The 144,179-nt window shown below is 41.3% G+C and overlaps 3 protein-coding genes across 3 annotated transcripts in view; 2 read left to right on the top strand and 1 right to left on the bottom strand.

The window, feature by feature from the left end:
* LOC308096099 (uncharacterized protein) overlaps window positions 1–5,264 on the top strand; it is a 108,559-nt gene extending 103,295 nt beyond the window's left edge. Inside the window, exons 9-13 of the mRNA XM_080443389.1 lie at window positions 2,851–3,017; window positions 3,106–3,323; window positions 3,722–3,905; window positions 4,218–4,369; window positions 5,067–5,264. Coding sequence (XP_080299515.1) covers window positions 2,851–3,017; window positions 3,106–3,323; window positions 3,722–3,905; window positions 4,218–4,369; window positions 5,067–5,217 — 872 coding nt within the window. The 3' untranslated portion in view covers window positions 5,218–5,264. The remainder of the gene's footprint in view (window positions 1–2,850; window positions 3,018–3,105; window positions 3,324–3,721; window positions 3,906–4,217; window positions 4,370–5,066) is intronic.
* A 23,526-nt stretch (window positions 5,265–28,790) lies between these two features.
* On the top strand, window positions 28,791–30,297 carry LOC308094877 (transcriptional regulator Myc-B-like; the record flags this gene model as incomplete). The annotated part of the gene is made up of 2 exons (XM_080441700.1): window positions 28,791–29,261; window positions 29,657–30,297. The coding sequence occupies exons 1-2, from the start codon at window positions 28,835–28,837 to the stop codon at window positions 30,295–30,297; spliced, it is 1,068 nt and encodes a 355-aa protein (XP_080297826.1). The 5' UTR covers window positions 28,791–28,834.
* A 49,922-nt stretch (window positions 30,298–80,219) lies between these two features.
* On the bottom strand, window positions 80,220–143,526 carry eepd1 (endonuclease/exonuclease/phosphatase family domain containing 1). The gene is made up of 8 exons (XM_080441923.1): window positions 142,373–143,526; window positions 141,003–141,472; window positions 99,682–99,733; window positions 88,002–88,112; window positions 84,795–84,929; window positions 84,212–84,380; window positions 82,589–82,783; window positions 80,220–81,059 (listed from the first exon to the last, which is right to left on the bottom strand). The coding sequence occupies exons 1-8, from the start codon at window positions 142,877–142,879 to the stop codon at window positions 80,857–80,859; spliced, it is 1,842 nt and encodes a 613-aa protein (XP_080298049.1). The 5' UTR covers window positions 142,880–143,526; the 3' UTR covers window positions 80,220–80,856.
* Window positions 143,527–144,179: the final 653 nt, after the last annotated feature.

Here is a 144,179-nt window from a genome sequence, read left to right as displayed (position 1 = left end):
TCTACAAGCTCACAATGCAATGCATTGTGAGCTTGTAGATCTGCTATTTTCAAAAATATTTGACAAATTGTGAAAAACACCATAAATATTATATGGTGGTCCCTGGCACTAACCTCGTGGTTGGACTGGACATGGATACAGTCAGTGGAGAAAAAAAAGTACTCACATTTTTACTTTAAGTATCAATACTGCAATGTAGAAATACTCTGTTACAAAGTAACAGTTAAGTATAAAGTCCGGAATAAAAAATGTACTTGAGTAGCCTACAAAAAATAAAATAGGCCTACCAAAAGTAGAAAGTAGGCTACTCATTATGCAGAATGTCCCATTTCACAAGTTTTCTGTATGACATATACAAATCTTTTGAAAATAGCAGATCTACAGATCTGTGAGCTTGTAGATCTGCTATTTTCAAATTGTCGAAATGTATGATGATACAGACTTGGGCTGGATATAGACCAATCGACAGTGTAAAGTAACTAAGTACATTTACTCAAGAACCGCCTGCCGCTCCAAGCCGCTCCGGCCGGGGCCGCGAACCATACGTTGCACAGACTGACACAAAGAGAACCATAAGTGCGTAGCTCTCCGATCAAAACTTCATAAAAATGTCTCGTAGGCTAATCCACACGAGTTTACTAGACTTTTGACCAATCAAAATGTATCTATGTATTAATTGTATTAAACACGCGTCGCTAGGCCATCCCATCCAACTCCTGTTGAAGATGCGCGCATCGGTGCTCACAGTGGGGTCCGGGGACCCCCCTGGGGGGTGATGCGTGGTCAGGTTTTTTTTTTCTTCATTTAGAGACAGACAGACAGAGACAGACAGACAGACAGACAGACAGACAGACAGACAGACAGACAGAGACCCGCCCGTCCCGCGCTGCCGCGCATCACTACCAGGGGGGTCCTTGGAAGTGTTCTGGGGGTCCCCAGCAGTTTAACCACTTCAACCCATATAGCCTATACATCAGCTATTTGGGGTCAGTGCGGACCCGTTCGGTGCCCCCCGGGACGGTTTTGTCAACGGGGGGTTTTGTGTTGCCCTCAGAATCTTTTTGGTGCCACTATAGCATTAATCTTTTATTTTTATTTATTGTATATCTGCTATTTTTGAATAGCCAACATATACAATATGGATAAAGGGTTGAAAATGTATTAAAACCTTTTGCTGGGGACCCCCTCAAGGACCACTGGTTGAGAACCACTGATTTAAAGGAAATGGCTGTAATGACAATGCAGGGGCAGTTCTATAACTTATCCATTAATTTAGATGAAATAGAGTAGAGCAGGGGGCTTCAACAGGGGGTCCTCAGAGTTACTACAGGGGGTCCGCCAAATCATTGTGTGATATGATTTTTTTTTTTTTACATTAACCACTTGAACCCTAGCAGCCGAAAATAGCATATCTACAAGCGTCACGTTTCAACTGCGCGGACGGTGTTACACGCAAACGTGTTACCTAAAGAATTCGGTCTGAGCATGCGCAAAATGGCGGCTCCCGTGGATTATTATTGATATTTGTATCGTCTTTCTAAGACCATTTCTAAGTGGATTTTATTGTTTATAAAGTAGGATAAAGTAGGACGTGGTCATGCAAAATGGTGGTGTCCCGTGGATTTGTAAAATATTCGCGGTAAAAAAATATTTTACCGCGAATTATTTATATATTTTTCTCTGTTGTCTGGAAGTTTCTTCCTGGTGTGCGCGCGCACCTGCCTGTGCCTTCCGGTGTTACTGAAACCACTTCCGTATGCTACTGAGATTTCTTGTATGCATACATGTGAAACTATATACATTATAGTTAAATGATCTATATGCTATTGTAATGATTTATATATACTATCAAAATTACTTATATACATCACTGATATTACTTGTATGAATACATGTGAAATGATCTGTACATGCTTTAAAAATGGTGTATATATACACTATTGAAATCATTTATACATACTACTTAGATCACTTGTATGAATACATGTGAAACTCTTTTATACATTATACTGAACTCACTTATACATATCACTGAAATTATGTGTATATATATTATTGAATTTATTTATACATACTCGTATGAATACATGTGAAAGGCTTGCACATGCATCTAAAGTTTTCATTTTAGTTTGTAATAATATACAAGAAATTCAGTTGTAAATGTACAAGTGTTCAGCGATATACATGCAGCCTTTTCATATGTGTATGTGTGAGTGTTTCAGATATAAATGTATAAATGTTTAACTTGTATGCGTGCAAGCATTTCGTATGCATGTGTATATGGCACAGAAGTATATATGTATGTGTATGTGTTTCTCATATGTATGCGTAAGTGTTCAGATGAGTATGTATAAAGTTTCATATATGAACGTGCATCTATTTACAAAGTATGTATGTATGTGAGAGTGTTTCAGTAGTGAGTGTGCAAGTGTTTCAATACTGAACGTATAGCATTTCAGTAGTATATGTAAGAGTGTCTCATCAGTGTGTGTGAAAGTGTCTCAAAATTGAATGTAAAAGCATTTCAGTAGTAAGTATAAGACTGTCTCGTTAGCGTGTGTGAAAGTGTTTCATTATTTTTGGCCTAAACGGCCCCTCATAGAATACACACTGGAAGAATACATCACTAAACTTCCAGAACAGGGGAGGAAACAGCTTGCAAAACAGGTTCTCAATAGCTTAAGAATTCTTCATTCTCAGGATAGTAAAATTCTCCACCGGGACATCAATCCTCAAAATGTCTTGATTGGTAAGAAAACGAGCAAATAATATCAGAATTATAAGAAACTGTGTTACATTTATTTTAATCTAAAACATGTTATTATATTTATCTACCAACTTTCCCCGCAGATATTCAAGGCAAGGCAAGATTGGCAGATTTTGGAATAAGCCGGCGAATAGACAAAGGAAAAACAACCTGTCACACAAGCGCTGCAGGAACAAAATGCTGGAAGGCAAAGGAGACTTTGGTTTTTGTTGGTGAACGTGTCAGATATAAAAGAAGCACTGATATCCAGGTGATTTTCTTTTATCTGTGTGAGAACAATCTAATGAATGAGAACAAGATACAAATGTTCTTACTCATTTTTCATGTTCATTCTTAAGGTGGCTGGGATGTTGATATATTACATCCTTTCTGGAGGACACCATCCTTTTGGCGACGGCATTAGATGTGAAGTCAACATTTCGGAAGACAAGTCCAAACTGGATCATGTTGATATGGTTGCTAAGGATCTGGTTGAGTGGATGATCCATGGAGAACCAGAGAGAAGACCTAAAGTGGAGCAATGCTTGGCTCATCCCTTCTTTTGGACAAACACATGGTACAAGTTTTTGTTCCACACATTCATTCATTCATTGATCTATAAACAGTATTTCAGCATATTATGGTAATCTGTTTGATCAGACAGTAAGGTACTCATATATAACCAATATGTTTGAAGAGAATCAGAATCTACTTTATTGTCACATTACTGGTTTATAGTTGAAAAGATGTAGCTTACGCAACATTAGTTTTTGTGTAAGCTACATCTTTTTTTCATTGGTACTTAGGTCCACATAGTGGCAGATATGTGCATGATTAGACATAATAATAACAATAAGAAGAAGAAACTACACAGTAAAATAAATCCACATCCAGGTCCACAGGGAAAGAAAAGTCTGCACAGAGGAACATATCCACTTGAAGAGTAGACTCATGTTTTCTCTATTTTCTTCCCAGGAGAGAGGAGTACTTGAGAAAGATTGGAAATGAAAAGGAAGTTGAGAAGTATCGAAAAGCTGGAGAGGACGAGAACAAGGCCAAGGATGAGGAGGAGAAGAAACTCATCAGGTCATTGAAGGTCCTCATCCCTGCATTAGACCAGTATGCTAAGAAGGGACAGTTCAACGCATGGAAACACAAGGTTAGTTTATTACTAATAATATGAGAAAACTGTATGACCACACTTTTACCTTTACCTTTTTGTATTCCTTCTGTTCTTTATTTCTCTTTAAATTGATTTTAATGCCTTTGTTTATGACATATACAAATAAGCCTTTTTAAAGTAATTAAAGCATAATTTCATGCTGACATGATCCATCTTTATGTTCTCAAGCCCATACTATGTGTGTTGCATTGTGTGTTTTTAAGTTGTACTGTGTGTTTTTAAGTTGTACTGTGTGTGTTTTTAAGTTGTACTGTGTGTTTTTAAGTTGTACTGTGTGTGTTTTTCCAGTTCCGAGAAGCCGAGGAGGAGACCAGGAAGTTGTTTGAGGTGATGGATGAACATAACATGAAGAAAGGCCCTGATGGGAAGAAGAAGAAGAAGTTCTACTCTGACAACTCATTTGGATTGCTGCGCTTCATACGCAACCTCCATGCACACTAGTAAGTTGAATTACATCAAAAGAAAGATAGGATAAGTCCCTTCCATTCATTTATGAATAAAGACATTTGGATTTTATTCTAAATGTGTGGAGCATTTCTCTGGGTGATGAAAACATATATAATTATAATAATCACTCACACACAAGCACAGAATTCACAGTACAGGCCATGACAGTCATCATGAGTGATGACTGTCAAATTGTGTCCAGGTGCTCAGAACATTAACATATAAAAATAATATACATTCTCTATTGCAGTGGTTCTTAAAGTGGGGTCTGGGAACCCCCAGGTTCCTAAATGTGTTAATATAGCATCAACATCTGTTTAACCATTAGTAGATCTGCTAATGGTTATAGCTATATCAAAGATTTTGATATTATTGAAACATTTTAACAACACAAATCTTGTATGGGGGTCCTTGGCACTAAATATTTTCACATGGGGGTCTGGGGCCAAATGGGGGTCCTTGACATGAAAATGTTTGAGAACCACTGCTCTATTGAATATAGTATATTAGGAGCCATGGAGTTGAAATAAATTATAATATTTAACTATTTATAAAAGCAGACATTTGACCATATGGCAGACATAGTGATTTGATTGTAATTTAATTTAATTGACTGTGATCTCAGTATAGTTGTGAATGTGGTCACAATCAGAAGTAGTGATTTGAATGAGCACTGCTTTGTGTTCACAGTGCAGAGAAAGCAGCTGGTATCAACCTGATGGAGATGTTTCCTGGTCTGTTTGGATACGTTTACAAGTTTGCCAAAGAACAAGACTGGAACTCCAGGCCCGCTCTGATGGAAATGTTTGAATTCTGTCCCAGATGTGCGTTCACTTCCTGAACGCAGTAGAAGATACAGTATCAGCACCAGTGCTGCATCCACAAGACATTGAGTCATGTTCCATTGTACCAGTGTAAGAATCAGGACTCAATGACTTAATGTGCCTTTTTTTAATCTCTCTCTCTCTCGCTCGCTCTCTCTCTATATATATAAGGGATGTCCCGATACATTTTTTTTCAGTACGAGTACTCAATTTTCAGTACTCGCCGTCGTCGCCGATACCGAGTACCGATATGAGTACTTTATGTTTTTTTTTTAGTAACCACTTATTTTACCCCCTTTTTCTCCAATTTCATTTCATTGTTATGCCTTGTACTTGTTATTTTAATAATAATTATTGTTAAAATTGCGTTAATAACTTTCTGTTTACTTGGTTAATAGTAGCTCTGGTCCACCTCACGTCTAAAATACACTTTTTGGCCAGAAAAGAAAGTATTTCACCGGAAGGAAAAATCTGGTCAATAGAACAATTAAAATACCAGATATGTAGAGCAGTGGTTCTCAAACTGTTACATGTCAAGGACCCCCAAATTGACACTTATTAACCCGCGGACCCCCATTTGAAAATATATGCCAGGGACCCCATAAGAGAAGAATATTACGGCTCTAGCAGCCAATTCCCAACCATTTTGATTTCAAGGACCCCCAGTTTGACATGCATTAGGGCTACGGACCCCCATTTAATGGCATTTTTATCTCATGGGACCCCAATTTATATTGTAAACTCCATGGTAATTTAACTCTGAGAGTGTACAACGGGTCCATTTGGTTCCATTTTTACACACTCAGAGTTACAGACCCATAAGGGTCCATTTGGTTCATAACTATCCATCATTTAGCTGGGGACCCCCTGGTACTCCCTCAAGCACCCCTGGGGGTCCCCGGACACCACTTTGAGGACCAATGCTGTACAGGGCACCAAATACATTTTTTCCTTCTGGTGAAATATTTTTTTTTTCTGGCCAAAAAGTGTATTTTAGACGTGAGGTGGGGGGCTCAGAGTGTCCCCACTAAGGAAAGAAGGCTTTCAACTCCACAAAACCGTCTTTGTTTTGGTCAGTAGCGAAAGTGTATTATTATAATTTTTTTACAAAAGACGAGCAGCCTGCGCTACCGCGGCTGTGAGGAGAAGGGAACGACAGTACCATATAAGGAGAACTCCTTCTAACGCTAATCAGCTGTCCTGTCCTCTTTCCCTGTATTAGCGCCGACTCATACTCCGAAAAAAGCAAATCTACAAGCTCACAACGGGTCGCGTCTGCGATGCGTTGTGAGCTTGTAGATCTGCTGTTTTCAGCGCGCGACACTGTCGTGCATAACGAGCATAAATGAGGCTTTTGTCAGACACGCTATGGAGCAGAGCTAGGTTAAGAGCATATTTCTGTAGAAGCAGAATCAAAAATATTTAAATAAGGCAAAATTATTCGGAGGAGAAGAGAGACAGTGTGTTTGTGGCTACTAGCTGCTGTACCATTCCATTCTGACCAGTGTTGCCAAATCCGTTTATTATAAGCGACTTTGGTATTGTTTTTCTGTAAAGTAGATTGTACATATTGAGGGGTCCTTCCTCTTGGCATGAAAATGTTTGAGAAAACATAAAACAATATTAGACATTAAAGTTTGACTGACCTGCCCTAGTTGCTTATTTTGGCCTTATTTTTATAGACCTGGCTGTTTGTTTCTCTCCAGCAGAATCTGGCAACACTGGCTACGGCTAATAATAACGCTAGCTCCGTCTGTGAATAACAGAGCCTGCTCCGGTCTCTGAGCGTGAACCATGCACTCTGACTGGAACAGAACTTTCGGTTACAGTACAAATCCATCTAAAAGTACCACCACACAACTGAAAAGTATCGCGACTATGACCACAAGTTAGAAACTCAAAGTGGTTATAACTTTGAGGCACAGCTGTTAACAATGCGATGTTAATACCAGCGGCCGTCATTGTTTTGGTATCGGGTAAAAGTATCGGGAGCTTTACCGAGTACCGATTCGAGTACACAAGTAGCGTATCGGGCCCGAGTACCGATACTGGTATCGGTATCGGGACAACCCTAATATATATATATATATACTTTTATTGCAATTCATTCATGGTTTTACAATATTTACATATCCTTGATTTTCATCTTTTCTTTTTTTACACCCATTGATACGTTTAGAACATAATTATACAATGTAAAATCTAAATTCAACATTATGTGCATATTATGTATACCTGTATTCATCAATACATCTCATTTGACTTCCAAAGAAATAAAATAAACAAAATAATAAAGTAATAATTAGTAATAATAACAGTAATAACAGTAATTCACTCAAAGTGACCTGATGACCATACGTCCTCTTTTACCCGGACATGTCCTCTTTTGAGGTGCTGTCCGGCCTGTCCGGGGGGAGTTTATAAAATCCTTCCGTAACCCTGGTTCCGCAACACGGCTGCTGACAGGCTGCTGGAGGCACACGTGACTCACGTGTGCCTCCAGCAGCCTGTCAGCAGACGTGACCAAACACACACACTCACACGCACACTCACTCACTCTCTCACTCACACAGACACACACGGAACAGTGTCGCGCTCAGCGCTGCCTATCATTGCTCCCCGAAAAAGTTACACAGACAGACAGAGGCGGAGAAAATGCCGAAACGCAAATGTAACTTAACGGATGAAATGCGCAAAAAGTACCCGTGTTTTCATCTGGGTCGTGACAAATGCGAAGCAGAGTGTACTGTTTGCAAAGCAGGAACATATGTCTCCGTGGCAAATAAGGGTTCTTCTGACCTGCAAGCCGAAACATTAAATAACAGGCTACTCCTCTATTTTCTTTTGTTTAATCAACAGGTTTTGAGGCATTTTTTACATTTTTACATTATAGACATGAGAGAGGTTATTTTGAAGAATGGGGTACCGAAACATTAAATAACAGGCTACTTCTCTATTTTCTTTTGTTTAATTAACAGGTTTTGAGGCATTTTTTACATTTTTACATTATAGACATGAGAGGTTATTTTGAAGAATGGCTCCCCCAAAATAATTAAATAACATAACCCTAACCTAACCCTAACCCTAACCTTAAAACCGAAATAAAGTAAAAAAAAAACTGTTACAAAATCCACCCAAAATCCACCAATTTTTGCCCAAAAAAAAGGCCAAAACCGCCCAGAACCGCCCCAAAAAACGGCCAAAACCGCCCAGAACTGCCCCAAAAAATCGCGCGTGCGCCCTCTTTTTGGGAATTCTGAATATGGTCACCCTAGACCTGAAGGACTCTCTTAAATTGACATTCTAATATGTAATTAAGCCTAGCAGATATGTTCCTCACTTTTTGTGCCTTGATAGAATATCAAAGCCTAATGTGCCTTGATATTCCACCTCTATCTCTATTCTAGTGGTTCTCAAACGTTTTAGGCCACGACCCCCCCAAATAATCCAATTTGCCCCCCCCCCCCACCCTGACAAGCATTTATTTTCATTTTAGAGGTATTAAAAAGGTCTTAAAAGTCCTAAAATTGTCACTTTGTGTGCAAAGATAGATCCTGTATACACTTATAGTGTAAAAAAAAATTTTGGTTTCTGGTCTTATAAATATGTACTCTTTTGATAAGATTATATTCCAGACCCTGCTGTTTATTTCTAACTTTTCTTTACTTTTTAAATGAGTGTTTTGATACTTTTTGTATAATCCAGCTGTTCCCAAACTTTTAAAGCTTTGTATCCCCTTCTATGTGAGTGGTTCAGGAGGTACAGCGGGCCGTCTTGGAATCCGAAGGTTCCAGGTTCGATCCCCGACTCCTCCTGGCTATATACTGATGTGCCGTGACAGACCTGTCACTCTTGGTTCAATAAACCCTAAAGTCCAGTTTATAGACGACATACACAGAAATTACCTTTTACATGCGCAAGGCATCTTTATTGACAAACAAGGGAGATTCCCTCTATACTATGTGAATAAAAGAACAGCAAATTAATGATATTAAAACAATACGACCTGATATATCACGAAGGCAATTCGCTCCACATCTAAGTCTGCATGCAAACAAGCGTTCGGTTGAGCGCCTGGAGAATTCTGAAGTTCTTATCTATTACATTCAGCATATCAACGCTGTGGCTATCAAGGCCTGTCTTCTGACTGCACTCTATAAAGTAAAGGTTGACGGCCCAAGGTTCCACAATGGACCATCAAGCCCTCCTTGGGTACGAATTTAGTACCCACAACAACACAAGATTAAAATCTAGACAGTACTTTATAGAAATTATCCATTAGCATAACATATTTCATGGTTAAAAAATCAGGTCCCATTTTTCTCTTTTTGAGTCATGTGAGCCGAGGAAAACCCTTTTCTTTGAAGGGGAAACTCTGAACTAGGCTGGGGCAGTCCCAAACCTACCATCTGGACATGAGCTCTTATTGGGGACAATTACATCATTTGATTCCATATTGCATTGCTAAACTTAGGGTCCCTCAGTGGGGCATTCCCACTGAGTTTTCCTTTACAAGCAACTATTCTAACATGTGTAATATATATATATTTAAAAAAAAAAAAAAAAAAAAAAAATCATTTCACTTGTTCTCTGTGTGCATTTTTGGTTTCTTCTCCAATTCCTCTGGTTGAGGTGGTCACTTTTCCGAGCCCGGAGGAGGAGGTTCCGACAGAGCCCAAGACTAGGCCCCCCCCCCCCAACCCATCCAGTGCCATTAACGAATGTACTTGGCACTGAATGAGCTAAGAGGCGGAGGTCCCACTCCCGAGCCCCCCGGGTCCGTACCCTCCTGGGGCCTGAGACCGGAGCCCCCCGTATTATACACAGGGGCCCCAACCTCCAAGCGCCAGTCAGATCCGTACCCTCCTTGAGGTCGAAAGTCGGGGCGTAGATATCGTGCAGGGGTGTTCTTCGTCAAGTTCAGCATGGGGGCCCAGGTGGCAATATAATGTTTCTGTGGTGTGTATTGGGATCACTCTGTCACTGCTCTCTTATCACTTGCCATTTGCGAAGGGCAAGACAGCCTATATTTAATGTGCCTAAAGCTGCCAGGGAGATCGCTACGATCAGATTATGTCCCCCAACATTACTATCAAAATCAAAATCAAAATTAATATGTATTCTGGGGTCGTTCAGTGGCCTTGGGCAGCATAGATGTACCCCATGAAACAATGGTATGTTCCTGTCTGGCTGAGAGTGATATTGGTACTACTCAAATTAAATGTGTAGTGTCCCTCCTTTATCTAAAAAAAAATTGGGTGGGGGTTTGATGGTGAGTCTTTGATCTCTATCATATTATTTCCCTCCTTGACCTGACACCCGACAGGGCACACAGCATAGGAATGTGCAGAGGCCAGGGTGCCACCCTCCTTTACCTTTTTTGACATACACAACAACACATACCATACACAAAATGTAATTGGAAACACAACAAAACAACTTTCCTGTGCTTTATGCACAGGTCAATTGACATTATTCTCGGGCTGTACAAAATTGTACAATTCTCTTCTGCAACCCATGACCTGTTTCAGAGAAACCAACGCACACAAACACCTCACTTCGCTGTATGTGAATCAAATCAAGCCAGAGCACAAAAAGAGCCAACACGCACACAGCATGTTTCCGTTCAGTTAACTAATTTGACATTGGCCTGTATAATTTAGTTTAATTTGAATATATATATAGTTTGATTGTGGCATTCTATTTAACACTACACATTACAACAGTTTCACTTCAATTTGGTTGTTTTCTCTGATTAAGCTATTATAGTTATTTTAGTCTATGATGTCACTATACATCAGATGTAATATTATATTACTACTGGTGAAATATTATTATGTGATCTTTTGAAACTTTAATCTATGCGAGTCAAAATCAGGTTTACTCTATAATATATTAGTGCAACTAATTGTTTGTTTGTTAAAGCAGAAATACATTTGTTTTAAATTCCACTTAATCTCTAATAAGTATCATGTTTGTCTCCTCTCTAGTGTATGTTATTTGTAAAAAATAATATATATATTTTTTTTTATTGTGTCCCACCCAGAGCGATAGAAAATGTATTTGTTTACACATGTCGAGGCCCCAACAACAACGATTAGCAGTAAGTCAACCTTGCTTCAGATATTCCCACTTCTTGCTTAGAAAGTGTGTCCTTCTCCATGGCATAGTAGTTCCAGTGTCTGTAACAGATAAAAGTTTGTCAAAAGTCACGCAAGCTTTCCCAAGGCTTGCTCTCTGGATGCCATAGGTGTCATCGGAAGTGAGTCTCGTGAACACTGCAGTTTGCAATGTTGGTGCCCCTCTGCCTCAGCATGTCGATCAGACAGAATTATAGGGCCTTCCACTGCATGTTTCCAGTTCATAGAAAGAAATGACCGTCCGCCAACCAGTGTTGCAGTCCTCGAATGTGAAACCAACCCATTTCTAAAGTCTGAGATAGTTGTAATAACAAAAAAATATAGATATACTAATGTAACAATACATAGAAGCGTTTGGGCTTTCTGTCCACTGTTACATTCTTAAAATTATTATAATAATAATAATTATTATTATTACTTATTTTAAATATAACCTATTTATTTTACACTTACACTCTACTTACTTAACCACACGGTCAAATTGGCTTTTCTCTTTATTATTATTATATATATATTTTTTTTACTGATATTCAGTTCAGAGTCAACAATCATTTAGTCACCTTAGTGCACTTGCATGTTGTTTCTGGTCTGGTCACTTCTAAGAAAGTAAACTGTTGGTTTTTGGGATTATACAAATCATAGGTATACAACATATTGCAGACTGTGCATAAAATTTAACGAAAATAGCAGATCTACAAATTGATACAATTATTACGGATAACGCTTAGTTTGGTCACAGTACATTATTTCTGCATATAAGATCTGATCAGTTCACAGGGTCCCCCCTTTTTTCTATAGTGCTGCGCCAGGCTCTCTCTCTCTCTCTCTCTCTGAGGGGAGTGACTCACTTACTGTATGGAAGCTATTTTTTTTCTTTTTTTTTTTTTGCAGAATTCTCAGAAGAAACTAATTTATTTGAACATCATATTTCTCTCCTCGCTTTTTTCCTCTTTTTCCATTTTCCAAAATAACTGACTCCAATCTTTTAATCTAAGGGCTACCACTCCCTAGTTATCTGTGTCCTTAATTTCTGGGATTACGAATCATAGTTATAGCGTATTTCAGACTGTTCATAACTCTAACAACAATAGCAGATTCTACTAGCACAATGAGTCACTATTGAGCTAGCCTAAACAGCCACGGTTTCCAGTAATCATACTGGAGTAAATGTACAATGTCGGCTTCTGAAATGTACACTTAAGTAGAAGTAAAAGTATTGAAAACTGGAACCACTCTAGTGAGATACAAAATGGGACCCTCAAAATGTACTCAAGTAGAACACTTGAGTAAATGTACTTCGTGACCTTGGCTTCCACCACTGAACCCCGTGCAGGCGGTTATCTTCCTTGTTTAAATTCCTAAGCAGGACAAAATCTCTAAACAAAATGCTTACGGAGCAGATTACACTATCCACTGACATGTACTTGGGTCAAAGTACCAAAAACAAAAAATGGTATCGGAGTGGAGTGAGACACCAACGTGAGAAGTGTTTACAGTAATAGGCAGCCTGTCCCCATTCACAATTTCTCAGATTTAACATGCACAAGTTTCCCTTTGAAAATAGCAGATCCACAAGCACGAAGTGCTTGAGATGAAATAGCTTGTGAGCTTGTAGATCGGCAATTTCCAAATGGCTGAGCTGTATGCAGGGCTGAAGTGGTTCTGCAGCAATTATCTACCACTTCAAAGTAAACAGTTACCAACGTTCTCAAGGTGTTTTGCAGGGGCAGAAGCACACTGTCTGCCTCTGAGATGTATGCAGTGGAAGTAAAAATACAGATAGCTGTAAGGGCTTTTTAAAGTAACAATACCTCAAGACTGTACTTAAGCACAAACCTGGACCTCAGGAAGAATAGTCTCCACTAAGGTGTAGACTAGTGGATGCTCCTTAAAAAAACAACAACAAACAAACAGACAGGACTTACAGAGGCCTTCATTCATTCGGATGACGTACATATAACATACATATAAAGACAACATATATGACACACTGTAGTACTATTTAGGGGGCAACCCTAGGCTGCAGAGCCAGCCGTTCACGTCACCTCGCTCGGATGCTGGAGCTAAACATAACGTGCATGTAACCTGTAGTATTTTTGGGGTCGCCCCTTAGCAGCAGTCTCAGCTTAAACATAATATAACCTGTAGTATTTTCTTAGCCGCAGTCTCATCTTTCACATAATATAACCTGTAGTATTTTCTTAGCCGCAGTCTCAGCTTTCACATAATATAACCTGTAGTATTTTCTTAGCCGCAGTCTCAGCTTTCACATAATATAACCTGTAGTATTTTCTTAGCCGCAGTCTCAGCTTTCACATAATATAACCTGTAGTATTTTCTTAGCCGCAGTCTCAGCTTTCACATAATATAACCTGTAGTATTTTCTTAGCCGCAGTCTCAGCTTTCACATAATATAACCTGTAGTATTTTCTTAGCCGCAGTCTCAGCTTTCACATAATATAACCTGTAGTATTTTCTTAGCCGCAGTCTCAGCTTTCACATAATATAACCTGTAGTATTTTCTTAGCCGCAGTCTCAGCTTTCACATAATATAACCTATCGACACATAACGTACACAACTTAGGCTACACGCTATCTTCTCCCATGTACCCGTTGTGATTTGTGGTTTAGAGAGCCGTGTAAAGCCCACTTAGTGTAGTGTCTCAGTACACTATAAGATCACAGAGGAACATAGGATACAGAGAGACAGTGTAGTGTCTCAGTAAACTATTGGACCACAGAATACAGAGAAACAGTGTAGTGTCTCAGTAAACTATTGGACCACAGAATACAGAGAAACAATGTAGTGTCTCAGTAAACTATTGGACCACAGAATACAGAGAAACAGTGTAGTGTCTCAGTAAACTATTGGACCACAGAATACAGAGAAACAGTGTAGTGTCTCAGTAAACTATTAGTACATTATGACAATTGTAAGGATATATTCATGCAGGCACACAGACAAACCCCCTACATCTAGTGTAAAACTAATATTAGATAATTTCACCCGCACCGAAAACCAAAGCGTGAAAAAGTGGTATTTCGAGGTACAACAAAAATAAATCCATATATTTATATATATAGCCATGCATTGCTCGAACACCCAAGTTGAATCGTGGGTTATTCTGGAGGCCTTGACATGAATATATATATAAATAAAGACAAATAACTGATAGTAACAGCTGATAGTTAAACATCCGTGTAAAAAAACGTCGGGGTGTCTCCGGTGGTCTCATAAACATATACAGAGACAGTTGCTGGGAGGATCAACTCGGTCCACCCAGCCACGCTAACAGGACATCATGGGGTATAGGAAGTACAGAGCCTAAGTATTAAACACAAAGGTCATTCAATCTGCTGTTCAGTGGTGACTTCACATGTATGCAATCATATTTACACATTGTCTTTAATAATTGACCTAAATTTGGTATAATACAATTCACATATAGCACCGCGTGTACCCTTCCTGGGGCCCCAAGGAATTGTAGCACATAGTGTATGGGCGAATTGTTATTTGGATCTTATGGATCCAGCGGTCGTCTGGACTGGACAGGATCACGTTCCACAATGGACCATCAATACGCATTGACGTGTCCTTGAGCAAGACACTGATCCCCTATAATTTCTCCTGATGAGTAGGTTGGTGCCTTGCATGGTTTCCTCTACCATTGGTGTGTGAATGTGAAATACATTGTAAAGCGCTTTGGAGAAAAACGCTTTACAAATGGAGTCCATTTTATCATTTTATGGTCCCCCGATCCCCCACACCTTTAACCCATTCAATCCGGGAACGCATACTGTGTAATTTTAGATTGTTTTGCTATAACCATTATTTTAGACTTTGGGCTATTCAATATTTTTTTTTTTTATCTTGAAAATGTGTGCAAATCTTTGAATATATATATTTTTAAAGCGAACATTTTAAACTCAAATCTTTTCTTCTGGGGATTCTACAAATCAGTGGTTCTCAAACTTTTTTTCATGTCAAGGACCACCAAAAATTATATGTTTCTCAAAATATTTTGTTCCAGGGACCCCCAGAAGCAAAGATTTGAGTAAAAATGTTATATATAAAGAAAAACATCACAAGGATGCACCTGGGACGTACAGTATCATCATCAGTGTTGTAGCCTGCAGGGTCATCGGGAGTTTCGGGTCTCGCAACAACACACACCCTCGCCCAGGTGACCCAGCCAGGGTTGATCAATCCCCGACTTATGTCCCAGTAGCTACCCACGGTCAGTCCTCTTAGAGAAAGACAGGGCCCCTCAGTCCGCTTCTCCGGAACTACTCTGCCGGGACCGGGGGAGGCTCTGGCACGTGGAGGGACTAGGCTCTGTGGATAGCCTCCTGGCCGGGCTCCTCCTTCGTCTCACCAGGTCCAGGACCTGAGCGCTGCACCAGACTCCCCCCAATCCAAACATTGCGTGATGATTTTCTTGGGCCGTGGTGGTATTGCAGGCTCCACTTACGGCTTGCTTGAATCCACGTGAGGCCTCCTAAAGGCCTCACGTGGATTTGTTGGACTTCTTTTTCCCCTCAAAAATAGCAGATCTACAAGCTCTCGCTATGAGCTTGTATATATGCATTTGTTTTAATGGCCAAAGAAATCTAAAAATGACACAGATTATTTCCCGGCCTTAATGGTGTTAAAAAAGAAACAACCCAAAAAAAGCATCATTGCCTATTTATTGCCACTTTAAAGTTTAATCATTAAAGAAAAAAAGCTGAAGAGAAATTGGGTGCATTTATTGATTTGTTTAAATGATTTGTCTTTTAATTAAAATTGTAAATTAACCATTTAGAAAGGAAATGTTTTAATTGCATCTTTGAAAAATCCCTCTTAAAATAGTGGGATATAATGGTTTAATTGTGGTGAGATTGCATGTCCCACAACCACTTTAAACACTATTTTATACTTTTTCATATTATTAGTGTCACAAATAGCCGATCTACAAGCTCACAACACGTCGCACTGTGACGTGTTTTGGGCTTTTCAACTATTTCTTAAAACCTTTGAGGGAAAAGAAGTCAAATGTTTGCCGATAAGGACCAAAACAGGGACTCCAGGTTGAAAGTTTTAATACCCTGAATAATATGTTTTATCAAAATGCTGGATTTCTTAATAAAATGTCATTGCATCGTGGCTATGAGTGTGTGACTCAAATTTTTCCTTTACAAAGATCATTGTCATGTCTTGTGTTGAGACATCATATCCAGTGATAGTGTTCTTTATAGAGAGATATTAATCTGATCTTTCATAACAGCTTCCTAGGAAAACACAATTCAGATGTCAGGACACAGCTCTGCAATAAATGGACAAAGCTAAAACGAAACACTTAAAGTAAGAGTTAAAATGGCTCTATATTCTGATAGTAAGGATTGCTATAGAGTGTTTGTTAAAGCTGGCACTGTGTAACTTATTTTTTAATGAATACAACTTATACAATCCGTATTTACTCCTTATCATCTCGCAGGTTGCTACATTGGTACACTTTTATCTATAAAGCCATTCTTGGTAATCTCCCTACTTATATTTGTTCAAAATTTGAACTAGTCCAAAATTCGCTTAACCTCAAATCAAATGCTTGGATGCGCTATGTCGTACCCAATACCAAATCTGAGACAGGGAAAAAAAGCCTTGCGTTTTTTGGGCCCTGGTCGTGGAATGATCTACAGACCAGATTAAAATTGGCTTCTTCATCCTCTTAGTGACTTTTAAGAGGATTGCCATGGGCACACTCTCCAGCCATTGCTCCTGCTTTGACGAGTAGCAAACGCTGTGATCCTAGTTTATATTAGCTTAGTAGTTTCAGGACATATTGTTCTTATTAGTTTTTTATTAGTCTGTTAATGGTTAGCTATTTAGATTCTCTCTGAGTCTCCCTGGTAGTAGGTTTTTCTTGGTATTACGGATGTTATTTGTTTGTCTTTGTCATGTCATGTATTTGTTGTTACTGGCAGAGCTGTGTAACATTTATTTGCCTCTTCTCTTGGCCAGTGCACACTCGTAAAAGAGACTAGTGTCTCAATGTGATTTTACTGGTTAAATAAAGGTTAAATAAAATAAATAAAAAAAGTATGGTAGAGTATGTTAATACAATATAATTGGGATGGTTGTATTTTGTCTCCCTGCTCTTCTATTGAGACATTTAGATGGTGTCAAAGGTCATGTCTCACCCAGACACAGGATCTGACACCAATTTTGACCTGAAGGTCGAGTTTCAACTTATCCCCTGAGCAAGCAGGCCAGGCTCTATTAGTTTAAAAAAATATCAGCACTTGCGCAGGAAACCGGGTTCAAATCTGCGGTAGAGGAGGACTGTTACATAATAGTTCTTTAGTGAACAAAATACATGTTCAGCACGGGATAACAGGATACATTTCATCCAATCAGGACAGAGAACTCATACAGATGAGCTTATAGTAGGGTTCTTTCTGCTGATTCATGAAATTGGTGTCCAACCTGAAAATGTATCAGTATATAGTAGTACTACTACTACTTCTATTACTACTACTACTACTACAACTAAACCATTTCATAGAAGCATAACAATTTTTTAAAGGGATAGTTCACCCAAAAAACTTTTTTTCCTATGGATTAGTCACCCCATGGATATTTGTTTGTCTTTGTCTCATTCCTAAGCCAATAATTTGATGACCAGCGGACCGGTAGACTAGCGGTTCCGGTAGGACACACAAAGGAGACTCTTTGTGTCTCCTACCGGAACCGCTGCCGGTCATAAAATAATTGGCTTAGAAATGCGACAAAAACAAACAAATATCCATGAATTCAAGTCTCCATGGGGTGACTAATCCATTGGAAAAATGTTATTTTGGGGGTGAACTGTCCCTTTAGATGACTTAAACAATACTTTATAAAGATGATAATGTGCATTCCCAACTCTATAAAGTAACACTATGATCCTTCAACATCTGAATGGAACAACAACAACAACAACAAAAGAGAATGGATTATGAAACATATTTATTTCAGGTGTAGATACTGTAGATACAGTAGATCAAATAGATCAAATGTTGTATTAGTGTCTTGCACCACAGTGTGTGTGTTTTTATGGTGTGTGTGGGGGGGGGGGGTGCGCTAACAGAATGGGACTCAACCCACAACCTCCAGAGTACGGAACGTTGAGCCTCCTGCAGCTGATCATTTCTACGTCCTCCTCACGACTCCACAGCTTTCACCTCCTCTTTCTTCTCCTCTTTCTTTGGACAAAACTCTACGGAGGAGGGGAGAGAGAGAGAGAGAGCAAATTAATTTGATATGTTTGTTTTGTTATTTAACAGTTGACCTTCACTGTGAGTGACAGCATCAGAAACATGTTTTATGACAGTAATAACGCATACCAGTCTTCCCATTGTAGATGAAGTGACGAGTGACTTCAAATTTCAGACATTCAGCTTGTTTCTTGTTTGACTCCTGAGCAGCTGTCAACTCCTCAACATTCTGGTGTTTACCTTCTCTTCCTAACACACACACACACACACGCACGCACGCACAGGCGCACACACACACACACACACACACACACACACACACACACACACACACACACACACACACACACACACACACACACACACACACACACACACACACACACACACACATGTGAGCTTGTAGATCTGCTATTTTCAAAAGATTTTTATACATTTTGAACACTGGACTTTTACTTGTAACTTGTAGTATTCCTACATCCTCAAGTATTGATACTTTTACTTAAATACAAAATGTGTGTAGTGTGTGTCTGTCTGTCTGTCTGTCTGTCTGTCTGTCTGTCTGTCTTACTGTAGTAGAGCAGGTATCTTGTCTGGTTCCCAGTGGTCGCTGCCTGGTAGATCGTGGTCAGACAGTCTGGACAGAAGGTCTGGTAGAAGAACACTCTGTCTAGGTCAGTAGCGTGCTCCGTCTGCACGCCTCCCGTCTCTAACACTGCTACACACACACACACACACACACACACACACACACACACACACACACACACACACACACACACACACACACACACACACACACACACACACACACACACACACACACACATAAACTTCATCAACCGTCTGAAATGTGTTTGTCGAAAATAGCAGATCTACAAGCTCGCAACGCGACGCACCGCGACGCGTTGTGAGCTTGTAGATCTGCTATTTTTGATGAACGTCTTGCCCATTAAGACATGGTTTAAGAGTTCAAAGGTTCCTCAAAGGACTTTGACAAAAGATTGTTCTCTAGAACCAGACGAGGAACATGAAGAACCATTCAGTAGATCAAATGGTTCTTTAGTAGTCGATGGTTCTTTGTGGAACCATAGCGCCTTTTAAAGAACCATTTAAGAACCATTATTTTTCTCCCTTTTTCTCCCCAATTTAGTCATTGTGCCAATGAATTCCTCCCCACACTCAGTGGTGTAAAGTAACTAAGTACATCTACTCAAGTACTGTACTTAAGTACAATTTTGAGGTACTTTTACTCGACTGGAATATTTCCAATTGTCTATACTTTCACTTCTACTCCACTACATCTCAGAGGCAAATATTGTACTTTTACTCCACTGCAATTATTTGAAAACTTTAGTTTCTTTGCAGATATAAATTATTACATTATGAAACATACATTAACCACTTTAGCCGTATTCTAAACCTAGGCTTTTGGGTTAGGGTTAGGGTTAGGATCTATTTGAAAATAGATCTACAAGCTCACAACGCGTCGCATCGCGACGTGTTGTGAGCTTGTAGATCTGCTATTTTCAAACATTTTTGTACTTTTACTTTTGGTACTTTTAGTACATTTTGATACCAATACTTTTGTACTTTTACTCAAGTAATTTTTTTTATTCCAGACTTTTACTTGTAACAGCCCTAGGTGGGGTTGGCGAAAGGGCCTACTCTGTGTGGAGTGTCCATGTTCTCCCCGTGTCTCCTAGGGTAGGTAATACCCTACAAAAACATGCAGTAATCCTGGTCTCTATACCGCCTCCCCATGACAGCCGGGGCGCCTGATGGAGGGGAAGGAACTGGTTGGAATAACGTGTTCCTTCCACGCGCTACGTCCTACCGGGGAAACTCTCCTCTGTCAGGTGACAAGAAGGTCAGTTGGCTCTCATGCATTGAAGGAGGCATGAGCTCGGCTCTGGGTTCCCTAGGCTGACGGGGGGAGTGTAGCGCCCAGGATCACTTAGATAATTGGCACCGGGTGAAAAAGGGTTACAAAATCGTGGGATTAAAACAATTATATGTAAAAAAAGAAAAAGAATACTGATATATTATTGATTTCAGCTGTTACAATTCCAAACATGCAAACATGACCCGCTTTAATTACTTCAGTCTATATTAGTAGCTTAATGACTAGTATTACAATTCTATTGTCTCTTTTTTGTCCAATGTATTTGTTTTTAAGTTCATAGTTAACATAAGTTAACATAAGTATAACTAAATGCATTAGAAAGTAAATACAAATGTTACTTTTCAGGATTCCAATTCAAAAATAGCAAAAATAGCAGATCTACAAGCTGAAAACGCGTGTTGAGCTTGTAGATAGCCTATTTTTGCTACTTTTTTTGTGACATAGAATGGCGAAAAAAAGTTAAAATACGGAGATAAGAGGTGTCTGCCCGACAGTATACAATGTGGCCCTCTGGACTGAGTGTGGAAATATAGTGGCCCTCTGCATCATCAAAGTTGCATCAACCCTGATGTAGAATATGATGATAATGTTTTAATGTAAAGTGTAGAATATGATGATAATGTTTTAATGTAAAGTGTAGAATATGATGATAATGTTTTAATGTAAAGTGTAGAATATGATGATAATGTTTTGATAACTCACAGAAACTGGCACTATGCAGGGCGACAGACACACTGTCTGTGTCCACGGTGGTGTTCATGTAGTACCTCATACATGAGCCATCCCTGCACCACAACACACACACACGCACGCACACGGACGCGCACGGACGCACGCACGCACGCACGCACGCACGCACGCACGCACGCACGCACACACGCACACACACACACACACACACACACACACACACACACACACACACACACACACACACACACACACACACACACACACACACAGACACAGACACAGACACAGACACAGACACACACAGACACACACACACACAGTCTGTTAGTAAAAAACGATGCGCTGGAAACCGAGACATAATCCTGTCCATAAATATGCAGTATAATGGTCATTTGAGAAGGAGGATACTGTGGGTTAACCATTTGAACCCTGTAGCATCCTTCTTCTGGGGCGCACGTTAGTTAGAAAATAGCAGATCTATTAGCCGTCAACTAATTATAGGGCCCGTGGGAATACAGTCAAATATTGATGGGGATGGGGTGGCGACTGTTGAGGAATACAAGTATTTGGGTACAACGATTGATTCCAAGCTGACATGGAATTCCAACACTGATGCCATCTATAAGAAAGGTCAGCAGAGGCTGCATTTTATGCACAGACTGAGACAGTATGACGTGGAAAAAAGTGTAATGGTACTCTTCCATCGATCCTTCGTGGAGAGTGCACTGACTTTCTGTTTTGTTTCCTGGTATGGCTCATTATCATTGGTTAATAAGAACAAACTCCATAAAATCATCAATGTATCCAGCAAGATAGCTGGGGTACGACATGAGAGTATGGCAGCAATGTATGAGAGTGCTTAGGAAGGGGAGAGCTATTGCTGCTAGCGATAGAACGTACCCATTATACAGTCAATACCACCTTTTACCATCAGGACGACGGTACAGGTACACAGTGCCAATGTTGCAGGCTAGGGCCTCAAGATCATTTGTCCCTACAAGTATAGGACTCCTGAACAAACAGGCCCCATCTCAGTTATGTGCATAAAATGTAATGTGATGCCTCTTGAATCATGACTGGTGGCCTTTTCTATAGTTTTCTCTCTGTAAGAGAGGAGCTGTGTAGCACTGTCAATGTATTGTGTGATCTGTCTATGTATTTTGTATTTATGTTATGTGTTTGTGATTTTTTTGTATCCTGATGGCTGCTTGGCACAAAATGAATTTCCACAAGGACAAATAAAGTATAAAGTATCTAAGAATCTAAATTTGTATGGGGTTTCAAAAGTAGGCTACACTCACAGGAGTTTGGTCCTGTCATTGTAGTGGATGGTGGTGTTGTCTTCATCCAGGAACAGCTCAACAGAAGAACTGGTGGTGTTGGCTATCAGTTCAAGTCCTGCCTCAAAATCTGCCATGGCTTCAACCAGCACCCAGTCACCGTAGATCTGACACATCACAGTTATTAATGACATGATTTATATATCACTTCAAAATCAACACACCTCACATACAGTGGACTAACGTAATCTAGTAACTTAGTATTATACTAACACATCGTTGCCTTGCTAAACTAATGGCCTATGTCAAGTTTTTCAGGAAAAAAATAAAACTGATCCAAAACAAAACTGTATGATATTTCTTAATCATTTCACCCAAAATGACTATTAAAATAAAAATAACACTTTCTGTCAGTTATGTAACATAAGAGATTTAAATGGGTTTAAATAGGATTAAATCTGACGTATGTTTTCTCATGCCAATAAAGCCCTTTGAATTGAATTGAATTGACTTAGGCCAACATTTTTTATTTATTTTTTAATGGCCTAAATCAGTAAATAATTTGGCCTAAGTCACAAAACTGACTTAGGCCAATTTTTTTTTCCCATTTTGGGGAGATAGGCCATTATACTAAAAGGGGAGGGAACAGCATGATCCTTTTCAATTAGGAGATGGGCGATTTTACCAGAGGTAAGGTGGCCAGTGTCATGAGGAGCTGACTTAGGCAAAAAATAACATTTTCCTCAAAAAATTACTTAGGCCATTAGTTTAGCAAGGTGACGACATGCGGTACAGAGGCAACACACCTCACATACTGTACAGTGGACTAACATCATTTAGTAACATAGTATAAAGGCCCAATTCCAATCCGCTCCCTTACTGACTCACTGACTAAGGCGTGCGTTCACGGGAAGTCTGTGAGGGCTTGAGGGCTGTCTGTCCCATTTGAAATGAGGGCCCAGGCAGAGAGCCCTCTATGCACCCTTTCTGTAAGTCAGCATCCATGCTGACTTTGGCCAAGGGAATTACCCACAGGTTTCCTATGGAGACGCAGAGTCTCCTTTGTGTCCCCATACGGAACCGCTGCCAGTCATCAAATTATTGGCTTATAGGAATGCACACACCTCCTATCTCCGTTGTTCAACGTTCAACCAGAGTGTTGGTCACTAACTAGTGGTTTACTTGAGTATTTCCAATTTCCAATACTTTTACTTCTACTCCACTACATCTCAGAGGAAAATAGCCTATTGTACTTTTACTCCACTACAATTATTTGAACATTTTACTAAATGAGTTACTTTGTAGATTTTGATTATCATTATTACAAAACATACATTACCCACCCATACATTACACCCTATATACATTTCGGCCATTTGAAAATAGCCGATCTACAAGCTCACAATGCGTCGCGATGCGACGCATTGTGAGCTTGTAGATCTGCTATTTTCAAAAGATTTTTGAAAACTTGTGAAATGGGACATTTCTGCATACATGCATAAACTGCATAATGAGTACTTTCTAGTTTTGGTACTTTAAGTACATTTTGATACCAATATTTTTGTACTTTTACTCAAGTAAATTCTCAATTCCGGACTATTACTATTAGTATTTCTACAATGCAGTATTGATACTTTTTTTTAAAACATAAAACATTTGAGTACTTTTTCCACCAGCTGTCACTAACCTTGTCCAGATCAGAGGCTGGTAGAGCGTTGGTCAGGTTCTCACATTGTTGAGGTGTGAGCTCTGCTGAGCAGCTCAGCACCAGAGCCAGCAGGACAAACACTTTGTACACAACTACACACATAGTGGAAGAGACACAACACACTGCTGCTGCTGCTGTGAACCTGCTGGTCTTTATAAACTCACCCTGTCTTCCCCCGGATGGCCTGACTCCCACACTCAGTCCAAAGTGTGTGTTTGTGCGCCCGTACTGGCAAACGAAATGTTGGCGCTGACACACAGACAGACACACAGACAGACAGACAGACCCTCTTATAGATGGCTATAGACTCCTGCAGAGCTATACGCCGTAAAAATGCTAAGGTTTTTCTTTTAATAAAGCTATATTTGGTCATAATAATAAGTGGAAGATAATAATGACAATGGTTGTAATTGAATTTACATTTCTAAATCCAACTTTTTAAGTCCAACGTCTTTTTTTGTGAGCTTGCTCAGCATCAGACTGGGCATTGTTTTTGAGCTTTATTTTTGTGTGACGTACGGTGTAGTATGATCAAGCAGGGCGTTAATTTACCAAAAAAACACAACAAGTTATAATATGGAGATGAGAGGTTTCTGCCCGACAGCAACGAAATGCCTTCTAAATCAAGAGTTTTCTGAAAAACGTATGTTGCTACAGTATATATATATATCTATAAGCTAATATCTAAGATGACACAGATGCTTTTAACAATCTTAATACGTTTCAGTACAACAATACATTGATACGTACTGTATCTGTCCTGAAAGAGGTCAAAGATCAACGTCCTGACCGCCATGTAAACATTATACAACAAATATATCAATATATTCCAGGCCAGGAACTTTTGGGGACAAATAAGGCCAGTTGGCCTTTGATGTTTGGTGTTTTTAGAGTGCACAACCACCAAATGCCAGGGCGGGTATATACTGTAGGGTAGGCACATCAAATAAAACACTGACTTTTAACACACTGAGGCCGATTCTACAAAATGTCTTCTAAACTGTTTTCTGAAACACTTATGTTGCTATAATATCGGTGGTTCTCAAACCTTCTCATGTCAAGGACCACCCAAAATTATATGTATCTGGCCGTGGACCCCCATCTCAAATATTTAGTTGCAGGGACCCCCCAGAAGCAAAGATTTGAGTTACAAATGTTCGCTTTAAGAATATATATATTCAAAGATTTTCACAAATTTTCACGATTTTACAAAAATAGCAGATCTACAAGCTCGTAGCGCGGCACTCGGTGCCGTGCTACAAGCTTGTATATCTGCTATTTTTGAATAGCCAAAGTATAAAATAATGGCTATTGCTAAAATCTAAAATGACACAGACGTTCCAGGTATTAATGGGTTAAGTTGACGAAAATACATTATTTAATGTCATTTGTTATAATTTTTTAATACATGCATTTACCAATAATCAATGTTTGTAGGGGCCGCTGAGGGCCAAAAATAAAAGCTAAAAAGAATATTCTAAAATGCAAGGGGAGCCAATGGAGTGAGGCCAAGAGCGCCTGTGAGGAGAAAGGGCAGCTGCACTTTGCACCAGCTGCAAGCGACTGAGTGATGATTTGTGTCTATCTTTTATTCTGGGGGTCCTTGGCACAACATGTTTTTGAGAAGGGGGTCCACGGCCAAATACATATAATTTTGGGGGTCCTTGACATGAAGAAGTTAGAGAGCCACTGGACTACAGAACATTGCATTCTTCTTTTCCACTTAGTCTTTGTCATTTTGTCTGTGAGGTTCTGTGCTGTCCATGGTCTGTTTGGCCACCTTCCGCCGCTAGATGGCGCAGCGGTGTCAGAACAGGAAGGCATTGTTTTGGTTCCAAAACAACAGACTTCTCTCCATCCATCCATCCTGGTGATGATGATGATGACGTCACCATGCTTCCAGTCCATCCTCTGACGAGAGGAAGGGTTTCCCGGAAGAACCGTGACGTCATTTAGCACCCTCCCATAAGAACTATAGAGCTCTCAGTCCATGATGCGTTGATTCAGTGTGAGGCGAGGAGTCTATGGAGTTACAATAAGTTTATTATAAGAACAAACAACACTAACGGTAGCCTGGAATAAAGACATTTGTTTTCTGTTCATTTTGTCTTTGCTTTTGGCCATAAGGTATGATCTTTCAATAAATCTTCCACATTGTGTTTATATGTTTTGTGCTTTGATTCAGTGATAGATAACAATGGCTTTGTACATTATTAAGTGTTAACTTTTGAGACGTGACTGGTTATAAACTATAAAGTTAAAACAGTATTTTACAGTATTTATTGACAGTAGTTGTAGCTACTAACGGTAAGGCATGTGTTATACCCTGTCGTACGACGGTGTCGCGTGTCAAAAAAAATGCACCACGATGCAACATGCTGTGGAGTTTTGGGGGCTTGTGGGGGAGATGGAAAATGGACAATATGTTTGCAGATGTTTGCCTGACATGCCCAGATGCCAGGTTAACTTGAAAGTGCTTTAAAAGTTCACACAGCTGTTCCACAACTAACTGAAATAGTCTATATAGATAGCTTACATTGATTGATTGATCGATTGAATACTTTAGACATTTGCAGCACAAAAAGCACAAGAAAGTACAGTTTAAATTAAACGAGGGCTTCTAAATAGGATTTAGAAGCCTGGCTTGTTTCAAATGGGGTCCTCATGTACTCAATTCATCTAATAGCCAAGATACATAACTATTTATAAATAGCATTAGCAGTGGTGGACAAAGTTGCCTACTGCTCCTTATTGGCCTTAGATCAAGACTATCATAGATGTATTTCTATCGATTTTGACACATCTACGAGTCTTAGCGACCACCCCCCAGAGTGCCCTGAACTTTCACCAGTAAAACCCGTACTTCTCTGTGCATGTACAAAAGAAATATATAAGGTGTTTACTGTTTACCCGGTTGCCTTAAATGTTAACTAGTGGTCCGGAGTCTTTGTGCAATGTATTAGTCCGTGTTTTTCAATAAAGACGTGTTTTAATCCTGTTCATGGCCGAGTTCCCCCGAGTTCCCCTTGTGCGGTAGTGACGGGGCGCATCTGGTGAAAGCCGGAATTACACTCAATGTAAACACGAAGTAAAGGAGGGAAAAAAATAGCATTCGGCCACAAACGGGATTAAAACACATATATATTGAAAAATACAGATTAATACATTGCAGAAAGACTCCGAACCGCTAGGTAACATCTGGGGCAACCGGGTAAGCACCTTATATTTTGCATTTGTACATGTACGGAGAAGTACGGGCTTTACTGGTGAAAGTCCAGGGTACTTTTGGGGGGTGGTCGCCAAGACAAGCTCACAACACAGCACATTGTTTCTCTGCAGACATGCAGCAGATTTTAAGCAGCAGAATAATAATTTAAACTGTTATGTATTAATTTAAAGTAGTTTATCTGCAGACATGCATCAGATCCTAAGCAGCAGTATGATAAACTGTTATGTATTTATGTGATGTTTCTCTGCAGAACATGCATCAGCTCTTAAGCAGCAGTATGATGATACACAGTGACTACGACCTGGAGCAGCCCTGGTTCTTCTGTGCCGATGAGGAGGAGCAGAACTTCTACCCAGAAGCAGCAGCAGCATCAGAGGGGCCAGGCCGGGGCCCGGCGTCCTGCTCGGCCCTCAGCGAGGACATCTGGAAGAAGTTTGAGTTGGTTTCGACCCGCTCGCACACGGTGACCCCCGTACCGACCCGCTCACACACCCCCACCCCACCCACCGCGACCTCCAGGTAGGCATGTTCCCGTTATTGCACTCTCTAGTTTGGAAAAGTTAGATGAAGTGGATTGAAGAGGATTTTTTTTACTTTACTGGAGTATTTCCATTCTTCAATACTTTTACTTCTACTCCACCACATCTCAGAGGCAAATATTGCTCTTTTTACTACCGTACAATTATTTGAAAACTTTAGTTACTAGTTACTTTGCAGATATAAATCATTATATTATAAAACATACATTAACCACTTTAGCCCTATTTTATACATAGGCTATTTGAAAATAGCCGATCTACAAGCTCACAACGCGTCGCATCGCGTCGCATCACCCCTTTCGTCCATACATGGGCATGTTTTGTACCTGTTTTCTACCTGTTTTCTCCATACATGGGCAAAAAACAGGTTTTGGTCACTTTGTCCTTAGGCCCCAGCCATAAAAGTCTGTCCCCCTTTCGTCCATACATGGGCATGTTTTGTACCTGTTTTCTCCATACATGGGCAAAAAACAGGTTTTGGTCACTTTGTCCTTAGGCCCCAGCCATAAAAGTCTGTCCCCCTTTCGTCCATACATGGGCATAGACACAGGCTGACACGTCATGTGAAGTCTGGGTCTGGCAGAACCAGGTCTCCTGGTCTTGTTTCATTATTTGTAGCGGCCGTTGTCAGTCATTTCTGTGTAGGCCTATATTTAAGTTATCAGATTTTGTCATACTGTATCTGTGTGATTTTAGCTTACAAAACCAAAAGAGCAAACAGAAATGAAATGAAAAAGTCATTTATGTTCCAACGTTCAATGCCCAAAACACAATCATAAATAATGATTTGCAATTATATGTGTGACAATTTGATCGTCAACTAAAATCTCTGGATGTTGACACAGCCCTGACTCCGGCGACTGTCTGAGAGACGAGGCCGTCAGCCAGAGCTTCATCTGGGAAATGGACTGGGTCCCAGACCCGGGCCCTGCTGCCTCCCGGTCGGATCTGGATCTGGACTGGGTCCCGGACCCGGACGCGGACACAGACCCTGCTGCTGCCTCCCGGTCGGACTCCTTCTTCCGGTCCATCGTGGTGCAGGACTGCATGTGGAGCAGCTTCTCTGTGGTGGAGAGGCTGGAGAAGGTGGTCTCGGAGAGGTGGGCTTCCCTCCAGGCCAGGAGGAGGAGCTCCTCGCCCGGTCGGGGTGATGATGCGGGTCGGTCGGGATCCTCCGCCGAGGTTCCTGAGGAGGAGGAGGACCACCTCCCTGAGGACTGTGTCGACCCGTGTGAAGTGTTCTCCTGTGGTCTGCACGAGAACCAGGATCCAGTCATGAAGCGTCCGTCCGTGGACCCCCGTTCTCCTCCTCACTGCCACACTCAATCAGGTCAGTGGTTCTCCTCAAAGTCTTCCATGTCAAGGACCCCCAAATTGATAAGTATTTGGTCGCGGACCCCCATCTGAAAATATGTTGTCCCAGGGACCCCCAGAAGCAAAGATTTGTGTATTAAATGTTCAAGATTTTTGAAAAATAGTAGATCTACAAGCTCTGAGTTTGTAGATCTGCTATTTTTGAATAGCTAAAGTATAAAACATGGTTAAAATGATTGTGACGCTTTGTTAACAAATTTAGCTGGGGACCCCCTGGTACCCCCCCCCCCCCCAACTAAGGACCCCTGGGGGTCCCCGGACCCCTCTTTGAGAACCAATGATCAATAAATCTGAAGTTATGTAAACACTCCATAATGTTCCTCTGTTCCCCAGAAGAAGAAGAAGAAGAAGAAGAAGAAGAAGAAGAGGAGGATGAGGAACACGAGGAAGAGGAGGATGAGGAAGAGGAGGTAGACGTGGTGACAGTGAACCAGAGGACGGCGTCTCCCAGGAGGTCAGGCAGCTCAGGTGCTTCTTCATCATCGTTAGAAACCTCAAGCAGCCCTCATCATCATCATCATCATGGTCATGTGGTGAGGAAGAGGTCTCATGTGAACATCCACCAACACAACTACGCCGCACCACCCCCCTCCCCCTCCCACTCCCCCTCCTCCTCCTCCTCCCCCTCCTCCTGCTCCTCCTCCTCCACAAAACGCATCAAGTATGAACGGGGTGAACAGCAGAACAACAACAACAGTATCTCGTGTTCAGAGGTGGATCGGCGCAGGAGCCACAACGTTCAGGAGAGACAGCGGCGAGACGAGCTGAAGCTCAGCTTCCTGCTGCTGCAGCGGCAGCTGCCTGAACCCAACGACGACAACAGAGCCTCCAAGGTGGTCGTCCTGAAGAGGGCCCAGCGGTGCATTGTGGGAATGCGGGCGGACGAGAGGAGGCTGTCGGCGCTCAAGGAGCAGCTGAGCCGGAAAGGGGAGGAGCTGAAACGCAGACTGGAAGAGCTGCGGCGGGGGAGTGGCCGACTAGAAAAACGCTAAAAGACTCAGTTTGAAAGACTCGGTATGGAATCCGTCTGAAGACTCATTTTAAAAGACTGTATGGAATCAGTCTAAAAGACTATATGGAATCAGTCTAAAGACTCAGTTTAAAAGACTCTGTATGGAATCAGTCTAAAGACTCAGTTTGAAAGACTCTGTATGGAATCAGTCTAAAGACTCAGTTTAAAAGACTCGGTATGGAATCAGTCTAAAGACTCAGTTTAAAAGACTCTGCATGGAATCAGTCTGAAGACTCAGTTTAAAAGACTCTGTATGGAATCAGTCTGAAGACTCAGTTTAAAATACTCTGTATGGAATCAGTCTAAAGACTCAGTTTGAAAGACTCTGTGTGGAATCAATCTAAAGACTCAGTTTGAAAGACTCTGTGTGGAATCAATCTAAAGACTCAGTTTAAAATACTCTGTATGGAATCAGTCTAAAGACTCAGTTTGAAAGACTCTGTATGGAATCAGTCTAAAGACTCAGTTTAAAAGACTGTATGGAATCAGTCTAAAAGACTATATGGAATCAGTCTAACTCAGTTTAAAAGACCCTGTATGGAATCAGTCTATAAAAGACTCAGTATGGAATCAGCCCAAAGACTCAGTTTAAAACACTCTGTATGGAATCAGTCTAAAGACTCAGTCTAAAGACTCGGTCTGGAATCAGTCAAAAGACTCGGTCTAAACACTCAGTATTGACTCTAAAAGGTAATAGATGAATCACCAGTACTGAGTCTAAAGATGTGAGGTGACCAAGTCCATTATTGTTAATGTGATTAAGCTGAAAGTATATTATATAATATATATATATATGTGCGTTTCACAACGTAGGTTTATAAAGCCTAAGATAGTTTACATACGTACGGTACATAATATATGTATTATGACAACATGCTTTTGAAGGGGGGTGAAAACATGGATGACATGCATGTTGGGCACGTATTGGTCATGGATGATTCCTTAAAGCGGTGGTTCCCAAACTGGGTGTTGGGACACACCTCGGTCCCCAAATTATTTTGGGAGGTCCCCAGATGATTACAGTGAACAAACCATATACAGGGTATCTGCATATTTCTAAATGAAAATGTAAGGACTGTTAAGAGTCTAGACCTTTTTAATACCAAATTGGCCAAATTGTCAAATATTAGGCCTACATAAGAAAGAGGCAAACATTGTGAAATTAGCCGATCTACAAGCTCACAACGCCTCGCAGGGCGAGGCGTTGTGAGAGAAGAAAGAGGCAAAAAAAAAACATGAAATAGTCGATCAGCTATTTTCACAATATTTATCTGTGGAACCGACTCAAACTAAATTGAATGCCTCGCTCGACTCTTACATTCCAAGTGCATGTCAAGGTGGGGGGTCCCCAATTCAAATATAATTATTTTAGGGGTCCCCAGTTGAAATATGATTATTTTGGGGGTCACGGCCTGAAAAGGTTGAGAACCACTGCAATAGAGCAGATGTTTGTAAATCATCTACTGTACAGCACTTTATCTACCGATCCGTTTGACGTCGTTGCTGCTAATTTATTTTGTTCCGGTTTTATACTTTGTTTAATGTATGTGTGTTTTATGAGTGGTGGTTAATTTATATTGCCTGTTCTGCACAGTTCTTTGGTACTATTATTGTAATTTAGTTGTAGTTTTGTGTATAATTCACAGGCATGGATTATTTATGTTTTAGTTTAGTTCTGTTTGTCTTATTTTATTGCTCACTATGCGTGGGGCTGTCCTTATACATTTCACTGCATTTTAGAAAATACTACTTTTTAAAAATTGTATGTGACGAATAAAGGTTGATTGATGGATCTCACAAAGACATTTTATAAATCTGTTACTGTCACTGATGGTGTTTGGTGAACTGTATTTACTGTGCTGTTAACATAAGACACTTAGGAGGAGAGGAGAGAGGAGAGGAGAGGAGAGGAGAGGAGAGGAGAGGAGAGGAGAGGAGAGGAGAGAGCCAGATTCCATTCCCCAAAGTTCGGTCACTCGCTCACTCTCCTCGCTTCCTCCACTCGCGCCTAAGCCCCGCCCCTGCGAGGAGCCGAGGATTATTTGCGAGGACGAGTGGCCGACCAGCTGGAGGGGATCGGACTGCACTTGCTGCGCGTCATTTCAAAGCGACGGCAAATTCCGCGATCACTTATGACGTCTCACACAGCTGGACCAGAGCCGTGGATGAAAATATACATGCATAGAATAATATGCAGGTATAGAATAATACAGAATAGAATAGACAATTCATCAATGTGGATGGCCACATTGTTATCTTTATAGTTAACATTTTGTGCAAAGCCATTTATTCCTGAAATAGTGAACGAAGCGCCAGGATGAGCAAACTTACATTTATGAATTAAATCCTGACCCGTCCCTCTTTTTTCTCGTACAGTCCCCAGACCCCCCACCCCCCGCAGCAGTCCCGCACGGCACTGCTGCTTATAACAGCCACCGTATATTACAGAGTATGTCTGACTCTGAATTACATCATTCATGCAGGGTGGCCATACGTCCTCTTTTACCCGGACATATATTCTTTTGGGGGGCTGTCTGGGGGGTTTTATAAAATCCTTCAAATGTCCGGGGTTCTGAGAGTTTGGGTGATATCCTCCCCACTTCTGGGACGAAGAAAAAAGAAAAAAACTCAGACGATTTTGTGATTTTGCTTGATATTGTTTGATAGCGAAATAAATCATGACTGATAGACATGAAAGAAGACCCTTCACAGCAAATACAGAATTTTAAAATGTAAGAATCGGTTCAGAATTGAATGAGTACGGCTATAGTTAAATAGCGTAAAGTGTCCTCTTTTTGGGGAATTCAGAATATAGTCACCCTATATTCAGTCTATATATAAATACAATACATTATTTTAAACATAATCTTTGTCACAGTAATTTATAGTAGTCCATGCACTGCATTGAGATGAGGCATGCACGGAGAGAAATGAACTATCAGCTTTTGAGACAGAATAAGTGTGCACAATATATTACAATGTATATAATTGTATTATACTTTATATCATACAACGCAATAAAGCCAGTGGCTTGTTGCGTCTTTTCAGTTAATTTACACTGTGTGTGTGGGTGTGTGTGTGTGTGTGTGTGTGTGTGTGTGTGTGTGTGTGTGAGATGGGCAACGAGTGATCGGCGGGGGCGAGGGGGGGGCAGCCGGTGTTTTCGGGGCATGGTTTCGGGTTTCAAGCAGTGTGTTTGTGGCCACATGTGGAGGAGGACCATGTATACGTCACGGGAGAAGGGAAAAAACAAAAAAAACGTCTACACGTGATGCGGAAGTCTGCCGCGGAGGAGCTGTTGAGAGTGGTCGAGCCTACACTTGATGTACACTCGCTAAATGCGGAAGTAGAGAGCCGACTCGGCTCCTCCACTCGACTCCACTCGCCTCCTCCAAGAAGCAACTGAGTAATTGGAATTTAGCACATCCGGTTTGGAGTCGGAGTGACCGAGTGGGAGTGAGCGAGTGGCCGAGATTTTCGGGTTTGGAATCTGGCTAGGAGAGGAGAGGAGAGGAGAGGAGTTCAGACATGTGCTCTCCACATGGTCATGCCCATGCTCTGACACATGCATTCTTTGACCACTCCCCACTCAGATAGACCACACCCACTATGTCTGTCCTAGTTCTATCCTCAAATGTCTCTCCATCTGTCTCCCTGTCTGTATGTCTCCCTGTCTGTATGTCTCCCTGTCTGTATGTCTCCCTGTCTGTATGTCTCCCTGTCTCCCTGTCTGTCTCCCTGTCTGTCTGTCTGTCTGTCTGTCTGTCTGTCTGTCTGTCTGTCTGTCTGTCTGTCTGTCTGTCTGTCTGTCTGTCTGTCTGGCTGTCATTTCACAAGTTTTCACATTTGAAAACTTGTGAAACGGGACATGCTGCATAACGAGTACTTTTACTTTTGGTACTTTAAGTACATTTTGATGCCGATACTTTTGTACCTTTACTCAAGTCAATTTTGAATTCCGGACTTTTACTATTTAGTATTTCTACATTGCAGTATTTATTGATACTTTTACGTAAGCAAAGAAATTTGAGTACTTTTTCCACCACTGCCAATCCCTCATGACAACACATGGTGTGTGTGTGTGTGTGTGTGTGTGTGTGTGTGTGTGTGTGTGTGCGTGTGCGTGTGTATCATTTCCTCTGAGGGCACGTCAAGCATTTTTTTAAACCTCATCAGATCAGATGCTTCCTGTTCCCTCTCGTAAACAGGAAGTGTGTGTGTGTGTGGGGGGGGGTCTGTGTGTGCATTAAACAGGTGTTTAACAGGACTGTAAAGGTCAAAGGTCACAGGTAGCCTGAATAGTGATATCAGAGACAGTTTAGAAAAGACACTGGTTCCTCCTCGTCAAATACAAAAAGAAACTTTTCCTATCAATTACTCACCCCATGAAGCCTTGAATACATGGAGATGTTTTTGTTTTTGTTCCATTTCTAATAGCCAACAATAATCCGGGCAGTATTATTGGCATTATAGACAGCATAGACCAGGCAGCAGGTGGTACAGTATGATGACAGCACGACACGTTGTCAGCTTGTAGATCTGCTATTTTTGTCAAAGAGGTTTGGTGTAGAGAGACGTCTTGATATTATACTGTTTAGACTGAGGAAAGGTTCTTGGTTTACCTATGATCCTAGATCAATATTTCTATGCATTTTGATGTATTACCTCGTGTTTACCTTGCTTACTGTGAGTCGCTCTGGATTAAGAGCGTCTGCTAAATGCCTAAACTGTAAACTGTAGAGCAGGGGTCTTCAACGTTTTCAGACCAAGGACCCCCTAGCTGAGAGAGAGATGAAGCAGGGACCCCCTCCATATTGTATAAAATTGTGTTTCAGCTCCAACTTTTTTTGTTTACCTGGTCTGCTCTTTTTTCCCTCTACACCTATACCTCTTTTTTTGTTTACCTGGTCTGCTCTTTTTTCCCTCTACACCTATACCTCTTTGCCAAAAATAGCCGATCTACAAGCTTGCGAGGCGTTGTGAGCTTGTAGATCTGCTATTTTTGGCTAAAGTTCTCCTCATGCTAGGGTTCAAGTGGTTAAGGTAAAAAAAAGAAAAGATATCACACAAAGATTTGGCGGACCCCCTGTAGTAACTCTGAGGACCCCCTAGGGGTCCCTGACCCCCTGTTGAAGACCCCTGCTGTAGAAATAGGAGCAGAATCATGTACAGAGGTACAAAGGTCAAGTTTTCCTTAAAGTATTTCATGAGACACAAAGGAGACTCTTTTTGTCTCCTACCGGAACCGCTGCCGGTCATCAAATTATCTGCTTAGGAATGTGACAAAAACTAAAAAATATCCATGAATTCAAGTCTCCATGAAAAAAGGCTTTTTATTTGGGTGAACTATCCCTTTAACATGAACCCAACATATTGATAGAAAACATGATATTGTCATACTGACTCAAGGGAGGCAAACAGACTCTCAAAGCTCCTGCACTGTGCAGTTAGGGGGAATAAAATGGACCATTGCAACGTCACACCCCCACCCTTCTCATAACAATTCAAATTTGATCCTACAGGGCAAATTCGGTTTTACCCAGCTGATTGCTACCCACAGAGGAGCAGCTATAGGAGCTCAGTGTCTTTCTCATGGTCACATTCACATTGCCAGGCCCAGGATTTGAACCCAGGGCTTTCTGTTTACAAGGAAGGCTCTCTAACCCATTCAACTATGGCCACTCCTTTGAACTACACAGTGGTTTTCAAACTCCTTCATATCAAGGACCCCCAAATTGATATGTGTTTTGCTGCGGACCCTCATCTGAACAGATTTTATGCCAGGGGGCCCCAAAAGAAAGTACTTTCAAAAGTATTCAAACTTTGTCACAATTATTTCAAGATTGTTTTGATTGATTGAATACTTTATTAACAGTTTGCAAAAAGCACAGAGGTACAGCTATACAATGAATTAAACATGTAGATCTGCTATTTGTAGGATTTGAACCCAGGACCTTTTGCCATTATGTAGAGAGAATCTGAACACAATGAACTATTGTACTTGGATGGATTCATCACAATAAAGCCAGAGGCTTGTTTCCATTGTGCTCCATAAACATTCAAACATATAAAGATTCTAGACAAGGCTGACAAAGCAACAGCACAATATACCAAAAAAAAATCTGTATTTTGTTTGTATCATTGTTAGTTGTCACTTAAACCAGAACACAAAATGATCTGGAGGAGCAGGCAGCATGGTAGCTCAGCTCACTGTGTTGAACGTTGTCTACATGATCCAAAAGTCGTGGGTTCAAATCTTCCTGCTCCTTTACTCTGAAGAATGTTTTGAAGACTTAACATCCAGGAACTACACTTAAAAGCACTAAAAGAAACACGTGTAAATCTGTGGAGGTGCTGTAGGCAGGCGGATGGTTGGTGGACACCTCTGTGGTCTCTGCAAACAGGGCCACAGGTTCAAGTCCAGCCTAGGCACTGAAGCCAACACTGCAAACAGCGGTGCAGTACAGTTGGGGCGGGGGTAGTGTTGTTTCCACAGTCACACGGTAACGTTGGGGGATTTATGACAACAAAAACTACACCCACCTGAACTTTTATGTAACAATTATGAGAGATCACAATTTTGAGAGGCCACTTCCTGAACTGTTTGATGTTGGTGCTGCTGCCCTGTGTGTGTGTGTGTGTGTGTGTGTGTGTGTGTGTGTGTGTGTGTGTGTGTGTGTGTGTGTGTGTGTGTGTTTCTGGTGTGTGTTTCTGGGTGCTGCTGTGTCTGCTGCCCACTGTTCTTCTCTAACTAAGCTTGTTTCTTCACACATTTATTGAATATTGCTACCCACGGTTAAATATTGGAAATGCAGCCAGCCCAGTAGGTAGCACTCACTAACACAGGGGTCGTTGTGGCTTGAAAAACGTGCATTGAAGACCCCAGTTACCTTCCACTAATCACATGAAGAACACGCACACGCGCGCACGCACGCGCGCACACGCACGCGCACACACACACACTAGAGTCATTATCATTAGTGTTGATTGAAAGCAAACTGGGATCCATTCCCTCCAGACTGGATGTGAGCAGTGCTTATTAGATATAAATAGAAGGCAGGTGAGAGATGCCAGGGCGGATCACTTCAGAATGGAACCTATCCCCTCTGCTGCAGGTACATACAAACTGTTAGAATGATATGAACATTACATCTTTTTAGCCTGAATATTCAACATAATTGTTTAAGAATTGGGTTTGTAGCCTAAACTATAGTCTACACCTAAACTACAACTACTAAAACCAACTCAATCAGTTGTTTTCAAAAGCACATCCCTTCTGACAGGGACCCCATAAGGCTACAAGATTTGTGTTGTATTACAAACAATTCCAGAAGTCTGTGCTTTCATGTAGATTTGCTATTAAAAAAAAAACGCAACTCATGTATGTGGGTCCCTGGCACATGTTTTCAGATGGGGTCTGTGGCCAAATATAAATACATTTGTGGGTCCTTGACATGTAAATGTTTGAGAACCGTTAGCTGTCTTAGTTGTATTTCTGATACTGTATGAAAGACTAGGCTCGGTAGTGAAGGCTTCCAAAATGTCACCCTGTAGGCCTACACCAGTGGTTCTCAAACTTTAGGGCCAAACCTGTGGTTCTCAAACTTTCATGTCAAGGACCCCCAAAAATATGTGGTTCCAGGGACCCCCAGAAGCAAAGATTTGAGTTACAAAACGCTTAAAAAAAAATATATATATATATATATATACACGAAAGGTTTGCACACATTTTCACGATTTTTCAAAAATAGCAGATCTACAAGCTCATAGCGTGGCACTCGGTGCTGCGCTATGAGCTTGTAGATCTGCTATTTTTGACTAGCCAAAGTATAAATTATTGTGATACTGTATTAACACATTTCGCTGGGGACCCCCTGGAATCCCCTGGGGGTCCCCGGACCCCACTTTGAGAACCAATGGCTTACACAACTGAACCGTTTTGTCTTTCTTTCCAGAATCTGAAGTTGACCAGAAGAAGACATCTTGAGGACATGCAGGTGGCTGGAGCGACAGAGGAAGATGCAGATGGAACCCCCCCCCCCCCCCCCCCCCCCCCCCCATCAAAGGTAGGAACTATGATGCTGTTGCTGCAGCGTGTGCAGTGAAGATGGCAGAAAGGTAGGAACTATGATGCTTTGCTGCAGCGTGTGCAGTGAAGATGGCAGAAAGGTAGGAACTATGATGCTGTTGCTGCAGCGTGTGCAGTGAAGATGGCAGAAAGGTAGGAACTATGATGCTTTGCTGCAGCGTGTGCAGTGAAGATGGCAGGAAGGTAGGAACCATTTTGCCTGTTGTGCACTGTCTTTACTGATATGTGATTCATGCTTTTATCGCTCTTCGCGTCATTTGCGTCCCGTCATTTGAACATTTTCTACGCTACTCATCATTTACAGAAGAATCTGAAGAGAAGACTGCTCAAGGTAAGAACTGTTTCTTTTGTATTCTTTGCGGCTGCTGGTTAGGGAGGTCACTTGCGTTACACCGTTCGCGTCATTAAAACAAACAAACGCAACAAACCAAAAATAAGGCGCTTGTCTGGTTCTCCTGGTTTTACTAGGACAGGGTTCAAATCCCTGTGGTGCCCTGCTCATGGTTTGCGTTGCATTTACATTTCCCTGGTTTATTGGCACTAGAGTTGATTGGTTACATTGTTATGGGGGGGTACAGTGTTAAAATGTGTCATATAGGAGGGGGGAGGTACAGGTTAAAATGAATATGCATTACTGCATGCATTCTATTTTTTTCTAATCTTCAGTCCACCGATCCTCTCCCATCACCTGCAAGAAATGCACTGCACCTTCCGTCACCATGTCCTGAGACACTTGTTCAGACCTACAGTCTATTCTGTGTACATTTAAAAAAAAAAACCTGGAATGATGGGGTCATTTCCACATGCAGCAATTTTATGTTAAGTACACTAGGTTAGAGGGGAGTGCCACTCCCTGTACTTTTGTCCCTGTTGGCTTTTGTGACTCGGACGCATTCATGCATTCATCTAAATTAAACACTGAATTCACTTTATTTAAATGGATTTATGCCTGATTCAAGCTTACTTTAAACATAGTAACTAAGTCAACGCAGGCTACTAGGTGTAATGGAGTTAACATATCATTTCTACAACCTCAATGTTTTAATGTACGGTATAGTTCAAAGCCATCTGCAACAGTGCAGCTGCAACTAAAGTCCCTTTCCCCACACTTTCTCAGAGGAAGTGACAGCCAGACATGATGTTGGGGTGTGACTTGAACCTGTGACCATCCACTTACCAGGCAGCCTCTCTACCCATTCAGCTATGGCTAGTCACAGTAGTTCTCACACAAATTCAACACAAGGACCCCCAATGTATATGGCCGTGGACGCCCATGTGAAAAGATGTAGTGCCAGGACCCCCCCATAAGAAAGATTTGTATTCAAACCTTTAAAAAAAAAAAGTGTTCCAAATTTGGCAAGATGTTGGGGACACCTTGACAGAACCGGGATTCAAACTTGCAACCTCTCGGTACACAGGCAGGTGCCATTACTCAGTGAACCACTGAGCTTTTCAGTTTAAATCCATTTAACTGTATACCGTGTTATTGTCCCTTACACCAGTATGGATACTATATTAGTCCTGTGTAGTGGAAGAAATCTGGCAAGTGAAAACTATTACTAAAATTGTCACAGACCTCCATCTGAAAAGATTGTAATGGGGTGGCCATAATAAGGATTTGTTTAAAACGTCAAGATTCTTCAAAATATTGAACTATTTGTGGGACTCGAACCCAGGACCTTTAGGACATGCAGAGAGCATCTTTTCACAGTGAGCTATTGTGGTGACTGCTAGAACAGCCAAATAGCCGAATGTTCTAATCAAGCACAAAAATGATACAAAAACTAAATAATTGTAACTGCATATTTTGATATGTATTTTGTTGCAGTAATTAAGGAAGTGAAGGGACAGTGGGAGTTACAGTGGTTCTTCTTCTTTAATCTGAAGCATGTTTTAAACACTACACATAAAAACACTAAAGAAACATGTGGAAATGTGTGGAGGTGCCATAGCAAGCGAGTTCTGGCGTGGATACCTAGGCGACCTTGTGAACAAGGCCAATGCAGGTTCAAGTCCCGCCTAGGCACTGACCCACTTTAGCCCTATTTTATACATAGGCTATTTTAGTACTTTTACTTTTGGTACTTTAAGTACATTTTGATATCAATACCTTTTGTACTTTTACGCAAGTACATTTTGAATTCCGGACTTTTACTTGTAACAGAGTACTTCTACTTTGCAGTATTGATACTTTCACTTAAGTAAAACATTTGAGTACTGAGACATTTTGTTCAAACCTGCAGTCTATTCTGTTTTTTATATGGAATGATGGTGTCATTTCCACATTAATTACAAATTACTACATGCAGTAACTTTATGTTAACCCATTACAACCGGGAACACACTTTAACCATTATTTTATATTTTGGCTATTTAAAAATAGCAGATCTACAAGCTCATCGCGCGGCACCGATGAGCTTGTAGATCGGCTATTTATTTTTTAATTGAAAAATAGTGGGCAAATCTTTGAATATATGTTTTTTAATGCGAACAACTCAAATCTTTGCTTCTGGGAATTCTACAAATGTCTTCTAAATCCTATTAGTGAAAATAAAAGAAACATAGTTTTTTCACAAACTTTTTCATGTCAAGGACCCCCAAAATGATAGCCACGGACCCCCCATCTCAAAATATTTCGTTCCAGGGACCCCCCAGAAGAAAAGATTTTAGTTAAAAGTGTATATATATATATTCAAAGATGAGCTTGTAGATCTGATATTTTTGAATAGCCAAAAAAATCTTAAAATGACACAGTATGCGTCCCCCCCCACACATGAGGTTAGAGGGGCGTGTCTCCCCCCCGCTGTACTTGTGTCCCTGTTGGCTTTTGTGAATCGGGACTCATTCGCGTTCTAAATGAAACCCAGAGTTCAGTTTATTTAAATGGGTTTATGACTGATTCGAACTTACTTTATAAGTTAACTCAGGCTTTGTGTTAATAGGTGTAACAGAGTTAAACATTTACATCATCAATATGCATGTCTATTTGGATTCAGAGACTAAAAGTGGTTCTCAAACAAGTTCACAAATTGATGTATATGGCCGTGGGCGCCCATGTGAAAAGATGTAATGCCAGGACCCCCCATAAGAAAGATTTATATTTTAAACTTTAAAAAATAAAGTGTTCCAAATTTTGCAAGATATTGGGGACACCTTGTCAGAACCAGGGAATCGAACTTGCAACCTCATGTTTCAAAGGCAGGCACCATTATTCAGTGAGCCACTGAGCTTTTGTTTGACACTTAACAAAAAGACCTCAGTTTGAATCCATTTCACTGTATACCATGTTATTGTCTCTTACACCAGTAGGGATACTATACTAGTCCTGTGTAGTGGAAGAAATCTGGCATTAAAAGTGAAAACTATTACTAAAATTGATACATCTGAAAAGATTGTGCTGGGGTGGCCATAATAAGGATTTATTTAAAATGTAAAGAGTCTTCAAAATGTTGAACAGTTATTTGTGAGACTTGAACTTTAGGGCAAGGAAAGAGCATCTTTTCTCAGTGAGCTATTGTGGTGACTGCTAGACAGCCAAATAGATTTCATAGATTCATCACAAAAAAGACAGACGATACGAAAACTAAATCATTTTAACTGCATATTTTGATATGTATTTTGTAGCAGTAATTAAGGAAGTGAAGGGACAGTGGTTCTTCTTTAATCTGAAGCATGTTCAAACACCACACTTAAAACCACGAAAGAAACATGTGGAAATGTGTGGAGGTGCCATAGGCAAGCGAGTTCTGGCGTGGATACCTAGGCGACCTTGTGAACAAGGCCAAAGCAGGTTCAAGTCCCGCCTAGGCACTGAAGCACATACTCATCGATGTACTCTGTTACCCCTGGTGTACGGGGATGCAGTACAGTGGGGCCGGGGAGCGGTTTAGCTCCCCGGTGTTTCCACACAGTAAAACGTGGTGGTTATGGCAAAAGAAATGACACCTACTGTATCTGAACTTTTATGTAATCACAGTTAGGTGAGGTCACTTCCTGAACTGCACTCCTGCATGGGTAACCAGATTGTATAGGGACACACATGGGGTAACGTTTTGTCATGATTCTAGGAGGTAATAAAAGCAACTGAAAGACTTGCTTTGTGTCTTGGTTTAATTCAGGTTGTTGCACACTAAATATTTAAGTAACACGTTGACAAACAACAGTTGTTACAACGTGTGTGGAGGTAGTGGTAGGAACCTATGTGTGTGTCTGTTTGTGTGGGCCGGGGGGAACAGTTTAGGTGACGGACCATTCATTCATCATCAACATCTGAAGCTACTGGAAGGATTCTGGTCTGTTAACTAAACACCTTCATAGAGTTATTAAACACCTTCATAGAGTTATTAAACACATTAGTAATGAATAGAGCCTGTTACATGGAGGCCTTGAAGAAGGACGGTTTGTTGAAAACTAAAACGGACGGTTATCTGCGATAGCTAGCATCGTTAGCATCACAACGCTAACTTTAACGTTTGATGACATTAAGACCTGGATTTGTATCTGTCTCACTGACTGTGACAGCATAGACCCGTCTCACTGACTGTGACAGCATAGACCCGTCTCACTGACTGTGACAGCATAGACCCGTCTCACTGACTGTGAGAGCATAGACCCGTCTCACTGACTGTGACAGCATAGACCTGTCTCACTGACTGTGGCAGCATAGACCTGTCTCACTGACTGTGACAGCATAGACCTGTCTCACTGACTGTGACAGCATAGACCTGTCTCACTGACTGTGAGAGCATAGACCTGTCTCACTGACTGTGACAGCATAGACCTGTCTCACTGACTGTGAGAGCATAGACCTGTCTCACTGACTGTGAGAGCATAGACCTGTCTCACTGACTGTGACAGCATAAGCTATAATGCTACAGCGGTCACACAGCACTCAGCAATAACCTGGTGAGTTGGTGAATACAGTGGATTAGTTTTTAGATCGACCTGGGATTGTATAATTGTGTACTGGGCTGTCTGTAACCTGCAGCTTGGGCTTAAAGCTAACAGTCTATGTTAGACAAATGTAATGATTCATAAACATACTCACTGATCACTATCATGCTCCTTAGAATGTTTAGCTTAGTTTAAGGGTCTGATTTGTTGAAAATAGGTGATCAACAAGCTTGTAGATCAGCTATTTTCAAATAGCTGATGTATAGGGTTTATAGTGGCTATAGCTGATGTTGATGCTACATAAAAAATGCAAAATAATCCCGGACCCCAGTCTGAGAATCACAGTGCTATTGTATAGTGTGATTACAGGTCAAATCACTAAACACCAAAGGAGAGCTGTGTTGGTAAAGCCAGGTTATTCATATCTTTTCATACATTTTCATGCAAGTTTGGACATGGTGTCAACATGGCAAAAAAGCGCTGGTAGTCGGTACACCTGGTTTCTGCTGGGAACAGGGTTCGATTCCCTGCAGTGCTGTGCTTAGTGTTTCACCTTTGTCCTGTTGTGTATGTTTACATTAAATGTTAGCACTCAATTCATTGATTCATAATACCTGAATGCACTTTTTATTATAATATATCAAGCAGATAGCCCTGTGATTACCTGTGATTACATCTTTAGCACATACTCCTATGTCACGGTGTATTAGTCGGCACAGTGGATTAATATTTCGATCGATCTGGGATGTTAAAGTTGTGCAAAACTGGTCAATTAATTGCCTCTTCAGCCAGATTAAACAGTAGTCACTTATAACTGTTGAGACTCCTAGAGCTTAAAAGATGTGCTGACATGGATAGCTTAGTGTCTAATAACATCTCTGTGTTATAATGAATGGAGTATGAGAATCATGTCATACAGTGCAGATTGTAGATCGGCTCTTTTTGGACATTTCTGAATGTACCGGTGGGGATTCGAGCCCCAGTCTCCCGCATGGTAAGGGACACCTAAGGCCAAACCACTATATATAGCCTCTCCCTTGAAAAGGGGAGATATTTGAAGATGTAGTAGTACTTTGGACTGTCTTTGACACTGTAATGGGCTTTGGACTGATATAGACCGAGACAAAGCGGCTCATGTGAAAGATGGTTGCATACTGAGCAACACAGAATATTCACCACATGCTGACTGCATGTTTTAATTTCATTGTGGTTCAAGCATAGGATGTTGCTGTGCATTTGATCGCTTGGATCTGGGTGTGCATGCTTTCTTTATTATATATTTGTATTTATTGATGGAATAATAACCTCCTATCCGTGGCAGCAGACCCAAATGATGGCGATTTATAAAATACCTTGAATTAGATAGGGTTTTCATTGTGTACATTGCACTGTAAATTATGTCCCATAGAAAGTCATGCACTTTGATGTCATTATTGAATGCACGTCATCCTGGCTTGAAACCTCGAAATGTAGGAACATAATTTTGTTTTTATATATCATGTACAATTATTTCATTCATTTAGACCTATTTGTGTTTGCTATTAGCCAACAGCCTATATTATGTGTGCTTGAGAGATACATAGGGTGTATATTTTGTAATAGCACAATATTTCTACAGCTGTAGCCTATTGACTTGTTCCTACTAAAACGATCTGTAAGAATAATGGAGTCAAGCAAAGCTGAGCTTTTTGCAAACTGAAAAATGAAATGATGAGAAATGTGTATCAACAGAAGTAGCTATTGCATGCAAGCAATCAAACTCATCTGTGTCACATATTTGGGATCCATACTCCCCCTTCTTAGAAACGCTAGTTTTAACAGTGCTTTTTGAAAATATTCGGATACATAGTTGCTTACAGCAGGATTTTACATGAAGCTGAGTTAAAATTGCATCCATTCCCTTCCCTCCAAATTTCTCCACTTTTCCCTTCTCCCAGTCCCATGTTCCCCAACTTCAGCTCACAGAGGAGCAGTTGCGTCTTGTTTAGAGACAACCACACACACTGCAGTAGTCGGTTCTTGAACCTGTGACCTCCTGCTCACCAGACTGTTATTCTGCCCATTCACCTATGGCTGTCTCTTTGATCACAATGGTTCTCAAACATTTTCATGTGAAGGACCCCCAAAGTGATATGTATTTGGCCACGGACCCCCATATGAAAAGATGTAGTGCCAGACAGATTTATATAAGATTTATATTTAAAACTTTTTAGAAAATGTTCAAGGAACCTTCTTTTTTGTTGTTAATCAAAGCAGAATGAAGATTGTAAGAAGACTGTAGTGCAGAGAGGCAGCAAATAGCTCAGCCTGTAAAGACGCTCTCTATATGAACCAGAGATTGTGGGTTCAAACCCCACTCAGGTCTTTTACCTGAGGCTTTCCTCAGGTAGAACAAGTTCCAGGAGAACAAGTTCAAAGCAGCACAGAAAGCAGTGTGAAGTGCGCTGGACCAGTGGCGCAGCGGACTAGTCCGCAGGATACCTTGCCGGTGGTTGCTCCACCGCTCGGTTCAAATCCCGTGTCGGGTCCTGAAAAATAACCCATCGATGCGTAAGCAGTGGGGGCGAGGTGGGCCGTGTCCTCCTCGTTGTTTCCAGATAATAAAGTGGTGGGGTTATAGCGAAAGAATACACAGCAAGCTGAAATATTATAGTAGGATTAGAGAGAGGAATGGGTGGGGTTAGATAAAGGAAGAGGTGGGGCTTAGAGAGAGGAAGGGGAAGAGTTAGAGTGAGGAAGGGGTGGGGTGGGGTTAGAGAGAGGAAGGGGTGGGGTTAGAGAAAGGAGTAGGGTGAGGTGAGTTAGAGAGGGGAGAGGAAGGGGTTAGATGAAGGAAGACAGAGAGGAAAGGGTGGAGAGAGACAAATTATAATAGATGAAATATTATATCTAACTATTATTATAGATTATAATACTATAACTCCTCTATGATATCTATTACTGTAATAAAGGAAGAGGAGTTACAGGGAGGTGGAGAGACAAATTATAATAGATGATATCTATAACTACTATAATAGATAACTACCTGACATAATAGATACAGATATCATGTCATCTATATATAGTAATAGATGTCATATTATAATATCTAGTAATAAATATATATACATTTATTATAAATTATAATTTGTTATGTCATCTATTATATAATTCTCTGCCTCTTCCTTTAATCAAACCCCACCCCTTCCTCTCTCTAATCCTACTATAATATTTCAGCTTGCTGTGTATTCTTTCGCTATAACCCCACCACTTTATTATCTGGAAACAACGAGGAGGACACGGCCCACCTCGCCCCCACTGCTTACGCATCGATGGGTTATTTTTCAGGACCCGACACGGGATTTGAACCGAGCGGTGGAGCAACCACCGGCAAGGTATCCTGCGGACTAGTCCGCTGCGCCACTGGTCCAGCGCACTTCACACTGCTTTCTGTGCTGCTTTGAACTTGTTATCCTGGAAGTCAGCCTGCAAAGGAAAGCCTCAGGTAAAAGACTTGAGTGGGGTTTGAACCCACAATCTCTGGTTCATATAGAGAGCGTCTTTACAGGCTGAGCTATTTGCTGCCTCTCTGCGCAACAGTCTTCTTACAATCTTCATTCTGCTTTGATTAACAACAAAAAAGAAGGTTCCTTGAACATTTTCTAAAAAGTTTTAAATATAAATCTTATATAAATCTGTCTGGCACTACATCTTTTCATATGGGGGTCCGTGGCCAAATACATATCACTTTGGGGGTCCTTCACATGAAAATGTTTGAGAACCATTGTGATCAAAGAGACAGCCATAGGTGGTTGGGCAGAGTGACTGTCTGGTGAGCAGAAGGTCACAGGTTCAAGACCTGACTACGGCTGGGTGTCACTAAACTAGACACAACTGCTCCTCTGTGAGCTAAAGCTGTGGAACATTGGACTGTAAGAAGGGAAAAGGAGAGACATTTTGAGAAGAAGGGAATGGATGCATGCGAAATATTGTGCTATTAGGTTATTACAAAATATATGTATCTCTCAAGCACACTGCACACATAATATAGGCTGTAGGCTAATAGCAAACACAAATCTATGGTCTTAATGAATGAAATAATTGTACATGATAAATAAAAACCAAACCATCAAAGTGCATGAGTGAGCATTACTTTCTGTGGGACCTAATTTACAGTGCAATGTACACAATGAAAACCCTATCTAATTCAAGGTATTTTATAAATCGCCATAATTTTGATCTGTAATAATCACAGGTAATCACAGGGCTATCTGATTGATATATTATAATAAAAAGTGCATTCAGGTATTATGAATCAATGAATTGAGTGCTAACATTTAATGTAAACATACACAACAGGACAAAGGTGAAACAGTAAGCACAGCGCTGCAGGGAATCGAACCCTGTTCCCAGCAGAAACCAGGTGTACCGACTACCAGCGCTTTTTTGCCATGTTGACACCATTATGTCCAAACTTGCATGAAAATGTATGAAAATATATGAATAACCTGGCTTTACCAACACAGCTCTCCTTCTGTGTTTAGTGATTGACCTGTAATCACACTATACAATAGCACTGTGATTCTCAGACTGGGGTCCGGGGGGGGGGGGGGGGACCCCCAGACTTTTATTTTGTATTTTTTATGTAGCATCAACATCAGCTATAGCCACTATAAACCCTATACATCAGCTATTTGAAAATAGCTGATCTACAAGCTTGTTGATCAGCTATTTTCAACAAATCAGACCCTTAAACTAAGCTAAACATTCTAAGGAGCATGATAGTGATCAGTGAGTATGTTTATGAATCATATACATTTGTCTAACATGGACTGTTGTTAGCTTTAAGCCCAAGCTGCAGGTTACACACAGCCCAGTACACAATTATACAATCGATTGCATCACCCCTGTATAATAGACACGGTCGATCTAAAAACGAATCCACTGTATTCACCAACTCACCAGGTTATTTGAGCATTAAATCGTTTGCTTTACTATGTTATAAACTGTCTCACTGCCTGCTGTCACAGTCAGTGAGACAGGTCTATGCTGTCACAGTCAGTGAGACAGGTCTATGCTGTCACAGTCAGTGAGACAGGTCTATGCTGTCACAGTCAGTGAGACAGGTCTATGCTGTCACAGTCAGTGAGACAGATACAAATCCAGGTCTTAATGTCATCAAACGTTAAAGTTAGCGTTGTGATGCTAACGATGCTAGCTAGAGCAGATAACCGTCCGTTTTAGTTTCCAACAAACCGTCCTTCTTCAAGGCCTCCGTGTAACAGGCTCTATTCAATACTAATGTGTTTAATAACTCTATGAAGGTGTTTAATAACTCTATGAAGGTGTTTAATAACTCTATGAATGTGTTTAGTTAACAGACCAGAATCCTTCAGATGTTGTTGATGAATGAATGGTCCGTCACCTAAACTGTTCCCCCCGGCCCACACAAACAGACAGACACATAGGTTCCTACCACTACCTCCACACATGTTGTAACTGTTGTGTGTTACTTAAATATTTAGTGTGCAAAAACCTGAATTAAACCAAGACACAAAGCAAGTATTTTAGTTGCTTTTATTACCTCCTAGAATCATGACAACACGTTACACCCCAATGTGTGTCCCAATAGAGCGTCGCAGTTCCCGCCCACTTCCTGTTTTTTTTGGTGCCGGAAGAAAAAACTCAATGCATTTTTCCATTGACATTTCCAAAAATATTTATATCTATTAATTTAAGCCTCGAATCAAGCCATCATGACATGACATGAATCATGACCATAAAACGTGTTTTTCTGTGATTTTTTTTTAATTTTATGTTTAATTATATGATATACTATATTTAATAAATACCCTTTGTTTTGCCGTTTTCAAAAAAAAATAATCACAGAATCAAACGTTTATGGTCATGATTCATGTCATGTCATGATGGCTTGATTCGAGGCTTAAATTAATAGATATAAATATTTTTGGAAATGTCAATGGAAAAATGCATTGAGTTTTTTCTTCCGGCACCAAAAAAAACAGGAAGTGGGCGGGAACTGCGACGCTCTATACAATCTGGTTACCCATGCAGGAGTGCAGTTCAGGAAGTGACCTCACCTAATTGTGATTACATAAAAGTTCAGATAGGTGTGATTTATTTTGCCATAACCACCATGTTTTACTGTGTGGAAACACCGGGGAGCTAAACCGCTCCCCGGCCCCACTGTACTGCATCCCCGTACACCAGGGGTAACAGAGTACATCGATGAGTATGTGCTTCAGTGCCTAGGCGGGACTTGAACCTGCTTTGGCCTTGTTTACAAGGTCGCCTAGGTATCCACGTCAGAACTCGCTTGCCTATGGCACCTCCACACATTTCCACATGTTTCTTTCGTGGTTTTAAGTGTGGTGTTGAAAACATGCTTCAGATTAAAGAAGAACCACTGTAACTCCCACTGTCCCTTCACTTCCTTAATTACTGAAACAAAATACACAAAATATGCAGTTAAAATGATTTAGTTTTTTTATCCTCTGTCTTTTTTTGTGATGTCTATCAAATCTATTTGGCTGTAAACATATACATGGTATACAGTGAAATTGCTTCAATCTGATCGCTTTTTGTTAAGTATCAAACAAAAGCTCAGCGGCTCACTGAGTAATCGCGCCTACCTATGAAACGAGAGGTTGCAAGTTTGATTCCTGGTTCTGACATTGTGTCAAGGCGTCCCCAATATCTTGCCAAATTTGGCAATCTTTCTTTTGGCGGGTCCTGGCGGTACATCTTTTCACATGGGCGTCCACGGCCATATACATATCAATTACTCCATATCAGGTCCTTCACATGAAATTGTTTGAGAACCACCCTACCTACAAAGACAGCCATAGGTGTATGAGTAGACTAGAGCGGAGCCTACTTTGTGAGCAGAAGGTTGCAGGTTCAATTCCTGACCATGACAGGATGTCCCTTCACTTTCTGAGACTAAATACGGTGTGGGGAGAACAGACATGCATATTGATGATGTAAATGTTTAATTCTGTTACACCTAGCAGCCTGAGTTAACTTATAAAGGAAGTTCGAATCAGCCATAAATCCATTTAGTGCTTTAAGTGTGGTTTCTGGATGTTAGTGCTTTATTATGATCTGTTTGGCCAATGTAATATTCACCACAATAGACCGCCGAAGTCTGACGTCATTTACACATCCTTTGTTTGTCTACCTGGTTTGCAGTTTTCCACCCCCGTTCTGAATCCCATAGACGTATTGAATATCGCGTCAAATAAGAACTGTGTTCCAAAAATAAACACATGACCCCGGCGGGTTGACTCTTATGGATATGAAGCATCAACTGACGGTGAGAAAACGCTAATGTTACTTCCGCCGAATTAGTTACATTTTCGCCAGAAACAGACTGTATCAAATATAAGTGACTGACTATCATAAACGATACAGAACCTCCTCCCTGACAATAACGCCGACACGCTGTGTTTATTTTTGGACCACAATTCTTATATGAGACGATTCTAAGATGACCCAATGTTATTCTCCATAGAGAAATTACTTCCGCAAACCTGGGGATGAACGAGTGACGTCAGGACTTCGGTGCTCTATAGCTCACTGCGAAAATACGCTCTCTACATGTGCAAAGGATTGTGGGTTCAAGTCCCACAAATAACAATCCATCATTTTGAAGAATCTTGACGTTTTAAACAAGTCCTTATTGTGGCCTACACAGGACTAGTATAGTATCCCTACTGGTGTACGGGACAATAACATGGCATACAGTGAAATGGATTCAAATTGAGGGCCTTTAATAATAACCCAACATCTTGCCAAATTTGGAATACTTTAAAAAAAAAAGTTTCTTATGGGGGTCCTGGCACTACATCTTTTCACATGGGCGCCCACGGCCATATACATATCAATTTGGGGGTCCTTCACATGAAGGTGTTTGAGAACCACTTTTAATACAGAGACAGCCATAGGTGTATGGATAGAGTGGCTGCCAGATGAGCAGAAGGTCACAGGTTCAAGACCTGACCCTGGCAGTTCATGACCCGTCACTTACTGAGACTAAACACAATGTGGGGAATACAGACATGCATATTGATGATGTAAATGTTTAATTCTGTTACACCTAGTAGTTAACTTATACATTAAGTTCGAATCAGTCATAAATCCATTGAAATAAACTGAACTCTGTGTTTCATTTAGAAAGTGAATGAGTCCCGATTCACAAAAGCCAACAGGAACACAAGGGTTCAATCCGGCAACACATACTATGTCATTGTAAGATTTCTTTGGCTATTGAAAAACAGCGGATCTACAAGCTCATGAGCTTGTAGATCTGCTATTTTTGAGGAAAGAAATCGTGAAAATGTGCGCAAATCTTTGAATATATATATACAGTATACACTTTTAACTAAAATCTTTTCTTCTGGGGGTCCCTGGAACAAAATATTTTGAGATGGGGGGTGTCCGTGGCTAAATACATATCATTTTGGGGTCCTTGACATGAAAGTTTGTGAGATATATATATATATATATATAGAGATATATATATCTATATCTATATATATATATATATATATATAGCAACAGACTTTAGAAGACATTTGTAGAATTCCCAGAAGCAAAGATTTTAGTTAAAAATGTTCGCTTTAAAAAAACATGTATAGCCTACACACACATTTATACATACAATACCAATTAGATTACCAATTAAAAAATAGCCGATCTACAAGCTCAAAACGCGTCGCACTGCGACGCGTTTTGAGCTTGTAGATCGGCTATTTTTGCTACTTTTGTGTGACATAGAATGTCACACACACAAAAAAAAAAACACAAAGTATTCATTCATTTACGAAAAAAAGTTAAATTATGGAGACAAGGTTTTTTGCCCGACAGTATGCTTGCGGCCCTCTGGAGTGAGAGTGGAAATATAGTGGCCCTCTCCATCATCAAAGTTGCATCACCCCTGTATAATAGACACTGGACCCCTAACTGTGAGCAGCAATCAGCTGGGTGAAGCTGAAAAGTGAATTTACCCCCCAGGATCAAATAATAATAATTATTAATAGAAGGGTGTTGTAATGGTACTATTTATTCCCACTAAACTGCACAGGAGTTTTATTTGTCTGTTTGTCTCCCTGGTCATTTATACATTTATTTTCAATGATGACTTACAGCAATGAAGTACATTTTGTGAGTGTCTGTTACTTCACTCCACAACATTTCAAAACACACATTTATTGTGCTTTTGCCTCTTTCTATAGGAACAAAAAGTATTGATAGTATTTTGGTCAAAATGTGTAAACAGTGTCTAAACAGTATGTGTGTCTGTCTGAAACGCAGCAAGCAGAACTGAAGTCCACGATCTTAACACCAGCGGCAGCTCCACTGATCATGTTCAACCCAGATTTGGCACAAACAAGGGAATGAACTCTTTCTCATGCTATACAACAAAAATGTGGAATGCCCTACCCAAAGGAGTAAAGGAGTGTAAAACCCTACTCACTTTTAAAACTGCCCTAAAGAATCACCTTCAGGAGGCTGCAATTCCAAAGTCTTACCCTACCTTGTTCTTTGGTCTTTGTCGCCCTCAAGTGGACAAAATCAGCAACAACCATACAGCTTCTAACTGGTGACACAGTTGTTTTGTTTGTTTCCCCCTGCCTTCAATTACTTTCATTTTGGAGGCTTAAAGAAAGTTATATTTTAAAATAGGGTTAGCTTTAAAATATCTGTAAAATGATAAAGATTACAGCCCACTCAATGTACCCATTGAAATAACTTTAAAGGACCAATATAACCCATGAATTGAATTGTTTTAATGATTTAATTCCTGAGGGTTATAGTTCATAGATTATAGCCCACCCAGTGCAATTTACCTGTTGACATATCTTTAAAGAAGCCACTATAACTCATTTGTCCACCTGCCACCAGTTTCTGCCTCAAAATGACTTGATTTCATTCTTGAGGGTTATATTTGAAAACATTATAAGCCCACCCAACATACCAGCTGTAATACCTGGTGAGGTTTAGAAGTTAATAATGTCTCTTTACTTAAATGAATAAAAATACATATCTTTGGTCTGCGGTGGAGACTCTGAATGGGTGTTATCCAGTGGTGGAAAGTAAAACTAAGTACATTTACTCCAGTACTGTCACCTAAGTAATCTTTTTGGATTTCTTTACTTTACTGGAGTATTTCCAATTTTCTATAATTTTTACTTGCTCCACTACACCTCAAAGGCAAATATTGTACTTTTACTCCACTGTCAGTATTTGAAAACTTTAGTTACTAGTTACTTTGCAGATTTTGATTATTATTACAAAACCACTTCAGACCTATATATATACAGTACACTTTGGCAATTTGAAAATAGCAGATCTACAAGCTCACAACGTGACGCAAAGCGACACATCGTAAGCTTGTAGATCTGCTATTTTCACATTTTTATACATTTGAAAACTTGTGAAATGGGACCTTCTACATAATGAGTACTTTTTACTTTTGGTACTTTAAGTATATTTTGATGCCAATACCTTTGTACTTTTACCCAAGTAAATTTTGAATACTGAACACTTTTAACAGACTATTTCTACAAAAGGGTATTGATACATTTACTTAAGTAAAACATGTGAGTACTTTTTCCACCACTGTCCGTTTCACCAGATGAACTGTGTGTCTCCTGCTGTTGCTATGAAACCTTTTTCAACCTGTTGGTTTGTTTGTGTTCATAGAAAACAATGACAGCTTCATCTACTACAGTGGTTCTCAACCTTTTCAGGCCCGGACCCCCGAAATAATCATATTTGAACTGGGGACCCCCCAAAATAATCATATTTGAACTGGGGACCCCCCAAAATAATCCTAGTTGAACTGGGGACCCCCCAAAATAATCCTAGTTGAACTGGGGACCCCCCACCCTGACAAGTACTTTGAATTGTAGGAGTTGAGGAATTACATTTAGTTTGACTCGGTTCCACAGATAAATAGGGTTAGGCGTTGTGAGCTTGTAGATCGGCTTTTTTCTTATATTATTTGACAATTTGGCCAATGTTTGACCAGTGTTATAGAGTAATAAATTGTCACTTTACTGTCATCTGGGGACCCCCCCAAAATCATGTGGGAACCCCCCCGGGGGTCCCGACCCACAGGTTGAGAACCACTGCTCTACTACACACAACACATTGAGGAGAAACATACATTCACATCAAGGAGTTTTGATTTTATTTCTCAAGGTATAAAAAATACATTTGACAAGGTTAGTATAAACAGTTATCTGTATAAGAATTACGGTAAAGTTGCTCTGCTAGAACACACACACACACACACACACACACACACACACACACACACGGTTTAATGATCATAGAAAAATATTGTTTAAACAAATGAATAAAACATATAGAACTGTCAAAATGTCAACATAAAAAACAGGCATGATATAATTGACAATAAAAGGATTCTACTTTAAGATATCCTCAAAAGCAACGCTTATAAACATATCAAATCTATGCAAGAGCATATATTAAACCACAGACCCCCTGGGATCCCCTCAAGGACCCCTGGGGGTCCCCAGACTCGAACCACTGATGTAGAGTTATATGATGGAGGTGACGTGAACTATTTGAAATTACAACTCTGTTTCCTATAGACTCCTGTCTCTTCACTCATGTCCAGCTTCATCTCCTAGACCAGTGGTTCTGGATTATGTATTTGTTATTATATTATATATATTATTATATGTATTTAGCTGCGGACCACAATCTGAAAATATTTTGTGCCAGGGACCTCCAGAAGCAAAGATTTTCAAAATGTTTAAAAAATAGCAGATCTACAAGCTCATAGCGCGGCACAAAGTGACGCGCTATGAGCTTGTAGATCTGCTATTTTTCTAATAGCCTAAGTATAAAAATCTGGTTTAAGTGGTTAAAATGTGTGTGACGCTATATTAATTAATTTGGCTGGGGACCCCCTGGTACCCCACCACGGACCCCACTTTGAGAACCAATATCCTAGACATCCACCTCTTCATACTGGTGGTATTCTGACTCTTCGCTGGGTCCAGCTTCAGCACCTCCTTGTAGACCTATCTCTTCATACATGTGGTATTCTGTCTCTTCACTGGGTCGAGCAGCTTCAGCATCAGAACCAGGGTTGAGCTGAAGGGGGTGCTACGGGGGGTCGTCGACCCCTTAGTTCCCAGGCTGGGGGCTCGCGCGTGCGTTGAGTTGGTTTATTATAACGCTATAAACCAACTCAACGTTCTCCCGTCTTACATTATAATGAACCCTCGCAGTGTTCTGCACTCCTGCATTCTGCCCTCTGGTGGCCTGGAGAAACACAGCCAGCACACAACTATTACTTACTGGATCACTTCTGGGCTGGCTCTCTCAAATCAAAACAAAATCCCCCAAAAAATCCCCCAATATGCTTCTGTTGGTAATCGCTCTCGTTTTGAACGATCTGCCACAATACACCTGCCAGCAGGTGTGTGCTGGCAGGTCGCTCAAAACCAGTCACAGGTGTGTGACTGGCATCTGAGCATGGGTTCTGCAACTTTGTTGAGTTTGTGTTGATGCTCCAAGCAGTAACACTGCCCCCATGGAAAGATGCCACGTTTTTCCCTTCAGGATAAGGCCCGTGCAATAGGGCAAGTGGAAGCTGGTGTTACGTTAAGCAGGGTTTCAGCCCTGGTACCATTTACAAACTTTGGACCAAGTTCTGTGAGACTGGTGAAGTCAAAGGAAGACGACAGCCCAAGAAGACCAGTTCCTCACCCTTGCTTCACTGAGGAACCATAGGGTTTCTTTCAGAGATTTACAGGTAAGATTTGCACAACGGTACCAGTAGACAGATGTCAAAGTTGCAGGACCCATGCTCAGGTTCCACACCTGCCTGCAAATGGTACCAGGGCTGACACCAAATAATGCAATAATCTGTGTTACGGAACAGCCCTATTGCACAGGCCTTATGCTGTAAAGGTGACTAATCAATGATAAAATGATATAAAACACAATACCAATTGGTATTATTAAAGGGGAGATATAATCGACTAAGTTACGTTTCCGAACTTTTTGTGGCAGTTTATATATTACCTTCCAGAGACGATAGAGGATTCCGAATATCAGCATCAACGGCAGCAGCAGCAGCAGCAGCACTGTGGTTGTAACTCTGATGATGTCATCTGTCAGACGATATTCTGTAAGAGAAATAAGATGGAATAAGAACATCACCAAACATCATGGAAGGAACACATCAGTGGTGGCAAAAGTACTCACATTTCTTACTTAAGTAAAAGTATCAATACTGCATTGTAGAAATCCTTTGTTACAAGTAAAAGTCTGGAATTAAACATTTACTTGTGTAAAAGTACAAAAGTATTGGTATCAAAATCTACTGAAAGTATAGGCCTACCAAGAGTAAAAGTAGTAAAATGTTTGAAAATAGCAGATCTACAAGCTCACAACGTGTATGCGACACGTTGTGAGCTTGTACATCGGCTATTTTCAAATAGCCTAGGTATAAAATACGGCTAAAGTGGTTAATGTATGTTTTATAATGTGATAATTTATATCTTCAAAGTAACTAGTAAATAAAGTTTTCAAATAATTGTAGTGGAGTAAAAGTACAATATTTGCCTCTGAGATGTAGTGGAGTAGAAGTAAAAATACTGAAAATGGGAAATACTCCATGAAGTAAAAATTTCGCAAAAGTGTACCTAAGTACAGTATTTGAGTAAATGTAATTAGTTACTTTACACGACTGAATAAGAACATCAACAAACATCATGTAAGGAACACATCTCAATAATACTCCTATTTCATTCATGTTACCTGTGACTGTGAGAGAGAGGAGCTCGCTCTCAGAGGAGAAGTTATAAGAATCATGATCATAATCAATATAATCATAATCGTGATTTATAACAACATTGACGTGATAATAAACACAGCCGTAGTTTCCCTGGTGGGTGTGGTCTGCTGCAGTAAACAGGAAGTCGGCAGAGTGATTGACAGCTGGCTGGGTGTGGGTGTGTGTTGTGTTGGATCCAGTGAAGGTGAGGTGGAAGGATCCTTGTGGGTACTGTGGCTGGATGGAACAGCTGAAGGATCCTTGTGGGTACTGTGGCTGGATGGAACAGCTGATGGAGAAGTTGGAACCCTCAAACACCTGATGCCCCTGCTGCTGGCCCCCAGAAACCCCGTTTATGGAGGGGGATAAGGTGATGTTTGGCTTAAACAGCAGATCTGTAACGAGACAGAAGTGATTGGCTGAAGCAGCAGATTTTTAACACAGATAAAACCACAGTTAAGCCTCGCTCACATTATAGGATTATCAGGGATCTAGGGGTGGGCTAGATCAGTAACGAATGTTGGGAAAGATTATCCTCTAGTGTGAGGGGTTCAACGAACCAATCTGCTCACAGATGATCTTGGGGCTTTCCCAATTTTTTTTCAAACATGTTCACTGCGTGAGTATTAGTCAGTAAGAATACTCTGAAGATTCTTGCAGGGGCCCTCATTCAAGGTCATTATGATTATGCATGCACTTCATGGTATCACAACACCTCCAAGGCCTTAAAAACAAGGCTCCAAACATCCCAAAACAAACTTGTAATCTTTATAAGAATTACGCACACGCACGCACACGCACACGCGCACACACACACACACACACACACACACACACACACACACACACACACACACACACACACACACACACACACACACACACACACACACACACACACACACACACACACACACACACACACACACACACACACACACACACACACACACACACACACACACACATACACACACACACACAGTGAGGGGATGAAGTCAAAGACAGACCGACAAAAACACAGAGAGAGAGACAGATATCGATAGATAAATAGTGTTGCCTGAACAGAACACCTCCAGTCTGTATTTGGAAGTATCAGACATATTTTTTCTACACTCCCTCAGTGAAGACTCAGACCCATCACAGGAAGATGTAATCGTCCATACATGTTGTTCTGTTGAACCATAAATCCTTTGTGTTGAAATAGCAGAGCCGCAGTCCAGCTGTCTACACACTACATATGGTGAGTTCAGGTTCCAGTTCTGGTCAATGACTGGTCTAAACAGACAGACAGACAGACAGACAGACAGACAGACAGACAGACAGACAGACAGACAGACAGACAGACAGACAGACAGTGTTACCTGAACAGATCACCTTCAGTCTGTAGTTGGAAGTATAAGACATCTTTGTTCCACACTCCCTCAGTGAAGACTCAGACCCATCACAGGAAAATGTAATCTTCCATACAGGTTGAGGTGTAGAACCAGAACTCTGATCTGTTGAAATAGCAGAGCCACAGTCCAGCTGTCTACACACTACAGATGATGACTCCAGGTTCAATCTCTTGTCAATGACTGGTCTCCACTCTCCCTGTTGTTTCATCTCCAGTCTACCAGTACAGCTACTGGTTCCTCTAACCAACCTGACATCACCAGGCTCTATACAGAGGCGATAGAGTCAGTAGTAAATAAATAATATAGCTGCCATTGTAAAACAAAAACAAAAAAACAACGTACTTTAATGTTAAGGCCAGTTCATAGTGCTCATTTATTTACTTTATACTTGTATTGCCTGTGTTTTGGAATTTATCATTTAGCTGCATAATACACCATTTTGTACACCATCTATACTTTTTATTTTAGCATTGATCTTGTGCATGTAATATTCTTGTAAGTTGAATACTGTTGTATAAAGTGATGGGGATAAAGTGAAAGGGATAAAGTGTGGTGTTGCTAATGTTATTGTTATTATTATTATTATTATTATTATTAAGCTGATTATAATGCATTATAGACATGGGATGCATAACAAGTGTTACCAAAGAGACTGATCTTAGCCCATATCCCCAACCAACACAACAGTGGTCCCCTCACTCCCCTGGTTGATTCTTAATCAGGGTGATGGTCCCTGGTTCACAATCAGTTGAAAACCTGCTATAGCTTGTTAATTATGCTACTTTCTTTTATTTTGCTGCTTTTACAGTATGTCAATCCGTCAGTAATGTTCTTTTACTTGAATAAATTCACTGTTTTAGTTACAATAATGTAAAATATGTTTATTTCTGAAAACCAATTTATAGGCCGATGCAATACTGTTATTGTAAGCTAGGATGGGATGGGGGGAAAAAACCATACATTTACTCAAGTACTGTAATTAAATACAATTTTGAGGTATTTTTTACTTTACTGGAGTATTTCCAAATTTCTGTTATTTTACTTCTACTCCACTACATCTCAGACGCAAATATTGTACTTTTACTCCACTACAATTATTTGAAAACTTTAGTTACTAAATACTTTGCAGATATAAATTATTACATTGTAAAACATATATTAACAACTTTAGCCCTATTTTATACCAAGGCTATTTGAAAACAGTTGCCAATGCCAATACTTTTGTACTTTTACAAATCTTTGAATATATATGTTTTAAAGCGAACATTTTTTACTCCGATCTGTACTTCTGGGGGTTCCTGGAACAACATATTTTGAGATGGGGTTCCGCGGCCCAAAACATATAATTTTGCGGGTCCTTGACATGGAAAAGTTGGAGCACCGCTGATATAGCAACATAGGCCTACTGTTAGGATTTAGAAAACATTTTAGATATGTATTTTGCCGCAGACCCCCATCTCAAAATGTTTAGTTCTAGGGACCCCCACCAGAAGCAAAGATTTGAGTTACAAATGTTCGCTTTAAAAAATATGAACTTGTAGATCTTTTAAATAGTCTTGTAGATCTATTTTTGAATAGCCAAAGAAATCTTAAAATGACACAGATGCGTTCCCGGATAGAATGGGTGAATTTGTGAACAGAATTGTGTTTACAGGTGTAGAGACGTGGTGCTCCGTCATTTACACAAGCCTGTGTGTCTGTAGTAGAGTCTGTGTGTCTGTAGTAGAGTCTGTGTGTCTGTAGTAGAGTCTGTGTGTCTGTAGTAGAGTCTGTGTGTCTGTAGTAGAGTCTGTGTGTCTGTAGTAGAGTCTGTGTGTCTGTAGTAGAGTCTGTGTGTCTGTAGTAGAGTCTGTGTGTCTGTAGTAGAGGTCTGTGTGTCTGTAGTAGAGTCTGTGTGTCTGTAGTAGAGTCTGTGTGTCTGTAGTAGAGTCTGTGTGTCTGTAGTAGAGTCTGTGTGTCTGTAGTAGAGGTCTGTGTGTCTGTAGTAGAGTCTGTGTGTCTGTAGTAGAGGTCTGTGTGTCTGTAGTAGAGTCTGTGTGTCTGTAGTAGAGTCTGTGTGTCTGTAGTAGAGTCTGTGTGTCTGTAGTAGAGTCTGTGTGTCTGTAGTAGAGTCTGTGTGTCTGTAGTAGAGGTCTGTGTGTCTGTAGTAGAGGTCTGTGTGTCTGTAGTAGAGTCTGTGTGTCTGTAGTAGAGTCTGTGTGTCTGTAGTAGAGGTCTGTGTGTCTGTAGTAGAGTCTGTGTGTCTGTAGTAGAGTCTGTGTGTCTGTAGTAGAGTCTGTGTGTCTGTAGTAGAGGTCTGTGTGTCTGTAGTAGAGTCTGTGTGTCTGTAGTAGAGTCTGTGTGTCTGTAGTAGAGTCTGTGTGTCTGTAGTAGAGTCTGTGTGTCTGTAGTAGAGTCTGTGTGTCTGTAGTAGAGTCTGTGTGTCTGTAGTAGAGGTCTGTGTGTCTGTAGTAGAGGTCTGTGTGTCTGTAGTAGAGTCTGTGTGTCTGTAGTAGAGGTCTGTGTGTCTGTAGTAGAGTCTGTGTGTCTGTAGTAGAGTCTGTGTGTCTGTAGTAGAGTCTGTGTGTCTGTAGTAGAGTCTGTGTGTCTGTAGTAGAGTCTGTGTGTCTGTAGTAGAGTCTGTGTGTCTGTAGTAGAGGTCTGTGTGTCTGTAGTAGAGTCTGTGTGTCTGTAGTAGAGTCTGTGTGTCTGTAGTAGAGGTCTGTGTGTCTGTAGTAGAGTCTGTGTGTCTGTAGTAGAGTCTGTGTGTCTGTAGTAGAGGTCTGTGTGTCTGTAGTAGAGTCTGTGTGTCTGTAGTAGAGGTCTGTGTGTCTGTAGTAGAGTCTGTGTGTCTGTAGTAGAGGGTTTGGGATCCAGAACCGAAGGAACCAGAGGCACCGGATCCAACATTGTAGAACTGGAATCGGTCGCATCACATTTTAAACTGTTTCCGGAACCGTTCTTATCACACTGTCAGAGCTGGTTAGTATTAGTATTGGTTAGCATTTTCATGCTGGTAGCCATTTCCACATCACATGATTATAGGGACCACGATGGAAACAAGTCCCCAGGACTTTTTTTTAGTTATCCTTTTAGCCTAAGGGCCCTATTTTCGCCAGTGTCTTAGCCATTAAACTTCTTTACCATTTTTTACTATGTTTTTTAAAAAAATCAAATAGTTCAAATAGCCAATCTACAAGCTCACAATGTATCGATGTAGATCGGCTAGTTAAACTATTTGAAAATGTTTTTAAAAAATAGTTTTAAAAAACATGGCAAAGAAGTTTAGGGGAAAATAGGGCCTTAAGTGTTTTACTGTACCTCCGTGCTGTTTACATTTTTTACTAAGTATTCAATCAATCATAAAAACTAAAAAACCAAAAACTACAAAAATGGAACTCAATGCCTCCCTGCTTAGCACTCAGCAGCAATAGTTGGAATGGGAGTAAGTAAGTGCATCAAGCTGCCACATGCTACTGAAACAGGAGATAGGCTCCTGTCCTATGGGCCTCATGGCTTGGCAAGGCTTACTTATTATTATTACCAAAATATGTTGTTCCAGGGACCCCCCTCAGAAGCAAAGATTTGAGTTAAAAAATGTTAGGTTTAAATATATATATATATATATTCAAATATTTGCACTCATGTTCAAGATTTTTCAAAAATAGCAGATCTACAAGCTCATGACACACAGATGGGTTACCGGATTGTAATGGGTCAATTGTATACCATGTTTCTATGAGTTTTTTGTTGTTTGTTGTTGGTTGTTGGTTGTTGTTGTTGTTGTTGTTGTTGTGCTGGTGGAACTGCAACATAACTCAACTCATAACTTACAAAGTCTAAGAAGTTCAGATACATTGAAAATGTATTATTGAATATGCCTCTACACCAGGGGGTTTCAGTGTTTTATTGTTCAGGCCAAGGACCCCGTAGCTGAGAGAGAGATGAAGCAGGGACCCCCCACTACACATTGTATAAAGTTGCAGATTAAACCTTTTCATAGACTTCATAGATAGCTTCATAAACTTGTTTGACACCACTGTCATCAGTGTTGTGTAAATGAATGTTTTTTTTCACCCGTTTCCTAGGCTGTGTGTTTTCCACTTCTTGTCGATTTCATTGGATATCATTGGTCACCTGACCAGTTTCATTGGATTTCATTGGATCAAATCGACAGGAAGTGGAAAACACACAGCCTATAGGAAGCGTAATATTGTCATGCAGCAACATTCGACCAAACCCCGCCCTGCCGCCCTGCGATTGGCTGAATACAAAAACGAGAAAACAAGGACTCCGCCCCCAGAGGGAACCGTGGGGGCATTTACAGTCTAATACAGACCAAAACCCTAGTACTCCATCTGGTCTTGTGGCGGGCCTCACTAGGCGTCAGACTGCCGACCCTGAGGCTCGAGATTGAATCTCGCTGGAGGCACTCTTTTTCCAACAACTGCAGACAACTTTTTTTTGGCTAATAAAGTATAGTTTTGGACCGGACCGCGACGGAGGGGCGCAGTCTCAAGCGAACTTGAGCCACGAGAGGCACCACCGAGCGCGCCAAAGCGCGCGAGTTGCCGTGCCGAACATTGCGAAGTTCGCTTTGAGCCTACTCAGCCCCGTCCGAGTTATGTACCGATAGGCACAGAATAGTAAATGATGTTGTGGGGACTGCGTTTGCCCCAACTGTCACTCAAAGTGACCACTGGCCAATCACAGCGCGACTTTTCCGGGTCTGGGGCGGGTCTTGGCAGAATGTTGCTGCATATCACTATCACGCGCCTAGCAGGGATGAGCTCTAGGGGGTGCTATGTGCTATGTGCCTTAGTTCTGGCACTGGCTGGGGGGCTGGGAGCTCCACATGCACGCGCCGTCAGCTGCGGTCTTAACGCCTTAAAGTTTAAACAATAGCCTCTCAAGGTTCGCGCCGTCAGCAGCGAGCCGTTCTCAATAGCGTCTACCTGGCTGCTTTGCATAACATTAGGCTACTCGAAAAAAGCCATGGACTTGAATTGAATGTGTACATTCCTCTCACAATGAGAGACAACAGTCTCTGCACTGCAGAGTGTGAAGGGGATCGCTTAGAAGAGGTCCCAGTTCTCTGAGACAAGACAAAGACAAGTTGTCTGATTATTTTAGGTACTGTGTGGGTGAGTCTATGTAAAGGGCTTTTATATAAAACTAAAAGGAAAATAAAATAATTGATTAATTGAAACAAAAATAAAAACAACAAATTAACAATGCAACTAAATAATAAGATATAATTACATTAAAAATCACATGTTGAATACAGTATTTCAACTAGCACTGAGCTGATTGGCTATGTGCACATGCGTGCACGTGCGCGTGCACGTGACGTCAGAAAATATAGCCCCCCTAGTTCAAAAATCCACAGCTCATCACTGGCGCCTAGGAAACAGGTGAATACATTTTCTTTTAATATGCTGGATTCATGTTAATGTGTGTTTTCAGACATTTAACCATTTAAACCCTCAATACCTTTGAGTGCTTACATAGATGTTTATCATGTTCTGCTCTGTTGAAAGATGCACACTAGGTGTGCTAAAATAATGGTCTCCCATCCTGATTAAAGGAGTAGTTCACCCGAAAAAATACTTATTTTCTATCAATTACACACCCCATGATTTGTTTTTGTTTTTTTTCCGCATTCCTAAGCCAATAATTTGATGAGCGGTGGTCTCTCCGGTAGGATACTCAAATTACCTGTATTTGAGTCTGACTCGACCTGAACAGAATGAAGCAAAGCACACTGTGTATGTTTATGTACTTGTTTAGTTACAATTTAGTTGGGTGAGTTAGTAATACAATATATAAATGAAGGTACTGTAAGTGAATACAAAATCTATCTTCTGGAAATGTTCGCCCATAATGACATGCCAAAAATAGGGATTGATTATTAATCGATTTTATTAAATTGATTAGTCTGATTAACTGTTACACCTCTAAATCCATCATCAAACTGGCAAACGGTTGAGTCTTCGCAGCTCAGTCCATAGGGTGGTCCATGTCATTGTAGACCAATAGGAGGTGCGGTTTCATGTCGTTGTAGACCAATAGGAAGTGGAGTTTCATGGACCACGCCCTGAGAGACAGAAGGTATGTGAGTCCTGTTGTACTTCCAAATATCCACATGTTTGTAATATGGGATAGATATTGATATGGACAGACGTATATATGATATTGATATTATAGACATACTGTATCCATTCAGACTGTGCTTATGAAAAGAGGTGTGCTTGTAAGCATTCACACTCTACACTATAGAGGCCATGTGAGCTGTACAATGTCATATATTATTAAATGTTATTACACGGCTTGGTTGAATGCTCGATTCTGATTGGTCAGTCATCGGTCATTATTTCTGGATAATGACCGATGAGCTCTATAACGGACCGCTGTGTAATCAGAGACTCAGAACACCTGCTCATATCAACCTAAGCTGCTTGGTTTTATGCTTTATCCAACATGACAGCCATGTAAACAAACAACCAATGTCATTTACAACTAAACGTTGCTCTCAAGAATGTTTTTGAAAACATTTGAAGTGAGAAATAGACGATGCAATAACCGAAAAGTGATTCTATTTGATCCACTGCACTTCCTTGTTTATCGTGGGAATGCCAAAACGCCAAAAAACGCCCCAAAACACAGTCGCCCCGGGGCAAATCCGGCGGTATTACTGGCAAATCGGCGGTATATAGAATGGGGGGCGAGTGTGTTTTGGGGCGAGTTTTCCGGTTACCTTGTGGAATACTGTCATTTGTTTTCCGAGGCGAACTTGTCCGCCCAGCCCAATACTTATGGAATACTTTCGTTGCTGTAAGCAAGGAAATACTTTGTTTTGTTGTTACTTTTGCGTAAATGCATTCATGTATTTATTAAGTAGCCGTGTATTAAGCGGGATAATGCATGGGGAGGTGGTCATTATTGAAATTTAAAGCCCTTCAGGGTGATTATGCACCTCGGCTCCGCCTCGGTGCATAATCACCCTGTCGGGCTTCAAATTTCAATAATGACCACCTCCCCATGCATTATCCCTTGCATACTATATGATATGATATATGATATGATATATTATTATGACACAATCACTTCTCCAAGAGTCCATAGAATCCTTACTGTGAGACCACGAACATTTCACCTCCAGTGTGTGGGAGGAATGTTCAGACTCCATTGCTCCACACTCTCTCAGTGAAAATTCACGTCCACCGCAGGAAGGTGTAATCCTCCATACAGGTTGACGTGTAGAACCATCCCTCCTTTCTGAAGACACAGCATTGCCACAGAACATCTGTCTACACAACACGGATAATGACTCGCGGTCCAGGGCTTCATCCACTGGTCTCCACTCTCCCTGGTGTTTCATCTCCAGTCTACCGGTACAGTTACTGGTTCCTCCCACCAACCTGACATCATCAGGCTCTGTACAGAGACAATAGAATACACAGTAAAAAATTCAATATTAACTGTGATTGTGAAATAATCAAAATCTGAAGTGCAGTTTGTCTTTTACCATAGCAGTCGAGACCAACAGTCTTGTCAGGTGAGCAGGTGTTTCTGGTTGAGTCTGAGGTTCTACAGTCCAGGAGAGCAGACTCGTTGCCTTCACAATGGAACCCTTTGGTCCACATCGGAGCCTTCACTTCTCCATACAGTGCCGCCTGGAGGAAGGGAGTAGCCCCACAGCCAAGCTCCCTACAGAGCACCTGTGCATCCTGCATGTCAAAGTCACCATGACACACCGGGACCCACGACTGATTAGACTTCACCTCCACTCTGCCTGAACACACACTATCCCCATTCACCAACCTCACAGACTCTGAAGAGAGAGAGAGAGAATTAAAAGTTAATTATGTATTTATTAAATCACTACAAAGGATTCATATATCCTTTATAGATGCATGTGGGACTCTAAACACATCAGATCGATCGATCAATCAATCATTGGCTTTTTTAATTTCAAGGACCCCCAGTTGGATATGCATTAAGCCCCAGATAGCTCTGAGAGTGTACACTCTCGGAGTTACAGACCCGTAAGGGTCCATTTGGTTGCTAAATATCAATAATTTTGCTAGGGTCCCCCTGGGACCCTCCCCTAAGGACCCCTGGTGGTCCCCGGACCCCACTTTGAGAACCACAGGAATAGATTACTGTCATTGTTGAAGTCATTGTTCGTTACCTGTACAGATCACCTCCAGTCTGGAGGAGGAAGTATCAGACAAGTCTGTTCCCCGCTCCCTTAGAGAAGATTCGGATTGGAACATATATGGAATCCTCCATATAGGTTGAAGTGATCCAGAACTCCTGGTTGCTGAAACAATAGAGCCACAGCCCAGCTGTCTACACACTACAGATGCAGACTTCGTGCTCCACTTCCTGTGTGGATCACCCACTGGTCTCCACTCTGCATGGTGTTTCATCTCCAGTGTACCGGCACAGTGACTGGTTCCTCCCACCAACCTGACATTAGACTCTGTACGTAGACAATAGCAGTTTAGTTTTAGTTTTAGTCTTTGTTTTACCTGTTGTGTGGTGTGTTGGTTGAACCTGGAGAGCTGAAGAGAAAAATCACAACATTTGAGTGTAACAGAGACATGGATCCTCTCAGTGCAGCTGGCTGGTCTATCTGTTGAAATACAGGAGCTGATGACCTTTGTTTCTCCTATTTGCTAAGACTAATCTGCCTGTGCAAAAAAAGAATCGTTGTGATTGGATTTCGCTGCCCCCGAACTTGTGGGGCACAAATCAGGAACCAGTATGCAAATATGGGGCGGGGTTAACACCTGAGGCATTTTTTGAAATCCGCCCCTTGGACATGCGGGTTTCCACACAGAAATTCCAGACTAATCTATGCAGTGATATTAGTCTGGCCATGCCAGGCTAGTTTGCTGCTATTTGTGCCAGAAAACTACAGGTCTGCATTGACTCTCAGTTCTTTAAAATCACTTATAAAAACCTTTCCGTTTGTCGCTATCTATCAATATTGATTTGATTCTTTACTTATTCTTCTGCACTGTAATCTTATTTTTCTATTTATTTTTAAACTTCTCAAAAGAACAACTTCTTTTTGTTTTTATTGTATTCAATTGTACCTTTATATTGTTTTGTTTTCTTAGGTGTTTTGAGTTATTTGCAATGCAGCATAATTAACTCACCCTGTACGTCCAGTTCAAGGACCAGAGCCAGGTGTTCGTTCTGGTCTCTGAGCTCATAGCGACCCGAGTCTGACAGCTGGACGTCATGCACAGTGATCTGCAGCGTCCGACTCCGTCCGTCCGAGTCCCTCTTCTGAAGTCTGCCTGCAAACAGCCTCTCTGTGTTCTCCACCAGCAGGCTGCCCGCCTTCATCAGCACCATCTGGTGGTCTGGAGGACCCGCAGATGGAGTGAAGGTCAGGTTGAACAGAGCAGGGTCCATCCCAAACCTGATGTGGAAGTCCTGGCCCACAGCTGTGTCATTAACGTGTTGGTACTGCTCTGTATGTGAGAGAGAGAGGAGATTGTATGAAATACAGTCAAGATGATACACAAGAATCTCACTGGGTCACTTATTTGTGATACGGCAGCCATTTCCACATCACATTATAGGGTCCAAAATGAGCCTTTTTGTGTCGCTGTACCTCCGTGTTGTTTACATTTTTGACAGTAATAAAGTATCAATCAATCAATCATAACCTTCAAAGATGCACTAAGAGATTTTCTTAGATTAAAATTAAGTGTTAAATAGCTCTATATGCTATACAGTGTTTGTTCAGTAACTGGTCTACTCTCCAGCTCTTTGGTAAGAAGAAAATACATTTTCAGGTCAGGATACCAATTTTATCCAATCAGGAGAGAGAACTCATACAGGACAAACAAGTTAAATTGGAAGAGATGACACAAAGAAATGAGCAGACACATTTCAAACTGGAACACTGTAGAATGTAAGCTGATACATTGCTGAAAATGTACTTCCTGTTCATTAAAGAAGCACTTCGCCCATTTTAAACCTACGGTATCTTCATATCATTTCTCTATGGAGAATAACAATGGGTCATCTTAGAATCGTCTCATATAAGAATTGTGGTCCAAAAATAAACAAACCGTCTCGGCGATATTGTCAGGGAGATGGCTCTGTATCGTTTATGATAGTCAGTCACTCATATTTGATACAGTCTGTTTCTGGCAAAAATGTAACTGATGCTTCATATCCATATGAGTCAAACCTTATTTTTGGAACACAGTTCTTATTTGACGCGATATTAAAGACGTCTATGGGAATTCAGAACGGGGGTGGAAAACCGTGACCCAGGTAGGATGCGTAAATTACATCAGACTTCGGTGCTCAATGTCTCCCTGCTTAGCACTCGGCATCAATGGTTGGATTGGGGGTAAGTAAGTACATCAAGCTGCCTCATGCTACTGAAACAGGAGATAGGTTCCTGTCCTATGGGCCTCATGCTACTGAAACAGGAGATAGGTTCCTGTCCTATGGGCCTCATGCTACTGAAACAGGAGATAGGTTCCTGTCCTATGGGCCTCATGCTACTGAAACAGGAGATAGGTTCCTGTCCTATGGGCCTCATGCTACTGAAACAGGAGATAGGTTCCTGTCCTATCATGGCCTCATGGCTTGTCAAGGCTTACTTATTATTATTACCGTTAACTGTTATCTTGACTCTGATGATAAACTTGTGGTATTGGTTCCTGAAGGTGTAGTAGCCGTTGTGTTCCTGGGTGAGTTTATCCATCATCCACTGGTTGTTCACCATCCTTCCCCAGGCCCCTCCCTCACTGGCTGGAGGAGGGTTGCCGGTACGACTCCACAGGACCTGAGACGTCTCTGGGCTTTCCAGAGGAGTGAATTCCATGGTGTGTTCGTAGTCATGAACGATGATGTGGTAGTCGGAGCCATAATCCTTAATAGCTTCACTTGCACATTCTAAAACACGCACGCATGCATGCACGCACACGCGCGCACTCACGCACACGCACACACACACACGCGCACGCGCATGCACGCGCACACACACACGCACACGCACACACACACACACACACACACACACACACACGAGAAAAACACAGAATGTATTGAGAATGGATGTGCCATGCCCATGTATCAACTGACAGGACACTGAAATAATGTGGTCAAAATGTATGTCTGTTTTTATTTACGTGAAGCCTATAGAACAGCACTGGAACAGACTAGATTTAAATGTCATACAGTTTCACCTAAAGAACAGTGAAAATTGTTATTATGCCAGAGAGATCCACACCCTAGAAAGTTTACAACCCTTAAGGTCTTAATGAGGATTTTGACATGAGTGTACAAAATACAACAGATTATATGTGCTACTATGCTATATGGCTACTACCTGATGTCTGCATAGATTTTGTAGCATTTTGGTTTGCTTTTTTGGTTTTATATGTATTATATGTACATACTGTACATATTGTAATCTCAATGCTCTGGTGTTTCTTGTCTCAATAGACACTCTTGTCTAAAGCTGTTGTAGTCACTATAGAACTACAATTCCCTTGACGTCGAGTATGGCCTCTGTAGTGCACTGCATTTGGGACTACAATTCCCTTGATGTCTGTCTAGTCACTGGAATGTTGGAATGTGTGTCTTGCATTGGCACTGCTGCTGCATTAACTTGTCCTTGTGTGCCTGAAGAAGGTCACACGACAGAAAGCTTGTATTAAAACTCATTCAAATTAAGATATCTGCTCAGTGTTGTGAGCGTGCGGCTGCTGCTGTTCGTTCTGTTTCATACAGTCTCACCTAAAACCTTCAGAAGCAGGACGGTGGTGAGTGTGCTGGAATCGTCCCCAACAGAGAAAGTCCCCGTGTCTTTGTCCGTCACCTCCATCACAGCAAAAGTACTTAGTGATAGCTCATAGTGTGGGTCCAAAGACTGCAAATGTGAACAACATTTATTTAGCATTTAGTCATGAGAGATGAGAGGCCATTAGTAATCACTTCTGAAGACATACCTCTATGTCAGGTGTCTTTGCTGATGATTGCCCTATTCTAAATCTGTTTTCTGTTCCCTCAGCCCTATGTTCCCTCAGTTTAGGGTTATGTTTGTGGTTAGGTTAGGGTTAGGATTAAGCTTGGGGTTAGGTTAGGATTAGGTTTGGGATTAGGTTATAGGGTTAGGATTAGGCATGGGATTAGGTTAGGGTTAGGATTGAGGTTATGATTAGTGTTAGTTTTGAGGGAACATAGGACTGAGGGAACATACTGTAGGTACGCTCCAGACTTTTGCTGTATTTAGATTTAGCTTTGTTTGCTGTTTTTAAGTTGTTCTGTAAAGCACTTTGAACTTTTAGAAATACAAATACATTCATTATTACCTTGAATCAGTGTCTGCTTATGAGCAACGTTGGGCTTATTTTTCCCGTAAAGTTGCTTGAACATAAAGTAGGGTTAGGGTTAATGTTTTTTAAACCAGTAGATGTCAAACATGTTCATGTTCACATGATGCCACAACACATTCCATCTCTTCCTCACCTTCCTGTTTTCCAGCACTTGTATCCTTTGGCTGCCGGGAGCATCAGAAGTGAAGTACAAGTTTCGAGGGTTCCCAAGGTCAGACCCATAAATGATGAAATCATAACCATAGCAAACAGTCTTAGACAGCGGTTGAGCAGGGGAGCCTTAAAACACAAAAGACAGAGACAAAAGGTTACATCATCAATTAAACTACCTATAAACTACCTCTATCTAATCTAATAATACACATGTGGTATATTATTTTGTGGCAATTTGTTCATGTTTCTTCTCTGTGGCCTGATGTCCTTGATCAGTTTGAGCCTGTATCTCTCTCATGTTGTCAATCATCTGTGGCCTACAGATGTCCTTACAGCAGAGCCTGTACTGTAGCTCATTCACAATGCGTCTACCCGCCTCCTCACTCTGCTGGCTCCCTGTCCGTTTTAGGATTGATTTAAAGATTGTATTTTTTAGTTTTTAAAGCTCTAAACAGGTCGGGCTCCTCTCTTATAGCTGAACTCCTACACTGTCACACCACAGAGCTGTGAGGTGGGCTGACCAGTTGCTGCTGGATGTGCTTACTGTAGAACCAGGCTAAAAACCAGAGCTGACAGAGCACTTTGTGGTGGCTGACCATACGCTCTGGAACATATGCGTTCTGCCCAGTCCCTAGGGAGGCTTTTACGTTTTTTATCAAAGTCACGTTTTTCTCCCTGACTTTCAATCCTTTTTGAGCTGGACACCCCTTGGCATGTGATCTGTAAAAGGCTGTTGTAACTCTTTGTTTTTGTTGTTCTTGTTTTGTTAATTTACCACGGTCATCATTAAATCATTGATCATTAACCTGTACAGAACTTTGACCGCGGTCGTTTTTAAACATGTTTTATAAATAACTTTTGAGTTGAGATTCCTGTGTGAACTTTGATCATGACTAGTCCAGGACACAAGATCAATACAATGTCATCATCACTGTATCATATACAAGCTCAGCTACGAGCTTGTAGATCTGCTATTTTTTTTAATAGCCAAAGTATAAAAGGTTATGCTATATTAACACATTTGGTTGGGGACCCCCTGGAACCGCCCCCACTTTGAGAAGCACTGATCTAAAACATGTCATCATACATTAGTGAGATGGTTCAGTCTCCCATATGGTATCAGAGGCTGATGGATTTACTGGATTAGATGGTAACCGTGGGAACAGTGGCCACCAGCTATTTCTGGGCACCATGTTTTTTTTTTGTTGCATTTATTTATTTTGTATTTTACATTTTATATTAGATCAGGGGTCTTCAACGTTTTCAGGCCAAGGACCCCTTGGCTGAGAGAGAGAGAAAGCAGGGACCCCCATTATATATTGTATACATTTTTCCTTTTTTGATAATTTCATAGGCAGCTTCATAGACTTGTTTCACAACACTATCATGTTGGATTCATGTTAATGTGTATTTCCAGACATTTAACCATGCTCTAAAAACAATACTTAGTAAACCTGACCTTTCACTCTGTACTTTCTGTACTTTCACTCTTTTTTCCCCCCTATACCGAACCACTTTGCCGAAAATAGCAGATCTACAAGCGCACAACGCCTCGCAGCGCGAGGCGTTGTGTGCTTGCAGATCTGCTATTTTTGGCCAAAGTTCTCCTCAGAATAGGGATGCTTGGTTGAAGTGGTTAATGTAAGAATCACACAAAGATTTGGCGGACCCCCTGTAGTAACTCTGAGGACCCCCTAGGGGTCCCGGACCCCCTGTTGAAGACCCCTGTATTAGATTTTATATGACGACGACAACGGGGGGTTAATAGAAACGTATTATTATATTGCTATAAAATGCCTTAATGTTATATTCGACCATAGGCCTAATACTGCCTATCATTTTGTTATTAACCTGCTGTATAGTCTAGGGGATATTTCTATATTTTAACAGGCTTAAAAACATAATCTTGCAGGAAAAGAGACAATGAGAGAGATTTACAAGTGGAAAAGCCAACTATTAGGAGGATAGGTTCAAAATGCACCAATTACATTGTTGCATTTTTGAACGGTTGCTTTTAAAACAATCTTGTAAAATATGTGTGTTCTAACTTAAATTCTTTAGTAGACTATTCCTATTTTGTACCCTATAATGTATTCACGTGCTGCTTGAGCAGTGCTGTGTCCAGTGTGGTCCAGTCTAGTTCGCTGTGTGCTCATGTTAAGAGCTGGTGCCATGTTTTTGCACTTTTTCTGTTTTTCATGTGTCTATGAGGTTGATAGAACTTCATAAAGCCCCCCGGTGGTGTTTTTATGGTGTTTTATGTCTTCTCTGACTATTTGGAGTTTCTTCCTGGAGGCTGAAACCTTGAGGGTCAAACGTGCCAATAGAGAAACAGCCCTTTAGTGACATCACAAAGCCATACCCTCCCCCTCATTATCATAACACAACAGGTGTGGGCATGAGGAGGAGGAGGGACTAGGACAGGTGGGTGGTGCTAAGGTGGTGGAGGAGGTGCTAAGGTGAGAACCAGGTATACTTAATGAACTGGAGGCGTGTCCACATAAAACATAATTTTAACAATTTCTGTACACTTTTTTTTTGTTGAAAAAAATCCTTACATAATAATAATACCTTATGATGAGGTTTTAGGGTTGAAAAATATCATGGCACTCCATCTTTAAGAGCTTCAGCAACAATCAGCACACCTCTCAACACCTGCACATCGATGTATTACTGTATACTGGAGCCTGCCAGTCACAATGTGGGACAGGGTCTCAATTAGTGGGACTCCTGAAAGGTCATGGAAATGTAGGACTGTCCCACGCAAAGGGGGACATCTGGTCACCCTACTTCTGACCATTTTTACAATTATAATTTTTTTGCAATAAATTACCAATTTAACATTGAGGTGCACACAATGTTTAGGTGACCACAATGTTTAGATGCCCACTCCTCCGGTTCCCATTATATCTACAGTACTTACAATGCAGCTCCATCATTAGAGAGGAAAGGAGCAGAGAAGTCACACTCAGCCACAGAACCATCTTCTTCCTGATGTCTGAAGATACCTTCACCCACTGTCTGCTCCTTGTGTCTGAAGATACCTTCACCCACTGTCTGCTCTGTGTCTGCTGAAGATCGGTGGTGGAAAAAGTACTCAGACATTTCACTTATAAAAGTAGCAATACCACAATGTAAAAATACTCTGGTACAAGTAAAAGGCCTGTGTTCAAAATGTTACTTGAGTACAAAGTACAAAAGTATTGGCATCAAAATATGCTTAAAGTACCAAAGGTAAAAAGTACTAAAATGTTTGAAAATAGCAGATCTACAAGCTCACAACGCGTTGCAGCCTATGTATAAAATAGGGCTGAAGTGGTTAATGTATGTTTTATAATATAATAATTTATATCTGCAAAGTAACCAGTAACTAAAGTTTTCCAAACAGATTTAAGTGGAGTAAAAGTGCAATATTTGCCTCTGAGATTTAGTGAAGTAGAAGTAAAAAAATACTGAAAATTGGAAATAGTCCAGTAAAGTAAAAACACCTCAAAATCGTACTTAAGTACAGTACTTGAGTAAATGTACTTAGTTACTTAACACCACTGACCTTCAGCCACTGTCTGCTCCTTGTGTCCGTTTCAAGCTCCACAGATACAGTACCTTTCACCTAGTGTCTGCTCCTTGTGTCTGTTTCAAGCTCCACAGATACAGTACCATTCACCTAGTGTCTGCTCCTTGTGTCTGTTTCAAGCTCCACAGATACAGTACCATTCACCTAGTGTCTGCTCCTTGTGTCTGTTTCAAGCTCCACAGATACAGTACCATTCACCTAGTGTCTGCTCCTTGTGTCTGTTTCAAGCTCCACAGATACAGTACCATTCACCTAGTGTCTGCTCCTTGTGTCTGTTTCAAGCTCCACAGATACAGTACCATTCACCTAGTGTCTGCTCCTTGTGTCTGTTTCAAGCTCCACAGATACAGTACCATTCACCTAGTGTCTGCTCCTTGTGTCTGTTTCAAGCTCCACAGATACAGGACCTGCACCCACTGCACTCTTTGACAGTGTGTCCTGAAACGCTCCCTCCATTGCTTCCCCGAATGCCCCCCCCCCACCCACACACACACACACAGTTATCCTGAGTTGATAAAGCATTGTGTTTAGTCAGCAGTCTAACAGGAGGAGCTTAATCCATCTAAACCGCATCGTTTTGTTCAAATCTTTGAATGCATATATTTTTTTGTAACTCAAATCTTTGCTTCTAAGGTTTTGATATTTTGTCGACTAAAACTAAACTAAGACTAAACAATTTCAGAAGACTAAAATGGGACTAAAACTAAATGGTGTGTTATTCAAAAGACTAAATCAGAATTTGCTGTCAAAATTAACACCGGTCCCTAGAACTACATATTTTGATTGGGATCGGCAGCCAAAAACGTACGATTTTGGGGGTCCTTGACATGAGAAAGTTTGAGCACCACTGATATAGAAACAATAGTTCTTCAGAAAAATTAAGACATTTGTTGAGACATTTGACAGTTACAAATGTTCACTTTAAAAAAATATATGTATTCAAAGATTTGCACAAATCTTCACGATTTTTCAAAAATAGCCGATCTACAAGCTCATAGCCCAAGACATCTAAAATGACACAGATGTGTTCCCGGATTGAATGGCTTAACATACTTTGAGGGGAGGATGTCTGTAGTCCTACTGAGAGCCTCGCTGTGCTGACAGCTGTCATCATAAACTGTTCATACAATACTCCAAGATGACACTCAACGTGAAACAATACATCATTAGAATGTTTCATCATAACATCAGGCATCATAGACAATTATTTTAAATAGACACACTTACTAATATACAATGTTTAAAGTGATTGTTTTGGCCAAAACAAATGTTATTTTTGTTAAAAGGTTAAAGCTCTATATTCTAATAGTAATCATTGCTATAGAGTGTTTGTTCAGGAAAAGGAGTCTCCATGTCTCTCCAGTTCTTTAGTAAATAGAAAATTCATTTTCAGGGGGGGTTGCAATTTTTCAGCCATCTAGTACCCATCTATCAGCTTAATTCTTTATAGTGTTCCAGTTTCAATTAATGGGGATCCCAGCAAGCACAATGACGTCATGATGACGTTATGATGACGCCCGGTCATCACCCCGGTGACGTTCAGGACTAGGCCAGATCACAGCCCATATAGGGATGATCTTTACGTCATTTACAGGACGTCATCACCGGGACATCATATGGACATTTGGACAGCAATTTTGGGTGATGAGAAATGTGTTTAGATGACGTCCTGGAAGTGACGTTTTTTTGGTCAGGATACATTTTGGTTGAAATCAGGTGATATTCTGGGCCAGATCTGACTTGTCTTGGTTTGACTTGATCTAGCCCCAATCGAGGCGTCACTGATTGGTCCGGGTCCTGACTGTGCTTGCTGGGATGTCTTTCACCTTCTTCACCGGGTGTGATATGTATCTGCTGTTTTCTTTTTCCTGAGATGTAATTGCTGCAGTTTGTGTTTTTTATTTCTGTTGTATGTAAAAGCACTTTGTGAGTTCTCTCTGTGGGAAGTGCTATACAAATAAAATGTTATAGTGGCTGATAGCGACCCCCCAATAAATGGATCAGCCGGCAGGCTAAGCCTGGGAGATAGAGACTTGTATGACACGCAAACTACAGTAAGGCCCTGTTTACACTGGCAGCCAAATCCAGCCTGAATCAGATCGTGCCATATCCAGATTGGAATCCGATTTGTTTTATGTAGTCTGAACAGAGACAGGTCACATGAGCCACATTCAGAAGTGGTTTCAAATCTGATTCAAATCTGATTTCTAAAGATGCGTCTCAGTCTGAACAGAGTAAACTGATGTAACCACCCAAGTCACATATCAAACTGTCCAAAACGTCACTTGCAGCGTGACCCGAGCGCCACTGACGTCATTACTGAGTGTGAGAATTGATTTAGATTTACGAGAGCACAAGGAGTTAATGAAAACAAAACAATAGTGCAGCATAAGTTTTACAGAAGGGGCGGCAGTGGCTCAGGGGTAGAGTGGCCGGGTAGACTGAACTGGAAACCGCAAGGTCCGGGGGGCTCCCCCAGAGTTAGTGTCGAAGTGTCCTTGAGCAAGACCCTGAACCCCTAATTGCTCCCGATGAGCAGGTTGGTGCCTTGCATGGTTTCCTCCGCCATCGGTGTATGAATGTGTGTGTGAATGGATGAATGTAATGCACAATCTATGTAAAGCGCTTTGGATAAAAGCGCTATATAAATGCACCATTTACAGAAGAAATGGCGAGCAGCATTCAGTGGACAGACGGAGATATTCAATGTCTCCTATAGCACTTTGAGGTGATGCCTCAGTAAGCGAAACTTGTAGGAATGTTTAGGGGACAAGGCAATATATGAAGACAAATCTTGCGGCATGGCAGAAAATGCCATCGGTTCACAAGGTCCTCTCTGCAGTGTCAGAGGAAAATAAAGATTTTTAAGAACACATATTTCAATATCACCATAGATGATACAAAATGTTTCCAATGATCTGTATACATTAATCTGTGCAAAGAAAACAATGAAAGAATGAGCATTTCCCCAAAATGTGGTCAGCAAATATTATCCCTCAAACCAGCCTTCAGGTGAGCAGGTGAGGCCATCATGTCGTTAGCCTCATAGCATAATTGCCTAACTCATACGTTTTTTTCAGGAGAGACAAAACTTTTTAAAAAATCACTTTCTGCCTAAGTCACCTAGATGACTTAGGCAGAAAGTAAAAAAAACTCAAGTCAACTCAATGTGTATTTGCTTTTATTTATATCAACCCATCTCTACTCTCCTAACACTGCTGATTCACACCTTCGGCCTGGCAGAGATTATGAAGAGAAAACGTGTGGATCTGTAGATCTCCTCTGCTACACACGATAAACCTCCACACTATTTAAACTGATATACCAGTGTGCTGCAGGAAGCCATTTCCTAAAATCACCACTAGAGTGCAGCATTAGCAAGTAAACATTAAAAACTACTGGCTAAAGAGAACATGTCAGACTCTCTACTCCCACAAGGACTCTCTCTCACAAACACACACACACACGCGCATCACTACATAATGTACACATATACACAGTAGGACCCGCAATGCAAAACAAACCGTTGCCTTTTTTTGTGTTCTATCCTTTTGATAATTGTGTGACAATGATTTGAGTTACAAATGTTCGCTTAAAATATATATATATTCAAAGGTTTGCACAAATGTTCACGATTTTTCAAAAATAGCAGATCTACAAGCTCATGGCGCGGCTATGAGCTTATAGATCTGCTATTTTTGAATAGCCAAAGTATAAAAGGTTAAAATGATTGTGATGCTATTAACACATTTTGCTGGGGAACCCCTGGAACCCCCCCCCAAGGACCCCTGGGGGGTCCCCGGAACCCACTTTGAGAACCAATGCTCTACAGTAACCGAAACGCTCGCCCCAAATCACGCTCACCCCCATTTTTTGAGCGGACCGCTCACCTCCAGCGGCAGACTGCTCGCCCCGCATGGTGAGAACAGACTACAGGCCCCACCCTAACATTTAGGTTGGGCGTCTACTGAAGCGGACCTGAGCCACGAGAGGCACCGCAGAGCGAGCTCAGGTGAGCGAGTCGACCGTGCAGAACGAGACTAGTTACGTCCTGACAGGAGCGATGCGACGCATTGTGAGCTTGTAGATCTGCTATTTTCAAAAGATTTTTTAGACATTTTGAACTTCTGAAATGGGACATTCTGCACGATGAGTACTTTTACTTTTTGTACTTTAAGTGCATTTTGATTACCAACGCTTTTGTACTTTTACTCAAGTACATTTTGAATTTCCGGACTTTTACTTGTAACAGAGCAGTTCTACATTGCAGTATGTTGATACTTTTACTTAAGTAAAACATGCGAGTACTTTCACACTGCTAACCATTTCATCCATTGATCACGTGCAGGGAATAATTATCGTATGCCCTCCAAAAAAAACTAGAACACACCACTGCCCACGCAGCCCACCTCCCTGAGGGTATTCATAGAGAGAGGTTATTGGGAATGGCGCTAGGTCTGAGGTCAACCACTAGAGGGGGCTGTGAAGTGAAACATCGGGTGGAAGGGCAACAATGTCCATTATCCACTGCTACCAGTGGACACTCTTCGAGTCACATTAACAGTGAATATTTGACTCCAGCATCATGTACTGTATGATTGGCCAACGTCTCTCCATTGTGGGCTGAACAACATGAGGCTGTGTGAAACGTCACCTTCACGTCCCTTCCTCATTGGCTGCGAACCACGGGGGACGGTACGGACCAATCAGCGAGCGGAAAGGCAGAGACCCAAACAGCTATTTGAGCAGGACAGCGTGTGGCGTGATGCTAGCCTGTTCTCCCACACGAGTCCAAAGGGCCTCGTATGTTTGACTAGGCTAGGACAGAGAGGGAACAGATATGGAGGGAAAAAAAGCTCAATTCACTAAGAAGTATCGAGGTTTGGAATCACACAAACCATCAATGATCAACTGCTTTTGGGGGGAAATGACAAAATTTAAATATAGCAATGCATCGACATTAAAAAGAATAGAAAGTCACATACAACAATGTAAGACCCAGACACACGATGAAACATTATCAGTCATAAAGTTTTATTTCATATACATTATAGAAAAATGTTTGGCACACTTTGTCTATGACAGAGAGGACAGTATTATATATATATTTATTTTTTAATTTACTCTGGTCTACTTCTGAAATATTTTACATTAATAAAAGGAAAACAACACCCCCACAAAAAAAAGGCAATCTTGGCACTTTTTTTTTCCACATTCACCAGGAAACCGTTTTCATCCGCAGCAAGAGGAGGAGGAGGAGAGGACAAATCCGGATCCGGGTTTTGAAGGATTTTTAAGTCATTGAGATAATATGTCACGTGACATACATGGTGCAATCATCATCCCTGAAGCCGTACGGGGGGGGGGGGGGGTCCGCTTTCTGTCCTCACTGCGGAGTGCGGACCCTTAAGAGTCTTAATTTGTACTCCGTAGTATGACGGTACCGCTCGCCTACCAAACATCTGATCTCGTCGTCGAGCGAACGAACGCCGTTGTGCGGATGGGAGTATCAGTTCGATTACCCCCATTAAGACCCGGGAACACATCTGTGTGTCATTTTAGGATTTATTTGGATATTCAAAAAATAGCAGATATACAAGCTCACAGCGCGGCACCGAGTGCCGCGCTGTGAGCTTGTAGATCTGCTATTTTTTTTTTAAATAGTGGAAAATGTGTGCAAATCTTTAAATATATATTTTCTAAAGCGAACATTTTTATCTCAAATCTTTGCTTCTGGGGATTATACAAATGTCTTCTAAATCTTCTACATATTGCTAAAATGTATTTGCCCCCCCAGAAGCACAGATCGGATTAAAAAATGTTCGCTTTAAAACGTATATATATAATTTTCCACGTTTTTTTCCGATAATTGCAGATCTACAAAAATCTTATGATATTTAGTCGACTGAAACTAGACGAAAAAGTTTGAGATGACTAAAATAGATGACTAATACGAGCTAACTAGCCAAAGAAATCTTAAAATGACACGATGATGCGTTCCCGGTCTGAATGGGTTAACCACTTAAAACCGAGGTCCCCCAGGGCTCTACACTCGGTCCTCTAGCTAGCATTTTTTTTCCCTCTACAACCGAATCTCTTCGGGCGAAAAAAAAAAAGCACGATCGACAAGCTCACAACGCGTCGCATGGCGTCGTGAGCTTGTGGATCGTGCCGTTTTTGGGGCCGAACGTTCGAATAGGAGGACGCTGAGGGTTCCAGTGTTGTTGTTTTTAGTTTTTTTTTAAAAGGTCATCACCGCTCGTGTTTGGGCATGACGTCCCCCCGGTCCACCACCGCCACTCCGTTCCTGCTCAGCTCTTTGGGGGCGACGGGGGGGGCGTCCGCGATGAAGAACTCGGCCATGACGGGGCAGTGGTCCGAGGCCACGCCCCCCCACGACCAGTTGTCCGGGATCCAGGGATTGGTCAGACCCTCCCGGACCACCGTGCAGTGGCCTGTAACAACACACAACAACACACACACAGTGAGATGGGCCGGAGTTTTCTTTATCATTTTAGAGTAGCCAATCATTTTTTTATCTGCTATTTTTGAAAAATTGTGAAAATGTGTGCAAATCTTTGAATATACATATTTTTTAAGCGAACATTTTTAACTCAAATCTTTGCCTCTGGGACCCCCTGGAACAACATATTCTGAGATGGGGGTCCGCGGCCAAATACATATAATTTTGGGGGTCCTTGACGTGAAAAAGATTGAGCACCACTGATATAGAAACATACGTTTTTCAGAAAACTGTTGGGATTTAGGAGACATGTAGAATCGGCTTCAGGTCTTAATGGGTTAAATACACATTAACATGAATCCAACTAGACAGTGTTGTCAAACAAGTCTATGAAGCTATCTATATAATCTATGAAAAAGTTTAATCTGCAACACAGTTCAATACATTATTATGTAGGAGGGGGGGGGGGCTCTCCTTTATGTTAAAGATGTTTTTTGTCTGTCATGGTGCCAAAAGTTCCTCATGTTTCCGCCATGTTGTTTATAGGAGGGGAAACGGTTAATCCGATTAATCCGTTTAATTCGTTATAAAAAATCCAATCAAATGATCGATAATTCATTATAACTGACAGAATAATCGCACAGAGAATAATCAATATTTGGAGCCTAAGTTGTTTATGTGAAGCAACAGACTGTAGTACTGTGCCAAGACATCTCTCTCTCTCTCTCTTCACTCTCTCTCTGCTCTCTCTCTCACCCTCCACCCCTTCCTCCTCCTCCTCCTCTCTCTCTCTCTCACCTATGGGTGCTTGGACTGACCTGCACAAGGACACCATTGGGTGTGTGGACTTGAGTGCTAGTACACCAGTGTTGTTTTTGACAGCAAATTCTGATTCAGTTTTAGTCATATTTCAGTCATCTGGAATGTTTTGGTTTTCATCTAGTTTTAGTCGACTAAATATCATAAGATTTTAGTCGACTAAAATTCATATGGGCGCTGCCTTGATGGCGTCGTAGTGGCTGATTTTACACTTGGTTGCACGCTGAAAATACAAGCTCACAACGCGTCACAGCGCGACGCGTTGTGAGCTTGTAGATCTGCTATTTTCAGAGCGCAAACCAAACATAAAATGACTTGTCTTTTAGTTCTACTGGATCTCTTCTCCACTATAGTCCCTCACTAACATTTTAGTCTAGTTTTTATTTGTTGACGAAATTGTCAATATATTTAGTCTTAGTTTTAGACATTTTTTTCCAGTTTTTATTTAGTTTTTATTTAGTTTTTTTTCATCAGTGAAATTCGTCATAGTTTTAGTCGACGAAATCAACACACACACACACACACACACACACACACACTACATAATGTGCACATTCAATATGAAAGGACCGCAATGGAAATAATCAGTTTTTTAGCGTTTTATCCTTTTGATAATTGTGTGACAATGTATCTTATTATGTTTATTATCAATAAAGGAGGTCACAGTCAAAGACTCTCTCTCTCTCTCTCTCTCTGCTGTACCTGTGTATGTCTTCTTGAGGCTGCGGCTGACCCAGATGTTGTCCAGGCAGGCCGTGCCCTGCGGGCATCGGGTGCTGATGTTGGTGTGGTGGGTGTGGGGCACCAGGGCACACAGCTTGTCCTTCTTCAGGACGTCCAGCTCTGGGCTGTGAGGAGGCAGCCCGAAATCCCCCAGAACCACCAGCTCCTTCTCCCCTGAAACACAACACAGTGTTACTATAGAACCACCAGCTCCTTCTCCTCTACAGGACAACACAGTGTTATTATAGATAGAACCACCAGCTCCTTCTCCCCTACAGGACAACACAACACAGTGTTATTATAGAACCACCAGCTCCTTCTCCCCTGAAACACAGGACAGGAGGGAGAACACAGTGTTATTATAGGGCTGCAACGCTTAAAAGGACAACTTCGTTTTTTTACAACCAAGGTTTATGTTTTAGATTGTAATTAAAGTAAATAAAAGATGAGTGTTAAAGTTGTACAATGCAGATTCACAAATGACGATTTTTAGCAACCTCTGTTGGTCACTACCGTCACTGCATACAATTTCCGTAGTCCTCGATTACCCAGAATTCCATTTGTTTTCACCGGAAGCCGGAAGCGTTTCAAAAAGGGATCTTTTAATTGTTTTATACTATCTGCGGATCGTTTCTCTTAGCCAGTGGAGCATTAGTTACCATGAGCTGTGCTTTCTTTTTCTGTTCTTTTTCGATCTTCCAATCCTACATTCTCTTAAAATCAGCGTGAGGTTCCTTTTTGTTATTAGCGCGGTAGTTCCTGGCCAAACAGGAAACCGTTGCAGTAGTTCCGTTTTCTGGCCAGATGACGTCATTTTCCCGGGAAAGTCCCCCCCGACAGCGTTCAATACAAAATATATAAATAAAAGGCTTCCGGGGGTGAAATTCATGGAGTGGCTGTGTTGTGAAACTTTTGCCACTCACAAAAGATATACAATTTAACTTTAGTTTTGTTGAAAACGTTACCTAGTATTACTTTAAAATATTACTGCTTTCTATAGTTTTAGCAATTTTCGTGATCTTTTTTACAGTGGGCGGGGGCATTCTGTCCGGTGGCTAAATATGTATTTTTTTTTACACAATAACCCGGTGTTTTCTTTATTATTATTTACAGTAACCCCCAATAACTCACATCTGGCCATCAAAGACCACAGGACCTTTTTTATTGTGTAAAAAAGGCATATTTAGCCACCGGACAGAATGCCCCCGCCCACTGTAAAAAATATCGCGAAAATTGCTAAAACTATAGAAAGCAGTAAATGAAAAAAAATAACACTCATCGTTTATTTACTTTAATTACAAGCTAAAATATAAACCTTGGTTGTAAAAAAAAAAAAAAGTTGTCCTTTAATCAAATTAAGATCGGGAACGCATCTGCTTCTGGGGGGGGTCCCTGGAACAACATTGACATGAAAAGGTTTGAGAACCGCGGATATTATGCAGCATAAGTTTTTCAGAAAACTTATGCTCATCACTCGGTGCCGCACTATGAGCTTGTAGATCTGCTATTTTTTTCAATAGCCAAAAGAAATCTCAATGGGTTAACTAGTAAACTATCTTGTAATTGGCTGGTGAGTGACTCTCTCTGTCCAACCGGACGAACCTTTGAGTGTTTCCTGGATACAGGGGGAGAGGCGCTGATGAGATGCTGCTGATTGGTCGGAGGAGGAGGAGGAGGCGTGGCTCTTCCCGTTGCTGGCGGTCTCTCCTGGCGGGACGGGAGGCGGGGCTCGCATGTGGACGTTGACCAGCGTCAACTCCGACGACCCGATCTAAAATGGAAACGAGAAGATTTACGTCAAGACAAATCATTGAACTCATTCACTGTCAAGGACGACTTTTACGGAAAAAAAATTGGGGTGATTCCACTAGATGGCGCTCTTCGCTAACACATGAGTGACCATTTCATCCCCAGAAGCACACAGAACCAGGAGATCACGTGATCCCAAGATGTATACTGCTCCATTCACTTCCTGGTTAAAGGTTTCATGACATTCAGTTTTACAACACATTAAAAGTCTTTGTCATGGTCCTTCAAACGTGTATAAAAAGTTTTAACTGAAAATTCCACTCCAGTGAGCCATAGTAGGTGAGTAGAAGTATAAAAGTACTGAAAAATTGACATACTCAAGTAAAGTAAAAGCACCTCACTTTACTTGAGTACTCAGATCATCATCGGTACTCACCAGGAAGCGGGCCAGGTACGGTCGGGGGAAGGTGTTATTCCCGTTGCCGTTGACGACGGTGCTCTCCAGGATGGCGGTGTCCTTCAGGTCGATGCCACAGGAACTGTCCCACAGGAAGCCCGAGTAGCTGGTTCCCTGAGAACAGAGGGGATCATGGGAAATGGAGTCACGTTAACCACATTAAACCCCATTAAGACCTGGAACGCATCTGTGTCACTTTAGATTTCTTTGGCCATTCAAAAAATAGCAGATCTACAAGCTCATAGCGCGGCACAAGAGCTTGTAGATCTGCTGTTTTTGAAAAATCTTGAACATTTTTTTTTTTTTTTTTTTTTTTAATTGTTAGGATTTAGAAAACATTTTTAAGAATCGCCTCAGGTCTTAATGGGTTAAACCCCAGCAGATCTACAAGCTCATAATGCGGCACTCTGAGCTTGTAGATCTACTAGTTTTGAAAAATCGTGAAAATGTGTGCAAAATCTTTGCTTCTGGGGGTCCCTGGATTTTTTTTTTTTTAGATGGGGGTCCACGGCCAAATACATATCTACAAATGTTTTCTAAATCCTGTAACAGTATATTTTGCTATATCAGTGCTATATAACCTTTATCATCGGGGCGGCCATAGCTGAGTGGTTAGTGAGCCCGCCTAGGGAGCCAGAGGCCCTGGTTGCCTCAGGTATGATTCCAGGGCACGCCAGCATATGTGTCGATGAAATGACATTTGTCCCTGAGCAAGACTCTTAACCCCTAATTGCTCACAGGCCCTCATTGGAAACAAGCCCGCAAGGACTTTCATGAACGTCCTGTTAAAAGGAATTATCCTTATCCTGTCAAGGACCCCCCAGAATTATATGTATTTGGACTCGGACCCCCATCTAAAAATATTTTTGTTCCAGTATTGAGAGTATTGAGTGATTGGATATGAAGCCACGCACGGTCAAGGTCACGGTTATTTTGTCTCACACTGGGCAATGTGTGCTACAGCAGATTAAGAACTCTAAAAAGACACATTCAACATACATATAACAAAAACTGTGTATTATCTTATGTACACACGTGTTAAGGAACAACACGTGCGTGTGTGCGTGCGTGCGTGCGCGCGTGCGTGCGTGCGTGTGTGTGTGTGTGTGTGTGTGTGTGTGTGTGTGACTGTGTGTTCCAGAGCTTCTCGTACCCTGGGTTAAGACAATGGCAGTGGGACAGCAGTGTGTGTGAAGGCACAGTGTGTGTGTGTGTGTGTGTGTGTGTGTGTGTGTGTGTGTGTGTGTGTGTGTGTGTGTGTGTGTGTGTGTGTGTGTGTAGCCAGGTGTCCTGCTTTGCTTTCATACATAACTAAACCAAGCAGCCTGTGTTAGAGCAATGAAACACTAAGACTAACAAGGACACTGCAGTGTGATGCAGCTACACACTATGTCACACTATGATAACACAATGAAACACTAACAAACACACTGCAGTGTGAGGCAGCTACACACTATGTCACACTATGATAACACAATGAAACACTAACAAACACACTGCAGTGTGAGGCAGCTACACACTATGTCACACTATGATAACACATTAGATCTGGGAACGCATCTGTCCTTTTAGATTTCTTTGGCTATTCAAAAATTTAAAAAATTATGATACAAAATAGCAGATCTACAAGCTCATAGCCCATAGCTCATGAGCTTGTAGATCTGCTATGTTTGAAAAATCTTTAACGTTTTTGCAAATCTTTGAATATATATATATATTTTTTAAAGCGGACATTTGTAACTCAAATCTTTGCTTCACGGGGGTCCCTGGAACAAAATATTTTTGAGATGGGGGTCCCTGGCCAAATACATATCGTTTTGGGGGTCCTTGACATGAAAAAGTTTGAGAACCACTGATATAGAAACATAAGTTTTTCAGAAACCGGTTAGGATTTAGAAGACATTTGTAGAATCCCCCAGAAGCAAAGATTTGAGTTACAAATGTTCACTTGTATAAAATGTATAAAAATATATATTTATTCAAACTAAATATTTGCAAAAGCTTTCACGATTTAAAAAATAAATGAGCAAATCTACAAGCTCATAGTGCCTGTATATCTGCTATGAGCTTGTATATCTGCTATTTTTGAATAGCCAAAGACATCTATAAATGACACAGATGTGTTCCAGGTGTTAACGGGTTAACACACTGCATCCCTGCTACAGAAACGTATTTTGAACACAAGATTGTTGGCGAAAAGTTCCTCAGGCGGTGGCTCAGGAGGTCGATCGTTACAATCGAACAAAGTAGTACAATGCAACTCCCCAAAAAAAAAGATTTTTAGCAGCCTCTGCTGGTCACTACCGTCGTTGCATGCTTGAATTCGATGCCTGCATTACCCAGAATTCCATTTGTTCTAACCGGAAGACGGAAGCGTTTGAAAAAGCGTTCTTTTAATTGTCGATCTACGGATCGTTTCTCTTAGCCAGTGGAGCATTAGTTACTGTGAGCTGTGTTTTCTTTTGCTGTTGTTTTTCAATATTCAAATCCTATAATGTCTTAAAAACAGCGTGAGATTCCTTTTTGTTATTAGCGCGGTAGTTCCTGGCCAAACAGGAAACCGGTGCGGTAGTTCCTGGCCAAACAGGAAGCCGGTGCATTTTCGTTTAATTAATTAATTCGTTTAATTGTTTTAGCTCATGCTCATTTGATTTAGCTATTTTGTCTCATCTGTTTAAGGAAATAGGTAGCTGATATATTGCACTTTTACCTTAGCGCTAGGTATACTCTTGGTTGCTTGTTTTTGCAGAAAATGCACTAAAGACTTCTGGTGATTAGTAGTTTTCGTTCCCTACCTATGTTGAATACACTTATTGTAAGTCGCTTTGGATAAAAGCGTCTGCTAAATGACTGTAATGTAATGTAATGTTTCCATTTTCAACAAAACAGTGCTGGGTTTGGTGATGTTCTATATTCTCTGAATCAACTTTGTGTTTGTTTATGTGCTAAAAGAGTGACTTGGAGAGCTGTCTTACCGTACAATGTAAGTCAATGAGGAGCATATTTTGAATTATCAATTTCTAATCAATGGAGCAATTATTTTTGGAGTTACATCATGGCAAGGTAACTACACAACCCACACCTCTACCAAAGTGGTCTAGCCCTTTAAGTGATAAATATAACACACTGAGGACCATGTGAAAGGGGAAACGTCAATAGAAGAGGAGTACTGTAGTGTATACTAACCTTGCTGGAGTGTGCGGAGGGTTTCTCCGACACCACACTCTTCCACAGACCCCGGGGGGTCTTCCACTTGCGGACGCTGGCCAGGGTGGCTTGGTTCAGCTCCACACAGAACTATAGAGACAAACAACAGAGGGACAGAATGGTTTATCTATCTGTGCTTCACACGTTGGTTCAGCTCCACACAGAACTATAGAGAAAAACAAGGACACAATGGTTTATCTATCTCTGCTTCACACGTGACCTTGACTGACGCTAGACACACTTTTACAGCGAGGCTGAAAAGCAACATGAAGTTCAGTGAACTCAGATGCCCCCCCCCCACTTCCCCACCCCTCCCCCCCTCCCCCCACCATGAGGAAATGCACCCAGGAAAGAGGAAGTGAGTCTTTAACACTTTGTTGCCCCGGGCGGCATGGCGTCCACACAGTTTTTGACCAGAGTCGTAGTGCTAACTTTTAGAAGTGGGGGGAGCGCATCGATACTGCTATTTTTCTCCCTCTACACCAAATCGCTTCACCAAAAATAGCAGATCTACAAGCTGACATCGTGTCGCACTGCGACACGATGTCAGCTTGTAGATCTGCTATTTTTTGGCTATTTTCCTCCTATTCTTTCTGGGCCATGAAAATGATGGTGGTAACCATCCCCCCCATTGGACCAGAACAATGTCCTCCCCACCAGGTCCATTCTTCCTCGAGGGGATTGTTTTGCTAGTAATACAAGTAGAATATAATAGACTTTATTTGCCATTTTGCACAAGTGCACATAGGACATTTTGGAGCTCAGCTCCCAGCGTCAGCATTTAGAAAAAGACAAAGTACAGAGAAGATAGAGAAAACATACAGTACAATCCTACATATATCCTACCATATTCTTTAAAAGGCCAATATCATAATAAATAAGTACGTCATAGTCTAGAAAAACAGTGCAAATAACAGTGCAATTCATCTCAATTCACAAACACACACACAGAGTCCCACTAAGAGCGAACCGAGTTTAAATGACACCAATTAAAACCTATAGTGCTGCTGTGCTGTCAAATCAACCACACACACACACACACACACACACACACACACACACACACACACACACACACACACACACACACACACAGTGAGTCTGTGATAATGACACCACTCTATTGTATAAGCAGAGCCTAAATATTATACCAGCTGTCACTGATGTCCCACCTCTGCACCGCTAAGTAAATAATAATAACCCTAAAGCAATTCCAACCTGCCACCGGGGTTAACCCATTAAGACCGGGAACGCATTCTGTCTGTGTAGCCACTTTAACCATTGTGTCATTACTTTGGGGCTGTTCAAAAATAGCAGATCTACAAGCGATCATAGCGCGGCACCGAGTGCCGCGCTATGATCGCTTGTAGATCTGCTATTTTTGAAAAATCGTGAAAATGTGTGCAAATCTTTGAATATAGTGAATATAGTTTTTTAAGCGAATTTTTTTTTACTCAAATGTTTGCTTCAGATGGGGGTCCGCAGTCAAATACATGTAATTTTGGGGGTCCTTGACTTGAAACAGTCTGAGAAGCACTGATCATAGCAGCATACGTTTTTTCAAAAAACTGTAACTGTTAAGATTTAGAAGACTAATTTTAGTCTTTAGTCTTTAATTTTATTAACTATATGAGTTACAAATGTTGAAAAAATATAAATGTTCAAAGATTTGCACACATTTTCATGATTTTTTTTCCTCAAAAATAGCAGATCTACAAGCTGTATATCTGCTATTTTTGAATAGCCAACGTATAAGATAATGGTTTAAAATGGAAAATGACAGATGCGTTCCCGGTCTTAAAGGGTTAAAAAAAAGCTCAGGGGGATTTACGCTGGTGGCCAGGGGAGAGGAGGGGAGAGGAGGGGGGGGGGGAGATTGGGATGAATTGCTTGCCAATAGCACTTTAGACAGAATGCAAACAGCCTCATAATTCAAGCTGGGTTTTGAGCGTTGTGCAGCCACAGCACCCTGCTCTGCTCTGCTCTGCCCGCTACGCCGGGCCGTTGGCACGGTGCCCAGCCACCCAGGAAATCACCCCAAAGCCTGATTTATACCCTATAGCTGTCCTACCATGATGGGAGAAAGAAAAAAGTACTCTGATTGTATTACTTAAATATTAGCAGCATTTCCACCCAAAAAAAATAAAAGTACTCATTATGCAGAATGCAGAAAGTTTTAGTTTAGTTTGTCAAAATGTGGGTATAAAATAGGGCTTAATTGGTTAATGTATATGTTGTAATAATGTAAACCTACAACAGCGGTGGAAGAAGTACTGAGATATTTTACTTAAGTAAAAGTAGCAATACCAAAATATAAAAATACTCTGTCTCAAGTAAAAGGCCGGTGTTCAAAATGTTACTTGAGTAAAAGTACAAACGTTTTGGCATCAAAATATACTTAAAGTACCAAAAGTGAAAGTACTAAAATGTTTGAAAATAGCCGATCTACAAGCTCACAACGCGTTGCATCGCGACGCGTTGTGAGCCTATGGTATAAAATAGGGCTTAAGTGGTATGTTTTATAACATAATATTTTGCAAAGTAACTAGTAACTAAAGTTTTCAAATAATTGTAGTGGAGTAAAAGTACAACATTTGCCTCTGAGATGTAGTGGAGTAGAAGTAAAAGTATTGAAATTTGAAAGTAAAAAATGACCTCAAATTATACTACAGTACAGTACTTGAGTAAATGTTCTTAGTTACTTTACACCGACCTAAAAAGTATAAAGCTTAGGAAAAATCGACATATTAAAGTAAAGTAAAAGTACCTCAAAACTGTATTTTTAAGTACAGTACTTGAGTACCACAATAAAGTGACGTCATTTTTTATTTTGAACACGGTGGATTGTTGATGATGCCTCATCTTTATGAATGAAGCATGGACTGAATGAATAGTGTTGATACACACTATTTACCGGTGAGAGTTTCTCGTTTAGCATCTAAAGGCCTTTTACCAATGGCTTTTTTTCGCTTCAAGCTCACCAAAAATAACAGATTGTGATGCTTAGACCACGTTTTAAACCCATGACATAACGTGTTACACGTTCATGGCATGCAAATGACTCTAGTCTGTGCTGCTTAACGTGTTTCAGTTCCCTAACAACCTCTAACAAACATCCACGTTCTTTAACCCTTCCAATCCGGGAAGTACGCGTCTGTGTCACTTTGGACTTCTTTGGGCTATTCGAAAATAGCAGATCTACAAGCTCATAGCGCGGCACCGAGTGCCGCGCTATGAGCTTGTAGATCTGCTATTTTTTTTTAATCGTGAAAATTTGTGCAAATCTTCTGTCTTCTAAATCCTAACATTACTTGGGAAAAAAAAACGTATGTTGCTATATATCAGTGGTTCTCAAACTTTTCCATGTCAAGAACCCCCAAAATGATATGTATTAGGCCGTGGACCCCCCCCCATCTCAAAATATGTTGTTCCAGGGACCCCTCAGAAACACAGATCAGAGTTAAAAATGTTCTCTTTAAAACATATATATATATATTCAAAGATTTGCACACGTTTTCAAGATTTTTCAAAAATAGCAGATCTACAAGCTCATAGTGCCGCGGTATGAGCTTGTAGATCTGCTATTTTTGAATAGCCCAAAGAAATCTAAACATGACACAGATACGCGTTCCCGGTCTAAAAGAGTTAAAAAAAACACATGAAGCAACAAAATGTTCTTCGCTCAGCACTAAACTCTTCAAGGTTCCTTAGCTACACAACAGGAGTAAAAAAACAAACAGAAAAGCCCCATGGCTGGGAGTGACTAGGCACACAAAAATGTTAGCCGGCGTTGCCAAAGTGTCACATCAAGAAAAGGCCATTGAAAAGAGAGAGGGATTGCTCTGTCACACCGATAAGGACGTTTTACTTTGTGGAGACTCAGCTATAGTCGGGACAAAATGTTTTTCGGGGGCCGTCTGGCCTTCACAGTGTCACCAGGAAGGATGAAAACACACACCATGCTTACAAGATACATCAGGGGGTTCCCAAACTGCGGGCCGCGGACCAGTTTTGGGGGTTTTGGTTTCTGTTTTTGGTTTCCTACATTTTGTTTTTTATTATTATTATTTGAAAAGATTTTCTAAATTTTCAACTACAACAAAAACAACACATTGTTGTTTTTTGTATTAAGAATTTCATAAATAAATAGAAAAAATTACAACTTTTTACTAATTTATACTAATGACTAAAAAAATACAGTAAGAAAACTTTGAAGAAGTAGTGAAAATATCCGATCTACAAGCTCACAACATCTCTACTTGTAGATCGCCTATTTTTACTAGTTTGGGTTCTCGAGCTGAAAAGTTTGAGAACCAGTGAGTTACATAATAGTATGATGTATTAATATTTAACTCTTTGCCTGCCACGGAAAAGATTTTAATTAATCCTAATTCTGCTCCGTCCTCTACTCCTCTGTCCTCGCCCTTACAAGGCCAGGCAAAGAAGGAAAGGACACCTACAATATATGACGGCAGCCATGTTGCAAATGCCGAGAGCTTGTAGATTTGATTTGAGCGCTCAAACTAACTGAAATCTTAACCCATTGAGACCTGGAACTGTCTCATTTTTAGATTTGAGCTAAAAAGCATTATTTTACACTTATTGGGCTATTCAAAAATAGCAGATCTACAAGCTCGTAGCGCGGCACTCGGTGCCGCGCTATGAGCTTGTAGATCTGCTATTTTTGAAAAATCGTGAAAATGTGTGCAAATCTTTGAATATATATATTTTTAAAACGAACATTTTTAACTCAAATCTTTGCTTCTGGGGGTCCCTGGAACAAAATATTTTGATGGGGGTCGGCGGCCAAATACATATAATTTTGGGGGTCCTTGACATGAAAAAGATTGAGCACCACTGATATAGAAACATAGGTTTTTCAGAATACTGTTTTTAGGAGACATGTAGAATCGGCTTCAGGTCTCAATGGGTTAAGAACCTGTAAAAGGGAAGTCACGGTAAAGATATTCACACACTGACTCCAAATGCCAATTAACATGTGTATGAATATGTTATGCAAGTGCAAATTTCAATGTGCACGTTGTGTGCAGATCGCATTTTACAATGAAGTAAAAAATAAATAAAAATGGTGCATTTATATAGCGCTTTTATCCAAAGCGCTCTACATAGATTGTGCATTGCATTCACCCATTCACACACACATTCATACACCGATGGAGGAGGAAAGGCACCAACCTGCTCATCGGGAGCAATTAGGGGTTCAACGTCTTGCTCAAGGACACTTTGACACTAACTCTGGGGGAGCCCCCCCAACCCGGGATCGAACTGGGAACCTCACGGTTTCCATCCGGCCCCTCTACCGGCGGCCACTCTACCCCTAAGCCACTGCCGCTCCAAAGTAAAGCTCAAATCAAATCTACAAGCTATCAAATTGTGCATTTTTGTGCAACATATATCTACATTCAAAGACCTCTCCTGCTTTATATAGCCTTGTAAGAGTGAGGACAGACAGAGTAAGGACCTCAGATGCAGCCTCGGATGGCCTCTCCCTCATTCTCCATCTTTCTTTCTCTCTCCCCCCTCTCTCTCTCTCTCTCTCCCCCTCTCTTTTTCTCTCTCTCCCATTCTCCATCTTTCTCTCTCTCTCCCCCCCTCTCTCTCTCTCTCTCTGTTCTGCTGACCCACTTCTCTCTCTCTCTCTCTCTCAGATGGCAGCACACTCCCAATGCCAGCATCGTGTCTCATCTGCACCGGTTCCTGTGAAGTGAAGTGATGTGAGCCAAAGGAAGGGCGAGCTGGGAAAAAAAATGCCATTCACAAGTCCATAAAACATCCTCCCCTCATGCTGCCAGGAACATGTGCTGGCCATTTGATTGGCTGCCATTTGATTGGCTGCCGTTTGATTGGCTGCCTGGCACGTGGGCCCGCTCTGCATGAGTCTTTCTTTACGGTATTCAGACCATCCTCCAGAACTTTCATCTCTTACTGGAAGTGAACCAAACAGCGCTGTTTGTTACGTATGTTAACCCCTTACTGTAAGTCCTGTATGTGTCATACACAGCCACACCTTTTACTTCAGTAAAAGTATCAATGCTGCAGCGTAGAAATACTCTGTTACAAGTAAAAGTCCGGAAATCAAAATTTACTTGAGTAAAAGTACAAAAGTATTGGCATCAAAATGTACTTAAAGTACCAAAAGTAAAAGTACTCATTGTGCAGAATGTCCCATTTCACAAGTTCTAAATGTATAAAAAATCTTTTGAAATTAGCAGATCTACAAGCTCACAATGCGTCGCATCGCGACGCATTGTGAGCTTGTAGATCGGCTATTTTCAAATGGCCGAAATGTATATAGGGCTGAAGTGGTTAATGTATGTTTTGTGATAATAATCTAAATCAGCAAAGTAACTAGTAACTAAAGTTGTCAAATAATTGTAGTGGAGTAAAAAATATTTGCGTCCGAGATGTAGTGGAGTAGAAGTAAAAGTACTGGAAATGGAAAATACTCCAGTGAAGTAAAAAATTCCTCAAAAGTGTACTTGAGTACAGTACTTGAGTAAATGTACTTCGTATACAGCTCTGTAGATTTCGACAAACATCGAAAATAACAGATCTACAAGCTCACAACACGTTGTGATGCAACACGTTGTAAGCGTGTAGATCTGCTATTTTGCAGCTGAATTAAAGCTACTAATTCTGCTCCGTCCTCTACTCCTCTGTCCTCGCCCTTACAAGGCCAGGCAAAGAAGGAAAGGACACCTACAATATATGACGGCAGCCATGTTGCAAATGCCGAGAGCTTGTAGATTTGATTTGAGCGCTCAAACTAACTGAAATCTTAACCCATTGAGACCTGGAACTGTCTCATTTTTAGATTTGAGCTAAAAAGCATTATTTTACACTTATTGGGCTATTCAAAAATAGCAGATCTACAAGCTCGTAGCGCGGCACTCGGTGCCGCGCTATGAGCTTGTAGATCTGCTATTTTTGAAAAATCGTGAAAATGTGTGCAAATCTTTGAATATATATATTTTTAAAACGAACATTTTTAACTCAAATCTTTGCTTCTGGGGGTCCCTGGAACAAAATATTTTGATGGGGGTCGGCGGCCAAATACATATAATTTTGGGGGTCCTTGACATGAAAAAAGATTGAGCACCACTGATATAGAAACATAGGTTTTTCAGAATACTGTTTTTAGGAGACATGTAGAATCGGCTTCAGGTCTCAATGGGTTAAGAACCTGTAAAAGGGAAGTCACGGTAAAGATATTCACACACTGACTCCAAATGCCAATTAACATGTGTATGAATATGTTATGCAAGTGCAAATTTCAATGTGCACGTTGTGTGCAGATCGCATTTTACAATGAAGTAAAAAATAAATAAAAATGGTGCATTTATATAGCGCTTTTATCCAAAGCGCTCTACATAGATTGTGCATTGCATTCACCCATTCACACACACATTCATACACCGATGGAGGAGGAAAGGCACCAACCTGCTCATCGGGAGCAATTAGGGGTTCAACGTCTTGCTCAAGGACACTTTGACACTAACTCTGGGGGAGCCCCCCCAACCCGGGATCGAACTGGGAACCTCACGGTTTCCATCCGGCCCCTCTACCGGCGGCCACTCTACCCCTAAGCCACTGCCGCTCCAAAGTAAAGCTCAAATCAAATCTACAAGCTATCAAATTGTGCATTTTTGTGCAACATATATCTACATTCAAAGACCTCTCCTGCTTTATATAGCCTTGTAAGAGTGAGGACAGACAGAGTAAGGACCTCAGATGCAGCCTCGGATGGCCTCTCCCTCATTCTCCATCTTTCTTTCTCTCTCCCCCTCTCTCTCTCTCTCTCTCCCCCTCTCTTTTTCTCTCTCTCCCATTCTCCATCTTTCTCTCTCTCTCTCCCCCCTCTCTCTCTCTCTCTCTGTTCTGCTGACCCACTTCTCTCTCTCTCTCTCTCTCAGATGGCAGCACACTCCCAATGCCAGCATCGTGTCTCATCTGCACCGGTTCCTGTGAAGTGAAGTGATGTGAGCCAAAGGAAGGGCGAGCTGGGAAAAAAAATGCCATTCACAAGTCCATAAAACATCCTCCCCTCATGCTGCCAGGAACATGTGCTGGCCATTTGATTGGCTGCCATTTGATTGGCTGCCGTTTGATTGGCTGCCTGGCACGTGGGCCCGCTCTGCATGAGTCTTTCTTTACGGTATTCAGACCATCCTCCAGAACTTTCATCTCTTACTGGAAGTGAACCAAACAGCGCTGTTTGTTACGTATGTTAACCCCTTACTGTAAGTCCTGTATGTGTCATACACAGCCACACCTTTTACTTCAGTAAAAGTATCAATGCTGCAGCGTAGAAATACTCTGTTACAAGTAAAAGTCCGGAAATCAAAATTTACTTGAGTAAAAGTACAAAAGTATTGGCATCAAAATGTACTTAAAGTACCAAAAGTAAAAGTACTCATTGTGCAGAATGTCCCATTTCACAAGTTCTAAATGTATAAAAAATCTTTTGAAATTAGCAGATCTACAAGCTCACAATGCGTCGCATCGCGACGCATTGTGAGCTTGTAGATCGGCTATTTTCAAATGGCCGAAATGTATATAGGGCTGAAGTGGTTAATGTATGTTTTGTGATAATAATCTAAATCAGCAAAGTAACTAGTAACTAAAGTTGTCAAATAATTGTAGTGGAGTAAAAAATATTTGCGTCCGAGATGTAGTGGAGTAGAAGTAAAAGTACTGGAAATGGAAAATACTCCAGTGAAGTAAAAAATTCCTCAAAAGTGTACTTGAGTACAGTACTTGAGTAAATGTACTTCGTATACAGCTCTGTAGATTTCGACAAACATCGAAAATAACAGATCTACAAGCTCACAACACGTTGTGATGCAACACGTTGTAAGCGTGTAGATCTGCTATTTTGCAGCTGAATTAAAGCTACTAATTCCAGTCAGTGTAAGTCAGGGAGGATGTCAGTTTGGGAACGCATGATGCCATGTCTGGTTATTATGCAATACCCGTTGTACTAGTCAGAGGACTGGTTGTACCCGCTGGCAGATAATCCAGTGTGGTACCCATCATCATCATCATCATCATCATCATCACAGTACTCAGAGAGGAAGGTTTATGATGCCAGCACTGGCATCATCATATGAGGGTATTAACCCAGTAAGACAGGGAAAGCAACCACTTTATCCATTATTTTATACTTTGGCTATTCAAAAATAGCAGATCTACAAGCTCACATTCAAAAATAGCAGATCTACAAGCTCATAGCGTGGCACCGAGTGCCGCGCTATGAGCTTGTATATCTGCTATTTTTGAAAAATCATGAAAATGTGTGCAAATCTTTGAATATATACACATTTTTAAAGCAAACATTTGTAACAAAAATCTTTGCTTCTGGGGGTCCCTGGGACTAAATATTTTGAGATGGGGGTCCGCGGCCAAATACATATAATCTTGAGTGTCCTTGACATGGAAAAGTTGGAGCACCACTGATATATATATATATATATATAAAACATTTGTATAGATATGTATTTGCCCGCGGACCCCCCCCCCCCCCCCATCTCAAAATATGTTTTGTTCTAGGGCCCCCCGGAAGCAAAGATTTGAGTTGCAAATATTTGCTTTAAAAAAATATATATATTGAAAGATTTGCAAAAAAATATGCATGTGGACACAGACAAAATGCCTCACAGACAGACAGACAGACAGACAGACAGACAGACAGACAGACAGACAGACAGACAGACATATGTGTGGACTGGATTTTCAGTTCTGCACAAATGCCGGTCCAACAGAATTCCCACTTGGCACAACACAACACATCCCCAGGACTTCCGGCCACAAACACACACGCCAAGATTGTCGGCCAATCGGCCAAATACATATCAATTTGAGGACCACTGCTATATACAGTATGTAATGGTGTACGAATGCCAGTTCCTGAACACACTAGTACATACAGTAGCAGTAGCAGCCTGTATGAACACAATACAGTATAGCAGTAGAAGCCTGTATGAACACACTACATACAGTAGCAGCCTGTATGAACACACTACATACAGTAGCAGCCTGTATGAACACACTACATACAGTAGCAGTAGCAGCCTGTATGAACACACTACAGTAGCAGTAGCAGCCTGTATGAACACACTACATACAGTAGCAGTAGAAGCCAGGATCATATTTATAGCATGAAACACCAGAGACAGAGGAGAGGAGCATCCCAGGTCAGCCCCACATCCCAGCCCAGGAATAGAACACAGTCACACATGAGGGGGCGCCAGAGAGACACAAATACCACTGACACATACTGTACATCCAGTATACCATGGAATCCAGAACCACCCTTACATGTCAGGAACATGGGAAAAAAATACCCTGTGTTCCAATGGATCCAATGTAGTTATTATTCAGACACAAGGTCTTAATACTTGTCATCGGTTCAATATCCTTTATATTAAAATTGGCTTAAGGGAGGACCGGACGGCCGGCCCGGCGGACCTCTGATGTCCCGCTTATCACTGTCACCAGGACACCATATAAGGAGTTCCCAATGCAGCTATGCCCAAATATGGAGTAAGTTGTCTAACATCAATATGTCGTCATGGCATCAGGAGCAAACAAATCAGTCAGCTCCATATATGGGCACAAAAGGGGCGCACACACACACACACACACACACACACACACACACACACACACACACACACACACACACACACACACACACACACACACACACACACACACACACACACACACACACACACACACACACACACACACACACACACACACACACACACACACACACGGTTTCAGATTTTTTCTTTTTTCTAAAAATCGCAGATCTACAAGCTCACAGTTGTTGTAATTGCACATTGACTATTTTCTCTACTTTTGGTGACTCTCTTATAGATGAAGTAGGGCATTCATTTATGAAAATAATTTTTTTAAAAACACAATACGTAGATCTATACGTTTACATTAACGTGGTGCCAAGAGAGATTAAATGAATGAGGGAATATGGAGCAGGAGTACATTTCTCCTCAGGGTGCTGAGTCATCTTACTTACTGAACCATGCAGCACTTTTTCAACAACTACCCCCCCCCCCCCACACTCCCCCAACCCCCCCCTCCCCCACCCCGCCCCCCAAACAGTGGTGGACAAAGTACTTCTACCTCAGTACCTCCTGGTCAAATATCACTCAACTACTGAGTGAAAAGTTGCTCAGTCAAATTTGTACTAGTACTGGAGTACTTGCTTTTGTAGAGTACTTACTTTGTAAGTAAAGTACATAATATACTCAAACAATGTACTACAGCAATGGTTCTCAAAGTGGGGTCCGGGGACCTCCAGGGGTCCTTGAGGGGGCTCACACTGCCAGCTTGTACATCTGCTATTTCTGACCAGTTTTGAAATATCTTGAAAGTGTTTGAAAAAGTTAGATTTTTTTTTTTACACAAATCTTCTCTCTTGGGGGTTCCTGGCACAAAACTTGTTCAGAAGGGGGTCCGCGGCCAAATACATATCTTTTTAGGGGTCACAAATCAGTCAGCTCCATATATAGGTACAAAAGGGGTACAGGCACAAACCTTGTTGAGAACTATAGCCTACTGCCTACTGTACTACAGTAAATGTACTGGGTTACTGTGATGGAGCACACTTTACCTTATCAAGAGCTTCTCTGTCCATCAGATCCTGAACCGCCAGGAGCTTGATGCTGAGAGAGAGAGAGAGGGAGGGAGAGGGAGAGGGAGAGGGAGAGGGAGAGGGAGAGGGAGAGGGAGAGGGAGAGGGAGAGGGAGAGGGAGAGGGAGAGGAGAGGAGAGGAGAGGAGAGGAGAGGAGAGGAGAGGAGAGGAGAGGAGAGGAGAGGAGAGGGAGAGGGAGAGGGAGAGGGAGAGAGAGAGAGAGCACAATGAGAGAGAGATGGTTAAACAAGTGCTGATGTAATATCATGTCATAATTATACTCGTGTCTCTTTCCGACAAGAACAGAACACGGTCAAGTTACCAAAACGTGTGGCATGGTGTCAGATAGATTGAATGAACAAGCGACACCACCATACAAAGAAATGTTACACCAGGCTTCAGGCTCGTTGTGCATTATTCACTCACTCACTCATTCAAGGTGTATTTCTTCTCTAAATTACACTGAGTAGTTAAACTCATTTACAGTGTCGTCCAGTAATGCAATGTATTCAACAACATGGATGTTGAAAATAAATTACAATTTAGGAATTGGGGGAAATAAAAGGCATTACATGTAAGATATAAAAGTTACAGATAAGAAACCAAGACACATTTAACTCTCTGCCTGCCCAAAACGTGTATAAACTTTTTTATTTATTTTTTAAATAAAAAACAAAATACAAAAAAATCTAAAATTGTTCTTTATTCTTTTGGTTTTTCCGTTTTTCCGTTCTTCACAAAGAACCAGGAGATAACATTTTCCAAAAAGTTGCTGCTCGATTCACTTCAATGTTAAAAAATAAACGGAGAAATAAATAACATTTTCCTATGTTTTACCATGTAAACTGCTGGCAGTTTTTGAGTACTATTTTTTGAAAAACCCTGGCAGTTTAAGAGTGGAAGGGTTAAAATGAATATCAAACATCTAAATACTGAATCGAGCAACGTAAAACCTGTCTGGGGGTGAAACACAGAAGCCTGAGTAGACGTTAACATGACCCCAAACATGTTCGAAAGTGAAATCTCCCTTAAAACAGCACAAATCTCATAGCCTGAGTAGACGTTAAAATGAAGTGAAATATCCCTTTAACAGCACAGAGCTCATAAAGGGGTCCATCCATGTCACAGCATCGTTATATGTATTTGGCCTGGCAGCCAAATACATCATTCATTTGGGGGTCATTGACATGAAAAAGTTTGAGAAGCAGTGGCCTATAGACCCTAATGCATACATGGGCAACTGGTGGCCCCCTTAATGCGGCCCCGCAGGTTAATATCAGAATACTGATATATTATTGATTTCAGCTGTTCACGATTCCAGACATGCAAAACATGACCCGCTTTAATGACTTCAGTCTATATTAGTAGCTTAATGACTAGTATTCAAAGTCTATTGTCTTTTTTATGTCCAATGTATTTGTATTTAAGTTCATAAAGTTAACATAAGTATAACTAAATGCATTTGAAATTAAATTAAAATGGTACTTTTCAGGATTCCAATAAAAAAATAGCAAAAACAAAATCAGGATTCCAATTCAAAAATAGCAAAAATAGCAGATCTACAAGCTCAAAACGCGTCGCACTGCGACGCGTTTTGAGCTTGTAGATCGGCTATTTTTGCTATTTTTGTGTGACATGGAATGGCGAAGTACGGCATTAATTGACGGAAAAAGTTAAAATACGGAGATAAGAGGTGTCTGTCCGACAGTATATGCAATGTGTCCCTCTGGAGTGAGTGTGGAAATATAGTGGCCCTCTCTGCATCATCAAAGTTGCATCACCCCCTGTACTAATGCATATCAAACTTGGGGTCCTTGAAATGAAATACAATTTTGCTGATAATGAATGAATGAGTCAGTGCATTCTGCGGCCCTAACAGCACTGTGGGGAGAGAGAATCAAACTGCTTTGTTGACAACAACAGCATAGGAGAAACACTGGGGCTTCCCAGCAGCACACCTGGGCCAAAGCGCACTAAATATGACTCATCACTTCTTCCTCCCTCGGGGGGGAGAAGAACTGCAAACATTTCAGCCTGGAAGGATCTTCCTGTGAGAAAGCTGTGGAAAGTACACTTACTCCAGTACTGTACTTAAAGGAGTAGTTCACCTCCAAAACTTGTTTCTGTCGATTACTCACTCCATTGAAACTTGAATTCATGGATATTTTTTAGTTTTTTGTCTCATTCCTAAGACGTAATTTGATGACCGGCAGCGGTTCCGGTAGGAGACACAAAGAGTCTCCTTTGTGTCTCCTATCAAATTATTGGCTTAGGAATGAGACAAAAAACAAAAAAAATATCCATGAATTCAGACGCGTTGTGAGCTTGTAGATCTGCTATTTTCAGATTTTTAAACATTTGAAAACTTGTGAAATGGGACAATTCTGTCTATTGAGTATACTTTTTACTTTTGGTACTTGAAGTATATTTTGATGATGCCAATACCTTTGATACCGTGACAGAGTACTTCTACATGGTGGTATTGGTGCAGATTGTGAGTGCAGTATTCCTGTGAGAAGCTGTGAATGAGAGGACTTTAGACTGCTGTGCAGCGCAGCGCAGTGCACAGCCAGCGTTGACAGATTTGGCCAGAGAAATAAGCAACTACGAAAACAAGCCCAAAAGAAGCGACTATACGACACACGAGCACTTTATAAACCTGACTAAAAGGTGACTAATGTGGAATATTTTTTGAAACATTTTAACAACACAAATCTGGTATGCAGGGTCCCTGGCACAAAACATTTTGAGATGGGGGGGTCCGTGGACAAATTCATATTAATTGGAGGGGGGGGGTCCTTGACATGAAAATGTTTGAGAACCACTGGTTTAAACAACATTAGACAACAAGCCCAAATAAGCAACTACACTTTAGAAACAAGCAAAAAATAAATGCAACCCAAAGTCGCTTATAATAAACGGACATGGCAACCCTGTGCACAACTAACTCCTCCAGCTATGAACTGAATAGATTAGTGCACAGGGCGAGAGAGAGAGAGAGAGAGAACGAGAGAGAACGAGAGAACGAGAGAGAACGAGAGAGAACGAGAGAGAACGAGAGAGAACGAGAAGGCGTGAGAGAAAGATAGAAAGAGAGCAAGAGAGAAAGAGAGAGAGCGAGAGAGAGAGAGAGAGAAGCTTTACAAGCCAATAAACATTTATCAGTTTACCTTCAAATCGTTTTCCGGGCCGCTAGTCAGCACCAATAAAAAAAGAGAATGAACTGCAAAGCGATATAAAGTGCCTGGCCGGCACCCGAGCTCTCCATCTTTCATTTTCACTAGTTTTCTTAATAAACTCCTGCCTATCGCCATTCACCATAAAGCCAGCAAATCCTTCATTTCACTGAAGGATGCACAGCTCATGCTGCAACGGCAGCAAGGAACATTCTCTGATTTGGTGCAAAGGCATCCAAGTTACAGTACAGCTCCAAATAGGTTATCCCACTAAGACCGGGAACGCATATTCTGTGTCATTTTTTGAATTTATTCGGCTATTCAAAAATAGCAGATCTACAAGCTCATAGCGCGGCACCGAGTGCCGCGCTATGAGCTTGTAGATCTGCTATTTTTGAAAAATCTCGAAAATGTTAGCAAAATTTGTTGAATATATATATTTTTAAAGCGAGCATTTCTAACTCAAATCTTTGCTTCTGGGAGGTCCCTGGAACAACATATTTTACACATTTTATATATATTATATTATATATTTTAAAACATCTTCAAAGATTTGCACAAATGTTCACGATTTAATCAGCTATGAGCTTGTAGATCTGCTATTTTTTAATAGCCAAAGAAATTTTAAAATGACACAGATGCGTTCCCGGTCTTAATAGGTTATACAAGGAAAACACAGGAGATTAAGTGAGAGTGGGAGATAAAGAGCCTAAAAAATCAGTGATTGCTTCAGTGCCAGGAAGGGATAAAATGATCCTTGACCGCGCGCGCACACACACACACACACACACACACACACACACACACACACACACACACACACACACACACACACACACACACACACACACACACACACACACACACACACACACACACACACACACACACACACACACACACACACACACACACACACACACACACACACACACACACACACACACACACACACACACCTCTGCAGCACCGAGCGGAGAGAGTTCTGCTGCAATGTAATGAAAGCTAAGCCAGAGGCAGTGAATTAACAATGACCAACAACCTTTGACCAGCTAATCTAAAATAACACACACAACACAACACAGTGTTCTAGTGGAGAGGCTTACTCTGCTGTTATAAAAGCACTTTATATCTCCATCCATCCATCCATCCATCCATCCATCCACACGCATTCTAATTCACAAACACTGCTGTTTCTGACATCAGAAATCAGACATTAATCAGCATGGTGTTTGCATATCGTCGCTGTCGTACAGAAACATTTAATCTCCATATTTTCTATAATATATTTTAACCCATTAAGACCGGGAACGCATCTGTGTCATTTTTAGATTTCTTTGGCTATTCAAAAATAGCAGATCTGCAAAGCTTTGCTGCTGGGGATTCTAATGTCTTCTAAATCAGTTTTCTGAAAAACTTATGTTACTATATCAGTGGTTCTCAAATCTTTGAATGTATATTCAAAGATTTACACACATTTTCACAATTTTTAAAAAAATAGCAGATCTACAAGCTCATAGCGCGGTAGAATAAGCTTGTATATCTGCTATTTTTGAATAGCCAAAATATAAAATAATGGTTAAAGTGGTTACACAGATTTCCGGTTTTAATGGGCTAACACATGTATGCCCTATTTCGTCATAGGACGCTATCGAGCAAAAAAAGGAGTGAAAATAGCCGATCTGCAAACTCACGACATGTCACGATGTGACGTGTTGTGAGCTTGCAGATCGGCTATTTTCCCTATTTTTGAAAAATGCTGAACGGACGGTTTTCAGCTATATGTGACACGCCCCAAAGTATAGGAACGGGCAGGTTAAACGTGGTCAAGTTGAGGTTTTATGAATATTGATATTGAACCAATGAAAACGAGAGCTAATAATAAATTGGATCCATTGAAACACAGATTATTTTCCTGAAAAGTACACATCACAACCTTTTATCCTTTTTAATCTTTTTTCTTAATAAAGTTAGTTCCTTTTCTTTTTGTAAAGTGACTTTGGGTACTTTGGGAAAAGCACTAGAGAAATCTGAGCTATTATTATTATTATTTAATTTACAATTAAAAAGTTAAAAACAGAAGAAAAAAATACATAATAACCATATTGTGCAGGAGCTGTCTAGAAGCCTAGAGGCTTAGAGACAGCTTCCCCTAGTTTGTAGAATCAAAACAAAACTAAAAAAGTATACAAATTATTTAAAAAATACCAGTAATAATTCAAGAGATATGTGTAAATGCACACACACACACACACACACACACACACACACACACACACACACACACACACACACACACACACACACACACACACACACACACACACACACACACACACACACACACACACACACACACACACACACACACACACACACACACACACACACACACACGTATGTATGCAGACATCAGACGTGTAGCATATGGTATTCGCAGAGTAGGCAAGTCTATATGAAGGCATCTATCAGATCTATGAAAAAGTTTAATCTCCAACACAATGTTATACAATATGTATAGAGCTTCATCTGTCTCTCAGCTAAGGGGTCCTTGGCCTGAAAGAACATCGAAGACCCCAGGGCTTTAGAGTTCTTGGTGAGAGTCTGTCTATTCTTGGGTACAGGCAGTGGACAGGGACAGAGTCTCATCATTGTCTGTACTTGTTCTTCAGCTTTATGTCAGAGTGGAGAAAACTTTCTTAACCCCTGGACTTGTGCCTGACAACTCATGCAGAACTTCACCAGGGGCTGTTTCATATAGGCAGGAAAAAAGTACTCACATTTTAAAAGTATCAATACTGCAATGTAGAAATACTCTACACAAGTAAAAGTACAGAATTCTAAATTTGCTTGAGTAAAAGTACAAAAGTATTTGTACTTAAAAGTACCAAAAGTAAAAGTACTCATCATGCAGAACGTCCCATTTCACAAGTTTTCAAATGTATAAAATGTATACATATCTTCTGAAAATAGCAGATCTACAAGCTCGACGCATTGTGAGCTTGTAGATCGGCTATGTTCAAATGGCCAAAATGTATATAGGACTGAAGTGGTTAGTGTATGTTTTGTAATAATAATCAAAATCTACAGTCTACAGATCCTATAGCCAGCAAGGACCGGAGCCAGAGCCGTGCGGGAGAAATGCGGGGCCCTGTAACTACTCTTATAACTCTTAATAAATGTGATTATGTTCATTAAAAAAAAAGCACAGGGCTCCCCCAAGCGCGGGGCCCTGTGCGGCCGCACCGTTCGCACTACCCTTGGCACGGCCCTGACCGGAGCCCTGACAACAGACTAGGGCCCATAGCCTGTATGGCCGCACATGAGCAGGAACTCAGAATCTCTGCTGTTGTATGACAGAGTTGACACAAAAACGCAAATAAAACAGCTTAAATTCTGGGGAAAAGTGAAAAACGGACCACGTCTCCATATGCTGATGGTCCATGCCCGTGTGGAAGTTCAGATCAGTTGCTCAACCCACAATGCGGAACAGACAGAATGACGGACCAACGCATTCTCACTCCCAAGACGGCAAACGGGTGACTTTCTTGGGGACGGATTTGACCAAACGACAAACGTTTGACCGGAACGTTTATATTCTAATATACATTTTTTCCCCCTTATTCGAGGAATATTCAAATATCGAATATTAATTTAGCAGCCCTACTCCACTTATACTGAACGCATTCCTTCACGGACCTCACCTCACCACCAGTTGACCCCCCCCCCCTGCAGCAAGTGTTTATATAAGACAGTATACAGCAGACTCAACGTGATATATATGAGGATCCTTCAGCAGCGCTACTAGAAGGTCGTATAGAGGTCAGAGGGGGCGGGCCTACGGTACATCACTAGATTCCAGGCCATAGAGGATCTATTTCCATCTGCAGATCCCCCCCCCCCCCCCCCTTCAACCTTCAGAAAACACACCTCTGTTCCGTGCCGTTCCGCTACGCCTGCCTGCCTGCCTGCCTGCCCGCCCGCCCGCCCGACTTGGGATGATGAATATGTATTAGCTTTAGTATTAGCATGAGCAGAACCCTGTGATTCATGCAGGAATGCTACTGTTAACCCATTAAGACCCGGAACGCATCTGTGTGTCGTTTCAAGATTTCTTTGGGCTATTCAAAAAATAGCAGATCTACAAGCTCATGAGCTTGTAGTTCTGCAAATTTTTTTGAAAATCTTCACAATTTGTGCAAATCTTTGAATACACCTTTTCTTTATTAACACATTGAATGCCAAAAACGGTCCGGACCGTTTTTGAGGGTCCAAACGAGAAGTGCCGAAAACGGTCCGGACCGTTTTTGACCCAATTCTATTTTTATACATGTGGGCCACGTGGGGCGCTAAAACGAAACTTTGACATCACCCAAGGAGTTTCTGAGAAGAAGAGGCTGGATCTGGCTCCATGTAAAAAATCCTTCCGGTCGGCGTTTTCAATGTTATCTCCTTGATTAAAAGCTTAATATCTCCATTTCTTTTTAATGTGGTGGAAACGAGCCGTTTTCGATCGGCGATCACGCTGCAATGGAGGGTCGCGTTGGAAATATTATTGTTCCAGGCGTTAGTCGGGACCCTCCGCCGTCTCGCACGCACGCTTTGTTTACATGCACTTCCTCGTCGGGGCTTCTCACAGCACGAAATGTATAACGCAAGTGGATGGAAGAAATGCTGGCACTCAACGTATAATATTTTAATAAACCTCTGGCACCCAATGTGTTAAGTGAACATTTTTAACTCCAAAATTTACTTCTGGAGGGTCCCTGGAACGAAATACTTTTGAGATGGGGGTCCGCGGCCTTGACATGTAAAAAGTTGGAGCACCGCTGATATAGCAAAAAAAACAACAACGATGATATGTATTTGGCCGCGGACCCCCATTTCAAAATATTTCGTTCCAGGGACCCTCCAGAAGCTAAGTTTAAATGTTTTGATTTGCACAAATTGTTATGATTTTTTCAAAAATAGCAGATCTACAAGCTCATAGTGCTCACTCGGTGCCGTGCATTTTTTTTTGCAAATACATATTCTACAAAATGTCTTCTAAATCCTAACCGTTTATTGAAAAAAAGTTACGTTGCTATAATCAGTGGTTCAAACGTTTTCATGTCAAGGACCCCCAGAAGCAAAGATTTACAAATGTTTGCTTTAAAAGAATATATATTCAAATATTTGCACACATTTTTCACGATTGTTAACACATTGGGTGCCAGAGGTTTATTAAAATATTATACGTTGAGTGCCTGCATTTCTTCCATCCACTTGCGTTATACGTTTCGTGCTGTGAGAAGCCCAGACGCGGAAGTGCATGTAAACAAAGCGTGCGTGCGAGACGGCGGAGGGTCCCGACTAACGCCTGGAACAATAATATTTCCAACGCGACCCTCCATTGCAGCGTGATCGCCGATCGAAAACGGCTCGTTTCCACCACATTAAAAAGAAATGGAGATATTAAGCTTTTAGTTAAGGAGATAACATTGAAAACGCCGACCGGAAGGATTTTTGACATGGAGCCACATCCAGCCTCTTCTTCTCAGAAACTCCTTGGGTGATGTCAAAGTTTCGTTTTAGCGCCCCACGTGGGCCACTCGTATAAAAATAGAATTGGGTCAAAAACGGTCCGGACCGTTTTCGGCACTTCTCGTTTGGACCCTCAAAAACGGTCCGGACCGTTTTTGGCATTCAATGTGTTAAAAAAATATAGCCAAATGACACAAGATGCGTTCCCGGTCTTAAAGTGTTAATAACTGGCAGGATTAACACCTCCAGTATAACTAAATGAACGCATTCCAAGTATGTTACTATTCCTTAATCCCGAGACGTTATGCAATGAATAATAATAACCCTGTGTTTTATTTTTAGCCCATGCAGCCTGGGGGACTACGATTACATTCTTCAATCCACTTTCTTTTTTTCTCTCTTTGATAAGTACAGCGTTTATCTCTGTTATTTCTCTTTCTTTTTAGTGAACACAACAGAATCACACACAGGACTACAACACAAAGACAATCCTAATCACTGGGTCTCCTCTCTGTAATGAAGTCATTGCTGTGGGGCAGAAACCGCTTATCTTCATATTAAAACTTTTTTTTTGTTCGTAAATTAATGCTCTACTTCATCACAAATTGTGACGCCCGGGATTCGAACCCGCGTGGAAAGCCAACATCTTAACCATTAGGCCAAAGGGAATTCCCTATAGCTCGGGGGAGACATTAGACGTTCAGGCCATCAGGCTGAGGTTGTGAGCCACTCTGCTACACAATGTCACACTGAAGTAGCAAACATAGCCGATCTACAAGCTCAAAACGCGTCGCATCGCGACCTGTTGGCGTCATTTCAGGCTTCAAGTCAATAAACGAGGGTGAAAGAGGGACATCATTTATGTTAAGTAACTGAGATAAGCCATAATATACTGTTAGCTCCAGACAGGACTACATTAACTGAGATAAGCCATAATATACTGTTAGCTCCAGACAGGACTACAGTAAATGAGATACGTCATAATATACTGTTAGCTCCAGACAGGACTACAGTAAATGAGATAAGTCATAATATACCGTTAAATCCAGACAGGACTACAGTAAATGAGATACGTCATAATATACTGTTAGCTCCAGACAGGACTACAGTAGCTGAGATAAGTCATAATATACTGTTAGCTTCAGACAGGACTACACTAACTGAGATAAGCCATAATATACTGTTAGCTCCAGACAGGACTACAGTAGCTGAGATAAGTCATAATATACTGTTAGCTTCAGACAGGACTACACTAACTGAGATAAGCCATAATATACTGTTAGCTCCAGACAGGACTACAGTAGCTGAGATAAGTCATAATATACTGTTAGCTTCAGACAGGACTACAGTAACTGAGATAAGCCATAATATACTGTTAGCTCCAGACAGGACTACAGTAACTGAGATGAGCCATAATATACTGTTAGCTCCAGACAGGACTACAGTAAATGAGATACGTCATAATATACTGTTAGCTCCAGACAGGACTACAGTAACTGAGATAAGCCATAATATACTGTTAGCTCCAGACAGGACTACAGTAAATGAGATACGTCATAATATACTGTTAGCTCCAGACAGGACTACAGTAACTGAGATAAGCCATAATATACTGTTAGCTCCAGACAGGACTACAGTAACTGAGATAAGCCATAATATACTGTTAGCTCCAGACAGGACTACAGTAACTGAGATAAGCCATAATATACTGTTAGCTCCAGACAGGACTACAGTAACTGAGATAAGCCATAATATACTGTTAGGGACCAGTCGAAATTTACATAAGGGGGGGCATGGAGGAAATGTATGTGCCCTGATCTAAAATGCCATGACCCTCCCTTTGACAAAAAAAAAAAATCAATGACCCTCCCCAAGTGATTACAAAAAAAAGAGTAACCCTCCCCGCCTAGAAGTGTCACGATATATTGTGTCACGATATAGCCTATCGTGGTATTAAAATGTGATGATAGGTATTGTCATGATGTCATACTGTATCGTAATATTTTTTAAATTGTTTTTTTAATAAAAAAAAAACACTTTCTTTTTTTTTGCCGGTGAAAGTTAGGAGTTTTTACTGTATGATATGAAATGTAAAGCTTATCATAATCATAGTAATTATTAATCATGTCCTCCATCATATTCAAGGTATTTTGGAGAGAAATGAAACAGACTCCAGTCAGTCACTTTCAGTTTAAAGGAGGAGTTCACCCAAAAAATGACTTATTTTCTAATCAATTGCACACCCTATGAAGCCTTGAATCCATGGATTCTTTTTAGTTTTTGTCGCATTCCTAAGCTAATAATTTGATTCCCGTCTCCTACCGGCTAATGTATCCGGTAGGAGACACAAAGTAGATTATTTGTGTCTCCTACCGGAAATACACACGGTCATCAAATTATTCTCTTAGGAATGCCACAAAAACAAAAATAAATCCATGAAATCAAGGCTTCATGGGGTGTGTAATTGATAGAAAATAAGTAATGTTTTGGGTGAACTCCTCCTTTAAAGCACTGCAGAGGGGAGGTGTTGTGTGTCAGCTGATGCTCGTTGACGCTCGTTAATGTGACATGCATCTGCACTCTCAAATAGGCCTACATCTAATCTAAGATTGTATTATACTGTATCTGGTATTATAGATGTTTTTTAGCTGTTGGAAATAACTAGGCTGCACTTGGTTGGTAAAGTCCAGATGACAAAAATATGAGGTTTGTGGAATTTATAGTTAGGGCGCGCTCCCACCAAGAGTTGGCTGGCCGCTGTTTGCAGAATCTGCCAATGCATTGTCAATGCAAATGCGTTGATTCACGCAAGAGCAGATTTTTCCGCTAGTCGCGCAGACCTTGCGTTTATCTGCTCTCCGCGACTAAGCATAAAAGTGCTGGAGGCAGGAGCCGATTTTCTCCCTCTGTCCAATCGGGTGAGTGGAAGGCGGACCGTCTCAAGACTCAGGAAGCAACATGGTGCTCAAGGCAGCAGGCAGTGGGTCCTGAAAGTGAGTGACAGGCGCGACACTCCCGTTTTTTAGAATCCGCTGGCTGCAAAAAACTGTGGCCGCGCACAACCTGCGTTTAACAGCGGCCAGCCAACTCTTGGTGGGAGCGCGCCCTTATGCAGTCTTATATTATATTATATTTGTTATATTAGTGTCTATCTGTCCTCTGAAACAATGGGTTTATAGTTAGTGAGAACTTCACTTCTCCATTAAGCTTGCACAAATGTATTTATTTGTGTGTACAAAGCACTTTGTAATTGTTTCTAACTTGCTTTATAACGTTATTTATAAGATGATGGCCAATGTTGATGATACATGAGAAAAGAACATTAATAATATATCATATCGATATCATGCCCAACATCATGTATCGTATTGTGAAATTCTTGACACCCCTAACCCTCCCCATCAAATACAACATGACATTTAAAACTGATATGTCCAATGTTTTGCTTTCCACATTGATTAGAACATTGCTGTAGTGTAGTCAGTCTTGCTAAATGCACAGTGTATCTGTAGTAGTGGTAGCAGAATGGATAGTGTTCTCATCTTACATGTGGGAAACCCATTGAATCCTGGTCAGATTGAAGAAAGTTGAATATTTGGTAACCAGTAGTTTAAAACTTTTGTCACTCTGCCCTTTTAATTATCAACTACAGTGACTACAACTGTTGCCTACATAAAACAAATTAGGCTATCAATTATGGCCTGATGCTTCTGGTTTTACTTGTGGAGCTAGGCATCTATACACAACTGTCCATATAGATCCACATTAATCACATGCACAGAATTACTTCAAATGATTATGAATATCCAGTTATAGTAGGCCTATTTATAATGCATCTCTCCAATAACGCCTGTTGAAGTTTTGCTTAATTGTTCAACCACCATCGTTAAGATGCTGAATAGATTTGACTGGGTCGTTCACACTCGCTGTGCGTTGATGGCTTGTTAACGACCGTCATTGATTCTAAATAGACAAGGTGTTACTTGATTTGAATTCTTTGTATCCTTTGAAATGGAGAGGGGTCATTGACCACTGTTCTGCTGTACTAAAAAGGTATATAAAAAACGGACTATTTTATCAATTCAAAATTGCATGACCCTCCCTTGGATTCAAAGTAAAATTAGCTGACCCTCCCTTGGACCAAAATTAGAAAGGCATGACCCTCCCCTATTTTCCTCCATACCCCCCCTTATGTAAATTTCGACTGGTCCCTTAGCTCCAGACAGGACTACAGTAAATGAGATACGTCATAATATACTGTTAGCTCCAGACAGGACTACAGTAAATGAGATAAGTCATAATATACTGTTAGCTCCAGACAGGACTACAGTAGCTGAGATAAGTCATAATATACTGTTAGCTTCAGACAGGACTACACTAACTGAGATAAGCCATAATATACTGTTAGCTCCAGACAGGACTACAGTAAATGAGATAAGCCATAATATACTGTTAGCTCCAGACAGGACTACAGTAGCTGAGATAAGTCATAATATACTGTTAGCTTCAGACAGGACTACAGTAACTGAGATAAGCCATAATATACTGTTAGCTCCAGACAGGACTACAGTAACTGAGATGAGCCATAATATACTGTTAGCTCCAGACAGGACTACAGTAAATGAGATACGTCATAATATACTGTTAGCTCCAGACAGGACTACAGTAACTGAGATAAGCCATAATATACTGTTAGCTCCAGACAGGACTACAGTAACTGAGATAAGCCATAATATACTGTTAGCTCCAGACAGGACTACAGTAACTGAGATAAGCCATAATATACTGTTAGCTCCAGACAGGACTACAGTAACTGAGATAAGCCATAATATACTGTTAGCTCCAGACAGGACTACAGTAAATGAGATACGTCATAATATACTGTTAGCTCCAGACAGGACTACAGTAAATGAGATAAGTCATAATATACTGTTAGCTCCAGACAGGACTACAGTAGCTGAGATAAACCACAATATACTGTTAGCTCCAGACAGGACTACAGTAACTGAGATAAGCCATAATATACTGTTAGCTCCAGACAGGACTACACTAACTGAGATAAGCCATAATATACTGTTAGCTCCAGACAGGACTACAGTAACTGAGATGAGCCATAATATACTGTTAGCTCCAGACAGGACTACAGTAACAGAGATAAACCATGATATACTGTTAGCTCCAGACAGGACTACAGTAACTGAGATAAGCCATAATATACTGTTAGCTCCAGACAGGACTACAGTAACTGAGATAAGCCATAATATACTGTTAGCTCCAGACAGGACTACAGTAACAGAGATAAGCCATAATATACTGTTAGCTCCAGACAGGACTACAGTAACTGAGATAAGCCATAATATACTGTTAGCTCCAGACAGGACTACAGTGACAGAGATAAACCATAATATACTGTTAGCTCCAGACAGGACTACAGTAACTGAGATAAACCATAATATACTGCTAGCTCCAGACAGGACTACAGTAACTGAGATAAGCCATAATATACTGTTAGCTCCAGACAGGACTACAGTAACAGAGATAAACCATATATACTGTATATATACATGGAGCTTCAGACACAGGAGTACAATAAAGCTAAATTGCACTATCTATCTACTATCTACAGCAGTGGAACTATAAACTATACACACTATAGGATGCCAGGTCAACAATAACCTGGCATCTATATAACATGCTATATAAGTTACATGTTAGCCTTTGCATAATCCTGCAGGGTCGCCCAGGCTAGGGGCAAGTGCTACGGGCTGAGGTGGAGTCTGAAGAGATGGGTCTTCAGATTACGGCGGAAGATTGGGAGTGAGTCTGCAGTTCTAACTGCAATGGGGAGTTTGTTCCATAGTTTGGGAGCCGGGAGGGAGAAAAGGCGTCCCTGTGTTACACTAGCTGATCTGAGTGAGGGTTGGATCAGGGTTGAAGGTATGGGGGTGTCATACCTATGGTTGCTTTGTAGGCCAACGTCAGTGTTTTGTACTCTGTGCGAGGGGGGGGGGGGGGCAGTAACTGGGAGCCAATGGAGGGAGCGGAGATGGGGGGAGACGTTTAAAAATGTTGTCTGGTTGAAGACTATTTGGATCATACGTGCACATGCCAGGAGGCCAGTAAGGAGAGAGTCACAGTAGTTAAGTTTTGATAGGACTGATGTGATGTCTGGATAAGGAGCTGGGCTGACTCCTGGGTGAGGAAGGGTCTGATCCTTATACCCTGCAGCCAACCAATCAGCATGCAGCTTCTACAACACATTTAATTCACCCTGCAACTAACGGTTCAACTGGTCTGCCCCGCCCTACTCTACAGCATTATGTAATACAATACTGACAGAGAGAGAGAGAGAGAGAGAGAGAGAGAGAGAGAGAGAGAGAGAGAGAGAGAGAGAGAGAGAGAGAGAGAGAGAGAGAGAGAGAGAGAGAGAGAGAGAGAGAGAGAGAGAGAGAGAGAGAGAGAGAGACAGAGACAGAGACAGAGACAGAGAGACAGAGAGACAGAGACAGAGAGAGAGACAGAGAGACAGACAGAGAGAGAGAGAGAGAGAGAGAGAGAGAGACAGAGACAGAGACAGAGACAGAGACAGAGACAGAGAGACAGTCTTCCCTCAAAGTTGCAATGTAGCACAGCTCTGAATACACTTTTATTTTATTCCTATATTCATATTCAATATTCATTTGTTCATGCATTGTTTTGTTTGTTTCACTTTGGAAACGTAAACGTATGTTTTCTCATGCCAATAAAGCTCCTTTGAATTGAAATTAATTGAGAGAGACACAGACAGAGAGAGAGAGAGAGTGATCACAGACAGTAATGTCATCATGGTGGTAATCAGACAGTGAGACACTGATCCTGTTTTGAGAACAAACAGGTCTGGAGTGTCAGCCTTCAGAGTGTACACACACACACACACACACACACACACACACACACACACACACACACACACACACACACACACACACACACACACACACACACACACACACACACACACACACACACAGACACACACAGACACACACACACACACACACACACACACACACACACACAGTGCCTGTGTAGGGTTTTAAATCCCAGTCTACCGTGACCTGACGTTTTTCCTCAAACTGTTTCACATCAAGGACCCCAAAACTGACACATACTGTACTGTATATTTTGTGCCAGGGAATACCAAGATTTATGTGTTACAAATATATATCAATTTTTTCACGTTCATGTTTTTGAAAAACAGCCGATCTACAAGCTCAGAACGTGTCATAAAAACAGCCGAAGTATACATATAGGTCTACGGTGGTTGAACTGATGTGGATGCTATATCACTAAGTCATGTTGCTGTGGGGACCCCTTGGAACCTCCTTCAAGGACCCCTGGGGGTCTCCGGACCCCACTTTGAGACCCTCTGACCTAAGCAGCAGCAGCAGCAGTGTGACTAACATGTCCTGAGTTTGTGTTTAGTCATGGATACATAACAGCCTGTCGTAGCTCACAGTGCTGCAGTGCTGCTCACAGGGCAGCAGATCTACAATGATCGCTATGAGCTTGTAGATCTGCTAATTTTTTTTTTAAACTTGAAAAATTGTAAAAAAATCTTTGAATATAATTATATTTTTAACCCATTAAGACCTGGAACGCATCTGTGTCACTTTAGATTTCTTTGGCTATTCGAAAATAGCAGATATACAAGCTCATAGCGCGGCACCGAGTGCCGCGCTATGAGCTTGTAGATCTGCTATTTTTTTTAAATCTTGAGAGAAAAAAAAAATACGATTTTTTTCCAAAAAACTGTTAGGATTTAGAGTTCTTTTAAGAATCACCTCAGGTCTTAATAAGCAAACATTATCATTTATATATTTTTTACTTCTGAATATTTTTATCCCGGGATTTTGAAAGACTATTTTTCACCCAGTGCCAATGTCTAAGCTTGTAATCCTGGACGCTACTCTCTCTTCCTAAAGCGAACATTTCTAACTCAAATCTTTTCTTCTGGGGGGTCCCTGGAACAAAGCATTTTGAGATGGGGGTCCGCGGGCCAAACACACATATCTAAAAATGTTTTCTAAATCCTAACAGTATGTTTCTATATCAGTGGTGCTCCAACTTTTCCATGTCAAGGACCCCCCAAAATGATATGTATTCGGCCGCGGACCCCCATCTCAAAATATGTTGTTCCGGGGACCGCCATGAAGCACAGACCGGAGTTAAAAAAAAATCGCTTTAAAAACACTCACACATGTATACATACAAAAAATAACAGATCTACAGGCTCATAGCACAGCACTCGGTGCCGCGCTATGAGCTTGTATATCTGCTATTTTTTTAATAGCCCAAATAAATCTTAAAATGACACAGGTCTTCATGGGTTAAGATAAATCTCTGTCATCAATACGTTTAACGTCAAACCGACGGACGCAGTGGAAACATGAATATACGTTCAGACATGTGACTGAATGACTGACCATAGAGACAAGCAGAAGAACATGAATATAAATTACGTACTAACATGTGACTGAATGACTGACCATAGAGACAAGCAGAAGAACATGAATCTACGTACTAACATGTGACTGAATGACTGACCATAGAGACAAGCAGAATAATAATAATATACGTACAGACATGTGACTGAATGACTGACCGCAGAGACAAGCAGAAGCAGCACGTTCTCTGCTTCAGCATTTTGTGGGATTCAAGCGCAACCGCGAGGGGATGAGGACACGGGAAGTTACGCAACCACAGACGTTAACGAGGAGGAGAAGGGGGAGGTGACAAGGAAGGTGACAGAGACAGCCTCACGTTACGTTAGAGGATTTACTAAATGAGAAGTGAAAAGCCGTGGTGGAAAAAGTACCAATACCGCAATGCAGAAATACTCTGTGATAAGGATTAGTCCGGAACTCAAAATTCTTGTTATCATAATGTACTTAAAGTACCAAAAGTAAAAGTACTCACTATGCAGAATATCCCATTTCCCAAGTTTTCAAATGTATACAAATCTTTTGAAAATAGCAGATCTACAAGCTCACAAGGCGTCGCATCGCGACGCATTGTGAGCTTGTAGATCTGCTATTTTCAAATGGCCGAGATGTATGTAGGGCTGAAGTGGGTTATGTATGTTTTGTAATAATAATCAAAATCTACAAAGTAACTAGTAACTAAAGTTTTCAAATAATTGTAGTGGAGTAAAAGTACAATATTTGCCTCTGAGATGTAGTGGAGTAGAAGTAAAAGTACAGAAATACTCCAGTAAAAGTAAAACAAATACCTCAAAATTGTACACACGTACAGTACTTGAGTAAATGTACTTAGTTACTTTCCACCACTGCAGCCTATATACTGCAGTGATTACTAAACGCTGTGTCATAAGACCAGCCTTGGGACACAACCACATTATTTCAATACATCGTTGCTGGCAGAAACCACTCATCTCCATATTCTGACTTTGTGGGGTTTTCTTGTAAATCAGCGTCCTACTTGATCACACTATAGCGTCACACAAAAGCATCTAAAGTAGCAGATCTACACAATTTGAACTTGTAGATCTGCTACTTTTGATATGTTTTGAATTTGAGTTTCCACCTGACAGAGACAATATACAAATATACAAAAAGTCTATGTTGGCATTGGTTAACCTTTAAAAAACAGAATGTTGACAGAGTGAGAAGATCAGGGGTTCTCACACATTTCTTACCAATTTCCATGACTTTTCCAAAGTATTTGACCCCATTTCCCATGCCGTTTTGCATGGATGTTAATATTAACATACAGATGTGCCTCGAGGTGTATGACTTGCCTTTTGGCAAGTCACCACGACAGGGTTTGAAAACCTGCTATACCGCATCAACGAACACAGCCCTGGATAAACACTCCAACACTACAGTATACACTTATATACTTATGTAACAAGACGTTACCACACCTCTGAGGTTGGGGTTCCTCTGCCACTCAGAGACTCAAGTACATGGTTGAAACATGTATCGTACATTATCACCAGAAATGCCCCCCCCCCCCCCACCCCTCAACTGTTTACTGTACATATCTTTCTTTTTGATTACTCGTTTATATGATGTTTTTGCATATTATTGTATATTGTTGTGTGATCCAGTGCCAGCATATCTTCCATCCACTTACGCTGATATGTTTCGTGCTGTAGAAGCCCCGACGCGGAAGTGCATGTAAACAAAGCGTGCGTGCGAGACGGCGGAGGGTCCCGACTAACGCCTGGAACAATAATATTTCTAACGCGATCCTCCATTGCAGAGTGATCGCCGATCGAAAACGGCTCACTTCCACCACGTTAAAAAGAAATGGAGATATTAAGCTTTTAGTCAAGGAGTTAACATTGGAGCGGCCGACCGGAAGCATTTTTGACATGGATCCACATCCGGCCTCTCCTTCTTAGAGACTCCTTGGATGATCCCAAAGATTCGTTAGAGCGCCCCACGTGGGAAAAATATATGTTTAAAAAAAATGGGCCAAAAACGGTCCGGACCGTTTTTGGCACTCAATGTGTTAATTAAGTATTCAATCAATCAATCAGTAGACACTGGCATAGATGTTCTTTCTAATAAGCCAGATATAGACATGCTGCCATGACAGAGAGGCTAGTCCTGAATAGAAGAAGGAAGGCACTGGATCAAACTCGGACAATTGAATTTGTATTTTTTTTATGTACAGGGTGCTGGTGCAGGGCAAATAACGTGACAACGTTTCCATGTCAATCTACTTCATCAGGTCAGGCTACTCCTGAATGTGTGTGTGTGTGTGTGTGTGTGTGTGTGTGTGTGTATGACCCATTCATCCTGCTGTGTGACCAGAACTCAACATCTTTTTTTAACTGGAACAAAACGTCAGGTCTCTTATTCATTTTAAAATCACAGCTAAAGACCTTTCTGTTTGCCACAACTCTATTTCATTGAGTTTGTTTTCTTTCTCTTCTGCACCGTCATTTTATTTCTTTAGTTTTTATTGTATCCCAATGCCATTTTATAATGTGTTTCCTTCGCTTGGTGTTGTGTGTAAAGCACTATTATTACAATTCATCTGTTTTTTGGGGGGAAACTGCAGTGAAACATAATTGGACTCACATTATGTTTCACTGCACTTTTCCTCCAAACAGATGAATGTTTACCAGGCTGACCTGGCCTGGGTTCAAAGTCCTGTACCCAGTGACCCCCACACAGTGGCAGGACGGAGGGCAATGCCCCCCCTAACAGACAGGGGCAGAATGCAGGGCAACAGTGGCAGAAAGCTAGCCTGGAAACCACACAAATCTGCCAGTGGCAAAGAAATAAAAAAACAGCCCTCAGCAGATTAGTCTGGCCCTGCTCGCTTGTGATTAGATTTCCCTGCCTCCCAAAGTTGTGGGGGACCAATCAGGAAACAATATGCAAATGTGGGGGCGGGTTTATCACCAGAGGCAATGCGGATTCCAGACTAATATGTAAGCAGAGATATTAGTCTGGCCATCAGGGGGCAGAATGCAGGGTAACAGGGGCAGAATGCAGGGTAACAGGGGCAGAATACAGGGTAACAGGGGCAGAATACAGGGGGCAGAATACAGGGCATCATTGCCCCTCTAACCAACTCTCTGTCCACCAGATAAAGTGCTGTGCCAGTGGAATTTTCCACATGGGCACCTATTCCTCTGAGCTCTAATATCCTGTGTCAGCTCTGCCCCCCCGACCTCTGCAGTACCACCCCCCCACACACACAGTATGACCTCTGCAGTACCCCCCCCCCACTCTCTCTCACACACACACACACACACACACACACACACACACACACACACACACACACACACACACACACACACACACACACACACACACACACACACACACACACACACACACACACACACACACACACACACACACACACACACACACACACACACACACACACACACACACACACACACAGCTAAATAGAACGTTATAAATCTGTATCCTCATCAGCCAGAGTGTCATGGACGCGTTTGCAAGATTCAAATCATTATACATCTTATAAATTATACGAGTAACACAAGACACAATCTATAACAATACAACATTTAGAATGGCAGCAACAGTAAGTGGAAGGTGAAGAGAAATATCAAAGTGTGTCAATTATTCATAGAACACTTTGAGATGTGTGAAGAGATGCTGTGTGCATGGGTGCTGCATGGGTGCTACATGATGGGGTGCTACATGATGGGTGCTGCAAGGGTGGTACATGTGTGCCACATAGTGTTCAGTGTGCACTTACAATACACACATGGATAATATTTAAAGTATTTATTTTGTACAGTGTGTGTGCAGTCTCAATATGCAAAGTAAGTGTGTGGGAACTGTACAGTGTGTTTCTATGCTGACGTAGGTGTGTGTGAGGGGTGCTATGTGCATTTAGAGCTGCGTGCGTGCGTGCGTGCGTGCGTGCGTGCGTGCGTGCGTGCGTGCGTGCGTGCGTGCGTGCGTGCGTGCGTGCGTGCGTGCGTGCGTGCGTGATGTCAATTGTTCATAACCTGATCGCCTGGTTTCACTGATATCGTGTAGGGCAGAGGGCAAAGGTCAATGTTGAGTGATTGTGACTTTCTTCCAGATCCCTGTTGCTGTCAAAGATTATGCCCCCCCCCTCCCCCCCAGATAAACAGTGAAGGGGGAGGGGCTGACAGACAGACAGACAGACAGACAGACAGACAGACAGACAGACAGTGATGTGGTCATACAGTATAGCAGCTGTGAAGCGTCTCCCGGTCAATCAACAAGGCGGTGAGCGGGTCAGCAGCCAGCTCATTAGCATATAATTGTCTGTATTGGCTCCATTATAAACACACAGTGAGGACTGTGTTGTCGTCGTCGTTAGCATCTGGTCAGCGTCAGCGTCACTTAGCCGCTAGCTTAACGGCTCTCTGGACACGCTGACAGAAAGAGACTAAACGCTGTCTAAACTAACAGCGGCTGATAAGAGATAAGGACGCGCTTCACAGAGCGTTTGCTTAAGGGCATAGTACATTCGTTCTCAAAGTGGGGTCCGGGGACCCCCAGGGGTCCTTGAGGGAGTTCCAGGGGGTCCCCAGCTAAATGATGGATAGTTAGGAACCAAATGGACCCTTATGGGTCTGTAACTCTTAGAGTGTACAAATGGAACCAAATGGACCCTTATGGGTCTGTAACTCTGAGAGTGTACAAATGAAACCAAATGGACCCTTATGGGTCTGTAACTCTTAGAGTGTACAAATGGAACCAAATGGACCCTTATGGGTCTGTAACTCTGAGAGTGTACAAATGGAACCAAATGGACCCTTATGGGTCTGTAACTCTTAGAGTGTACAAATGGAACCAAATGGACCCTTATGGGTCTGTAACTCTGAGAGTGTACAAATGGAACCAAATGGACCCTTATGGGTCTGTAACTCTTAGAGTGTACAAATGGAACCAAATGGACCCTTATGGGTCTGTAACTCTGAGAGTGTACAAATGGAACCAAATGGACCCTAACGGGTCCATTTGGTTCCATTTGTACACTCTCAGAGTTAAATTAACATTGATTTTACTATATAAATTGGGGTACCAGTCTACCAGAGATAGAAATGCCATTAAATGGGGGTCCGTAGCCTAATGCATGTCAAATGCATGTCCTAATGCACGTCAATGCATGTCAAACTGGGGGTCCTTGAAAATTAAAATGGTTGAGAATCACTGCTAGAGCCGTAAAAAATCTTCTCTTGTATGGGGGTCCCTGGCATATCTTTTCAAATGGGGGTCCACAGGCTAATAAGTGTCAATTTGGGGGTCCTTGACATGACAAAGTTTGAGAAGCACTGGCATAGTATGTAGCATGTGTTCACACAACAAAAGAAAAAAATAACTTTTTTTCTACCCATTATTTTTCCTCTATTCCCCGTCTACCAAAACAAACAGCAAATTACAGCGAGAGGACAGTGTGTTTCTGCAGGTAAACACCACCAACCACACTGCTCACTGACCGCCAGTTATCAGCCCTATAGCCTATAGGGCATAGCAGTGGCTGCCTTTTTCTGGTTCCATCGTTCCAGACCCCATACATTTTCCCCCATAGAGACTTCTAAAAATAATGATATCAATTCATTTAAGCCTAGAATCAAGCCATCCAGGATCCTGGTGAATCATGACCATAAAACATTTGATTTTTGATTCTGTGAGAAAAATATATATTATATGATATACGTAATTATATACGTTAATAAATACCCTTTGTTTTGTGATTTTCTTTTCTTTTCTTTATTTTTTTTACAGAATCTAACGTTTTATGGTCATCATGAATCACCAGGATCCTATAAATATTTTTGGAATTCTCTATGGGAAAAATGAATGGGGTCTGGAACAATGGAACAAGAAAATGGCCACCACTGCTATGCCCTATAGAGGGACACTTCAAAAGAAAAAGATTGGTTTGTTAGATAAACACAAGATGTGAGTCTAGACGTGATGTGTGGTTACAGCGTAATTCTGTTATTAGGAGAATAAGTCGATGCCTCGAGAACGAGCTGAATCCATCAGGTAGTTTTTTTATCACATTATCTAGAAGACTAAACAAAGCACCACACTGTCTACTCTCTACGCCAGACGTGACCAAATGTCCGGCCCGAGGGCCAGTCGTGGCACGGGGGGGAAGACTGTAAACAGCCCGCGGCGCGCCCTCCTTCCTAAAATGTATTATTCATGGTCCGCCGGTTATAGTCTTGAGATTTTGAAAATGAAATTGAACCTGGACAGAGAGGTTATTTTCAACCCATTCACTCCGGGAACGCGTCTCTGTCATTTTAAGATTTCTTTTGGCTATTCAAAAATAGCAGATCTACAAGCTCATAGCGCAGCATAATGAGCTTGTAGATCTGCTATCTTTGAAAAATCTTGAAAATGTGTGCAAATCTTTGAATATGTACTTTTTTTAAAGCGAACATTTGTAACTCAAATCTTTGCTTCTAGGGGGTCCCTGGAACAACATATTGTACAAAGGTTCGCTTAAAAAATATTTTAAAAAAAACAATAGCAGATCTACAAGATCATAGCGCGGCACTCGGTGCTGCGCTATGAGCTTGTATATCTGCTATTTTTTTAATAGCCAAAGAAATCTAAAATGACCAAAACTACCGACAAAATACTTTTTGATATTGCACTGTAGTGAAATAAAATATAGTAGTAATGCGATATATGTGTATGTGATTGTGTTATGGTCCAAAAAAAAGATGATGCAGTCGGACCTAAAGGTTATTTACATATTTTCTAATATGGCCCTCTTTGGAAAAAACGTTTGGACACGCCAAGCCCCTGTTACAAGTAAAAGGCCTGTGTTCAAAATGCTACTTGAGTAAAAGTACAAAAGTATTGGCATCAAAATATACTTAAAGTAACAAAAGTAAAAGCACTAAAATGATTGAAAATAGCCGATCTACAAGCTCACAACGCGTCGCGACGCCTTGTGAGCTTGTAAATCTGCTATTTTCAAATAGCCTATGTGTAAAATAGGGCTAAAGTGGTTAATGTATGTTTTATAATATAATACTCTATATCTGCAAAGGCAGTAACTAAAGTTTCAAATAATTGTAGTGGAGTAAAAGTACAATATTTGCCTCTGAGACGTAGTGGAGTAGAAGTAAAAGTACAGAAGACTGGAAATACTCAAATAAAGTAAAAATACGTCAAAATTGTACTTAAGTACAGTACTTGAGTAAATGTACTTAGTTACTTTACACCACTGCCAAGCGGTTACATTCGTACACTCTCAGAGAGCTAAATGCGGAGGTGGAAAGAATCTACATAAAATAGAGACGCACATTCCAAGATCACATCGCTTCACAAGACTCTCTGCTTCGGTCTCTAAAAAGGTCCCTCAGTCTTTCCTGCTCCGAGATACATGTACTGTGGGTTCTTCTGAGAATCTGAAGCTGATTCCGAGTCCGTTTGGTTTCAGCTCTACCCCCGAGGTCAGAGGTCAACTAAAGACACACAGCAGAGCGGATCCAGTGAAAACAAGGCCACATGATCACATGACCATCCCAGCAGAACAACACCCACCACGCTCACCTCAGATAACCTGCTTCAAAACTAACTACTAAGCAGTGGCGTGGAGTAACTAAGTACATTTACTCAAGTACTGTACTTTAAGTACAAATTTGAGGTACTTTTACTTTACATGAGTATTTCCAATTGTCTATACTTTTACTTCTACTCCACTACATCTCAGAGACAAATATTGTACTTTCACTCCACTACAATTATTTGAAAACTTTAGTTACTAGTTACTTTGCAGATATAAATTATTACGTTATAAAACCTACATTAACCACTTTAGCCCTGTTTTATAACTAGGCTATTTGAAAATAGCGATGCGACGCGTTGTGAGCTTGTAGATCGGCTATTTTCAAACTTTCATACTGTTGGCACTTTAAGTACATTTTGATACCAATATTTCTGTACTTTAAAATGATATTAATAACAAATAAATAGACTTGGACCATGCTGCATTGATGCATGTATACAGCCAGTATACAGTGAATAGACCATGCTGCCAACCATGTGGACTGTGGGTCTGATTTCACCACACACATACACACATACTTCAGAGAGAGAAGAGGAAACACACACAGGGTGCGTTCGGAAATTGCACACCGGAGCGCAACTCGCCTATTTATTAGTTTGTATTGGCCAGTGCAGGGCGCTCAGAGCTGTATTTCCGAACGCACCCACACACAGTGGGGTCTCGGGAGGACGCAGTGAGTGTTGCAACAGCCTGCAGGCATTGCAGGACATGCAGCGCTGCTGCGCGCTACAACAGTGACTCTGCAGGCATTGCAGGACATGCTGCGCGCTACAAACACTGACTCTGCAGGCATTGCAGGACATGCAGCGCTGCTGTGCGCTACAAACACTGACTCTGCAGGCATTACAGGACATGCAGCGCTGCTGCGCGCTACAAACACTGACTCTGCAGGCATTGCAGGACATGCAGCGCTGCAGTGCGCTACAAACACTGACTCCGCAGGAATTGCAGGATATGCAGCGCTGCTGTGCGCTACAAACACTGACTCTGCAGGCATTGCAGGACATGCAGCGCTGCTGTGCGCTACAACACTGACTCTACAGGCATTGCAGGACATGCAGCGCTGCTGTGCGCTACAAACACTGACTCTGCAGGCATTACAGGACATGCAGCGCTGCTGCGCGCTACAAACACTGACTCTGCAGGCATTGCAGGACATGCAGCGCTGCTGCGCGCTACAAACACTGACTCTGCAGGCATTGCAGGACATGCAGCGCTGCTGCGCGCTACAAACACTGACTCTTAGTAGGGGGTACTAAGTGAAAAATCGTTACGCGGCGGATAAAAGCATGAAATTTGATACAGATGTCCCTTGGGTCATCCTAAAACATCCTAGAAGGGGTGCCCAAAAAAATCTTAAACAGGAAGTGAGTTATGGACAAAATCCAAAATGGCCACCTAAACTGTTGACCGTTGACTCAAAAGACACCAAAATAATCTCCAAAAAGCATAAAATGTGGCACACATGTCCTTTGGGTCATCCTAAGACATCCTAGAAGGGGAGCCCAAAAAAATCTGAAACAGGAAGTGAGTTATTGACCAAATTGAAAATGGCCGCCTAGTGTTGTCGATTGACTCAAAAGACAACTAAAGAATCTCCAAAAAGTATAAAATGTGTCACACATGTCCCTTGGGTCATCCTAAGACATCCTAGAAGGGGTGCCCAAAAAAGTCTTCAACAGGAAGTGAGATATTGACTAAATTGAAAATGGCCGCCTACAGTGTTGGCGATTGACTCAAAAAGCCTATAGAATCTCCAAAAAGTATACAATTTGGCACATATGTCCCTTGGGTCATCCTAACACATCCTAGAAGGGGTGCCAAAAATAATCTGAAACAGGAAGTGAGTTATTGACTAAATTGAAAATGGCCGCCTACAGTGTTGAAAGATGATGCAAGATACCTACAGAATCTCATAAAAGCATGAAATGTGGTACAAATGTCCCTTGGGTGATCTGAACGCATCCTACACGGGGTGCCCAAAAAGGTTTTAAACAGGAAGTGACCGCCTAAAAGCAGTTGACACAAAAGAAAACATAAGGGGACGTCATAAAAGTGTATAATTTGGTACGTACATTGAGTGCTTCTTAATATATCCTAGAAGGGGTTATTTATTTGTTTGCTTGTTTATTAAACTTTTTAGGAAGGGACCATGTTGAAGAAATTCTAAATGGCTGTTTAAACAGTTGACCATGGCAGTCTGCATATTATGCAGACTCAATACGACAGGTTATGCAGTGCATAACTTGCCGTATTTTGTAGTCTACCTTCCGTTTTAATTTCTACATCACTTATTTATTTTACTTTCTGCATAATTTTTTTATTGTACTCTTTGAATCTTCTTTATTTATCTAACTCTCTGCATATTCTCATTTATTTTACTCTGCATCTTATCTTACTCTGCATATTCTTATTTTACTCTCTGCATCTTATTTATTTTGCACTCTACATCTTCTTGCTTGTTTTACACTCTATCTTCTCATGTATTTTCTTCTTGATCATTACTGTTTTTTTGTGATTAGTGTTTAGTAACTACATGTATTCATGTGTGCCATTTCGCAATTACCAGCACATTGGCATAATGCTCTGCAAGGTAACCCAGCATCCCGGCATCTACACTTTCTCGAACAGAAGGGCTCAGCTTTGCAGCCACACTTGAGTTCTCTACAAACTTAAGCAGCCTCTGGCAAGAGTGTCCATAAAGGTGTCCACGAATCAGCGACTTTAATGTATTTGTCAGGAGATGGTAGAGATTGCATAGCTTTCAGGCTTCTGGACCAAATGCTAGATTGGCTGCTCGATTTGAATATTGTAGCAGTGCAGCCCGTGTGGGAGGAGTGTTTTCCATTGAGAGACTATTCAAACTTTTTTTGGCACCCCTTAGGATGCATTCAGATCACCCAAGGGACATTTGTACCAAATTTCATGCTTTTATGAGATTATTTTTTATGAGTGTCTTTTGCATCATCTGTCAAGACTGTACACAGGCATTTTCAATTTAGTCAATAACTCACTTCCTGTTTCAGATAATTTCAGGCACCCCTTCTAGGATGTCTTAGGATGACCCAAGGGACATGTATGCCATTATGAGATTCTTTAGTTGTCTTTTGAGTCAATCGACAACACTGTAGGCGGTCATTTTCAATTTTGTCAATGACTCACTTCCTGTTTAAGATTTTTTTGGGCACCCCTTCTGGGATGTCTTGGGATGACCCAAGGGACATGTATGCCAAATTGTATGCTTTTATGAGATTCTTTAGTTGTCTTTTGAGTCAATAGATAACACTGTAGGCGGCCATTTTCAATTTTGTCAATAACTCAGTTCCTGCTTAAGATTTCTTTGGGCACCCCTTCTAGGATGTCTTAGGATGACCAAAAAGACATGTGTGCCAAATTGTATGCTTTTATGAGATTCTTTAGTTGTCTTTTGAGTCAATCGACAACACTAGGCGGCCATTTTCAATTTAGTCAATAACTCACTTCCTGTTTCAGATTCCTTTGGGCACCCCTTCTAGGATGTCTTAGGATGACCCAAGGGACATATGTGCCAAATTTTATGCTTTTTGGAGATTCTTTTGGTGTCTTTTGAGTCAACGGTCAACAGTTTAGGTGGCCATTTTGAATTTTGTCCATAAGTCACTTCCTGTTTAAGATTTTTTTGGGCACCCCTTCTAGGATGTTTTAGGATGACCCAAGGGACATCTGTATAAAATTTCATGCTTTTATCCGCCGCGTAACGATTTGGCCATTTTTTGTGCTTAGTACCCCCTACTATCTGCAGGCATTGCAGCAGTGGGATTGTTGTTGTGTTTTTAACCCATTCAATCCGGGAACGCATTTAGCGTCATTTTAAGATTTCTTTGGCTTTAAAAAAAAAAAAGCTGAGCTATGAGCTTGTAGATCTGAAATGTTTTTGAAAAAAAAAAATCAAATTCTTTGCAAATCTTTATATATATATATATATATATATATATATATATATATATATATATATATATATATATATATATATATATATATATATATATATACATACATACATATACATGCGCTTCTGGGGGTCCCTGGAACAACATATCTTGACTTGAGATGGGGGTCCGCGGCCAAATACATATCATTTTGGGGGTCCTTGATATGAAAAAGTAAAGTTGGAGCACCACTGATATAGCAACATACTGTTAGGATTTAGAAAACATAAATTAGATATGCATTTGGCCGTGGACCCCATCTCAAAATGTTTTGTTCCAGGGACCCCCAGAAGCAAAAGATTTGAGTCAAAATTTTTCGCTTTAAAAAATATATATATATATATATATATATTCAGATTTTCAAGATTTTTCTAAAATAGCAGATCTACAAGCTCATAGCGCGGCACTCGGTGCCGCGCTATGAGCTTGTAGATCTGCTATTTTTGAATTTGCTGAGCTTTTCACTGCTGAGCTGAACCCGATGGATGTAATAATAATAATACTGCACATTAATCATAATAATAATAATACTGCACATTAATCATAATAATAATAATACTGCACATGAATCATAATACTAATAGTACTGCACATAATGGTCTCAATGGAAGAAAGGCACAGGGAGGCAAACGTAAGAGCAAACTGCATAGTACACTGCAGTGGTGGGAAAGTAAAGTACATTTACCCAAGTACCACTAAGGTCCATATTTCAATGCGTCAGAGTACTTCTACTCCACTACATCTCAGAGGCAAATATTGTCCTTTTTTTTTTCCATTCCGCTACATTTGACATTGACTTTAGATTATTATCATTACAAAAACACACATGAATCAATTGAGCCCTATTCTCTACTTGTATTCGGAAATAGACGATCTACAAGTTCACGTGAGTTTGTACATCGGCTGTTTTCGAATTTATTTTACATATTTTGAAAACTTTAAAAAAAAAAGTGTGAAATGATAGAGGCATTTCTACAGCATCTGTGGTACTTTTAAAGGGACAGTTCACCCCAAACAATAAAAAATAAAAAATCACCCCATGGAAACTTTTTTTGGTTTTTGTCTCATTCCTAAGCCAATAATTTGATGACCAGTGGACCGGTAGGCAGCGGTTCCGGTAGGAGACACAAAGGAGACTCTTTGTGTCTCCTACCACAATGGTTCTCAGAGTGGGGTCCGGGGACCCCCAGGGGTCCTTGAGGGAGTTCCAGGGGGTCCTCAGCTAAATGATAGTTAGGAACCAAATGGACCCTTATGGGTCTGTAACTCAGAGAGTGTACAAAAGGAACCAAATGGACCCTAACGGCCCGGGTCCATTTGGTTCCATTTGTTCTCAGAGTTAAATTAACATTGATTTTACAATATAAATTGGGGTCCCAGAAGTAGAAATGCCATTAAATGGGGGTCCGTAGCCTATAGTGCATGTAAAACTGAGGATCCTTGAAATTAAAATGGTTGAGAATCACTGCTAGAGCCGTAACAAATCTTCTCTTATGGGGGTCCCTGAGGCATATCTTTTCAAATGGGGGTCCGCGGGCTAATAAGTGTCAATTTGGGGGTCCTTGACAAGGAAAAGTTTGAGAACCACTGTCCTACCGGAACCGCTGCTGGTCATCAAATTATTGTCTTAGGAATGAGACAAAAACTAAAACATATCCATGAATTCAAGTCTCCATGGGCTGACTAATTCATAGAGAAAAAAGTAATTTTTGGGGTGAACTATCCCTTTAATTATATTTTGATAACAATACTTCTGCACTTTTATACTCAAGTAATAATATTGAACACAGAACGTTTACTTGGAGCAGAGTAGTTCCAAGATTAAAGAATGGGGGAGTGGAATTCTTCCACCGAGAGGATCAGAGATAAGAGAGAAGAAGGCAAACTTCTCACAGAGGACACTGCAGAAAAAACAAACAAACGAATGAGTCACTTGATAAAACTGTCAGCAGTGGTGGAAAGTAACTAAGTACATTTACTTAAGTACTGTACTTAAGTAAAATGTTGAGGTATTTGTACTTTACTTAAGTATTTCCAATTTCCAATACTTTTTACTTCTACTCCACTACATCTCAGAGGCAAACATTGTACTTTTAATCCACTACAATTATTTGAAAACTTTAGTTACTAGTTACTTTTCAGATATAAATCATGATATTATAAAACATACATTAACCACTTCAGCCCTATTTTATACATAGGCTATTTGAAAATAGCAGATCTACAAGCTCACAACGCGACGCGTTGTGAGCTTGTAGATCTGCTATTTTCAAACATTTCAGTACTTTTTACTTTTGGTACTTTAAGTACATTTTGATGCCAATACTTTTGTACTTTTACTCAAGTACATTTATAATTCTGGACTTTTACTTGTAACAGAGTATTTCTATATTGCAGTATTGGTACTTTTACTTAAGTAAAGAATTTGAGTACTTTTTCCACCACTGAGTCTGTCAGCAGAAATCAAACTGGTCAGCAGACGTTGGGTGTGAAGTATAGACTGAACAGTCGCACAAACAAAGACATGTTATTGACTCTCTGTTAGCCAAGACTGTTTGTTCTGCCTTCATGTTGAGTAAACTGACAGACAAGCTCCAGCCTCCACTACACACCCATGCGGAGTAAAGTAACTAAGTACATTTACTCAAGTACTGTACTTAAGTAAAGTAAAAAAAAAAACTCAAAATTACCTCAAAATTATTTGGAAACATTGGTTACTCGTTACTTTGCAGATATAAATATATTACATTATAAAACATACATTAACCACTTCAGCCCTATTGTATACATAGGCTATTTGAAAATAGCCGATCTACAAGCTCACAACACGTCGCATCGTGACGCGTTGTGATCTGCTTTTTTCAAACATGTTACTACTTTTACTTTTGGTACTTTAAGCACATTTTGACAGAAATACTTTTGTACTTTCACTCAAGTACATTTTGAATTCCAGACTTTTACTTGTAACAGAGTACTTCTACATTGCGGTATCGATACTTATACTGAAGTAAAACATTCGAGTGCTTTTTTTTCACCACTGCGGACAAACAAACAAAGCCATGTTATTGACTCTCTGCTCTCAGCCAAGACTGTTTGTTCTGCATTTCATGTTGAGTAAAAAACTGAAAGACAAGCTCAGCCTCCTCCTCCTCCACTACACCCCTCCTCCTCCTCCACTACACCCCCCCCCCCCCATGAACTATATTAACCTCCGGTCGTCAGCCTCAGCCCCAGCCCGGCTAAATAATGGACGCGTTTCGTTTCACTTCCTTCTCCCCTCCTGAGCCCCGGCCGTGAGGAAGCAGCGGTAAGGAGCAGAGCAGTGACTCTCTCTGGCATATACTGGTAATATGTGGAGGTGGGAGGAGGTGGGAGTGTACTGGTGGTGGTGGTGAAAAAGGCTGGCTCTGTGTCCAGAAAGCCTTTGTACAGAGAGAGAGGAGAAGCACGCACGGCACCATGGGAGTTCATTGAACTCCAGTAGCAGAAGCCAGTCATAGCACTGCTGCTGCCTGGAGAAGAGCAGAGCCAGAGCCACGGCCCAGACAGACAGGATAGAAACTCCCACCCTCTGCGTCTTGTGATGATTCTCATGCGCGCGCGCACACACACACACACACACACACACACACACACACACACACACACACACACACACACACACACACACACACACACACACACACACACACACACACACACACACACACACACACACACACACACACACACACACACACACACACACACACACACACACACACACACACACACACACACACACACACACACACACACAGGGAGTCAGGGAGAACTAAAAGACGAGTCATTTTTATGTTTGGTTGCGCTCGGGTGTTGCGCTCTGAAAATAGCAGATCTACAAGTTCACAACGCGTCGCGCTGCGACGCGTTGTGAACTTGTAGATCTGCTATTTTCAGCATGCGACCGAGTGTAAAATCAGCCATTACGACACCATCAAGGCACTGCCACAATACATTTTAGTCGACTGAATCAACTGTAGATTTAGTCGACTATAATCTTATGATATTTAGTCGACTAAAACTAGACAAAAACTAAAACATTTCAGAATGACTAAAATACGTCTAAAACTAAATGGAATTGTATTCAAAAGACTATGACTAAAATCAACACCACACTGCAGTAAACTCAGCCCTGCATCTTGTGACGGTTCTCATGCACACACACACTCATGCACGTGCACACACACACACAGCGTTTTGTATTACTACACTTCTGAGGACAATCGGCATTTTAGGATGACGAGTTTCTGAATGCCATGTTTTTGGCCATTTTTAACCTTAAACTCTAAACGCCAAAAACAGCCAATCTACAAAGCTCACAAAGCGGGTAAAATCAGCGATTTTTTCGGGCACGACACTGGCTGCACAACTAAGTATAAATCAGGCACAACTCCAACTCCTACAGTATAGACGAATCCACAGACGCGCTGCCTGTAGGCGGCCATTGCTGCGGTGTTGCGGTGCGGAGCGTTGACACCGCAGCTATGGCTGCCTACAGGCAGCTACAGGCATCGCGTCTGTGGATTCGTCTATAAACCTATAACCTCTAAATGTCTAATCCTAACCGGAATGTTTTTGTTGTTAGAAGCAGTGGTGTAAGGATAAGGATAATTCCTTTTAACAGGTCGTTCATGAAAGTCCTTGCGGTCTTGTTTCCAATGAGAACCTGTGAGCAATTGGGGTTAAGAGTCTTGCTCAGGGACAAATTTCATATCATCGGCACATATGCTGGGATAGCCTGGAATCGAACCTGGGGCAACCAGGGCCAGCTCTGGTTCCCTAGGCGGGCTCACTAACCACTCAGCTATGGCCGCCCCTAAAGTACATTTACTTGGTACTTAGCACACAACGCATCGTGAGCTTGTAGATCTGCTATTTTCAAACGTTTCAGTACTTTTACTTTTGTACTTTTTTCGCAGCGCGACGCGTTGTGAGCTTGTAGATCGGCTATTTAAAAAAAAAAGAAATCTGTCCCTCGTCTACATTTATAAAATACGTAACAAGGGCCCAAATATTGTATATGTATATATGTCATACAAACTGGTCTCTCAGTGCAGGATGAACCCCAACAAGTTCAAAATGCACAGAATTGTAAACGACACACGTGAACGTATTCACAGTCATCTTCAGGTCCTACACTTCCTTGTCTGCCATGTTATACCGACACATCACCGGAAACAATGATGGGTACAGAGGAAGCAAGCTTCTCCTCCTCCTATAATGGAGGGGACTGTATTTTGCTGTGTTGTGCCTTATACACTGGGACAACCCCATAATCCTCAAAGCCCCGGCCTGACCCTCTGGACATCATGGCCCAAGTACTGCCAAATATAAAAACAATGAGCTGACACTTACATCCTCAACGTGTAAGGCTTGTACACAACCAGGGCTGCCAACATTCCACTGTGAGAATCAAGGATTTCTTTTTTTTGGAGGGGGTAAATAATACTTTTATTTACTTAAATAAAAGTATTGATACTTTTACTTGCACACTTATAAGTAAAACATTTGAGTACTTTTTCCACCACTGCCAGAAGGAGATGTGGTGGAAATCAAGGAGACTTCCAGCAGAATCCAGGAGGGTTGGCAGCCCTGGCACGCGCACGCACGCGCACACACACACACACACACACACACACACACACACACACAGAGCACTGCGCAAACAGACAGTATCCTCCTCGTAGCCTGTTCCCCTCCTAGCCTAGTTGTTCTACACATTATCACAGGTGCATTAGGTAATAGGTATATAGAAACAGGGGAAATGGGTGGCGTGATCACAGAGGAGCAGGATCTGGCTGTTCCAAATGCAGGGTTGCCATGTCCGCTTATTATAAGCAACTTTGGGCTTTGTTTTAAAGTTGCTTGTTCTGGAAAAGTTGCCATGAAAATATCAGTGGTTGCAATTTTTTGGGCTCGTTTTCTATACAAGTGTACTTATTTTGGGCTTGCTGTGTAATGTTGTTTAAACTAGTCTTTCATGCCAAGGACCACCGAATTAATATGTATTTGTCCGGACCGTGACAAATACATTTGTGCCAGGGACCCCCGTATCAGATTGGTGTTGTTAGAAATGTTTCAAAAATATTCCAAAATTCCCCCCCCCAAAAAATGTAATAGCAGATCTACAAGCTCAGTAGATCTTGTAGATCGGCTATTTCAAATAGCCGTAGCCCTAGTAGTCGCTTCTTTTGGCCTTGCTTTCATAGACCTGGTTGCTTATTTCTCTCGCACAATCTGGCAACACTGGTTCCAATGCAGAAGGTGTGCGTGTGCGTGTGCGTGTGCCTGTGTGTGTGTGTGTGTGTGTGTGTGTGTGTGTGTGTGTGTGTGTGTGTGTGTGTGTGTGTGTGTGTGTGTGTGTGTGTGTGTGTGTGTGTGTGTGTGTGTGTGTGTGTGTGTGTGTGTGTGTGTGTGTGTGTGTGTGTGTGTGTGTGTGAGTGCGTGCGTGTGCGGACTCTATACTATAGAACATAAAAACTTTATTAATCTCCGAAGGACAAATTAAGAACCACAGCTGCTCTCATCAGCAAATCACATCCAGGGCAATAAATAATACAACATAAAGCAAAGATCCAATTAAAACGACATCAATCCAGTGGATTAAATGCCCCCCCCCCCCCCCCCAAGCGTTGTAAAGCTTAACGGCCGCAGGTAGGAATGACCTCCCTCCTGTGTGCCTCTCAGAGGAACATCTAAAGTTGAATTAAAGTTAAGTTAAACATTCTCAAACAGGGAGTTTAATCAAAAAATTGATTAAGAAATGTCATTAGTAATGAATGGTCTGGAGGACTCTCCACCATCTGAGCCAAAGATCTGTCATCGGTCATCAGGCTCTATTCTTAAAGGGATAGTTCACACAAAAAAATACTTTTTTTCCCTATGGATTAGTCACCCCATGGAGACTTGAATTCATGGATATTTTTGGGTTTTAGTCGCATTCCTAAGCCAATAATAATTTGATGACCAGTGGACCGGTAGGCAGTGGTTTCCGGTAGGAGGAGACACAAAGGAGACTCTTTATTGTGTCCCCTACCGGAACCGCTGCAGGTCATCAAATTATTGGCTTAGGAATGAGACAAAACAAAAGAATATCCATGTGAAGATCGGTAAAAAAAAAAAAGTTTTTGACTGCAGAGCTTGGCTGTACACACAGCAGAATCCTCTTTACTGTAGGTTCATTAGACATAGTGTAAAAATAGACCCATGGGGGTTCAGTTTCACCTCAACGTCAGTTAAACAAACACTCATGGCTCTGCTGTGAGTGAGGGTGTTGTTTAGTGACGGACAGACACACATGGGTCACGTGATGTGTGCAAAGTAAGGTAATGGGGACCAATTTCATTTGACTGTGACACTTTATGACCATATATAAACATTTATTGTTGCTCTACGGAGCAATTTAAGTGTCATAACAGCAACAGAATGAACCAGGAGAGACACTAAGAGATAAAGGTTCTGTATGATGTTATGTTTTTGAGTTAGTCAACCCATTAAACATACAGGAACGCATAGCCTACACAGTGTCATTTTAGATTTTTTTTAGCCATAACCATTATTTCATACTTTGGGCTATTCAAAAATAGAAGATATACAAGCTCGTAGCGCGGCACCGAGTGCCACGCTACGAACTTGTAGATCTGCTTTTTTTTGTTTTTTTTGTAAAAAGTTGCGCAAATCTTTGAATATATATGTTTTTTTAAAGCGAACATTTATTACTCATATCTTTGCTTCTAGGGATTCTACAAATGTCTAAATCCTAACAGTTTTTGTTTTGTTTTTTAAACGTATGCAACTATAATATGAGTGGCATTTTGTTCAAAACAAGCCAACCCTGCAAAGTTTGGAAGCCTATATTGATGCCAACCAGGATGGAATATGAAACATCGGATAGATCCGTCTTGACCACATGACTATAGAGATACTGTGTAGCGATTTGCGTGATGTTTGAACAAAATCTGTTAGGAGTAATATCAAGTTGTTGTTGTTTTTTGTGTGCAAGAATCGGCCTCCTGGTGGCGCTACAACAGGCCGATCTGACAGAAATTCCGGGCAGAGGTTCTGCTCTGGCATCCAGGGAGTGTGCGTGCACAGTTTCGCTGCGATCGGGGCCAACCGTGCCGGAGATTAGCTGTTCACAGACGGACGGACGAATGGCTGGGCGGACGGACGGACGGACAGACATGGTGCAAAACATAGTCTCGGCCACGCCTTCGACCCGGCGGACACAATTAATAAGCTGAGACAATAAGCACATGTACAGTACAGTGTGTTATTATGACATAACACCGTGCGACAATGTGTCGAGTCGAGCCAAGATTGTTTCAGAGCGGACCACGGCGCCGCCCTGCCCACGATACTGGCTGCATGCCATGCATGATGCATTAATGTCAACCAAACCCATTCACCAAGGTGCCAAGTAGGCAGGTTGTCACCGTTACTGTCACACACTGTCACTGTCACTGTCACTGTCACTGTCACACACTGTGTGACTGTGTCATTTTATTTGACTGAGTAAAATGTTTATTTTGTCCAATCTGTATGGCAGAGTAGAGTTAACCCATTAAAGCCTGGAACGCATCTGTGTCATTTTAGATTTCTTTGGCTGTTCCAAAAATAGCAGATATACAAGCTCATAGCGCAGCACCGAGTGCCGTGCTATGAGCTTGTAGATCTGCTATTTATTTTTTTTAATCGTGAAAATTTGTATTGTAATATATATTTATTCTTTTTCAAAGCAAAAATTTTAAACTCAAATCTTTGCTTCTGGGGGTCCCTGCATGGAACAAAATATTTTAAGATGTCATTTTGTCATTTTTATGTCATTTGTAGAATAATATATTGAAAGATTTGCGCACATTTAAAAAAAAAATAAAAAAAATAGCAGATCTACAAGCTCATAGCGCGGCACTCGGTGCCGCGCTAAGAGCTTGTAGATCTGCTATTTTTGAATAGCCAAATAAATCTAAAATGACACAGATGGGATTTAATGTGTTAATACAATATAACTTATACAACAGGAACGGTTGTATTTTGTCTCCCTGCTCTTCTGTTGAGACATTTAGATCCTGTGTCTAGGTCTTGGACACGACCTTTGACACGATCCCGTTTCTGGTTCGACACAAATTGTGACCTGCAAAGGGTCACAATGCGATTTCTCCCCTGAGCAAGCGTGCAGGCTCCATCAGCTCAGTGGTAAAAAAAAAAATGTCAGCACTTTGTGCAGGAAAGTTGCACACAGTTGCATACTCCATAGATTTTCTCTTTAATGTTTTATCTCGTTTCATTGATTATTGCGTAGCCTACATTTCATCTCTGCCGGTCGGGTGGAAACCTCACATCTCTAAAACCGTTTACTTTTCAGGATTTAAAATCCAAAAAGTAGCAAAACGTAGCAGATCTAGCGAGTTTCAAGGTTGTAGATCTGCTACTTTTTATGCTTTTGTGTGACAAAGTAGTATGATCAAGTATGGCATTAAAGGGATAGTTCACCCAAAATAAACTCGCCCCATGGAGACTTAAATTCATGGATATTTTTTGAGCGGCAGCGGTTCCGGCAGGAGACACAAAGGAGACTCTTTGTGTCTCCTACCGGAACCGCTGCCGCTCATCTAAGTATTGGCTTAGGAATGCAACAAAAAAAAAAATATATATATCCATAAATTCATGTCTCCAAGGGGTGACTAATCCATAGGAAAAAAGTCATTTTGGGGATGAACTATCCCTTTAGTTTATGAAAGAAGTAAGAACACAAAAAGTTAGAAGAATACGGAGATAAGATGTTTCTTGCCTGACAGCAACGATATGCACACAGCTCCAAGGCCAATGCCTTGCTCGTGGGCACTGTGCCAGGTGTGCATGTCCTTCCTTGACCACGAGCTCAGAACAACAACACTATCTGCTTTTTTTTGCCCAATATTTGCCCCAGAATAGAGATGATAAGGCCTCAACATGCATGCCTTCTGGTTTGGGAGAACCCCACATAAACACTGGGAGGACATGACATGCAAACTACTGCTCCACACAGAATGTGTTCGAACCCAGGGCCTTCTTGCATTGGTGACCCTGCCTGCCAACCCAACCACTGATCCAGAGTGAAAAACCATGATGTAGGCCAGTGGTTTTCAACCTTTTTCATGCCAAGGACCCCTTGAGATGTATGTGTCCGCGGACCACCATCTGAAAATGTTTTGTGCCAGGGACCCCCCCAGAAGCAAAGATTTGAGTTAAAAATGTTTGGTTTAAAAAAATATATATTCAAAGATTTGCACACATTTTCAAGATTTTTCAAAAATAGCAGATATACAAGCTCATAGCGCGGCACTCGGTGCCGCGCTATGAGCTTGTAGATCTGCTATTTTTGAATAGCCAAAGCTTAAGCGGTTAAAATGATTGTGACGCTATGTTAACTAATTTAGCTGGGGACCCCCCTGGTACTCCCTCAAGGACCACTGGTGGTCCCCGGACCACTGGTTGATAACCACTGATGTAGCCTAGCCTCTACTTTTGATATGATGCTGTTGTCCATTAACCCATTCAACCCGGGAACGCATCCGTGTCATTTTAAGATTTATTTGGCTATTCACTGAGTGCGGCGGCGCTATGAGCTTGTAGATCTGCTTTTTTTTTTTGTATTGTGATTTATTTATTTTTTTACATTTTGAACTCAAATCTTTGCTTCATGGGGGGGGGGGTCCCTGGAACAACATATTTTTGAGATGGGGGGTCCGCAGCCAAATACATATCCTTTTGGGTGGTCCTTTGCATGAAAAAAGGTTTGAGAACCACTGATATAGTAACATACGTTTTTTTCAAAAAACTGTTAGGATTTAGAAGACTTTTGTAGAATCCCCCAGAAGCAAAGATTTGAGTTAAAAAATGTTCGCTTTAAAACATTTAATATTCAAAGATTTGCACACATTTTCACCATTCAGATCTACAAGCTCGTGGCGCTATGAGCTTGTAGATCTGATTTTTGAATAGCCCAGAAGTATAAAATAATGGTTATAGCTAAAAAAATTCTAAAATGAAACAGTATGCGTTCCGGATTGAGTGGGTTGAGTAGGCGTAAACTGACCAATGATCAATCAACAAAATAAAAGCAACACTGAAAGTTTACAGCTTGAAACTATTTACACACAGAGGCCAATAATTCATCCCTGGTACAACAACAACTCACATGTGGCTTCTAACACTAAATAGACAACATGGTGCATTATGGGTCATATACTGTATAACAACGGTGGTTTTCAACCAAGTGGTCCGGGGACCACCAGTGGTCCTTGAGGGTGTACCAGGGGGGTCCCCAGCAAAATTAGTTAACATAGCGTCACAATCATTTTTAACCACTTAGCTTTGGCTATTCAAAAATAGCAGATCTACAAGCTCATAGCGCGGCACCGAGTGCCGCGCTATGAGCTTGTAGATCTGCTATTTTTTTTAAAATCTTGAAAATGTGTGCATATCTTTGAATATATATTTTTTTAAATGACAACTTCGTTTTTTTTACAACCAAGGTTTATATTTTAGCTTGTAATTAAAGTAAATAAAAGATGCAATTTTCACGATATTTTTTACAGTGGGCGGGGGCTAAATATGTATTTTTTACACAATAAAAAAGGTCCTGTGGTCTTTGATGGCCAGATGTGAGTTATTGGGGTCTAGAAGAGCTACTGTAAATAATAATAAAGAAAACACCGGGTTATTGTGTAAAAAAAAATACATATTTAGCCACTGGACAGAATGCTGTAAAAAAAGATGGCGAAAATTGCTAAAACTATAGAAAGCAGTAAATTTAAAAAAAAGAACACTCATCTTTTATTTACTTTAATTACAATCTAAAACATAAACCTTGGTTGTCCTTTAAAGCAAACATTTTTTAACTCAAATCTTTGCTTCTGCGGGGGTCCCTGGCACAAAACATTTTCAGATGGTGGTCCGCGGACAAAAGGTTGAAAACCACTGCCGTCAGTGGTGGAAAGTAACTAAGTACATTTACTTAAGTACTGTACTTAAGTACAATTTTGAGGTATTTGTACTTTACTTGAGTATTTCCAATTTCCAATACTTTTACTTCTACTCCACTACATCTCAGAGGCAAATATTGTACTTTAACTCCACCACAATTATTTGAGAACATTAGTTACTAGTTACTTTTCAGATATAAATTATGATATTATGAAACATACATTAACCACTTTAGCCCTGTTTTATACATAGGCTATTTGAAAATAGCCGATCTACAATTTCACAACGCGTCGCAAAGCGACGCGTTGTGAGCTTGTAGATCTGCTATTTTCAAACATTTTAGTACTTTTACTTTTGGTACTTTAAGTACATTTTGATGCCAATACTTTTGTACTTTTACTCAAGTAAATTTTGAATTCTGGACTTTTACTTGTAACAGAGTATTTTTATTTTACAGTATTGGTACTTTTACTTAAGTAAAGAATTTGAGTACTTTTTCCACCACTGACTGCCGTATAATATCAATAAACTTCCAAAAAAAAAACTCACTCGTTCTCCAGCAGCGTCATGCACACGACCTCCTTGACCCCGGGGTTGTTGGCCTTGTCGGTGGAGCAGCCCTGCAGGTTCCAGGTGGCCAGGCGGACCACCGCCCGCCCGTCCGCCCTGCCGCCCGGCGTAGGGGGCGGCTCCGCCACGTCGGGCCGCGACGACACCATCTGCGTGGGCCCGCCGGGCGGGAGGTCCAGCTCCTCCTCGCTGCGCAGGCTGAAGGAGGTGGGGCTGGGGTGGGTGGAGGAGGAGGACCTGTGGTGATGGTGGTTGTGGTTGTGGTTGGTGTTGGTGGAGGGGGTCCGGGAGCGCTCCACGAACACGTGGAAGCGGATCTTGTCCAGCAGCGAGCCGTTGATGTGGTCCACCTTCACCAGGTCCTCGATGCTGCGGAAGGGGCCGCGCTGCGCCCGGTACGCCACGATGTTCCGGGCGATCTTCTCCGTGATGCCGCGGATGCTCTGGAGCTGGAGATACGAGAGAGAGAGAGAGAGAGAAATATTAACCCATTAAGACCTGGAACGCATCCGTGTCATTTTTAGATTTGAGCTAAAAAAAAGCATTATTTTACACTTTGGCTATTTAAAAATAGCAGATCTACAAGCTCATAGCGCGGCACCGAGTGCCGCGCTATGACCAGGTCTAACTGTTTCTATGATGTTCTGCATAGTAGTGTCTATCTGTCTGTCATTTAATGTCTCTATGAATTGAGTACAAAGGACCCCAATGGAAACAAGCCATATGGCTTTCTTGGGTTTTTTAATTCCTATTAGCTGACCTTGTATTGAACTGTACTTTCATGTGCTTTTTTTCTGCAAACTTCTAATAAAGTATTCAATCAATCAACAGAAAAACAAGTGTGTGAGCTTGTAGATCTGCCATTTTTTTTTCTGCTAAGAAAAAATATAATCTTGAAAAAAAGAAAGAAGGTAATTCTATAACGTTTGAAACATTTTAACACCACAAATCCATGGCACAAAATATTTTCAGAATGGGGGGGCGGGGCGGGGGGGGGGGGGGGTCTTTGGACAAATACATATTTGATATGGGGGTCTTTGAAATTAAAAGGAATAGAGAAGAAAAATAATAATAATAAAGTAAATAAAATAATAGTAAATAATAGTATATAATATAAATTAAAACAACTAAAAAATGTAAATAAAATAATGGTAAATACAAATAATAAATGAATAATAATAATAATAATAAAATGATAAAATAATAATAAAGTAAATACAATTATAGTAATAAAATAAAATATGAGTAAATAAAATATGAGTAAATAAAATATGAGTAAATACAAATTATAAAGTAATAATAAATAATAATACAGAATAAAAAATAAAATAATAATAATAATAATAAACCTGTGCGGGGGTCGCGGTGTTGATGTTCATGCCGGTGCCGGAGAAGAAGCAGAGGTTCTGGTGGGGGTCCTGATGATGATGATGGTGGTGATGGTGATGATGGTGGTTGTGGTGGTCCGGGTGGTCCAGGGGGTCCCTCCTCAGCAGCAGGGAGGAGGACGGGCTGTGCTGAGAGGAGCCGGTCCTGGAGGACACGCAGATCTCCAGCCTGATGACCTCCAGCTTGGTGGCGCCCACCCCGCTGACCAGCGCCAGGTCCTCCACCTTCCTGAAGCCCCCGATGCGGTCCCGGTGCTCCACCACGCAGCGCGCCACCTGGCGGCTGACCCCCCGCAGCGTCATCAGCTCCTCCTCGGTGGCCGCGTTGATGTTCAGCCGCTCCTGGTGCACCAGCACCGGGGCGGAGAAGTTACACGCCGCGCTGAACTTGCGCTTCTTCATGCCTCCTCCTCCTCCTCCTCCTCCTCCGGTAGGGATGGAGCGGTGGCAGCCCAGGTTGCCCCCCATGGTGGTGGTGGTGTGTGGGGTCCAGGAGGGGCAGAGGGCAGCGATAAGGGGTCAGATAGATAGGAGGTGGTGGTGGTGGGCTCTTTAGTTCCAAAAGCTCCGGACGACCCGCGGCGTCAGAGAGAGACGCACCGGGACGACCCGCGGCGTCAGAGAGAGACGCGCCGGACGACCCGCGGCGTCAGAGAGAGACGCACCGGGACGACCCGCGGCGTCACAGAGAGACGCGCGGGGGAGGAACCACGGTCTGATCAGCGCCTGGTGGATCCGTGGGAGTCAATATAGATCCGATCACATGCAGCAGGGCTTCCCTTTAAACAACCTGTCTGTCTGTCTGTCTGTCTGTCTGTCTGTCTGTCTGTCTGTCGGGGTAAATAAAACGGCCGATCACACGCGCAGATCAAGCTGTTTATTTCAGCCTGTTCTTCTCTCATAGCGAGCGCGTGTCCTCTGGGTCTCTCTACCCTTCCTCTCTCTCCTGTCCTCAGTCTGTGTCTCTCTACCCTCCAGTCCTCTCTCTCTCTCTCTCCTCGATGTGTGTGTGTGTGTGAATGTCTCTCTACCCTCCTCTCTCTCTCTCGGTGTGTGTGAATGTAGGCTGACACATCCAGGGACACAGCTTCTATATTTGCCGGTATTTCCTCCACTCTCCGTTCAGCAGCGTGTGAGCTCTGTGTGTGTGTGTGTGTGTGCGTGTGTGTATGTGTGTGTGTGTGTGTGTGTTCAGTGGGATGACTCCACTCTCGCCGTCACAGCAGGGGGGCGTGGCTCCCTCTCTCTAACATCATGACAGGCTGTGGCCACATGATGCCCGCTGTCTGTCAAACTAACATGATCCGTGCGCGTGTGTGCGTGTGTGTGTGTGTGTGTGTGTGTGTGTGTGTGTGTGTGTGTGTGTGTGTGTGTGTGTGTGTGTGTGTGTGTGTGTGTGTGTGTGTGTGTGTGTGTGTGTTTGCGTGTGTGTGTGTGTCACAAAGTAAAGCTCTTTTAATGGGGTCAATGTGCCTCTCTCTCTCTCTCTCTCTCTCTCTCTCTCTCTCTCTCTCTCTCTCTCTAGATAGATAGATAGATAGATAGATAGATAGATTGCAGGCACGTGCAGAGGGAGGGCTTTTGCCTGCCCTTTTGCCTCAAAGTGCCCTTTCCCCCCAAAAAAATAAATCATTTTTTTAATGGCATGGCAGGTCCCCAGTAAAAGTATAGTTAGCATCGCAATCATCTTATCACCACTTTATCCATATGTTGGCTATTCAAAAATAACAGATCTACAAGCTCACTCTGCACATTTTTTTTTATCTTG

Source organism: Gymnoscopelus braueri (genome assembly GCF_963280865.1).
Source record: "Gymnoscopelus braueri genome assembly, chromosome: 11".
NCBI classification, from domain to species: Eukaryota; Metazoa; Chordata; class Actinopteri; order Myctophiformes; family Myctophidae; genus Gymnoscopelus; species Gymnoscopelus braueri.
Note: the sequence above shows the minus strand (reverse complement) of the source record. Positions and strands in the feature narration are given on the sequence as shown.

Excerpts from the sequence above, each read along its gene's own strand:
- eepd1 (XM_080441923.1), bottom strand. The coding sequence starts at position 142,879 with ATGGGGGGCAACCTGGGCTGCCACCGCTCCATCCCTACCGGAGGAGGA. Across the intron at positions 88,113-99,681 it reads ACAGAGAAGCTCTTGATAAG|TTCTGTGTGGAGCTGAACCA; the intron begins GTAAAGTGTGCT and ends TTGTCTCTATAG. Across the intron at positions 84,381-84,794 it reads CGTACCTGGCCCGCTTCCTG|ATCGGGTCGTCGGAGTTGAC; the intron begins GTGAGTACCGAT and ends TTTCCATTTTAG.